Here is a 135960-nt window from a genome sequence, read left to right as displayed (position 1 = left end):
TTCTTAAAGTGACTAACCTTACAGTTGTATTAGTTATAGATCCCAGAGCACAGTCTGGAAATGGGAGTGTGGCAACACAGCATCCAGAGATGCCAAATCCAAGATCAGGCTCCTGTCCAGCTGCTGAAGAGGCTCCTCCATCAGACCATTCCTCACTTTCCTCCTCGGTAAGGCAAGAAGAGGAATTTTTAAAACACGAACACCAAAGTATTTTCCTAAGTGCACAAGGAGGGTTAAGACAGTTGACATCCCTCATCACAGACTTGTGCTGTTACATGCTCAGAGAGCACCAGAATGTCACTCGGGGGACAATAGCTTTGTTCTTTCATTAATTATTCCTCAGTGGAATGCAAAATAAATTATTAATTAGCATTATTTATGTTATTTATGTGGAGATCTGATCACAGCAACAGTAAGATAGATCCATGTGGGATTAAATTAACATTAATTGTCACACATCACTTTAAACTCATCTGCCATCTGGAGTTAAAGATTTAAATTTTGACAAATACTTAATAAAAAAACCCCTTAATTACTTACTACTCTTTTATTTCAAATGCTATTTTGATATTGCTTCTTGTCTCACTAATCTTTTCTATTTACTTAACTGAATTTTTCTGTTAAAGTTGCATTTACAGGAAACAGATTCACTGGCTGGTAGAACAGTCCAAGCAATAATTTTTCTTTTGTGCCCACATGTTTCTTATCTTTTTGGCAGGACACAAAAGAGAGAGATAAAACAACCAGAAACTTGGGATTTGGCTTGGGCATAAGGGCTGTTAACTTTGTCCACACTCAGAATTCATTGGTACAGTTTTATTGGGTACAAAAATATATTGGCAAAGCAAGAATGTTCCCAGAGTTTTCCCAAATTCACATTCACTTTACTGCTGACAAACAGATGATTGCTTGGAAAGTTTTTATGTCATTATTACTCATTAAAATTGCTCTTCTCTAGCTCATGGCAAATGATACTGGCACATTGTCTCAATAATTTATATGTAAAAGTGACAGAAGTGAGTGGGACAGAATGTCATCAGCAGTTCTACACAGCCAGAACTTGTATTCTGACCTTGGAATTCTATAGCTGAGATGCTGTCTGGTTATAAAAAAAAAAAATTAAAAAAAAAAATCCAGAACAACATAAAATATTTTTCAGATTATGCTTTTAAAAATAATGATTAACCTTTGTATTTTTTTTTATTTGAACATGAACCCTTAAAAGGGTTAAATTGTTCACAGACAACAGTAAACATTGAAAATAGATCTTTTGACTTAAAACAGAATGATTAAGTAGCTTTTTCCACACCCACCAAAGTGAGAAGTGAATGTTCCATCACTGTCATGGACTCACAACTTGTGGCCACACCACTGTAACAGGAACAGGATAAGGTAAGAGGCAGCAAATAAAACTAATGTTTAACCTAATAGAAACAGCAAAATTATGATTGATTTATTAAGAAAGAGTTGCATTTTATTTCCCTCTTCATTAAATTTTTCCTCTGGTATTTTCCCCTTCCTAGATCCACATTCAGTTTAATGATAGATATATTATCCTGTTTCTTGTCCCATTCAGAAGGACACCTACAGCACACGTTCTGTTTCCACTGATTAGGGATTTGTACTTATCTGGCCAAGCTTTTCCATTCGGAAGCAAGAGGAATCAGCTGGAAATTCAAACAACAGACCCAAAGCAAACCACAAATGAGTCCAGCCCAATGGAAGCACCTGCAGTGATTTAACATAAAAATCTTGAGCCTGCCAAGAACTTTTAAAGTCCATCCTCAGTATGTCTTTTTTTTTTTTTTTCTTGTAAAATGAGATTTCAGAGTAGGGATTTATTTACTGTATTTGGTAACTTAACCTCCATAATAATGTATAAATGCAGATTTCTTCTCAGAAAACCCTGCTAGAACCATTTTAAAGTCTCCCAGGTCACACAAAGCCCATGAATTTCTCCTGGAGACATTTGCTCTGAGGAGCAGTTGAGGAAAACACTGACTTCACCAGGTTCCTTCTGCCCTTGGAAGCACCCAAAGCTTGGATGTGGATGTATAACCATTGAGTAAATGCATCAACTTGATTTTAATATGCTTTAGATTATTATTAAAGCTTACAGGAGACCAGCAGTAAGTTTTTGAGCCTTTTCTAGCAGCCTCTGCCACACTGAAATAAACATGTTTAATATCTGTACATTACATTATTCCATCATTTCATGCTGTATGAGTCTTACTGATATTTACCCTGTGGCTGTTAATAAAAATAGGTGTTTTTTTCCTTTTGGCCAGTATGTTCTTGCCCCATCCTCTGCAGCTCACTGGGTTTACTGGTGCACCAGAAACCTCAACTACATTAAAGTTTTCCAAGTTCCATGAGGGAATCAGTTGTGATCCACTTAGTCTCAAGTGATTTATTTATTCTGGCCGGGGTACATCTGTAGTTTATCACCCAGTTCTGTCCATCCTCATCCACTCCCCACCCTGCAGCTCAATAAATGTCTCATTTAAAGTGCTCCAGACACTTGTAAAACAAAAAAGTGTGAGTATTTTAAGGAATGATTAACATAGAGCCAACTTTCATAACTAGGGACAGTGACCATTTTGCAAACACCCTTCCCACTGGATGCCTTCTTATGGCTCTGATCCCTCCAAGTCTTAAATTTATATGCCACTTTATATAGAAGATTAAATTGAGCTCTTTACATAGTTTTGTCATGGAGTTACACGAACTCATTATTTTATCTGTTAGGTTTTTTTAAAGGGCAACCCATTACACAAACCTGGCTCTAGGAAAGCAACTCAAGAGGGCACTTACCTCAAAATCAAATAAAAAACCTCCAGCCTGACAGTGATTTCTTTCCCATCACTGCAGACAAGGACAATGCTGATGAGAAATTGTACCTGTGACTGTTCCAGGAAAGCCCCCCAGCAGTGCTCCAGCCACACCACCATGGCCAGGTAGGACGGTTTCTTTGAACGGATAAACCTATTTTAGCAGGATATATAATCTCTCCTCCTAACTTTCTAAAGAAGCCTTAGGAGTGTTCATTAAAATAGCATGATTTTAAACCAAATCCTTGTATGTTTTCCTTGGTTTTCTCCCCCTGTTCTTGTCATGTTTAGCCCCACTTTAATTTAATGCCGTTCCCTGCCATACCTCTTGTGATGGCTTTCAGATGCTGCCGGATGTCCTGGGCTGCAATAACCCGAGTATGGCTCACTGTTCTTCAGGAAACTCCTTTGGACGAGCTTGGGGATCAAGGTGGGTGTAATCTTTGATTTGGAGGAGGGATTTTACAGGAGGAATAAGGAGATGGGCTGATGACATCAAACAAACCACCCAGCTGGTCCCATCTGATGATCTTGGTGGGGCACCTGTGTCCCTCAGCCTATTTTAGGGCAGCACCAGCCCTCTTTCCTCTTTCTCCTGGTTTCCTGAGGGCTCTGTGCTGCTCTGCTCCCTGATGTCCCAGCACTCTGTGTTTCCTGGGAATGGAAGATGGACTCAGGCACGAGAGGTAGGTGCAAGTAGGACAGAGGATTGAACAATTGTCAGAGGACATTTTTATTTTCCAGGAGAATTATTTGGGTATGATAGTAATTAAAATGTTTGTGTATATGCAGCCTGTATGTCATGCTCATACTTTTCTCTTTTGAGGGGTAAACTTCTAAGCCATTTGAATTATGTTTTTTATTGCTGTGAAATCTGAAATTAGTGAAGAACTTCAGGAAAGCAGTTGCTATTTTTTTCTTGCAGTTACGATAGAAAACAACAGGAGCAGAATAATAAAGAAAATACTTTGGTCTGTGATTCTTTTTTTTGTTGTTGTTTAATTGCAATGTCCTTGGTCAAATATTGAATTAGAGCTGTAATGGTTTCTGGGAGCTGTGGATTTGGGTTTTTGGCAGTTGAAACAACCTCAGTTCACTTCACCTGATGCCTTAAGCCTGGGATCTGCTGAAATGAAGTCTGGGTTCTTCTGATATCATTATGTGTACATGTGCTACAAGGTTGTATTATTTAAGATTACATTTTCATCTGCTTAAAGGAGGATTATTCCCTTTAACAAACTCTTCCTCTTGAAGGAGTTGCCTTTGTATTTTATACCACTTTTTTATTGAGCTGCTTTCTCTGACCCCAGCTCCCCAGGAAACAGGAATATTTTGGGTCAGTGGGGCAGGTGATGATTCCATGTGGGAGTCTGTTTGTATCCTCTTGCCTCCTGAATACACAGGCCTGCTTGCTGTAGCATTTGAGATTCTGCAAATACATCTTTTTAAGTATTTGCACAGTGCCTTTGAAGCAAAGGTGCTTTTTTGAGGTGGTAAATATGCTCTGGCAGGGGGTGTTGAGCCGGGGCTGAGGTGTGCGAGGCAGGGGGATGCTCCTGAGGTTTGACAGAGGGGAGGAATTAGGAGATGGACCTGAAGCACTTGTTGCTCGTTTTTTGCCATAAATGAAGGCATTTGGGTTGGAAAACCCTGAACTGGGGGGAGATTTATAACCGTGGTAACTTGTAAAAGCTGGGCAAGTACCACGAGGTGTAAAAGAACGTGTGTCAGGGGTTCCCTTTAGCTGAGGCAGCAGCCGGGGGCGTTGGAGAAACAATATTGAGGGGGGAAAAAATCTTTTATTAGAGCAATATTCAACCTCCTGCCATACGGGGGCACTGCTCGGCTGAGCAAGGGATGTGCTGCTCCTGCTGGTGCCTGCAGAGTGCAGCTTCTGCCCGCACAACTCCTCCACGGCTCGCCCGGAAACTTGTGAAAGTAGCCCGAATATCGAGGGAATGGTAGAAAACAGCAGCTTGTTTTTCATCCCGTATTAGTTCATACCTCTCTGAGGCAAATCCCCCACCTGACTCTTCAGGGTGGTCAAATGAAACGTGGGCAGGTTTGAGTTTGCAGGGATGAGTGAGTTGGCACAGAAAGTATTTTCTTTTCTTTGATGTGAAGAGAAAAATTTTACAGAAATCGCAAATTGTAAGGAATTTACAAGAGAAACGGTAAATTTTACAGTATTTATAAGAGATAGTGCTCTTCCCTTTGTGTGTGCAATGGGAGTGAAGGGGGCTGAAGAGACACTGAGTTTCTGGTTTAAAAAGGAGGACCTAAAGGTGTGATTTTTTTAAGCCTTTTCAGGCATTTTTGTGGATTCTGAGCATTGAATGCTGTGTTCTTAACAAGAGCTGAGCAAAACTAAATTCAAAAGCACTCTGCTTGTGTGGGATAACTTAGATACCTGTTCCCAAAGCTGAATTAGCACCACTTGTAACACTGCAAGTGACTTTGACCTGTATTTTCAGTCAGTGTAAAAAGAAATGTGAGTGAGCATGATGTGTGCAGCACGAAGCCTCCAGGTGTGTGTGCTTGCTTTCTGTCAGCTCAGTTTGGGGGATTTTGAGTTAAAATGATTTGTGTTCTGGCAAGCTCTCCCCATATCCCTTTTGAGGGCTGAGCACTGCTCAGGGCTCCTCTTGTGAGGCCACGCAGCTCTTCGTTGGTTGTGAAGAGCCAAAGGTCTGATTTTAAATGGCTAAGATGGGAATTGTGTTACATTCCAAGGAATACAAGGTCTGAAATGACCCAAGGCCCTGAATTACTGGAGTGATTGCAAGGCAAATTTGGGGGTGTGTCAGGTGGCGGCACAAAATCAGTCAGAAAAGGTGAATCTGGAACTGTTCAAATCCTTTGTTGAAAAGCTACTTGCGATTGTTTAGATTAAAATAGCTATTAAATAGTTCCTTGGGCTTTCGTGCTGGGTGTGCTTTCTTTTAACTTAGTGTGTTAATTTTAAAAAAGCATTTTGGAGTAAGAGAAGCGAAGCAAGGCAGTGACTCACAGAGCCTCTCTAAGGAGGAGCAGAGCCCTGGGAGCCTCCAGGGTGCTGGTGCTGCCACGCAGAAAGGTCCAGGTGGTGGAGAAGGACAGGAGGATGTCATGGAACAGTCAGAAAAAAAGACAGGAGCTGCTGGCCTGCCTGAACTTGTCGATAATTAAAGCATCTTAGCCATGGAAACCTGTTCGTTTTTGCTCTCTAGGAAACTCCAGGGGAAGTGTCTGCAGCTTTGTTAGGAGCTGGGTGTTGGCACAGGCCGAGCTTGCAGCAGTGCTGAGCGTGGTGGACAGCACTCTGGAAATAAAGCAGCAGCCACAGGCCGGAGCTGTTCCCTCTCTCTCCCCTCTGGCATCATGCTTTGCATTTTTCCCTTTAATTTCGAAGCAAAACTATAAATAGGAGTTGGGAACTGTGTGGATGTGGTGATGGATATGGGGTTTGTTTGCTGTTCTCACCCACTCTCCTTAAAAAGGAGGGTTAAGCTTAAATTAAGAGCTAATGATGGAGCAGTTTGTCATCCCGTGCCATGTCCTTGATCCATTTCCAGCGTGTTGGCTCCATCCTCTGGACAAATATCACTGGTTTCAGCAGGGCTGGGTCTAGCCCTTTGTGTGGATCTTTCAAATTTTGCCATGAACACAAATACAATAGGCTCAAAATAAACTTATTTCTTCAAGCTGACTCCTTGGAATCCCTAAATGCCTACATTAATCTCTTATCTTCGCTTAGGAAAACATCTGTGCTATTTTTTGGGGTATGTAGTAAGAGTTACACCTTGATATAGGTCCTCCTGATCCGAGGAGATAGTACATATAAAATGAAGGATGAAAACAGCAATAAAAATTTTCTAAGGCTGATTAAAAAAATGTGATTTATAGTCAGGACCCAGTTATAAATCTCATCAGCACTCGCTACACTTATAGCTGTTGCTGCACTGTTGAAAGAAAGGTTAGTAGAGAATTAAGTATGTGGTGTTTAATTCATGTGGTTACTCACACAAGTTGCAACTGGCTTGAAAAATGCCATTGTTAGTAAAAGCAGGAGAATGGTGATACATATTTATAGTCATAAGGGTGTCTACCATGTAAAACTAAGTATAGTCCACCTTGGTTTGGGGTCTGAAATGTGTAGAACGTGTCAAAGTTTTGGCAGGGTAACAACAGCTGCTCCTGGTGGCAGGAATTTGCTCCACGGCTGGTACCAGTTCAGTGATTCAGCTTCAGCCTTGGGTTTATTTTACTGTGTTATAACTTCATACTGTGTGCCTGGCCTTGTTGTGATTGTGGGTATTGTCCTAAGAGCCCCCCAGACCCCCAGATTTAACCTTTATGGGTTGTTTGTAAGCCTGTGGGTGGTGGGTGTGAAGAGCACTGGAGGACAAGCAGGAGTTTCTCTGTGGCACACCCCGATTTTTAACTCTGTCACTGGGCTGATCTTGATCCATAACTCCCAGCTTATTATTCCCAGGACAGGTGATCCTCCATCCTTCTGCCTTTGGCTTCAGAGGTTCCATCCCACTTCTGAGAAAAACACCTATTATTAAATGTTTGGGGTTTTTTTAATTGTTACTGCAGTTTTCAAGATACTAAAGTTGATTGTGTGTCCAGGCAAACATAAACACCGAGTCAGGGCAGCAATATCCAGTGTACCATGTTATCTACAGGCTTCTGAATCTTCTCTCAGTGACTTCTTTCCTTTAGGATTATACCTGTTTTTTCCAATTCCAAGCAGTTGTTGGGTAGTTCCTACTTGTGAAACCCTCAAGGAGATGTAATTCTGTCCCTGCCATGATTTGAAAAATGAGGAAAGCTCTTATATTTTCTTCCTGAACCTGCTTAGGTGTGATACTTCTAGTTTTGAGAGCAGTGGACTGTGACCAGCTGGTCTTGCCCAGCAATTTCTGCCTCTCACAGGGGTGCAGTGCAAGGTGCTGATGGGCACCAGCAAATTCACAGCTCTAGGGAAGCTGTGCAGGGAAAATAATCCTCTCTCCATCTGCTTTGTGCTCTGAAAAGGGGTTGACTTGCCATGCCACAGAATTTTGAGGCTGATTTTTTTTTTTTCCTGACCCTGGGAAGAATTTGAGGTTGTGAGGCTCTGGCTGAGCTGGAATAAACCCCAGTTTCTTGGCTGGCTCTGCAGGGTTTGGGGATTTTTTGGCCTCTGCATTGGGATCCCTGGCCAGGGCTGGCCCCAACACCAGTGGCTCCTGTGCCTTGCTTACAGGCAAGAGGGAATGTGCTTTTAAGGATTGCAGGAAAATCCTGCTGAGGGTGCCTTTGGGACAATCTGGGGGCTCTGTTTGACACCTGCCCTTCATTGGGTGGGTGTTAATGCCTCCTGGAGGGGGTGTCCCCTCTGGGACCAGGCAACTGGTGATGGAACCTCCTACCCTGGCCCTTGGAGCTTGGCATGGCCACGCTGCAGTCCCCAAATTGCTGAGGGGGGACTGTTGGGAGCCCACCTGTGTGCCCCAAGTTGTGTTGCTGGTGGCAGGAGGAGGGGATGGGACACCCCGTGTGCCCAGTTGTGCTGGGTTTGCCAGGGACAAAGTGTGGGCTCAGTGCCAGGCCCGAGCCTTGCACGGGTTTATTCTTGTTCAGGGCAATGGGCAAATCTTGGTTTCAAATTTAGGAGCACAAATGTTGGAGAGAAGGAAACTGAGGTATTAGTGCACACACTTGTGCCATAACTGCCATAACTGTGGATCTGCTTCCTCAGCCCTCCTGCTCCACACAGATTTCTCTTTACTAAGCAGATTGTGAATCCTGTTCCTGTTGTCCAAGTGGAGTGAAACCTGTTCTAAATAACCCCGTGGGAGAATATTTCAGTTGTGATTTTTTTATTTTCTTTTGGTGATGAGCTTTGCCATTTAACATCATTAAACTCAATTACCACAATTAAGGTTTTTTTACTGCTTTTATTGGATATTTTGAGTTGATTTACTTCAACTCCTGAATGTGGAGGTTTGATGTTCCTAGTTTTGTCAACCTAAAAAACTCGAGCTCAAAAAAAAAACTTTGTGAGAGCTTCACAAATCCAAGGAAGAGCACTTTTTATTTCATCCTGAAGAGCCCGGAGTTGTTAGTAAACTAATGAGCTGTATAATTACAGCACAGGTTGACAGGCAGAGCTTTTGCAAATCACTGCTCCCCAGTTGCTGTAGAGCCAGTGCTTTCTGCCCTGCTGCTCTGTGGAGGAATGGAGGGTTCAATTCCATGTGGGAATTGATTACATTGGCAAAAGTTCTACTTGTAACATCTTTTCCCTTATAAATTTTTTCTTTCCACACGCCCAGTGCTGATTCAGTTGTAGATGGTCCAGCCAGTGGCTGTGGAGGTGCATCTGCAGCATTTCGTGGTGTTTTGTGAGCTGAATCGTGGTTACTGTGCACACAAGTGTCCCTTTAGGTCTGTCTGTCTTGGCGTGCTCAGAGATGGAATTTAACGCAGAAAAAAAATCATCTCCAGAAAGTAGAGTTACTGTTCTAACCGGATTGAACTGCAGTTATAATTTGAGCCCCACCACTTGTGTGTTAGCAACTGTTTTCCTCCCAGCAGTAACCAGCAACAACCACAGGCATTGAGCTCTGTTTGATCTGATTTTGGGGAAAATTGTTTAGCAATTACTGCTAATCGCTGGCTGATACCTGCATAGCATCCAAGTTCAACTGTACGTTTGCCTCGCACAGGGCAGACTTGCAAACATGATCTGGCACCCAAACAGGCCTGTGCTAGACTTGAAATTATTCATGTGTACTTGGATAAGTAAACAAATAAGGAATTTGGAGACTTTCGAGATTATCGAATATTTTTAATTGGGTACCTGCCTTTTTTTTAACTTGGAGCCGCTCAGGATGGTCTTGAAACCAAGCTTTTAGGCTTTATTTGTTTCTAGGGTTGGTACTTGTAATAAATTAATGGATTTAATAAACTCAGAAGAGTCTTAAAAGGGGGAAATTCTTCTCCGGGATGATGGACGTATCCAAGCAAACAGGTCCTGTACACTTGGTCAGGTTGATGTCCCTGCAGAGCTGAGCTGCATGGCCCTGATGGCTCAGTTCTGCTCCTCAGCAAAATATCCTTTCCTTGAATTATCCCTTTGAGGTTCCCAGGTCCCAGAAAAGGTGTGTGAGCCCTGGGAGGGGCACAAGTGCCTCTGCGTGGGGGTGACGTGAGGTGAGAAGGGAAGCGGCAGCGCAGGGGCTGTGCCGGCCCGGGGCTGCAGAGCATGGAAAATGCTCCGGATCTCAGATGTGTACGTTGAAATGGCCCGGAGGCAGCTTAATCTTATAGGGGAGGGATTGGCATCGTGCACAAACCCAGCAGAAATGGGCCTTGGCAGCGGCGGAGGCCCCGGGACAAGCTGTTCCCAACGGTTTATCGCTCGTGTGAGCTCACGCTCGCTGCACTGCTGACCCAGGGAATGTGCCTCCTGCTCTGGTCCCAGCCCGATAGCCCCCTCAGCCAGGCTTTATCCAGCCTTCCAGGGAAATCCTCCACGGCTGCCTCCTGCATGGGGTTTGCTGTGGGAGGGGGGGGCTGGAAACCCACCCTTGGAGTGGTGGAAGACGCAGTTGTGGGGCTGCAAAGGGGAGGAAAAGAGTGTAATGGAAATAATGCCTCCTCAAATACAGCTCATTCCCCGTTGTTTTTTTTTCCAGGATGGGGTGGGCAGGTTCCACAGCATCCCCGTGTTCCAATCCACTTGGGCAGTTTGGTGCCTCAGGACTCGTTTCTGCCCCGGTTGCTCATGCTGAGATGTCGCAGTGGGTTATTGGGGAAGAGCTTAAAAGCTTTTTTTGTTGTTCTTCTGGATGGTTTTTGGCACTGAGGGAACCTGCAGCTCTTGCAAAGCGTTCAGCATCCCTGAGCTGCAATGCTATTGTAACATCAGACCTCACTGGGGTTTGGCTTGGGGCTCCCATCCGGAAGGATTAAAATGCTTGTGTTAGACAGGAATGTTACCCTCGGTAGAAATTTCCATATAAAACCCTCTCCTTGTCCTTTCTCCATATATTCCCCCCATTTGTCTCCCCCTTATTTCTTTTTATGGCTGCTTCTGCTTGGCAAACACCACTCTGGTCGTAGCTGCGTGTCAGCCTTTGCAGGAGCTTCTGCGGGGCAATCAGGCTCGAAAAATTAAAAAGAAATGGATTCTTTTAGGCTTGTTTTTGGCTCTCTTGGGCTTTTCACCCCGTTGTCTGTGCCTGGTGAAGGCCACGTGCGAGCAGTGGATGGGGCGTGGGATGACACGGGGGGAACCCCACGGGCCTCTCCCGGTGCCTGGGTGGCCTCAGCGGTGGCTTTTCCCCGTGGGATGGGTCGCCCCGTCCCTGCGTGGGCTGTCCCGGTGCCGCCGTGCCAGGGGGGATGGCACTTGCACCTCGAGAGCCTGCTCAGCCCCGAGCTGGCAGAGGGCTGTGTGGTTGTTGGCTGCAGCCTCGGCGCCGCAGGGCACGATTTCAACCACGTCTATGGAGACCAATTTCAACATCAAAACAAACCAGCGTAAGTGGAATTTATATTACCTTTTAAAAAGGCGAGTCAACAGAGCTGAGGGCTCTGCTTCGAGGAAGCCTCTTGGGTTTGTTCAGGGAATTACTGCAAATATTTTACGTCCTTTCGGAGACTCCAGGCAACCTCAGGCAGCATCTGCCGAGGACAGCTGTTGAAATAGCCCAGGTTGTGTGGCTGGTCAGGGGATTTTGGGGCCTGTGGTATGAGAAAACACTCCCCCCATCACCAAATATCCCACACTGTCTAATTTTTGGGCCCAGGCTGTTCTTTCTAAATTTCTAGATAGTATTTCCCCCCCAAGCAGTGTTTTTGTTTTGGGTGATGGTGGTCCAGAGCAATCAGACCAAAAGCCTGGATCCCAAGGTGTGCAAGTCTGAGGGTGTGCGAGTTTGAGTAAGGCCAGAGGTGGAGAAGTAATCTGCTGTCCAGAGATGGAAAATATTCCTGCAGCAAAGTCACAGCAGTGGAAGGTGCTGCCCAAAGCCCCTTGAAGAGGCAGGTTAAAGATGGGCTGGGGGTGCTTCGCTCCTCCCTCTGAAATGTGCTTGAGTACTCCGTGCTCAGATGGAAAACTGAACCTTGGAAGCTCAGTAATAGGTGATTAGAGAAGTTTCACCAGTATGTTTTGTTTTTTCCAAGCTGGTTAGAGCTCATCCCCTCTCCCTCAGCCTGGGGAACAGAGACTTACCAAGCTGCTGGGCTTAACATTTGAAAGCAGGCTGGTTTAGGGATTCTGGCCCGGGTACAAGCATCAAATTATGACAGGGTGAATAGTGACTTAAGTGCTTCCTTTGTGATAGGAGGCTGTGCCAACAAGCTGCCAGCTCAGAGATGTGTTTTAATCACCTGGTGGTACCTTCAGGCAGGTGGATTTGAGTGGGATGTTGGTACTGCCTGGATCCTCATTTCTTTATACGTCAGCGCTGCTGTATCATCCACCTGTACCAGGAATGTGTGAATAACCCTTCAGCAGAGCCTCATTTGCATCTGTGGTTGTCACGATGGGAATGTGGTGCCTTTCCAGCTTTTCTTCACACTTCTGTGCCAACAGCCTTTGTGCAAAGCACAGATTGAGGCTTCACAGGAATGTCACTGTGGCCTCTCAACCTCTGTCACTCCAGAAAAACGGGGGCGATAATTTTCAAACTAAGGAAACGTTCCTGCGAAATGTCTCCTTGTGATAGAGCTGGGCAGCTTTCAACCTGGGAGATGGGAGTTGGAACAACAGGAACGGGCTTGGCTGTAGAGCAGGGAGGGAGAAGGGTTGTTGGAGATGCTCATTGTGATACATGAGAAGAAAGTACTCCTTGTTTGTCCATGAAATCTCAGTGCTTTATTGGAGATACTCGCCGCATGATTTAGATCTTCCCTCTCCAGCATTCCAGGGCAGAGGCAGGAATCTTCTGACCCCATTAAGGTTTCGTGTTACTATTTTGATCCCTGTGATTCGGTTTGCAGTACAGAATCACCAGCCTTGCAGGGAGTGCTTGGCGTGTTCATTCACGTTCTCCACTGCCTACCTACCTACCTTGGCCAGCTTTTAGAGCTCTCCTGAAACAAAACAACCCTATGAAATATCGGGGGGTAGCATCTAGACCAGCCCTGGGTTGCAAAATTGTTTGGGGAAGAGAAAGCAGCAAATGCAAAGCTCAGTTTTAATCACTTCAAGGGTCAATTCATGTCTAAGTGTGTCCAGAAATGGCTTTCCTGGGAACACCATTGCCTGCAGTGATCTGGTTCCTGCTGCCTGGCCCTTGAAGGTGACTCTTTTTGCAAACATTTGCTGCTGACTGAGTTTGCTCTGATGCTTTTGTGGCCACTGCTGGGCAGGGGGTGAGATCTGGGCACTGACCCCAGCACGGGCAGCAGCCACCCCAAAACCTCACTAATGCAGCATCCATGTGCTCTGTGGAGGCTGCTGCCTTGGTCCTTTGGGTGGCATTTCCAGGTTTCGGGAATGTGGCATGGCAACAGGCAGTGCTGAGGGCAGAGCGCCTGGCAAGGGCGTGGAACAGCTTCGGAGCTGATCCTGGCAAACTGGAAATGCTTCCCCTGTGCCCGGGGGTGCCAGGGAAGAGCTCCAGTCCAGGACAGCCACATGGTTAATGGATCCTGGGAGGCTTTCCTGTGGATGTGTGCAGTTACTTCTCAGCCTGAGCTGCACTTTGACATTCCCAGCATGCTGCTGTAAGAGGGGGACAGGACCCAAACTCCACCCTGTGTTCAGGCTGTAGTGCATTTATACAACAGTGTAAAGGTTCAGCTTCATTCCCTGCTCTGTTCCCAGTTACTCCTGATGCTGGATCACCTTTCTGGGGCTGTGATTTCCTTTAGGAATGGTCTGTCATAACCTTGACACTCTCCTGGGAGGTGCTGCTCAGTTCAGTTCCCTTTGCTGTTCAAACAAAGCTGGGATAACTTCCCCCCCCCACGTGCATCCCTTTACATTTATCCCCTTTGGTTTCATTCTGGCATTTTTTTGCTCAATATTCAGAGCACTGTAAAGGCTCTGTTTTCCAGAGGATGCTCATCTTTACCTGAACAACTGAATATCATCAGCAAAATGTTCTGTTCCCCTTCTTTATGCACCTCTTACTTTGAGGCAGGTCCTTCAGTGTGTTGCTGTTGTGCCAAATTCCTCCTCCAGACACAGGATAGAAAGTTTCACTTCATTTCTTTTGCCGTGGCATTATCTTTTTTGCTCATTCCCCTAATGTGTGGGTCCCTCCTTGGCCCCACCAGGCTCCTGGGAATTTGTTTCTGCTGTGACTGGAAGAGGCTGGATTTGCCAGCGCAGGCATTTGCAAGTTGCTCCTTTGGCCTGCCTTGTTTGTTTGCACGTGTGACCTTCCACATCTCAGGAACATTTCCATTTTCCATGTTCCTATACAACCTCAGCCTCTCAGAGAATGACTTATTGATTTTAATAATGCCTTTTACCCTGCTGCTTTGGTATGTTGGCTTCCCCTCTGCAGCCCTTCCTCCCAGCTTCCAAAATCTGTTTGTTTTCCTAGTTTCCATGCCGCCTGCAGGAATTCTGCTCTCTTGACTTCCCACTTGGGTGTTTGTTGTATATGTTCTGTATAGGAAACATTCCTCTATATTGCACAGAGATACTCCAGGAACACCCAGAGTGCAGGGAGCAAATGTGACCCTCCAGAGGAGGTGGTCACAGATTCAGATGTTTCTGGAGTGGCACCGGCAGGATTTAGACCTCGAGGTGTCTGTAACATTCATGACTCTGGTTTCAGAGTTTAACAGCATAAATATGTTGGGGTTTGTCAGCCCAGCTGGCAGGCTGCTCACTTTCAGAGCTTTTTCTGTGTGCTTGTTCAGGTGAGGATGGAGCACTGGGAGCTTTTGTAGACTGCAGAGGGGTATCTTAGGGCCTGGGGGGAGAGAAAAAAATGAATGTTTCATTAAAGCAGTGCAATGAAGTGAACCAGAGCGTGTGTATGTGCAGGGCAGGAGCCACTGCAGTGCTTAGCTGAGAGCAGCACCTCTGAGTGTTTATCCTCTTTGAATAGATATGCACTGTGTGGTTTTACAGAAATATTATTAAAATTAAAAAATATTAATTGCCCAGATGCATTTCTGGGAGGGAGAAGAGATGCAGAGCGCTGATGTTCCTTCTGGGACTGTTGGGATACTGGATCAGAAAGTGAAATAATTTCTCAGCTGAGAGCAGAAACAGCACATGATTGACAGAGTGGCTGTTGGCAAGCAAAACCTGGAGCTCACCTAGTTCCAGTGTTTACAGCAGTTTCATCCCCAGCACTCCTAAGCTCACCCAGTTCCAGTATTTTGGTCTGAGTGTCTTGGCCACACAGCCCTTCATCCAGTACCAAGGTGCTGGCTGAGATACCACAGAATAAATCACGTGACACAACGTTTTTCAGCTTTTTCTGCTGAGCAAATAGACACAACAAATGTGAGGCTTTAGAAAGAGTTAACTCTGAGATCACTTATTTTAAAAAGAAATTACTTGTTCAACGCACATAATCGATACCAATACAAAACAGGTCTGTGTTTTTTCCCATGCAAGAATGACAAAAGCTGTTGTGCCGTCCTCCAAATCTGCTTTGGCAACTGTAAACCACCCTCATTTTATTAAACAGCTCTCTTTCCTCCTAATATATACAGAACTGTTTGCTGTGTAAACATCTTAACTGCACATCTGCTTTTCCCCAGATATAAAACGCAGTTAACTTTTTGCCCCGCTCACTGAGGCTGCTCACTTTTTTCTGCTGGCCAGATGAAATAAAAACTGGGTTTTGCAGCAGATGCAGCCCAGCTCAGTTTGGAATCCTGCAGGTGTTCCCCCAGCTGGGAAGTGTGGAAACGTGCCATTTCGCTGAGATGATGGGGAGGTTTAGATATGTGAGGGCGTTAAAAATAATTCTCCCTGTTAACAGTGGGCTTTGTCCCTGGTGGGCTCCATGTGCTCCACAGCTGACTGGGGCAGCAGCTGTTCTATATTTTAATGGGAGAGTTATAAAGTTAGAAACATGGATGAGCATTCAAAACACAAGCAACTCTTCGCAGCCATGGAAACGGGATTCAACAATAAACTCGCATTTGTGAGCCTTCCAAACAAAATAATCCCACTGCACTGCCTTCAGGTGGTCTCAGGGAAGTGAATGAACTTGCATTTTGATTTCCTTAAGTTCTGTTTTCTCAAAGTCCTGTTGTTTTTACTCTTTTCTCCCTGTTTTCTATTTCGAAGAAGATACCAAACTTTGCATGTGATCCTGATTTAGGTTCTTCTCCAACACTGACAGATTTATAGGAGAATCTTTCCTGGGGTGTGTTATTGGTAATGGTCATGCTGGTAGGATATAGAGAGGGCTGAGCAAACACTTTGCTCTCCTATAATTCCTTGGGATTTCAGTGTTCTCTATAATCCAAGTAGCTCTTGAAACTCTTGCTGCACGTTTGCTGCAGCTCTGTGTGTTTTGGGGGGGAGCAGATGGAGCTCTGCTTGCCTGGAGGATTGGAGGGACCTGTGGCTTTCCCTCCTACCAACACACAGGGGTTTTTTGGTGTACAGTGGTGAAAATGATGTAAATATTGGCAGGTCATGAAGCTAGAGTAAGTCCTTGGGGCAGCTTGGGGACTCCAGGGCCGATTTGTGGTTGCTTGATATGCTCCAGGTGCCCTGGAAGTCCTGGGATTGAAGGGGGAAAAGCCACTTGAGCCTCCTCTGGGCACCTGCCGAGAGAGAACTGCCCATTTTAAACCCAGAAGCAACAAAACCTTTTGTTTCTTGGAGTGGGCAGTGGTGAATTCCACAATTTGGAAGTTAAAAGTTTGAGTAAAAGAGCAGTGTTCATGCTGGGGGTGAGGGGGGAGGCTTGGAGGACAGCACAGCTCCTTTGTGGGGAGAGGAAAATGTTGGTTAACAAACTAAGTGTGGAGGTGAGGAATTGCATGGAGAGGGAGGAGGAGCAGACATTTTGCTCAGTACATGTGTGGAATGAGGAGGTGCCTTTCCAACCAAGTGGATTTGTGGTGATGAATGGGGAGGAATCTCTGTGGGGAGAGGAGGGAGCTTCCCACAAGGCAAACCCTGGATCAGAGACTTTTCACCACAGAAAACGCCAGTTAAATCCCTCCCTCTGGAGTAGAGTTTTGCTGTCAGTAAAACCAAAGCTCAGTGGGCAACAGGTTTGTCCTTCTGCAAAGGAATTACTTCTTTAGTCTTCCAAGAACTGCACAGACTCAGATCTGGATCATTCTGGCTTTGCAGACTCCCCCAGTACCTGACAGTAACAGTGGCAGTAACAAACCACCTCAAAATAGACTCGGTACAATATGGTAAGAGATCTTTATTTAAAAATTTTGTACATCAAAGGATTAACTGCTACATTTTTTTTTTTTAAACAAGAAATAAGATTTTACATATTACAAAAGATGTTATTAGTTCTTGAAAATTAGAAATAAATTTTATGAACACTGTACATGATACATCTGAGTTGTAAGAGCAGGAACAGGACCGAGTGCCTGGCAGTGATATAACTTAATAAGGAAATGCACTCCATTCTTAGTATACAACATAATACTTCTGGAAAAATAGTATGTTAAGTTCTGTCTGAAAATGCTGCATCCCAGTAACTACCAACAGTGTTCTCAGGAGTGTTCTCATGGACATTTGTGCCCTGCCCGGGGTTTTTTCCATTTGGAGTTTCTTTCTTTGTTGGAGGAATGTTCCTCCTATGGTCCATTTTTCTTGGAGAGAGCAGGATGTTATTCCGTGGCACGGTTAACACAATCTGCATACAAAAACCTGATGCAAAGCATTTCTCACAGTGTAACTTCACCTCCAACCCAGATTAGAAAAACCCACTGTGATAGCACATAAATGCCTACAGAAACAGATTTTTATTGCCTGTTACCTTTTGTTACAAAATAGTTAAAAAGAAGAAATATATTTCAGCTTATCGGATAACCGTTACTTTGTGTATCATTCAGACTACATAATTTTTTTTCTTTTTTTGAGATTCAGTGTAGCTGCATTAGAATTTAAAATAAAAAAAAAACAACACAGAAGATCACTTTAAAATGGCATGACCTATTTGGCTGGGGAGGGGGCGTGAGGTTGCACAGGATACTATGAACATACAGTTCTCATACAAAAGCGTAGTATGGATCTAGTCCAAGGAAGGTAATTAAAAAAAACCAAGATTTAAATCTTTATACACAAAGTGACAATGCCCATGTTATACTATGGAACACATCTACTAACTGGGAATTACAGGCGTAATGCGTGAATAAAAGATACCGACTTACTAAACGAATTTTTTTTTCCTTTTTTTTCTTTAAAAAAAAAAACAAAACAAAAACAAAAGAGAGCAAAAATCTATAAATAAAATAGTAAGTGCTTTCTCTCAGGTAATATCTTTGGCTGCCGCGGTGCCGGGGGGCGCGGGGTGCCCTAGAAGGCGTAGGGCCCCACGATGATGGTTAGCCGCAGCACCGAGCTCGTGCGGTAGTTCAGGCTGTTCACCGTCAGCATCTCCAGGTCCACGATGTGCTCGCGGGGCCCCGCCAGCGACTTCACCAGCACCAGCATGGCGCTCACCGCGCTCGTTTGCTGCGGGGACAACAGAGCTGGGCTCAGTCACGCGGCCCCCGGGCCTCGCCGCTGCTCACAAACACAGGGCAGGGCTGCTTGGAGGGTTTTGGGGCGGCCCTGACTCGTCCCACACCCGGCCTGGCTGCAGGGAAAGCTTCGCCTGACCCAGAGGGGGAAACTGTGCTGCTGACTCTCCCAGGGCAGTCTTTGTTTTTATCCCCATCTCTCAGCTTTTAAAATGGAGAGAATCAGTAAAAGAAGAGGCTTAACGTCTTTAACAGGGGTGTTACTGAGGGGAACTGTCGTCTCATGGCTCGCTCTCCAGAAGTCGTGCTCTCTTTGTAAACTCTGGGAGTCTTTGCCACTGGGCTGTACCTACTGCCATCCCTGCCCTGCACTGCTCCAAAACTTGCTTCCCAGGCTGGGCTGGTGCTCCTGGGGAAGGCCTTGGCCATGGCATGCTGCTGCTTCGGTAAATGGCATTGTCATTCCCAGGTGATGATAAAAGGAAAAACTCCCTCTCTCCCTTTGCCTACTGCAAATATTTTCTCACCATATCACAGGAGTGGGGTGTGCAGATGAACCCAGTGCATCTGCTGTATCCAAGACCCAGCTCAGAGCTTGACTAAACCAGTGAGAATAGCTTCCCAGTAAGCCTTTGTTTACCACAGTCCCCTGGCAGGAATAAACACGTGCTTCCTTATTTAAGGCCTGTGATTTCTTTTTGGGTGCAACAAGAGGAGGTTGGAATTGTTACTCTAAGAGTCAGTCTGAAGGTTAGACTGGGGTCTAACCCAAGTGAGACCTGGAATAATCTTGTTCTTATTCTAAGCAAAGAACTGTTTGCATTTTGGGGGTGGTGATGCGGTTTTGGTGTGTAATAAATCCAGGGAAAAGCAACTGGATTATAGGTTATGTCAGAACAAGTGAGATTTAGATGAGTAGTCCCTTGTTCCCATCTTGGGGAAACATGGTGCAAATGGCAATGCCATACCTTGCTACACCTGTTGGATCAAAACCCCTTAACCCCCAGATTTGAAGGAAAATAACTAAAAATGACAACCTTCCAATTAATATATTTCTGACAGAAGCTTTTGTGCTGATTCTGTTTTACTGAGTATAAAGCTACACACGAAGGAAAAGGATTTCCCAGGAATTCATAAATATTACAAGGGTCCAAGAAAATCAGATTTCCTCCAAAAACCCTCGAAAAGCAGATGTTCTGGACACTTTGAGTCATATGTATCTACTTGAATGTGTCCCACCAACAGGAAACAGTGTTGTTCCAAGTGGTTTCCTGAAATAGTTGCAGCACTAAATGAATCTAATATAAAGCCGTCGTAAATTGGGCTGAGCTTAGCTTGGGATGAGGCACTGATTTCTAGAATGCTGTTAGTGATTTTTTATTTTTTTTTTTGGTGCCAGATGAGAAATGTAATTAAGGTGGTTGTCCAGGGACTCTGTGTGTAATCCCCTCATGAATGTTTCTATCCATACTCACCCTCAGGTAGAACTCCCCGTTCTCGTTGCCGGACTTGATCCGGAAGGTGTTGATGGTATTGGGGTAGATGGTGGTGGCCTGGATCTGGAAGATGTCGGAGGGCACCGTCCTGTCGGAGCGGATGCTCATGTACTTGTACACCACCGAGTAGGGCAGCTCCCGGCAAATGGCGTTGGACACGGGGCACACGCAGCGGCTGCGGCACACACAGGGGCACACACAGGGGCACAACACGTTAGCACAGCACTCCCTGCTCGGGGGGAGCCGAAAGGGAAGGAATTCCCCTCTTACTTCTCGGATGTGAGCACGTAGGGCTCCTGGCAGGGGTTTCTGGGGTAGCAGCGGAACCCTCCGTGGTAGTTCCAGCAGATCTCGTCCTCTCGGCATTCGTTGGTTGTCTCGCACTCGTTGATATCTGGGAGACAGGAAAAGGGACTGGGTAGCAAACTGGTTTCCATCATTGGTAAACATACTCCCTGTGCCTTCAGAACAACCAAAACCCAGCCCAGCCACCTGCTTGTCAGAAACCCCTCAGGTTTCAGTGTTCTGGCTGTAAAGGATTTCTCCAGGCAAAAGTGGAATAAACGTTTTTTTATTGAGTGTTAAGTAAGACTGCCCCAAATCTTCGTTCGCGAAGCCTAGCCATGAAGTAAGACTGGACATCTTAGTTGAGTGGAGATAGACATTTATCCCGTGTAATCCAGCTGTGGAACCACTGTAAAGTTTCTCATTAGCAAAGAAGAACTTTACAGCAGGAGGTGTCCTGAAGACAGAGGGGAAAGGTCTCAAGGAAGAATTGATTTCTTGCCTTTTGTCGGTTCTCATTTCTAATAAGCTGGGTTTTTCATGATCTAAGATGCTTAATTAATGGTGCATTTTAACTAAAATAGCTTCGAAAGGAGTAATGAAAACTTGTTTATTGGGCAAAGCAGAGCTTCCTTTTTTGCCTGGGAGAAGAAGCCTGGAGGGAGGTGGGGACTGTCAGCCCTGCACTGTATTAATGCTCCTTTTCCTGTCACTGCCAAAACCCCACTGTCTGCCTACACAGGCTCCTGAATTTCAGAGGCACAGGAAGGATTTATTCAAATGTAATTAGATCTTTTAGATTCTCCAAGTGTCCCACAACATTCAGTACCAACTGCTGTTAAGGTAGAAAAGAAGTTAATCTGATATTTGTAAGAAAATATATTGATAAAGAAGAGCTATTTTCTCATCTCTTCTGCCAATAATTCTACACCTGTTCATTTCTAAAAATAAGGGCTTTTAAAACAGGTTCTGAGTTGCAGAAGCAATGGGTCTTGAGCTTAATACATTGTTCTGCAATATTCTGTAACAAGATGACAGACATTTAACACCAGTGAGGACTTGAAAACCCTGGCATTCGGTGGCACCTGGCCAGAACATTTATTTTTCTAAACACAAATTATCTAAGCTGCTGAAGGCTTGCATTTTTTTTTTTTTTTGGTCTTCTGTTATCAGAACAAACATATCTTCAATTTCTACTGTGACTGGATTTAGGAATCTCTCTAAAAAGAAACATGATATAAAGCCATGTTTCATGTTTGTAAAAAACAACCTGATTTTATTGAGGGATGTTTGACTCTGAAACTTGGACCCACTTCCTCGACATCTTAAGTTTTACCTGGGGGTTGCAAACCCTGGAATTTTGTCCTAGGAATCTGAAGGACTTGGAGTTTGAGCTGCAAGATTCAAATAAGATTAATTGAATATCTTATAATCACCAAATGCTTTATCAGCATATCTTCTGCTGACAAAATAATAATCCTGGCATGAAATATAACCATTTAGAGAGTGGATATTCTTAGTCCTGGCTGAAATGGTGCTAATAAAGGCAGGGTTTTGAGGTGAGGGCACTTACCTTGACATGTTCTGCCTCCCACTACCTGGTATCCTTCAGGGCACACACAGGAGAATTTTCCTGGCTCGTTGACACACTGGTACTGACAGATGTAACTTGAGGTTCTGCATTCATCAGTGTCTGCAGAGAGCAAAGAGCTCAGTTATTGCCTCTTAACTTCTGCCTTGTTACACAACTAAATGGAACAGCTAAATGCTTCAAAATAAAAAAAAAAAAAATCAGTCTACAAAGAATGTTATAAAAAACCTCAGATGTGCTGCTTGATGCCTCCAAGACAGATGGAAAGGCCAGTTCTGCTGGGGTTTTATCAATAACCTTCCAGAAGGAGAGTTTGGGGTTTGAGGAAGCAGAAGCTAAATTAGGCTTCAGGATAGGTTTGGGAAAATAACTCCTGAAAGCCTTGTATACTTGTAGTATTCCAAAGTGGGATTACTTTGAGGGGGAAAGAAACACAGATGTGAGATTAGTTAGTAAGGCAAAAATGTTGCCTTTGTACTTGTGCCCTGTGCTAATGGAGTAGCTCTTTGGGAAAGAGGAAAAGGGTTTTTTTGCCTTCTAATAATATTCAGTGTATCCCATTCTCCTGCTTTTTTATCCCTGCGTAACCATCATTTCCCAGTGAGAGAATTCTGGTGCGGAACAAAATTTCAACAGCGAGTGCCATTAACAGGAAATTCATTTAAACCTCCCAAAACTGGGGATTGGCTTGGGAAACAGCAGGAGCTCCCTCCTACCACCTCTGAGGCTTGAGCCCAGCTCTGGGTTCGAGGTCAGGGATGTCCTTGGAGGCTGCATTCTTGCTGCTCCCTGTTCTGTTCAAATAGGATTAGCTTAAGCAGCTTGGCCAGGGAGCATCTGGGAGAGCTCTTCCAGCTCGTTCGGGAGGGCAGCGCCCAACCACAGACCTCTCTGGCTCCAAGGCTGGCAGAGAGGACGTGGGGCTTTCAGGGTGAGATCACCGGGGTCCAAAAGGGGATTAGAGCACCCCCGTGGAGGCTCTGGCAGAGGAAAGGGAGTGTGGATTGTATAATCATCAGGAGACAAGCTGTTTGTGTACACAGGCCTGAAAGCACCTCAAAAGCACAATTGTCGCTTCCTTCACATCAGAAATCTGGAGGGGTGGTTTCCAGAGGAGCCCAACAGCACAGAGAATTGCCCTTGTTTTTGGTTTGCATTCCTTTCCAATTCATTTAGTGGTCATCAGCATGAGACCACACACAATTCCAGGGAGTTTGGGAAATAAGGGCTCGGAGCCTTATTCTTCCCAGCTGTTTCCCAGGTCTTGTTTGGCACTTATTGTAGAGATACCCACCCCTCTCTGTACCTCAGTGCAGCCACTCAGGTGTGAATTAGCTACATTTGCACCCTAAAAATAAATGTCTTAAAGGTTTTGGCTCCAAACTGCACCCACTCAAGGGTGGCTCCACTTGAATTATGTCCCTCAGTTCACAGAAAAGCGTCTGGGAAAACAAAAACAGGACAAAAAGTTGCTCTTCCAAGGCACAAAAAGCAATCACTCACCTTCACAGTTGATTCTGTCACTGCTTAACTCAAAGCCTGGGTTGCACTGACAGATGAAAGAACCCAGGATATTGTAACACTGTTGTGCACATGGGTTATTGGCATCACATTCATTTATGTCTGAAAGGGAAAACAACAGGTATTTACCCTGGGTGGGTGGTAATTAGGCTCAATGCATCAGTCCTTAGGCCGGGCCTACTGCTCAGCAGCTCAGCTGACTCTCCCAATGGAGATCTGGCATCACTGCAGCAATGTCAGATCTGTGCTTTACATTCCATGTAAAAAAGAGCATTTTTCCAGGAATGGGAGTTATTCTAACGCGTGATGAATTCTCCCAAAAATGTTTAGTGTGGCTATTAAACTCCACATTCCAGCCTCCTTTTTTTTTTTTCTTTTCAGGTATGAAATGCCAAGTCTCTATAAATAATTGATATAAGGAACACATACTGATAAGACCTCTCAGCATGCAGTGGTTAAGATTTATTTGAGCTATTTATTACCCTTAAAATCGGTTCTTTGAGATTCCATTGCAATTATAACACGAGCCTTGGAGGCCAGTGGGGTTTTGCAGTGCTCTGAGGCCTGGCCCACGTTGGGGGAAGGTATGTTTGTGTGCTGCCTGTTTTCTGTGGTGCTGCCCATCCCCAGAGCACTTGTGAGGACACTGCTGTGGGAAGGGAAGCAATTTTTAGTGGGAAGTTTATAAAAGTCTAATCACCTCTGGAATCTATAAGCCTTGTTTTTCCACAGGCTGTTGATTAACTGCTGCTCCTCTGCCATTCACTCCATAGATTTCACTGTGTTTTCCCTTGTATTCCTCCCCTGCATGTTTTCCATTCATTTTTGTTTATCAGATAACGAGGAGAAGCTTCATTTGGAAAAAAAAACCCCCTCTGAGTTCGTGGCTTTTGCAAACACTTAAAAATGTCAGCAACAGTGTAATTTAGAGATACAACTGAAAAATGACAAACGTTGGGCACCCAGAAAAATGACACCAATGAAGAGGATATTAATCCTCTGTATGATGAACATCCTAGTCCTGAAAAGGAGTCATAATAGGGGAAAACTCATCACAGATTTTTTTTCTTCCTTTTTTTTTTGTTCTTTTCTGGCAACAGTGCAAAGAATGCACATCATGCAGATGGTACCAGAAGGGAAAAAATATAGATTACAGCCAGAAAGAACTTCTGACCATCTCCATCACCAGTCTCTTGATTTTTTTTTTTTTTTGGCCATTCTCTCTGCACTCCAGACACAGTTACCCTTTTATCATTACTCTAATCCTTCTAGAACAGAGCCTATGATTTCCAACTTGACATCAAGTCCTGAAGTTTTACTATCAAGCATCCCTTAGTGTTTTATTTCTGAGGGGAAGATCACTGCTGAAAGGCCATTTTTGACGACCTTTGTTTTAATTTTTAATGTTGTTTTTTCTAGATATTCAGATGTGACCCAGCTGCTTTCTTTCCTCACTACACTGCCCACGTGCTGAGGATAATTACAGTTAACTGCAGAGGTTTAGTCCTGGTTCCCTTGATTTGCCAGTTCCAGCCTTTGGTGTGTGAACTGGCATTGCTATTGGGGAAGCCAATGATAATACAAACTGAAGGAATAATAACTATTAAATATGAAATTAATTAATATTAAATAGTGATTATAAACCTCCCTGCCAACCAAACAGCTCCAGTTTTCCCTCTCTCCCTCCTGTCCTTGGATCCCTTGCAGAGGAGCCTTTCAGAGCAGCCACACTCTGTGTCACCGGTTGCTCTTTATTTCCCTCGAGTCGGGCTGAAAACACTGCCATGCCAGCCGTGGCAGAGGGGAGGTGTGACTCCGTGCAGGGCATTCCTTACCCACGCAGGTGTGGTTGTTGGATGCCAGCTGGAAGCCGGCGTTGCACTGGCAGTAGTAGGAGCCGGGGGTGTTGACGCAGCGGTGGTGGCAGTAGGGGGGCAGCGTGCACTCGTCGACGTCTGTGCCACCAAAAAACAGGGGTTAGTTCCAGTGCAGCCACAGCCCTTCCCTGCTGCTCCCTGCGTCCCAGGATCCCAGGAAACTTAACTGCACTTGAAAAAACCTTATGTGAGCCTAGGTATTGCTTCTACGGATATTAGCAGGGATACTCTTTTTTTTTTTCCCCTTTAAGTATGTTTTTTTATAACAATTTTTTATGCTCAATGCACATCTCAACTTGATTTTTGTGTTCACTCCCCCAGTACTGCTTGATCTGGTTTGTTTAGTGTAGGTAAAACTCCACGTTTGGTTCAGCTTTTCCCCCGGGCTCCCTCAGGATCGGACACGATGCCGACAGCACAGGGAGAGTGGCTTGGAGCTCGTATTCCCAAAAACTCATGTGCAGCGCTCCTAGCACACACTAAATCTTTGCAGCTCCATTAGGAACAGTCCAGATTTTCTGTGCAAGTCCAGGGGAGCGGTGAGGAGAGAAAATTAATGGGCTTGGAAAGGAAACAGGTGGTGCTTTTGCAGGGATCCCCAGAACCTGCCTCGCTCCCCAAGGAGCTGCCATTGCTGCCTGTCCTGGACACCTCTCCAGGTACCAGCACCTGGCTGTGCATCTCGGGCAGGAAGAACCTTCCCCACATTCTCCCTGATTTGAGGTGGAGCAGCTGCCTTTCCAAGCGTCAGCATTCCTGGTGTGCATCAGAGCAGGGCTTTCACCTGCCAACCACACCAACCTGGACCAGCCCATTCCTCTCCCTCTCCGTGTTTTCAAAGGTTTCCCTGGGTTCTGGAGGAGATGCTGCCTCTGGTTTTGCCTGGAATACACTTTTATTATCCCATTATGGTGCCTTAGCTGGGCCTGCTGGAGCTTGGTGGAGCGATCCACGCCGTGCTCCCAACATGTACACAATGGGAGATTTCAAAGGATCAACACTCACACAAATAATCCCAGCACTCCCTGGAACAAAGAAAGGCACTTCCCATATCCATGCCAGATCTTGAGTTTCCTACCTCCAGCTGTTTCCACCATGGATGTGTTTAAAAAGAGGCCAAGACTTTTTTTTTTTTTTAATAATGAGGAAAGTGTTTGTTTTAATATCAAGTGAAAAAAATCATCTTTGGAAATTAACCCTTTCTTTGTCAAATCTGCAGTTGCCATTTGGGGCTGAGCTTTAGTGGAGTGCTTTGGATGGTTCTGAATGAAAAAGCTTAGGCTGGAAAATTCCTGGCTGTCCATACAGTAGCAATTGTCACTGTGACTCCTTTGTGGTAGAGGGAGAAATTTGGAAGTGGAAATGGAATAAATCAGGAGACACAGTAGATTTCCATCCTGGACTTTTACAGGACTAAGCTCTTACAAATTACTGCTTAAAAATAAAAGCATTATACAATATAGGTGTATGAGCAATGCTTTGCTGCTTAGGCACTGCATTTATACACAGAAATGCTTCCAGGATCTGGCTCTGGTTCAGAGGGAATTTTCCTTGTGGGATTGGGCACCTCAGCTCTGTGCAGATCTAAGGGCTGAGCATCGTCTAATCCATTGGGCCAAATCTTGTGTTTGAAGTGATGCTGGAAAACAATTCATTGTCTCTGCAATCATGCATTTCAGAAAAGGCTAATTTGGCAGTGTGTGAACAATAAAATAAAATAAAAATCTAAAAAAAGGACAGGAATTATTAGTGAATTTAGATTAAAATCAACCAATTGTTAAAAATGTCTTTTTTTTTTTTTTCCCCTCCTTCTGCCTCGAAGCCAAAATAGTCTGGAAAAATTTCTTTCAAATTTGAGAAACATTTCCTCCCATATGGAGAACCTCTATCAAGATCTGGCCCCGAGAACATTTTCTGGCTGAGCTGTTAGAAAAATCCCCCAAGACAGGCTTTATTCTGAAATGCTGACAGGACTAACTGTTGGGATGTACTTCTAATTTAGGTCACTGTGTAATATGTAACACAGGTGTTATCCTTGGGCTTGACCTAAATAGGAGAAGGGAAATTTCCCTTTCCAGACATCTTCATGTATAGATTTAGATGCATAAAAGTGAGTCCAGTGAGACTCTCAGTCAGGACCATGGGGCTTATTATTAGAAGTGCTGTTGCATGGCAGTAATATAATTTACCTGCTCTAAAAAACCTAAATAAACCCCAGATATTAAAAAAAAAAAAATAAGCAAAGCAATTCCTCTACCTTCATTCCAAATTCCTCATCCTACTCCTGCACAGGGAACTGGGAAAAATCAGATACACCTGTGTTTACACCAGTTTGACAGTTCAGGGCCTGATCTACATTTCTTAAGAAAGAGATAAGAATTTTTGGGTTTATTTCTACAACCCTTGGCTTGGAACCTTGAAGAAAGAGCCATGCCCAGGAATTTAGGTTAGAATAGGTATGTACTAAAACCTCTCCAGTTTCTTACCTGTATGGCCTTTTGGGAAGAGATTAAAACCAAAAATCAACAACTTCTTATGCATTTCAAGTGTAGGATCCCCGAGACAAAAAGAGGAAAACCTCGAATTCTGCTAAGGACAAAAAATCCCAACCCCAACCCAGTGTCCTGTGTCTTACAAGAGGCTGTCTTGAATATCACCTCGTGATGTACGTGTTTGACTCTCTTGGTTCATGGTTGTTTTTATGATGTGGCAGACCCTAGGCTGCAGTGCCTAGAGGAGCCATTAATGCCCTGGAATTGTGATTCAGGAGGTGTTAAATCAAGGCTGAAGGAGCAGAGCAATGGCACTTTGGCACAGGGATCCCAGATGAGGCTGGAACAGGGAAGATGCCGTGTTTACCCTGCACTCGGGTTTAATTTCATGCTGGACTTGCACAGGTCCCAAGGGCGTGCCAAGGGCTTATTTTGGCACAGGGAATAAAGCCTGGGGGTTTACAGGTTGCAAATCTCATATACCTGCATTCAGAGTTTCCATCTCTTTCATTTACTCATAAAATCAAGCCCTGGCCAGGCTGCACAGGGATGAGGTTTGGGTGGAGGCAGTGCTGCTCCTACAGCTCTGCTGCTGAGCTCAGGGCAAGGATGGGCTTTGGTTTGCTGCCATCACAGACCTATGGCACTACCTGGGACATCAGGCAACACCCCACCACAAACAATAAACACAGTGGGAAACACTGGAAAATCCGTCTTATGGAGTTCAAGTGTTGATTGTGCTTCAAACAGTTCCTCGCTCCGTGTTTCAGTGGTTAAGGACTGTGCTAAGGTCACTGTCCCGTGGCATTCCCGAGTGGAATAGCTATTTTACACCACACCCCCACCCACTTCATGATCACCATAAAGTTTCTACCATAGGTGATGAGAGAAACCCACTGAGAGGGATCCAGAGCAGCACTTACCAACACACTGGTCCCCTCGCTTCTGGTAACCGGGAGGGCACTGGCAGCTGAAGGACCCTCTCAGATTGACACACACTTGGTCAGCTCGGCAGGTATGGGTTCCAGTTGCACATTCATCTATATCTTTATTTTAAAAAAAAAAAGGGCAAATGCAATATTAGTATTAAAATGAATTACAATATTTAGCCTTCGAAATGCTTTGCCTTCAAGTTTCCCATAAGCGAAGGCAGCAAAGTTCAAATGTATCCCAGGATGTCATCTCAACACTTACTCCATTTGCAGGATTTAAAATGTTACCAAATTTCTGACAGCTTTGAATTCCGATAGACTGCATTTGTAGATATTTTCAGATGTGGTTATTTAAAACAGTCAAATCCTTTTATTTGTCAAATACCATTAATATTTTGTACTTATTGGCCTAAAACTTTCTGTGAACTTCTTGCAGCTTTATCATATTTTAATAATTTGACTTTGTTGTTTGTTTTTTTCCCCCCCCATGGTGGTTGGATGTTTCATGTTGAATTACTCTGGAAAATTTCAGCAGATGTAGTTCAGCCCTTTCTCAAGGAGGAGATGAGTTAGAAACATGTTGTTTTGCTGATACTAAAAAGGCTCTGGTGATCTCTCTTGCGTGGTTCTCGTGCTCCACGCTTTGGACAGGGACTTGGAACTTGGGATGTGGTGGCCTTCCCATCAGGAAGAGATCTGCCTCTTGTCATTCCCATGAAAATTCCCCTAATTCAGTCAGTCTGTTACAGCCTTTGGAAACGGTTTCCGTGTGTTTGAACAGCACAGCTAAAAATGCAAGGGCTTCTCAGAGTAATAATGCAAGGGCTTCTCAGAGTAATTCAGGCAGCTTTTAGTTCACACTGAATGCAGGTTTATACAAGCATAAACCAGCATTTTCATTTTGCCTATTCATTATAACTGCTGGAGGTACTTAATTATAATTAAACTGCATGTGCTGACAAATGAATTACAACTTGCTTTCTCATCTGAACATCCAGAAATGTTGGAGAGCTTTTTATTGTAACATGACACAGTACAGTGAAATGACTTTTTAATTTTGGCATCCTACACAATTTGGAGACTCCAGGCTGAATAAACAAATTCCTTAAAACTTATGATCTCTAGTTTACAAATCTCAGCTGACCTCTCTATTTGTATAGGCACTGGGGATGTTAGAACATCACCAGTGGCAGATTCTGGGTGGTGCTTTGGAAAAAATGATGGATTCTTTCTCATAACAAATGAAAACAATTTTGACCACAAGATTCAACAAAAAATAAACCATCAACAGTTTGAATTAATTCTCAACGTTTGCCCTTTCCCCAAATGTCCAAATATTTTACATACATTTTCCCCTTATCTGACGGGGAAAATAAAGCCCTTTTCTGTTAGGCTGGGCTTTGCATTTCTGCCCAGTGTCAGTCCTAAAGCTGCTGGGTCGGTGCAGGACTTGCTGAGCTCACTGTTGTGTCCTGACACCTGAAAAGCACATTCCCAGGTGTAAAGATTTTCAGGGAATACAACTGGCTGCCTCCTACCCCCCTGGCACATCATTAACGCTGGAGCCCAAAGCACAGGGCAGCTCAAGGCAAGTCTTTGCAGGGACCTCACTGGGCTTTGCATGTGCTCCTAATTCCTATAAAAGCTGGGAATAAAAGGGCTCAACACTTATTCAGCTCCAGTCCTTTTTGTTGCAGAGTGTGCTGGAACAAAGAGAGTTTATTTGATCTTTGGGAGCTTCACGTATGAGTAAATGCAACATGAGTTTCCTTTTAAGGTGGATTAGTTAAAATGCATGGAATAATAAGCTGCTCCAGCTAAAATGATTCAGACTAGATTGACTTGTGCACTCAGGCTCTTTGGTTGCTCCTGATGGTAAGTTCAGTTTGCAAGAGGAACAATTATCCCAAATTAGTTTTAGCCTGCTGGCTGCCTCCTCTTTTGGAAAACTCTTGGAGGGTTTGAAGTTATGGCCAGAAAGATCTGGGTTTGTGAGAACAACCTTGTCATGAGACTTGTTCCAAGGAGTCCTTTAGAGCTCTCTGAAGCCTCTTATTCCGTGAGGATCCTGGCCTGGGTGGTGTGTTCTCTGTGTCTGTGTGTCCTGCCCGTCTTCCCCATGCCAGGGAAATGTCTGTCAGGAGGTGGAATATTCTTGGTGGGCTTCAGAAGAGCTTCACTGTGGCTACTCCACATCATCACAGGGGTGCTTCCATTTGTGACTGGCTGCTGGAGGGCTGTGATTCCCTGGGCAGTGTTGATCTGGGATCCCTGCTGTGTCCATGGGTGTTCTGTGTATCTGCAGTTGGGCAGGGGCTGACTGAACTCTGAGCTGATGGTTCCAGCTTGTTTTCCCAGTCACATCCCCTCCGTAGGGAAATCAGTAGCTCCCAGGTCTTCATTATTGTAAGAGCTTATTTTTCTGGTAATCAGACTTTTCCAGTCCATTAGATCCTCAGGTTTATCATGACTTGCACAGTGCCCTCTGAGTCTGTGACAGTGATCTGGAAGCTGCATCAATTCCTGCTTCTAATGCAACATTCCTGTATCCAATGCCACAATCAGGGAATGAAATGGTGGTTAGACAAAGCAGATCTTTTTCCTTATGTTCTACCACCTCATTCCATTTGATCTCTCTTGGCAAAATCCCTGGGCTGAAGTGTGAGCAGTGAATGAGGGCGTTGGGAATCCATGGATTTGGTTCCTGCCTGGTGCACATTGATTTGGTCCCTGAGAAGACTCTGCAGTGTGGAGCAAGGGTGTGATAGAAACTCTTACAGGGACACCACAGAGCTGCCCAGCTTGAATCCTGAGAGCAAGATGACTGTGACCTTTCCTCTCCTGCATGAATGTTTAATAATGTGTTACGTGCATGTGTGTTTATGATAATTAAAAAAATTAAAACAAGACTCTCCGCTGCACACACTTGTCCCTCTGGGGAGAGGGTGAGAGAACAAACATGTGACAGATGTTTGTCATGTTGCTTAATGCACTACTGGAAAGCACTCAAGATACCACAGTGATGAGTGCACTATAAGAAACAGATCTAGAAAGAAAATATTGGGCTTTTACAAGCTCATTCTTGAGCATCTTTCCTCCACATCCTCTTTTCCAAATTTGGTGTCATCGTGATAAAGTTCATTTCCATAAGTGTTGCAGCAACTTATTCCACAGCTGAAGCTTCTGCCTTAAGCCTGATAAGAAAACACCTGAAAACACTCTCAACTCATTGCTCATCAACTCGGTTTAAATTTAATTTCTAGATGTTACACATACCTTTGTTCACCCAGGTAAGCCACATAAATTCCATCAGTAACCAGTAATAAAGTGGTCTTCTCTTTTAATGTTACCCTTTCTTTTTTTCTTTGTATTTTCTGATCTCAGCTAGCATTTGAAAGGTTGTGCTGTTCACCACAGATAAATGAGAGCTGCAAGTTTGTGTTAAATTGTTAAAAAGCCTGAGTGGTTGTTGATTATTGATGCATGCAACCTGTGAAATGTAGATTAATCCTTACACTCCCTGTATCTCTGAGTCTGGTGGAAGATGTTGCTCAGATTTTAATTCCCAACCAGTTTTTCTCTGGACAGTTAGAGCCTGTGTAGGGGAAAAATTCCTCTGGAATAGCCAAACAATCCTTTTGCTGATCCACATCTCGTGGAAATGGAGCTGGGTTCCCTTCAGTGCCTTGATCTTTGTAGTAATTGTACTCAGATAATTCTGTAGTCTTTCACTAGGCCCCTCAAAAGCCAACTTATTATGGGGTCTATTTGTACTCTGGTTATAAAAACAGTTGTAAAATGTGTTAGGATTGAGCACTTTACTTTCAGTGTGTTGTTTGTAAGTGTTACATCCAGAATTCTGCACTGACAGTTCCAGAGTCAAGGAGCTGGGGGGTTGCAAAGCACAGAATTCTCAGAACTCTCTGGATTCAGGTCCATTAAAGTGTCACGAGAGTCTTCAATTAGATGACCCTCATTCTGTTTTTCCCACAGGTTTGTGCTGGGTCAAACCTTGCAGTGCCCAGAGTGGGTGGGGTGGGGTGGCCTCTGTCAAGTTGCAATGACTTTGCTGCTATATAAAAACCTTAAATTGAGTGAGGAGTCAATGCAGAAAGGAGGAGGAATATTACAATTAAGGTGTCTCAAATTCCATGTAAAGCCCCACTGCTCTTTCAGAAATGTTTATCAGATCCTCAACTGTGTGTGGTAAATAGGGCCACCAGCCCCCAGTGACTCATCCTAATAGAAATGCTGCCTTCTGCAGCACTTTCCAGGGCTACCCTGGGAAGTTCCTTTGGGAAGGTTTTGGTGTCCATGCCCCCGTGCAGGTTAAGGTCTGCTCAGGCAGCTGTTTGGGGTTGCAGGGTGCTCCAGCACTAGTGTGAGACCACGGAGGGCAGCAGGACTTGCTCCTGGATTCCTTCAAAATACAAATGCACTGGCATTTCATAGCTCTAATTCCATAAGGCTCACTAATGGCTATACCCAGTGATTCCCTCATTTTCCAAAAATGTGCCCGTGCTCCCTCCTGAAGTGATTTACACACTTCTGTCCTTCCCTTGCTGACTTTGGCAGCTCCTCTGCATTTCAACCACCAGTTGTGTACAAAAATTCTGCCTGACCTGCTTTTTAGCTTTCCCTAAACCTCGTGGATGGTTCCCTCTTCTCAGGACAGCGTTTCCCTTCCCCGTGCCCTCCCCTCTGTCAGGCTCTTATCTACATCCTTAATATTTTCCCCCTGGTCTCTCTCTGAGCTCCGGCCCTGGCTGGGTTCCCTCCCTCCACGCCGTGACTCACTTTTCCCAAACCCCCTGACTCATGCTGCTCACTCACTTATGCAACAGCCTAATCTCGGCGATTTGCCTCCTGTCAGGAGGAGAAGCACACAAACTCGGGGGATGCATTTCCCCAGGGCTCCAGAAACAGAGAGAAAAAACAGCAATCCACATCTGCCTTCCTCTTATCCGAGCCACTTAAGCCTTTCCTCCCGCAGCACATCCCTGCAAGTTGTGCTCAGGGCTGGGGAAGTGTTTTCTTAACTAACTCGAGTGTGTTTTACTCCTGTGGCTGAAGTGCTCAGCTGCTCGCTGCCTCTCACAGTATTGCCATGTGCCACAGCATCTTCTTGCTCTCCTTGGCTGGGCACGTACCCATCTGTCAAAATAACTCGCCAAAGAATTGTAGGCTGCTTTTCTCTGTTCTGGCCCGTAGCAGGATATTCCACCAGGTAAAAAAGAGGGTTCTTAAAATGATTTTGTAGGATTAAAATTCTTATCTCTGTCCCCACTGAGCAGCACCAAAGGACCAGCTGCTGACTGGTTTACAGAAACGTAAATGCAGGATGGTCCCACCTCTGTCAGTGTTGCACTTGTCACTGACTCCGGAGAACCTGCTCTCCGCTTGTTTTGAATGTAAACCATAAATATTTTAGTTCATGGGTTTAAATTTTGTGAGTTCTCAGTGTGAGTGAGACCAGAGAATGGCTTGGTCTGTTTTTCCAGTGGATTCATCTGCAGTGCAAACATCACCTCCCACGTCAGCAATGGCACCAGAGAGTCTGATGTCAGACACACAGGGATCTGCAGCATCACGGACAATTTACTTAACCCCAGGAGCCTGGGAAACCTTGCCCTTTCTGGCTTTTCTTCTCTCTGTAAGGTGCTTTATACTGGCATTTTTCACCTGAAAATAAAATACCTGAAGGAACTAGGCCGCTGTAGTTCCTCCGTGAGTATGGGCTTACTTTATTTCACCAAATGAAAGATTCTGTCCCCTATTTATGTTCCTTATATTGTTCTTGCAACTGCAGCCAAGCTCACTGCGCTGTCGTTTCCTGGATCCTCCCTGATCCTTTCTTACCCATAGGAACAACATCAGCAACCTCCAAATTTCCCTGGTTCCCTCCCCAGCCCTTAGCAAGCTATCAACAATTTCTGTCAGGGGCTTTTCTATTTCCCTTGCTACTTCCTCCAGCATTTGGGATGTCGTTCAGCTGGGCTGGGTGCCCGGACAGCTTTTAACTCGTTGGTGTTGGGAGGCCGTGGCAAACCCCGGCACAAAATCTGTTACATAACCCGAGGTCAGCAGGTACCAGGAGATGGAATATTTGGAGGAATTCCTCATCCCTGGAGCAGCAGAACCTGCTAATCCAGGTTTAGTGGTGTTGGGAAGCAGCATCTCTAACTGTGCCCAGCTCTGCACAGCCCTTAAACCCCCTCTTTAGTGCTGCCTTTTCTCCCTCTCTTCCCAGTTTTCCTCTGGCCCTCTCCTGCTCGGTATGTTGGACTGATTGCCCTGGTAACAAGTTTTCACAGTTGAGCACAGAGGTAACCTGCACAAATACTTGTTTGCACAGGAAAAGCAGCTGGAAGAGCCAAGAGCCACAGTTAAGCAAGTATGTGAGGCAGAATGTTGAAATTAATGAGATTTTCCTGAAAAACGGCCCGGCTCCCTCAGCGTGCTGAGATGTTTCCCCTCTCACACCTGAGAGCACAGCAAAGCAAGGCCCCTGCAGGTTCATCTTTTAGTATTCCTGGACACCATGGCACAACAGAATAGAAATAATGCAAAGTATTAATGTAGTAAATGTACAAAAAACAAGTGAATGCAGTGCAACTCATAGTTCCCTGTCTTTGGACTGCAAAAGTGAGAGGAAATACGGCGAATTTGGGCAAGTTACCCAACCTTGGCTTGAGGAATGTGAGGGTGCAGGAACAGCATCCTGCTCTGAAGTGAGCAGAGCTAAGGAGCTGCACTGCTGGAGCCTGGGCTGCAGCCTTCTGTCCCAATTATGTATTGTCTCTGGTATGTCCACACCGAACTGACTGATCACACACAACAGCTCCAGAGAGGAGGGAGCCATGGCTTTCAGCACTACAACATCTCCCACGTGTTTGGGAGGGGCAGCAGCTGAAGAGGGGAAAAAAAATGAATGAAGCTTTGAGCTGATGCATCGCTTCCCTTCTGCTGCACTTCCCTCCAGCTGGGATGCTCCTTTCCCTCACACATTGCACAAGGTGAATGCCTTCCAATGCTAAGATCCCCTGGAGTTACCTCCTCATCCAATTAAATGAATGGGACACACGAATCCACTAATTGAAATTATCAGTACAAATGACAGTGGTGTGGCTGCTATGGCAGCAAGTCTGATACAAGGCCACAAACCATTCCCAAAAGGATTTTCTGTTCTGTGTTACTTCACTGTCTTCTTAAAATAAGAACATGGACATTGAAATAAGAACATTATAGTGATGTTCTTAAAATAAGAACATTATATATGTCTGTGTTTCAGGTTTCTCAAAGGGAAAAGCTCTTCAGTCCCCCCATTAGAAGACCACAGTGTTCACTGTCAGTGAATCCCAGAATATGCTGAGTTGGAAGGGACCCCTAAGGATCATTGAGTCCAACCCTTAGCCCTGCACAGGACCAGTCTTCCTGCTCATCAAAAAGAAAGAGATTCCATGTGTTTGACCTATATTAATTTAAAATGTGTATTTTGGGCTTCATTTTTGCTGGGGCCATGAAAGGAACCATTTACAATCCCCTAATTCAGTGCAATGTGTCTGCAAGTCTCTGAGTGCCTCAAAATGTGAGTTGTCACAATGGCAAACTTTTTGATTTACATTGCAATGGCTTATTTTTCCTTTCAGTGGAGTATTTCCTGCTGTTGCTTTCTTGTGATTTTTCTGCTAGAGGTCTAACAACTTGTGCTTTTTTGGTTCATGCCTGCCTAAGTGAGGATCACCCACCCATGATGACCAATCCACTTGGAGCGGGCTCAAAAACAACAAGGGTGGATTAAACTATTCCATTATTGCAGATGAAAGAGCTCTCCCCGACATCTGGCATATCATCTTCAGAACTGATATGGAACACTTCCATAAATTCAGCTTAACATTGTTTTTGTGAGTGTTCCAAAGTATTTTTAACATGAAGGAATAGCATGCAAACTAATTTCCTATTTGAAAGTAAATGTCTTGTTCTTATTTCTAATTCACCCAGTTATTAAAAAGGAGGGAAAAAAAAAAGAAAGAAAGAAAAAAAGATGTTCCCTTAACTTGAAGCATACTGGTTTGTTTATTTAAGTTAATGGAAAAGCTAGTCAGTGTTTGATGTAAAGCTGCCCCCTTGCTTGAAAGAAAACCAAACAACTGGTTATGAATTATGAATATCTCCTAATACTTTCCAGAATTATCTGAAGGATGTATTTTTTGCTTAATTACATACACTTAAAAGTTCCAAGTTCCCTGTTGGTTCCCATTCTGTTTATTTCTCTCCTTGGAAACCTCATAAGCATTTTCCTTTAGCAAGGCTTGACTGGACAGAATATTGCTGCTACAACCTGTGATGGCAGGGAGAGCCAGGCCTTGCTTTTTAATTAGGGAGTTGCAGAAGGGCTCATTAAAGCTGTGCAGGCCCTTCCCCAGCACCTCCAGGGGCAGCTGCTGATCCCTGCACAGGGAAACACAAGCAGCTCCCCAGAAACCAGCTTTCCTTCTGGGACACCTCGAAAACAGGTCCTGCAGAAAGAAATGTTGCTTTTCTTGTGTGTTGGCACACCTTGAGCTGCTCTAGTCCTGCTCAGCAGCACGGGAGCCTGATCTGGTGTTTTTGGGGAGTGACTGCAGCTCATCAGTGCAGCTTTGCTTGGATTTATACAAATCCAAGAGACCTTAAGATAAAGGACAAGGGACTTCACATATTGGTTGATCAATCCAGTCCTACCCCCCTCCAGCTGAAGGAGCCTTTTTAGGACTTGAGCCGTGGTTTCCAGGCTGAGAACCCTGAGGTTCAAGCCGAGTTCAATAGCAACTTTCCAAAGGAGAAGGCTTATCTCAAATGATATTGTTTTTAGCACTAATCATCCTATCTGTTGGCAGTACCAACACGCTGCAATCTCCACAGCTCCCTACGTAAATAAGCAGATTCCTGAGGCTGGTCCAACTCCAGAAATGCCTTTGAAGGCATTATTTAGTCAGGAATTTTCCCTCCGTGGTTCTGGGATACTTGGAGGGTGTTGCTGTACGTCCCCACAGCTGGCTTGTTTTGAAGAAATGCATCTAAAACTCATTTAAAGCATTACTTTGACCCCGTGAAGTAGAGATGGTTAAAAGAAATTCACTTTCACGCCTTCTGTGACTTATGAATGATAGAAGAACAAAAGCAAATTGTGGAAATAGCACTTGAAAAAGACACGTTGGTCGGTCTGGTCCAAAATATACTCCAGGGATGGGAGGGGACTGGAAGAGCTGGGATAGGAAAACACAATGTTCAGGTTGCACAGTTCAAGTGGAGGGAAATGGATGAGCAGAAGTGGAGATTTCTGGGGCAATAGATAAAAACAAGCAGTGCTACCCAGTACAAACCCATCAGCAATTGTGTCTTATACATTTTTGTTTGCCTGTCTTGCCTGAAGAACTCACATTAGTTGGCTCCCCATTAGAACAGAAGTGGAAAATTTGGTTTTCCATGTGATTCTCAACATGAAGAGGGATTGAAAATGAAGCTTGAAGTCTTAAAAATTCTTTGTTTGAAAGAGAATAGATACAAGAGGCGAAGCCAGGCAGGATCAAAAGCGAGGCAGAGGCACCAGAGAAAAAGAAATCAATTGTTTGAAGGTAAAAGACAAAAAAAGAGGCAGTTTATACTTATTATACTTATAAAGGAAGGCAAATGAAGGTGGAAGAAGCAGGCCAGGAGGTTCTGGGGGGCAAAAAGGGCTGGATGAAGGGGAACTGAAACGAGCTGAGGGTGTGCAGTTGACTGGAGATTGGAAGTTGGAGCAGTGCTTGGGAAGTATTTGTTGTTCTTTCAAAAACCTGACAAAAAAATTCTGAAAACTGAAAATTATTATTATTTTTGGCCCCGCTCTAAGATTTTTCTGGGGTTTAGCCCCCTTTTTTTTTTTTTTTTCTGTGTTTGGGAACAAAAAGGGGAAAAAAAAAAAGACACCAAAAAATACTTTGTTCTTTCAATGAGTCAGTAATAAATAAACCCGAACATTTTAAAAACCAGAAGTTTCCTTGGGAAGAGAGAGCTATTTTCTCTTCCAAAATGACTTTGCCTTCAAATTGTGCTGGGCTCTGCTCTCGGGCTGAGGATGTGCCTTGAAGCAATCAAGGAGAAGTAGCAACTGGGACAGCTTTTCTCTTCTTTTATTTTTTTTCCCCTGGTGTTTGGCTGGGAAGCTCCACGGGTTTGCCTCAGTGCTACCAAACTCCTGGCACTTTGCACTGAAAATGAGATTTCAGCAGCGTTTCCTAGAGTAAGTGAGTACTCCTGGAGCATCCTGGCCTTCCCAGCTGCAGGGCTGGCGGAGTGGGAAGTGCAGCAACCTGCTTTGTTTGCCTGAGCATGTGAGTTTTTTGAATTCTTTTTTTTCTTCTTCGTACCTTGTGATCTTCGCAGACTCCTGGCGAGGCTTAAAAGGTTGCTTGGAGAAGGGAGTGGCTACCATTTGTTTAGAAAATAAATAGAAAAAAGTAGGCCAAATACCAGTAAAGTTCCAGTTTGAAAATATTAAACTAACACACAGCATTGCTGACCTGAAAAGGTCACATGAAGTGGGAGAAAGGATGTATTTAGAGGGATTGCCAGGCAGGACGTGGGATCTCTCACTGACTTGGCAGCTCTGTTTGCTGTTTCTAATGCTCCTTATTTGCTAAGTTCTGAAGTTTGACAAGATCCATGCTTTATTTTGCAGTATTTACGTGGTATTAAGCGAGTGTGTAAATCCATTCAGAGAATAACCGAGGTCTGCCCTGCCTGCTCTTTCCTGCTTCATCTTTGCTGGGTGCACCAAGTAGTCCCAGGATGCTCAGAAACCTGGGAAAAGGGATGTTTTGAGGGGGTTTTCCTTTGGGGTGTGCTCTCAGATAATGAGGTTATTTGGGACATGTTTGAACTCGATAAATATGGTGGAATTTGCTTCCAAATTTGTTAGTGAGAGTGAGGAAAAAAATGAGTGCTTAAATTACCATAGAGCTGTTAGAATTCCTGCAGAAGGAGCAGGAAGGTGCAATGGAAATGTAGAAATGTCAGCATCCCTCTGTACAGGCTGATTTTTGGGTGCTTGGCGAGGGTGGAGGAGAAACCCCAAGGCAGCAGATAAATAATTGCTGCCACATCATCATCACTGCTGGGTGGGATGGATGGTATTCCCAGCTCCCAGTCTGCCAGGAGAGCACAGCCAGCAGCTCCAGCTGGGATCAGTAGGAGCCTTCAGCTCAACCAGAGCTTGAGGAACAAACCACCTGCTTTTTGAAATGTCTTACACGGGCCGTTTTGCAAAGCTCAAGCTGGAGCTCACCAGAGCTGGGCCCAACAAAGCCCCTCCTTTTACTCCACACATCATTTAATGGCCTTCAGAATTACACTTTCCACTCTGACAACCCCTGTTCTTCTCCCTCTCTCCCTTAAATCTCCCACTCTTCCTCTCCTGCAGTTTCTTTCCCTGGTCCTCTGGGTTCTGCCCTTCCAATTTCAGCTGTTTCTGAATCATATCTCACTGAATTTTTCCCCATAGCCCCGAGGTGGCTGATTGCCCATGGGCAGTGCCCTTGGTGCCTGCATTTTCTATCTGTAAGGTGCCTTTCAGTTTACCCCAGGAGCCGAGGGAAAGGCTGGTGCTTGATATGACTCGTGCCAAGCGAAACCCACGGAGAAAGCGTGGCCAGAGGGACTCTGTACAAAAGTTGTCTGGGCTCTGTAGTTTTGCTCACGTGGGTGCCTGGTAGTACACACCAGCTGCCAATGAAAACAAGCCAAAATAGCTCCAGCCCTGTGCAAGTCTCGAGATGATCTGAAAGTGTGCAGAACACAGGTAAGAGAGAGAGAGGAGCAGGCTTTGTCAAAACAGAGAAAAGCAGCTCCTGCAAGATGGCTCTGAAAGGACAAGAAGCTCCTCTGACAATCCCTTCTACTCCCTGCAAGTGCATGAAATTCCTGAAAGGGCAGTTTACAACCGAATGAAAGAAAATTGTTGCTTTTGAAACTGTTTGTGGTTGTGACGAAGTGTGGGCGCTCCCCGGAACGTGTGTTGATGTCGAGCGGGGCGGCGGAGCCAAGGACGTGGAAAAATGAACCATTCCCGTGCTCCAAGCAAGGAGAACACTGGTAGGAGCAAGTCCTGTGGCTCTGGGTCACTGGCAGGCAGTGGAAAGCACTAGGAGGACACATGTGGAGGATCTGCTGTGGGACAGTCAGTGGGACTGATACCCATCCAAACCAGGCTCCAGAGAGCTACAGGAATGAAGAGGAATTGGCTTTGTAGCTGATGTTGGGAAGGGAAGGAACAGGCCCTGACAGGTTCACTGGACAAGTTTTTTAATACTTTGTGGCACGGGAGGTTTTCCTGCTTCTGGCCCCAGGAAAAAAGAGGAGTGGGAAGTTTCAGAGTCAGAGAATGGCCTGGGTGGGAAGGGACCTTAAAGCCCATCCAGTGCCACCCCCTGGCATGGGCAGGGACACCTTCCACTAGCCCAGATTGCTCCAAGCCCATCCAACCTGGCCTTGGACACTTCCAGGGATCCAGGGGCAGCCACAGCTTCTCTGGGCAACCTGTGCCAGGGCCTCCCCACCCTCACAGGGAGGAATTTTTCCTGATATCCAATCTAACCCTACTTTCTGTCAGAAGCCCTTGCCCCTTCTGTTGCTCCATGCTCTTGTAAAAAGTCCCTCTCCATCTTTCTTGTAGCTGTCCTTCCTAAAAAAAGAAGCACTGAGGGCCTTCCCCCCCTTCTTTTTTCCCCAGAGGTGTGTTGCTTGGTTCTTGCTCTGTTCCATTCTCCTCTTTCAAAGGCACGAGGTCGCAGATTTTTGTTCTCTTGCAAGTGGAGTGTATGAGCTCAGTGCCCAGGACATGTTCCCTGTCTGCATCCCGGCATTTCAATCCCACTGAAGGCTTCCAGAGGTGCCTTGCTGCCTCAAATGCCTTCCAGATGGATGGAATTCCAGGAGGATGGATTGTCCACTCAGATTGTGGAGCAGTTTGGGGGGAAGTTTGTGCCACACTTCTTCAGCTGCTGGATGGCAAAGAAATGGACTGGTGGCTCTTCCCTCATGGAAGTGCTGCATTCCAAGGACTGAGGAGGCAAGAGATGAACTGGCAGAAGATAAATCGAGGGGAGGCTAATTATATCAGAGTAATTAATGCCAAGAGCAAGGGATAGAATTAAAAGGGAAAGCAAGGAGAGATGTACCTGAGTATGAGCAGGATGGTCTGTTTATAGCAGAGGGAAAGTAAATATCCACAAGCACATAAAGGGGAAGAATTGCTTAAAATTCTGAAGAGAAAGGGTTTTAAAGTATTTTAATATAATTTCCCAACCCTACTATTATTTAAGTGACTCTGATATTTGTTAGCTTAAATAAAATAACCCAGACTGCTGTTTGCAACATTAAGCCTCTTCCCAATCTAATCCACCTCAAATTCCCTGTGTAAGTTGGGGAGGTCTAACCCAGAGCTTGGGTTTCTCTGTGCCCTTGGCTTTCAGAAGCCCTGCTGTGGAGAAGGATTCCCCCGTTCTCCTGCTCTGAACTCTGAACCCAAAGCCAGGGCCATGTTCCAGCAGCCAGAGGAGAGAGTGAGGGGTTTCAGGGGACAGCAGGAACCAGGTCATGGAAGCTGTGGCCTGGAAAGATTTCTTTTTTAAGAGCTTTTTCAAAATACAAGATTTCCAGACAGGGGCTGCCAAAGAGGAGGAGAAGTTTTTAGCGGACTGTAAACATGTGGGCTTAAGTAGTTTAAAAAACTTGTGTACAGTATCTAACCAACTCCCTCCAGTTTAATGAATGGTACCAATAAATATGCAAAACACTGGGAGACCAAGGACAAGATTGGGTTTTAGCAGTTAATTGAGCATCCTCTGTAGCCAGATCTGTATCTAAACTTGTTTAGGATCTAACAGACTATTAGTTTGCCTTGGAGAGTTTGTGGACAGGCAAAAAGATCAATATGAAGGCAAAGAAATGCAGTTTCTCAGCAAATACCCCCCCAGGACCTTCTGAACTGATTTCAGAGGCTTGGAAACACCTCCCAGAAATGAAAACTAAGTCGTGAAAGTTCTTGTGTCCCATTATTTTCCAAAGGACTGGGAGGTGTTCAGTGTGCTTTAGGATCAAGTCCAAATGATTTTTAAGGAGTTAGGTCTCACTTTCAATGAAAGGAAAATAAAAAGGAAGCAAAGCATAATAGATAAGTGAGGCTAGGCACATATTAAAAACAAAAATCTTTTCAAAGCAAAGAACAATGATCTCTTATCTCCAGAAGGTTCAGTAAATAGGTTAATTCTTCATATTGACCTAAAGCTCTTGGGCTTGATTTATTATTCCTCTTGTTTGTGCAGGAATTTTTATTTGCCCCATAAGGCTTCACACTTATTCCATGTACACGTGTTTGCCTGAAGTGCCCAGCAGTGGAGAGCAAAGCCCCTGGAGCCAGCACAGGAATCTGGGAAGGTCAGGGCAAGATCTCTGTGTTGTTCTGTCCCAAACCAGCCTTGTCTGCTCCTCATAAGGAAGAGAATGCATTTGGTTTGCAGAGCATCGCTAATTTTGAAATTCCACTTCTAGAAGGGATAAGATTTTACAGAGAGGATACTCAGGAGATGATTATCTTAGCCAAGCCAGGCTTCACTCCCTAAAAAAGTGGCATGAAGCATCTAGTGAGTAAAAGTGACAGTGTGGTCTCATCTGGCACTGGCAACTGTTCCCAGCCCCGTCAGGAGCCACCAGGAATCAGAAATGCAAAGGATTTGGTTTCTGAAGGAGCAGCTTTGTTTCATTACCATTCTGACACTGCTAGTGCTAATTGTACAGTGATTTATCCAGGATCACTGCTGTTTGCAGGCAGGTTTTGGCACTTGGTGCTGGTCCAAGTAAAGAAAACAGAGAATAAGGAATGAAATAGAAATGAGAATTGTGGGAAGAGCATCTGAAAGGAGCAGCATTTCTGGATGGGAGATGAGCTGGGATGTTCAGCAGGATGATCTGACACTGAGAAACCCTGAGGAAACAGCAATTCCTTCACAGCCAGGCTGCTCCCTCCCATCCTCTCCAGCATTTCCCACCCCCCCTGGAGTGGATCAGCCTGGGCCTGGCATTGCAGGCCTGCTCTGGCAGGCTTTCAGTGAGGGGCTTTGAAATAAAAGTTGCCAGCAACAAGGGGAAGGGCTGATTTGGGACAGTGGAAACTGAGGCAAAGGTGTCAGTGAAATTATGAATTTTTAAATTCTTTTTAATTTATTTTTAATTTTGTTTCACTTGCAGCAAGAGTTGGGTCCTGGGAGGTCAGGGATGACATTTGGCTTCTCACTAGTTAGTCTGCTCCCCGGGAAGATGTTTTCATTCAAACCCAGGCTGCCCAAAATTGTGTTACTCTCCCTTATGGAAAACACCTCCTAACCTTCACCTTTTGTAAGAAAACAAACCACATTTTCATATAAATACAGCAGGGTTCTATAAAAATTTCAGTTCTGAAAGGTACAGTGAGAAATAGTGGGTGAAACCCAAGAAGGTCTATTTTTCAATCTTGTTGAAGAAAATCAAGAAGGAATGCAAGCCCCAAAGTTTAGAAGGATGAACATGGAAGGGTTTCTCGGGTGAGGTTTTTCACTGCAGATGTGCATTTGGTGCATTCTACAAGGGAACTGTCACTGGTGAGTGGCACCATAAATAATCCTAAATAGTTTGATAAGTGAAATTGAGGTTTCTGATTAAAACATTTATGGAGGCTGTCACAAAAGTTCGGCTTTTTTTTTAATACAACCAAAGCACCAAACTAAATAAACTCAGCCCAGCTGTGAACCAAGAGAAAAAGATCTGCAAGGAAGCCATTTGGTCATCCCTGGGCTTAAACTGTGAAATTAGTGCTAAGAATAGTTAACAGTGGGACATAAGCATTTAATTTTTCAGATGAGGCCCAAATGACAGGAATGGAAAAACCTGCATATTCTCAGAGCAGCTTTTAAGGGCTGTTGTCTCTGCAGCCCATCCCAAGTGCCTCCCAGAGGGACAGTAATGCTGTCTTGAAGCTGGATTTGTGTGACAGACCCAGCTCTGGAGCTCGGAGCCATAAAACTGCAGTGCCTGGGACGTCTTCAGCAAAGATGCTCCCCACTTGATCCAGGCACATCCCAGGGCTGTCCCACTTGGGCTGTTACAGCCAAAGGGAAAAAACCCTGCTTATCATGGTGCCTTTTGGCTCTCTGTCATGTTCTGAGGCACTGGGGGTGGTTCTTTCTGGCTGGGCCATGGTCACACATGAGCCCCGGGGGCTCCCGCTGCACCACGAGCCAGAACGTGCTGAGGCCACTTCTTGGCTGTGCTGGGTGTGACAGGCACTCCAACAAGGAGGCAGATGTACAGAGTCACACTGACTGCTGCTGCTTTTGTCCCAAGTGCACCACTGAGCACAGCAAGAGCGGGGTGGGAAGAATGTGCTTCCTAAGGTATGTTCAGAGCAGGACAGTTCCTTCTCCACGCTCGTGTTGTCCAGGAGAACGGAGCATTTCAAGGCCCCTGGAAGCTTTGCCAGTACAAAATGTCACTGAATGTCAGTATTCCATGATAACAAACCACGACTCCTATCATGAAAATCTTCTGATGCTAAAACCTGGTTCCTTTTTGCTATAGAAGTGTATGGAGTTGCACTTGACAGCTAATAATCAGATTATTTACACTTTGGCACAATTACAGAAGCTCTCGTCTGAATTTCCCAATGTTTTTAGTTCTCAGCAAAACTACACTGGTTTGTTCTGTGCCCAGAAAAAGTCTCAGCCTTCTGCAGGTTGTAGTGGTTCTATTATGGCATTGAGCATCTAATGTCTACTCGAGTGGTTAGTCAGAGCTCTGGGAATTGCCTGGTGCTCAATCCACAGGTAGCAGTCACCACATCCAGGAAGGTGGAAAACGTGACAGGCTGTGCATTCTCAGAATGAGATACCTCAGAAAATTACAGATATCACCAATCTGCTCTTCAACAATTAACCTCATCCTGACATTCTTTAATAATTACAGATTGCCTTAAGCATCAGTTAGGTTTATCACCCTTTCAGAAGGTGCTGGGGTTTAACTTCTGTGTAAAATACCCAGACTTTCGTTTAATTCTGTTGGCCTCACTCCTATCCCATGGCAGGGAGTTAAGGAAGCATTTCCTTTTCTGGGTTCCTCCAGCCATACCACCTTTCAGCATCACAAATCAAGACTGGAACTGTGTGTCTCCAAGTGGGAAAACAGCACTTGCAAACCTGCCTTCCCCAACCCCTTCTTGTCTCTCCGTGGGTTTGCCATATTTATCCCTTTTCCCTGTGTTTCAAACCTGTCCTCATCCCCAAACCGTTGCTTTCTCTGTTTTGCAGCGTTTGCCCTTGCCCCGGGGTGAGCAGCCCTGCAAAGAGCTGTTTGCTAGGTGAGAAAATCAGGGCAGCGAAGCGTTCCTGCGTCCCCGACAGCCCTCGCGCGGCTCCGGGGAATCCCCCAGGAAGCGTTTGGGAGGGTGGGGAAAGCAGAGACAAGCTCAAGCCTAGCGCTCTAAAGCTGTGCTTAGGGGAAGAGCTGGGGGGGCTCGAGGGTGTTGCTGGGTGGATCTCCTTGGCTGGTTTGGGCTTTTGGCTCCAGGCCATGGCTGTGCTTCCAGCTGATTTCAAAGGTGCCTGGAGCCTTATAAATCTGCATCCAGAGCGAGGAGAGATTCTCCTGACAGGGGACACTGAAATCTCAGTGTCATCGGAATGGAGAGAATGTTTTGATTTAAATACGGAATGAAGCAACCCTTTCATAAAAATAATCTTCTAAACACGGGGAATTTTCTCTTTTATAGCCTTAAAGAGCCACAGTTTCTGAGAGAGGAATGCTTTGTCTTGGAAGACACACACAGACAGCAGCCCCCTCCCCAAAATCATCCTTTCCCACATGCTGACTAACAGATTAAATAATAGGTTTTCTGGATGGTTTAAATAATGGTCATTGTTTGCCATGGGGAAAAAGGGTGGTTTTTTTTCCTGCACACACTGTAACAGGAACATGGTTATGAATATGGTTATAACTCTCTTCCCCCTCAGGCTGTTTGAGCCACAATGTTCTCCTGCTCCTGCAAACCCCAGAACCCTGAGACTGATTTAGAACTCTGTTGCTATTTTTAAGGCACTTGACCAAGATATTTATTTCTCCAAGTGATGCTATGTTGATCAACTTAGATGAACTTTCTCCAAACACTGACTGTATTTGTTGCTTCTAAATGCGTATTTAATCCCACCTAGTTTTTAATGGAGCCCAGGTACTCAAAATTCTCCACAGAGTAAATTTAGACAAGAAAGAGATTGTTTTTCCCATCTTTCTGATCGGGGTAGTTTTATAAGATAGGCCAAGTCCTAAAATCATACTGAAAACGTGGCAAAGTGAGCAGAAATGTATTCCTTTCCTGTGTGCAAGCCTCCTGTGAAATGTTACCTTATGGGCAAGCTCTTGAAAACCACCCAGGAAATTGTTACCTTTCCCAATTCTGACTGCAGAACAGATATGGGGTGGAGGTGAAGATATTTCAGTGAGGTGAAGTTCCTTATTTAAGGTATTTAGTAACAGCAACAGATAAGGGTCTACTTATATCTAATTTAAAAAAATTAGATATAACTTTATTATTAGATAAAGGGTCTAATTATATCTCATTTTAAAAATGCTTAATTAAGAGCTTGGGATACCTTGTGCCAGAAAATGTCTAGTTAATTTTTGGGCCTGAAGAACTTTTTCTCAGCACTGCAACTTCTAAAAGTCTGTATAACACGTTTTCTTACTCATTTTTTTTTCCAGCTTCAATGCTACAGGTTTTACCATATAATTCTACCTAAAAAAGATGAAACATTTCTCCACTCTACTTGCAACAGAACCAACTTCCAAAGGGATTTCACATTAACAACTAAAACACAAATGGGAATGAGCATAAAAGGTATTTTGTAATAACTGCATGTGTGCTAAAATACTTCAGAGCTCTGTAATTTGCAAATCCCTCTTGTCTTTTTGGTAAAGTTCAAATGTAGATGAAAGAAGAAACAAGCAGGATTATTGTGTGTTCAGTATGTTTTTTGCAAGTTAAATTGTGCTGCATGTTTAATTATGGCAAATAACTTTTTCTCCAAACCGTTGCTTTCTGGCTGCCATGAAAACAAAACTTAGTGAAGTACAGATGAAAACATAAGGTTTTTGGGGAATTTCATGCTTTCTACCCATGAATTTTATATGGCTGATGACCTACTCCATATTTTCTTGACACATCCAGAGGGAAGAGAGCTTACAAGTCAAGTTCTGATCCCCCAATCTCGTGGACAGAAGCAACTAAACTTCCACAGGTATGTGTAAAAACTTTTGATAAAAACCCTTCAGCCCAAAGGATGCTTAAATCCAGTGTGACTTATCCTAGAACATGCTTTAATGGTGATAGTCCAGAAAAAGCAGAACAAAAAACATCACAGAGGGGAAGAGGGAATAAATATTCTTTAAGTGTAACGAAGGGAGGTGGCCAAGCTCAGCTTACATTAAAGCCCTGATCAAAAAGTACAAACCCTTGCTCAGTGAACAAAGACAGAGCACAAAGTGCTGCACAAGAGTAGCTGAGCACACCACAAAATCTGTGGAATGTTTGAGATGCAGCCCGGGAAGGTGAGCTCAAAAATTACACTCCCATTGTGGTTTCCACCAGCCCCAAAATACCTCCCCAGTCCTGTGACACTCCCATTGTCTCTGGCCGGAGGAAAAGGGCAGCACAGCAAGTCTGAACATCCCACGGGATGGATTCTTGGAGTGCTGGAGGCTGGGCTGTGGAGCAGCAGATGGAATTCCCTGGGAAAGGACATGCAGAGGAGCACAGGCATCCCTGGGTGGTGCAGGGGAGAATCAAACACACCACTGCTGCCTTTGTGGGAGGCTTTGTTCTCCCTGCAGGACTGTTCTGGCACTCACAGAAAGGCAGAGACAAACAGCAGCTATCATCTTTCTCTGCCAGCATGGAAAGGGAGAAAATCACTTGGAAAGGGAATAAAATAAGGGAAATAACAGTGTCAAACTTGAACAAGTTTTCCAACTTGCTAAATTCAAGCAATGTCTTGGAACTTTGAAAACTATGTGTCTGCAGTGCTGAGATCCTTTAGAAATGTCCTAGGAAAGGTGGCTTGGTACTTCCAAAATGAAAGAGCGTTTCCAGTGTCCACTAATTAATCTGAAGTAGGAATGGGCTTTGAAAAGGGAGAAGAAATTGGTTGAGAGAAAATTACCCTGAGCAAACAATTGGAGGGAGGAGGAGCCTTTCTCAGCAGGCTGAGGAATGAGAGTGCAGGAGACCGGGAAGACACAACTGCAGACCTGCCCAGAGCAAGCACACTGGGAACATCCCCGTGATCCTTTCGTGGCAGTAGGCTTCCAAAAATCTATCCCCCAAGTGGCAGTAGTATCACTAAAACTCTCCAGGAAGGGTGCCAATAACTGCTGCCAGGGTGCTCTCAGTGCACCAGTGCAGTGCTGGAGGATGTGTTTCCTTGGGAGCAGGTGTTGGCACGGGGAACAAACCCATCCCGTGCTCCACCAGCCCCGTTCTGTGCTCTCTGATGCTCCCCACTGACAGCTCCCAGTCCTTGGGTGGTTCCCTGACTCACAGGATGCCTGTGTCGGAGTTTGCAGCAGGTACAGGGAATTCCTCAAAGGGAGAGATAAATACTCTAAGCCTTTTAATGGGGTGCCAAGTACAGGGGGAAGCCAAGTCAGGATCAGGCATAAGCACATTCTTCCCCTTTGCTATCTGGTGTTATTCCTGATTGCACCGTGGAAAAGACCTCCAGCTTAGAGAGTGGAATTCTGAAGGAGGACAGATGGCTGGAGGCTTGGACTTCTTCAGGCCATGTGCCTTCTGAGTCCATTTGCAATGTTTTGTCTGTCAAAACATGAGCCTCCTCCGAGCTACTAAGGAAACAGGCTTTAAAATCAACAAATCCAGCCCACGAGGATGACAGTGGATGTGACTACTGTACAATCCCATTTTCCTGGAACAAGGAGCCATGAGAACTGCTAATGAGTTTACTTAAACTGGGAGTCTGGGGCTTGCCTGCACAATCCCAGTTCAGCAGCTAAGGTAAATAATACAGCTTTGGGAGGCTCGCTTGCCTCTAGGACACTTAGCACCATTAGCAAAGGGGGAGGAATCTTTAGCTGCAGCACATGGAGCATATTCCTGCAGGGTCAGGACAATGGGAAAACAGCAACTCACTAAAAGAAAGAAAGCAGCTGCTTGTATTTATGCTTGTGATGGATGCTCCCAGCAAAATGGTCAGACAGAACAGGGAATATCCATCCAAGGTCTTGACATGACACTCACAGCTGTGCAAATAGCGCACACGGGGAGATGATTCACAGGGACCAGATTTCCAAAATGCCCCAAACCAGGCCCTCAAAGCGAGATGTTTTTTTTGTGAGCTTCCCTCTGGGCCCTCGAGAGATGCTCCAGAAAGGGCTCTTTGCAGCAGAATGCAGCAGTTTCACAGATTAACAGCTTGAACAATTGGTTCGGGATGGGCTGAGGAAAGACGATCTCTGCATGATGCATCCAAATGTACAAGAAATTAATTGGCATCTGTGAACAGTCGGGACAAAGAGCTGTCAGAGTGTCAGCTTGTGTCCTTCTGTGGATTCCCTTGGACCTGCAACATTCCTATGGCTTGTCCAAGTACTTAATATTCAAATGGCACACGTAACCAGAGTTCACTTGTCCGTGTTTGCTGCAGAACTTCAGCAAGTGGGCAGCACTTGTTGCCAGCAGGAGCCACCTCAGGTGCTCCCCACTTGCTGAAGTTCTGCAGCAAACATGGACATATGAACTGAGCTGGCACTTGGATGAACTGATGGCATCCTGAACCACATAACAAGGCCTTATTTTTCCTGTCACAGCCTCTCTCCTCACCCCGTCCTCCAACCAAACAGGTCTAGTGCTGTTCAGAGAATCACAGAATGGTTTGGGTTGGAAGGACCTTAAAGGTGATCCAATCCCACCCCCTGCCATGGGCAGGGACACCTTCCCCTATCCCAGGTTGCTCCGAGCCCCATCCAACCTGGCCTTGGACACTTCCAGGGATGGGGCAGCCACAGCTTCTCTGGGCAGCCTGTGCCAGGGCCTCCCCACCCTCACAGGGAAGGATTCCTTCCTTCCAATCTACACCTAAACTCTTTCAATTTAAACCCATTCCCCCTTGTCCTACATGTTCTTGTAAATAGTCTTGCCCAGAGGGGAACAACCCTGGAACTGAACTTGTCACATTCAGGCTCTTTCCAAACTAGTCCTGAGGCATTTTTTAAGTACTCCTTACATACAAGAATGGGGAAAACGTGGTGTGATGCAATATGTTACAAAAAGCTCTCCAACACGTTCCTGGGCTCAGCCTAAGGAGTTATTATAGCTGTATTTTAGGTTCTGTGTTAGCAAATAGCTCTAACTCATAGGAGCAGATCAGAACTTGGTGCAGAGGCTCCAGACTCCCAGTCCATGCCCTTCTGAGGGGCTCTGGGCTCCCTGCAGTCCGGCCCTGAACACTGGAATGCTCGTTAGTGCTTGTGGCACATTAGTGGCCCTCCTGCTGTGCATTCCAGGTTTGGTTCCCTCTGAGCTGGACCTGCAAACGTTCCAGGAGCCCTCAGGGAGGGCAATCAAAGCAGGGCAAGTGGAGCTCATTAGGAGCTGCATTGCAGAGCAGCCTTCTGTGCCCCAGCCAAGATGCCAGGGAAGAGCTGCCAGAGGCACAGCCAGGGCCAGGCAAGGGCACCTGCACTCACCCACCTCTTATGTCTTTTGTGTGCCACTTGCACGTCCCTCACATATATATATATATTTAATATAAAGTGATTTCTGTATGAAAAAGGACACTGTGAACTGCTCCTCCTTGTCCCTCCCTCCTTAACAGAACAAAGGACTCTAGAGATGCAAAATGTAGGCTTATTTGATTTATTCACACTTAATTAACTTCTTGAATTAAAAGCATAGCTTGAGTATGGTAAGTTATTTTGAAAAGAACCAGAAAACTTAACAAAAAAAAAAATCCCTGAGCCCTACGATGAAGAGAGCCCTGAAATGATTTTGCAGGGGAAAAGTAACCACAGCACAGAAAACAAATTCATTTCTTTCCTCCCACCACAGAGAAGGAAAAAAGCAACTAACATCCACCAAGTCTAGGCAGAACTCCTTGGAAAAAAATGTCTCTGTCATATGAGAAAGTATTGATCTCTTGTATTACAATCTGCCTCCCTCCTGTCCTTCACATTTGCAGTAGCACAAAGGGTGATAAACAGACTGGAGAAATATCAGAAGCTCATTTAGCTGAGGAGCAGAAAACCTGCTTACTTTATTGCTTGTATTGCCAGCATGGGAGCAAGGCAAGAAAAATAAGTTCTTTCCCCCTCTCAAGTTTACAGGTTATTTGGTACCTTTGTTTGGTCCCTTTTTTTTCATTCCAGTGTCATTAACATTCTAGGAAAAGCCAGTATGTTCTTGCAGACTAGGCTTGACAAAATTGAATTAATTGGCTGATTTGCCTTTGACTGCAATAGGAGCAGACTCAAATCACAGTAAAAAACGACTCAGTCTTGTATGAGGCACTGAGTGCAGCTATTTATGGTTTTTATCAGGCAAAAAGTGTCTGTGAGCGTGAGTCAACTCAGTTATTTGCTTAAAATTGTTTCTTACTCTGTTTTTTGCTCCTCCCAGTTACAGTGATACTCTCCCAGTGGACACTTCCAGGGATGGGGCAGCCACAGCTTCTCTGGGCAACCTGTGGCAGAGCCTCCCCACCCTCACGGGGAAGGATTCCTTCCTAATATCCAATTTAAACCTACTTTCTTTCAATTGAAACCCGTTCCCCCTTGTCCTACATGTCCTTGTAAATAGGTCTGGGCATCCCAATGCCTTCCTGTGCCACATCTGGGAATCTGCCTTGGTGAGCAAATCTAGGAGTGACAGTGAAGTGGGAACTAGTTATCCCAGGATGGGGACAGGGGGGATTAGTTAAGGTCATAAACTCAGAATTTAAGGCCCAAGTTGTTGAAGTTGAAGCACAGCACTCTGTACAGTTCCTGCATAAGAGATCTCCCTCCAGAATAACCTCCCCTCAGCTTTGCATCGTTCTGGGGGCTCCTGGCACTCACTTCAGAATTTCCCAGGAAATTTTTACTACCTACACCTTTAACATCCACATGTTTCCAAACACTAGTAGTTATAAAAATGCTCTATCTCAGCACTTCAAAACCAGGACCAGTACATTTATATCTATTTACTCCAAGCCCAGGAGTGTGTTTGGCCTGTGCTACCCCCATATTCCGTGTTTAAAGGGAGTGGACACTGGTGTTCAAACAGAAGGCCCCTCACACTCCAGCATGATGTCAGTAATTCAGCTCCTCAGAGCGTGTTATTGTTTTAACCAGAGGTCTCCACACTTTCACATGGGTTATAAAATACTTAGTGCTGCTGGACTGGAAGGAGAATGTCATACATCTGCAAACAATTAGAAGGAGCTGGACTTCATATTTGATTTACTAAACAATAAAACAAGCTGAAGTGTGACTGTATCTGTAAGTTACACTCCCTGGGAGCCTGGGGCAGTTATCATAGCAAAGTCTTTTAACCATAATTAAATAAATCCGCACTGGGACCATTGCTGATCAAGATTATCTTTTATAAGATATTTTCAGCAGTGAAAAAGCACGAAGATCATGAAGTTGAATGCAGGCTTTAAGTGCTCCAAAAGTCTTTTATCCTTTCTTTCAAGCACACTGTCCACTGCCCCTTTTCCAGCTGGAATTCATTCAGTACAATACATTTCAGCTTTTAAGCACTAATATTTCCATGCTTGCTGCATTTAGATTGAAATCCTGGCATGAGGAAATGAGTAGCAAAACTCTTGATTCAGTCAAGCCCAAGATTTCAGCACAGTTTGTGTGCTTGGGTTACAGTGTTCTGGTGCTGTAACAACAGTTACTTGTTATAAATTAACCAGAGATTGTGAATTGAGTAGAAATATTTAGTTGCAAGTCTCAGTAAAGTAATAGTAATGCACCACCACCAATCTTCTCCTCACCAAAACAGAAACCTCAACCAGTTGTTGGTCTCTAACTCCCAACCTTTATTTGGAATACGAGGTATTTAACATGCTGTTAGTCTTCCCTACTCTATCCCAAATTTATACCCCTAAAGCCAGGGCAGCAAAAGGGATGGTCAGGTCTGGAAGTTTTCTAGCATTTCTCGCATTTTTTAATCAGACCAAAACGTTTTGTGCTAAAGCTGGAGCAGTTTATTGTGATTCACCAGGGAGGAGGAGTGCCAGGAGCATCACCTGAAGGAAAGAGTGCCAGCCCAACCCAAGAGTTCTGCTCCTGGTTCTGCCCCTACTTTGCCAAGTTAAACTAAGAAAAAAAAAAAAAAGTAATTTTCCATCCTTAGCTCTGATTTTCTCTTGATAACCCCAAGTGAATGCCCAGGGTTGAGGGGATCACAGCACTGACCTCCTGCTTGTTCTGTGCCTGACATTCTTGAATTGGGGTGACAGAAAACGTTGAACGTGAGCAGATAAGCCAGAAATGCAACTCTGAGGCTTTGCCTACAAAAATAACTTCTCCATGATGATTACTATGCTCCAGAATGACAGGGAATTTACTTACTAGTGATAAATAACGTTCTGTGTACACGAATACCAGGGAGAAGGAAACTACCACTGTACATTACAGCTTGCCCTGATTATAGTCACTCAAGTACTATTTTATGTGATTATACTGTTACAGGCCACAAAGTGGAAAAGATGAACCATGAGGTCAAGTTTTGCCCTCTGTTTTCAGGGGTATCCCACTAATGTGCTTGAAAAGCAAGTTTAGGACCAAGGAGTAGAATATATTTTTATGAAAGAAAACAAAACAGTGGACGAAACATTTGTTACTTCAGCAAGTAGAAGAGTAAACTATTTATATGAAATAATAAATGAAAGAGTCTTAGTTTACAGTAGTGCTTGTGAGTCTGGTTGCTGAATGCATACAATTAACATTGCTAATGCCCTGAGAATTTTTGGCACTGTGTGTGGTGTATGTACTCTCAGATGAAAGCTCTTCATTGCCATAGTTTCAAAGAGTGGCCAGGCTATGACTAGAAGCAACCTGGCAGGGTCTGCCTAGAGCTACTTCCACAGGGATCACGAGAGCACAAAGCTGTTCAGATGTTTGGTTCCTACCACTGGAGAAATATTCCTGATCCAGGATGAAAGCACTGGACCCTCCTGCACTGCAGTCTGCTCTAAGCAGACGTTCACCCAGTGGTTATTTTTTGTCCCATTCAGCATTTAGTTATTGAAAAACACAGAGTTCTGCAAACCTTTAGGAGCTGTTTCTGACTTGCTGTCTTGCCCGCTTTTTTCACAGCACTGCCTCTCCTTGACATACTTAGTACAACACAAAATGCTGGACTAGAGTTGCCCTGAGGGTTTTTCTTTTTTTTTTAGGAGCTACAGACAACAGAATTAATTCTAAATAGATGGAACAGACTGTAAGGCTGCAACGAACTGCACGGTCTGTTCCTTGCTCAGCGCCATGCCTGTGATTTATTTCACATATCTCCAGCGTGCACATGTCCAGTTCAATGGAGAACAACCCCTTCCAGTCAACGGGAGATTCCAGGCTGTCACTGCCCAGGCAGTGGATTGCTGTCCCCCACACTCTGACCATTCCAAAGCTCAGCCTTACCTTGGCACACGTTGTGGTCGCTCTGCTCGTACCCAGCCGCGCACTGGATTTGGTGGGTTGGGTTTGGGGGGGCTCGCTGGGGGTCGGCCGGGGTCCGGCGGATCACGTTGTTCCGACCGCTGGTGGATTCGGCCGCTGCCTCTTCCCGCTCATTTACAATAATTTGGGCCGTTCTGGGTAGACAGAGGTATCCTCCATAGTGGTTAACACATTTCATCCCACCTTTACATGCATCTGGGACTATTTCACATTCATCAATATCTGTGGTTAGCAACAACACAAGGCATGCTTTTAGCAGGCGGACCTCCTGCAACAGCCACAATACAAACAAAACAACCAGATGTGCACACAGCCCTCCCTGCCCAAAACAGGGGGTGCAAACAATACCGGTGGCGAGTCTGTCTGCGAGAATGAGTCACTGTACCTTTGCACCGTTGCCTAACGGGATCCCACTCGTAGCCATCCGTGCATTGCTGCAGAGAAAGAGAAAAGAAGCAAAGAAATTAGGCTGCTCGGGATTCTTAGTTTTGGAAGAATAATCGAGCGTATTCAGTGAGCTCACAGTTTGGCACTGAGGGAAAAGCAATGTTTGCACACCTTGGTAAGCTAGAAAAATGGCTGTGGGTAATAGCTATGGGTACAACACTGGGTTTTGCATGAACAACAAGTCTGGGTCTCTTCCAACTTGGAATATTCTATAATGTACAGAGAGAGGCTCTGTCTCGGGAAGTTCCCAAGGTATTGTTTGTTGTAAGATGGTTTTACCAGGGCTGGAGAACAAAGTGAGCAAAGCATCACTTTCTCCTTGCCCTGTTCTCATACACTGTCTTAAAGCATCTGTCCTTTGGCTTGGCTCAGCTGACCAGTACGAAAATCTTCTCAGGAACAAACCAGCAAGTTTTTCTGAATTTTGGTCTTGTTCACACAGCCTTCCAACAGGTGAACACGATTCGTTCCCAAGGTCTGGGGGGGCTCTGTGCCCCTGGCCTTCATCCTCTCTCCCATTAGCACTCTAGCACGGCTGGGAATTCATTCACATGCTTTTTAATCACATGACTCCAGGGACTGCCGTCGAGGAAGGACAATTTATATTGTGAGACACGCGATAAACCGTTAGAGTTTATGACGGCAGGACTACTTATTTATACAAGACTTTGCAAAATTCAAACAAGACAAGGCTCGGCAACTCCTCATATCAGTGCAGACTAGCAAGTTCAGCAATAATTTTAAATATTCTGCCCTGCATCTTCACTGTCCCTCTGCCCAAAACCACTACATTGTCTAGAGCAAAGTCATTTTAATCACAGATCGCAGTTGCAGACACTGAGTAGCAAAGTATCCCGGTGCTACCAACTGCAGCAGAAACATTTAAAGTATGAAACTCTCAGGGAATCAACGGGGCTGTGCTGTGTGGGTGCATCCTGTGCTGCTCAGGATATTGGTTTAATGGCCCCATACAACAAAAGAATTGAGTCGGCTAATGGAATTAGTCACAGCCAAGCAAGCTCGATCTTGTTGCTACTCCTCTGCTGCTCAGGGACTTACAGGTGACAAACTTGACCTTCTGATGCCAAGATGCACGTGTTCCACGTACTCTCAAGTTATTTTGAGGAACTCGTTACTGACTCAGCAGTGGGACTGAAAACGTTCTCTTGCCTTGCAGGTGACACCAGCGACTTGGCAGCGAGCTGGAACTTTGAAGGCTCTTTCTCCCAGAGGGGTAAGTGGACATTCCCTAAAGGAATGACTACATGCTGAGTTGACAACACCAAAGTTACTGTAGCTATGAAAACGCAGACCCGGGGGAAAACAGCTAATTCATGCATTTACTGAATCACCCGATTCCTGTTAATGCACAACAGAAGTACTGTGTGTTTAACTGCAAGGAGCCAAGTCCATCTATTACTGCAGCCCAAGGCACTTGTACAATAGCAAAGGATTTGGCCCTAAGTGAATACAATGTTTGCATGAGAAACAGTAGCATCCCAAGAGTCAAAGCTCCCAAAGCTAAGCTTTTTGTTTCATCTTACACGGCTGGAAGTCTAATGATCATCGAAGCACCTAAATGTTAAGAGCTCTTTGGAAATGAAGCATAGGTACCCAAGTTATATAGACCTGCTACAAACTTTCAATTGGCAAAATCAGAATTATGGAGGCTTATCAAAAAACGCTACTTTATTTTTAAAAAGGAACATGTAATAAATGCAGAAAAGGAGGAGGAGGGGGATCCCTGTTTAGTCTGGATTTTCAAAAGGTACTTAGATCTTCAGTTTCCACTTACACATAGGGACTTGGAAAAAAAAGTAAATCACAGAAGCCTCTGAATAAAAGTACTCCCAGCCTTCAAATCCCTAATGCTCCTAAAGCCCGGTGTTAAAGTATTTTATGACTGACTTCCTGATGCTCACTTGAGGCTTCTCTAAGCCCTGACTTCTACCAGAAGGTCCAACTCTGCAATATTTACTTGCTGGAGCCATCCCACTGACTTCAGTGGGATTACTTGTGTAAGTCCCAATCTCAGGCTTTGGCTGTGGTTCTCTAACTTTTTGCATGTGTGCAGAATTTTCTGCTTGTGTGGCATTGCTGATGTCTGTGCACACATCCAGAGGTCCACCCATATGAAGCAAGTTGCAGGGATTACAACTGTAATCAGATGTGAAAATGTGGGTTTTTCCCCAGCCCAAGCCGATGTAATTGTCACTCCTTCCGTGACATGCACTATGCAAGCCAAAGGCTGAACACGAGCACATTTAAAAGAAAAAAACCCTTAAAAAACGCCTTTAAATCTCTTACCCTGGCACTTGGTTGCAAGCAGGACCTATTTCCAGCACTCCTGTACGATTTTATCAAGCCATGCAAAAACAGTGCTCAGAAGCAGCTCAGAAATGAACAGTCCCGTGATCACTGCAGGACTCAGATGCTTCATTAAGAGCCCCGAATTTGGAAGCACTTACATTTTGTTAAAAGCAGCTTGAAATAACCTTAAGAAAACACTAAAGAATGTTCGACCTAATCATCTGTCAAATTCCATATATTTCAAGTGAAGGTCCTAGGGACCCTGTCTTTATGAAAATGGATTAAAACAATATTAGAACCTCCTAACTTTGTTCAGTCCCTCAAGCTGAGTACACAGCTAAACTTTTCAGAGCAGGCAGTCGAAGCCTATTTTGCTCAATCCTGTCAACTTTTAAACGGTGTTTCAGGGCAGGAACGGCTTATTTTATGGTTAACATCCGAACTCCACGACCTCTGCAACACACGCTACACGCTGGCAAGAAATTCGGTTTTTCCTAAGGGCCATTTAGAAAAGAATCCCCGCAAAAGCAGTAATTAGTTCCGACTCTATTAAACCTTACCGTGTACGTTATGGTTTCCTCAGCTTCCTGCGAATGTACTGTAATGAGAACGAGAGCAGCCAAGAACATAGCTGTCAACATCGTGAACCTTGAAAGAGAGGAAACACAAATCAAACGGGAGTGCTCTCGGCGCTCTCCATCGCCGGGGGAGGCAGCGGCACCCCCGGGAGCGGGCTGGGAGCGGGGCGCCCACCCAGCCCCTACCTGGGAGAGGCGGCCGGGCGCTCCCGCGAGGAGACGGGGAGGCTCGGCCGCCCTTCCCAGCCCGGGGGTTTTATCCAGCCGGGGAGGGGGGCGGAAATAACCGGTCCCACGGAGTTTTAAAACATCCCGGGCTCGACGCTCACCGAAGCGGGAGCGCGCGGGCGGAGGCGCCGGCCATGCGGCACTGCCCGCGCACGCGGCACCGCTTTGGGGCGGACAAAGCGACTTTTCGGTCAATGAGCAATGCGGGGGGGGGGACAGCGCCGGGCATTCCTGCCGGGCTCTGGCGCGGACCCGCTCGTACCTGCGGCGGGCAGGGCGGGCGGCGGTCGCTGCTGTGTCGGCGGGCCTCCGCTGCGGGCCGGCGCCGCTCGCTCTCCTCTCGCCGCTTGCCCGTGCGGGCGGTGCGGTGCGCGGCGGCCGCTCGCTGTCCTTCCGCGGTGCCTGGCGCCGGCGGCGATGCCGCGGCCGCTCGCTGTCCTTGCCCCGGTTGGCGGTTGCGGCCAGCGCGCTCGTCCCTCTCTCCCTCCCCGCGCCGTGCCGGCGGGGCTCGCCGTGCGGTGCGGTGCGGTGCTGTACCGGGCGCGGTGCGGTCCGGTGCGGTGCGGAGTGCCGGTGCGTGCCCGGCGCCGGCCCTGCGCTAAATAGAAGCCGCGCGTCCCCGCCGCGAGCCCCGCACGCCCTGCCGGCCCCGCGGGCCGCGGCGGGGCGGGGCGCCGCGACGGGGAGGTGCGGCCCGCCGCCATGTTGGGTGCCGTGAGGGAGCGCGCGGCGGGGCGGGGCGCGGGGGGCGTAGGGGACAGCCCTGCCCCTGGCGGTCCTCGGGGTGTCTCCGTGGGACATCCATCGTTTTGGTGCCCTGTGTGAGTCCCAAAACCCGTTTTGGGGAAAAAAAACCCCAAAACTTTTAAGGTCGTGAAGTTCGCCATTGGCGCTGTAATCAGGCGTGAAAATGCGGGTTTTTCCGCAGCCCAGGCCGATGTAATTGTCGCTCCTTCCGTGAGGTGCGTGGCGTAAACCAAAGGCTGAAAAGAGCACATTTAAAAGAAAAAAAATCCTTAAAAAACGCCTTTAAATCTCGTACCCTGACACTTGATTGCAAGCAGAACCTATTTCCAGTGTTCCTGTCCTCAGGTGCCACAGCCACACGTTCTTGGACGCATCCAGGGATGGTGACTCCATTACTGCCCTGGGCAGCTTGTTCCTAATGCTGTACAACCCTTTATGTGGATACAAGTTCCCTAATATTTAATCAAAACCTCCCCTTGAGATTCAAAATAGCGAGACTGAAGTATTTTCATGCACGTTTTATATTCCGTAAATAAAAGCCACGAGGAGTCCTTCACGTGGGAATGACTGTTCCACAGACATCACCTAAGTTCAGCAATCAGCTCTTCTAAAAACCTCTTCTGCGTATTAAATGCTGTTATTTCCCTACCCGGTGGGAAAGTTCCTGGAAAGAATAGAGGACAAGGGGGAACTGCTGGGATTTAGAAGTTTTAGTGGGTTTTTGTGAGGAGAAGGTGTCCAGGAACTCTTTCCACGGAGGGATAAGGTGGATCTTTATTTAATTCCCCAACTTTGCTCCTGGGGGCCCTGTGATATAGTTAGTGCAGCTCTATTCTGTTCTCCTAGTCGAACGTGAGGTCTCTAGTTTTAAAAAATGTTTTTACCTCCCTCATGTTGACCTTGAAGGGCCTGGAGAACTTGAAATCTCCTGAAAAAATGTCTCATTAGGCTGCAGACTACCAGCACTGCTGGCCTAGAGAATACCTTTCCTATCCAATCCCTTCAATTCTTAACATTAAATTATAGTTGATGTTACATAAAACATTGGTTCCATTATGGATGGCCATACAGTGCTCATTAATTTTGTCTCTGAATCCAATAGTTGACTGTCTTACCCGTTTTAGAATGAACCAAGATGGTATTTCAGAATACTTTTAGCTGTATTTTGCCTATTTTCTATTTTTTAGGTAGTTATGAGAGAAGACAGGATTTTCCCTCTCTCACTGCAGTTTTACAGGTAAGTGGGACTCCTAAAAATGTATTTACAGTCCACACACCTCACTGGTAATTAAAGTACAGAAGCAACAACGTGTGTAGTAGAGAAAATTTAGGTTAACTATGTTTTAGGTCATTTTACATGTACTTTCATATGGCAACATGTTTAATAAACTCTCTTTTGATATGTCTCCTCCTGCTCCAAAATGATCCCCTTAAAGCCTCTGTGTCACTATTTAGAAGTACAGCTTCCAAGTGTTAGATTGGCTCTAAGTTATTCACTTCTGTTTGTGTAAATTGGATTCATATTTGTGATGTGCATATATATGATGATGATATATATATTTTGAAACTTTACTGTTTCTTGCTTATAGAAAACAGAATGCATAATAATGCTTTTATCTACTGGCAGCACCGCTTAGTGAGTTTTGAATGCACTGTCATATCTGCCACACAAAGAGAACAGAATTTAACTTGTTGGATTCTGAATTAAGTAAAAATATTTAACAGTTTAGTCTTAATCTACCATCTAGGGAAACATTGTGTCACAGGACAGTTGTTTGTTTTCAGTCTGGAAAGAGCAAAGCAGAGAACGGCAGAAAGCTCATTTTGGAGGATGTATGAGCAGTGTCTGAGCAGTGTCTGAGCAGGGATCCTCTTCACTTGCCTTCAGACAGTGTTTTACCTTTGATGGAATGCCCTGTCCTGCCAAAGGATGGTTCTCAGCCCTTTAAATGGAGGTGGGAGACCGACTGGGTTGATGGTTTGGTAGTTCAGATATGTCCCACTGAGGCAGCTGGAGGTTTGCCTGCTGTAGGATGGCGGAATGCAGACCCTTGGAAGTGCTGCTGGGAGTGTGAGGTATGTGAGGAGCTGCTCAGCGGGAGAACAGCTTATTTACATCTCTGAGATGTCTGAGGGTGACGGCGTGGCCAGACCATCCATCCTTCCATGGCCATCCGTCGTGGCGTGGCCGAGGCCAACCCTTACAGCAGGCACTGGCATTTGAAACAGCCCTGTAAGGCTGGTCCCTAATTTTGCCTTTTTTTCCATGGGTTTGGCTCCTTCTGGAAGTGGTGTGCTCTATTCCCTACTGCTCTGGTGAACTCTCTGTCACATCTCAGTCTTTGCTTTCTTAAAACCCCACAGTTTTCATAAATTCTTTAACTCGAATGTGTTTATGACCTAAACGTTCCCATTTTTTCTTCCTGGCAGGATGTGTTGCCACCCCCCATTGTCCTCAAAAACCCAGGGATAGGTAGGCTGAAGGAAAACTGTGTGTGGTTAAAATGTCACTGCACTCCCAACTAATTCTGGCTGCTAGAATTGTCCCTGGGGGCAATAGACAGCTGGACGTAATTTAGAGCAGGCTGAGATTGATACTAGAGGCAAGCCCGAAAATGAGGAAAACAAAATTGCAGTTTAATCTCTTCTACTCCCAGATCTGACCCCCTTTTCCTGTTTCAAACATGGCTCACCAGAACAGAAAATGAAGCACACGGCGGGTTTGAGCAACTTGTGTTTGTCAGCTCCGGGGACTGTTGGTGTCAATTGAAGATGATTTCTGGTCCGGGGCATGTCACATCCAGTAACACTGGAGTTGTCTAAACTAAGGGCTGGAATGGTGGAGATGTTATTTTCACGTTGGACTCGCAGGAATTTTAGAACATAAATTATTGTGATAACATGGCAGGCTGCCTTTCTGCCACGCTGCCTGCAAATGTCAAAATTTTTTCCACGTTTCAGCTTGGAAATGACATAGTGTCGGTGAAGGATAAATTGTGAAGAATTAGATGTCTGACTTTATTGCTGATTAAATATGACAAATGTTAAACTTTTGCTCGAGGTGAGATTTTACAAGTTTATTTCTCTTCAAGGGAGGCATTGTGAGCACGTTGAATGTGGCATGAGGTGTTACTTCACTGTAAACTTAATTTGAGAGAAGAACCGTGGGAGCAAATTGCTCTCAGTTTTCACAGAAAGCTGACAGTGAGAGGTAAAAACTCACCATGTCAGTTCCTTATCACAGGTGTTGAAGTTACAAAATGTTATTAAGGACCAAAATGTCGGTAGCAAGCGACAGAGAACAAATTCTCCCCTTCTGCTTAAGCAAATTAATCATATATTTATTGTTATTCCTTGTTTACTGCTTTGCATTGCAGTGGAGTTCAGAGGTGACAGATGGTGCAAACACAGAATTAGAGAAAACTGTTGAGGAGAAAGCATGAGAGTAAGATTAGTAAATCTAGTGGTAGAATTTCAGCCTTTGTTTTGCTGAAGGTATCTCCTGTATGGGAGATCTTGCACGGGTTTTGTTGTGCTGAGGCCTTTGGCTGTTGGGCTAACCCGTGATTTCGTTTTTAAACGTCTGACAATGCTCTGAGGATATTAAAGTATAACATAGTTGCCATTTTTTATTTTGACTGTTGCTGAAGATCAGGCCTGTGGTTTGCTCACAGTCTGCCAGGCAGTGCAGTTTGCTTTCCTGCTGCAGTTTGTGGCCGTGTGATCCCGTGTTCTGTGCGTTCCCGGGAGCTCCAGCAGAAAGCTCCATGCCCACGTGAGGTGGTGACCCTGAGAAAGGTGTCTCCCGGAGTTTGTCCGTCTTTTTCATTGGTGCAGTTGTACAGCCATAATAAACTGGGAATGGAAAGGCTTTGGAAGTGTGAGGGGTTCTCTGATGTGGCTGAAAACAACCCATGAAATGAGGATGTGTGGGGGAAGGATGAGCCCGTTTCACTCTCCACGTGAGGTCCATCACCCCTTGTGCGAGTAAGTCTTTTCCAGGAGTACTTACTCTTGGGAGTAAGGATTTTTCAGGACTGCAGACCCCTCCTGTTGATCCTTGTGTGTGATGTTGATTTCAGGCTTCCCTTTGAAAAATCAAGAGTGTGGTTTGAAAGTGCTTTCTCGGTGTTTTCAAGGGCATAATTTTGAGGCCCAGCTGAACACAAGGCTACTCACAAACCCCAGAATATCTGGTTTTATGGAATAACCATCCAGGTAAAGACCACTTAATGTGGTAGGAATTTCAAATAGGGCAAATCTGGGCCTTGACTTCAGTTGCACTGCTACTGCTGTGAAGATTTTATTTTGCTGAGCAATCATATCTGGAATTTGAACACTCTTCCTATCTTTTGCTTGTATTTCTGCCTTTTTCCACCTTTTTATACTGTGTAGCAGCTCTTTTCCATTCTCTACCAGTGATTTTCTTTCTTTTCTTTTTTTTTCTTTTTCTCATGCCAGATAAGAGAAACACCAACCAGAAAGCATCAGTTTAGGTATGTGGCTTTTGTAACACTGGAATTGTCATTCCTGCTCCTTTCTTTTTTTTTTAGGAAAACCAGTGTTGGTGCTGTACAGGAGTCAAAGTCTGATGCTGTACCAAGTTTCAACCGGTCTGGTTAAAATGAGAACTCTTTAGAACTTTTTCCCAGAACTGTAACCCAAGCTCTTAATATCTCCTGGTTTTGATGTTTTGCAGTTTTCCAGCCTTGTATTTAGATTTTTGGAATCAGTTGGAATAATTTAACCTTTCTTAAGAGGATTCCTGATTTTTGGGAAGTGCTAAGCACTTCCAAGGCAGGATGTCTGAAACCTTTAAGCCACTGCTTTCTGCAGAGCCTCGTGGGCCCAGCACAGAGTGTGACAGGGTTGTGATCCTTCAGCACAAAGCTGAGACCTCTTGGAAATGCTGCACTGAAAGGACCTTAGAGGAACACATTTGTGGGACAGAGCTCTTGCTAATGAGTGTTCTGCTTTTTAAAATTCATGAACATCAGCATCTGTGGGTATATTAAACAATAATTTGGTTCCCTAAGCATCTTCTGAACTCTCGGAGTTTGCTGTTCTTTTCTTTCCCTTTTGAGAACAAAGTTATTAATACCAGAAAAGCAGGAGCATTTCTTATTTATGTTGTGTGGGGGTGAACTTGGCAAACAACCTGCCCACTTAACCAGTTAATTATTGTCCAGGGACACAACTTCTCTGCTCAATCTCTGCATGTTAACAGTACAGGATGTGTGTCAGGGCGTTTGAATTCCCTGGAATATTAAACTTACTTAGTGCTTGTCTATAAGCTGTCATACAGAAAGCACAAGAAAAATGCCAGTGGGGATTTTCCTCTCTGAAGGGGTTATCCTCTCACCCCTCTCTGGAGATGCATGTGGTTGAAAGGCATCAGAATTCTGGAAAAAGCTGGAAGATGATACCACTGAAAGCTGGCACAGAAAAGCCCCTAACCCTGTATGCTCCCAAAATGTGCTCTGTAGGAGTTTAACCACACGAGGGAAAAGCTCAGCTCTGGGAGTGAGGCAGCAGGAACCCCACATCTCCCAGTCACTGAGGTGTCCTGTCCCTTTGAAGTGGCTGCAGAACAGCACCAAACATTTCATTTGTGCGATAGACTAACACATCACTTACCAAATATATTCATTTTAAATTATGTGTAACGTGGGGATTCTTTTTTTTAATTAATCAGCTCAAGTTCTTGTTCCCTGGAAGCCCCAAGCTCTGACAAATTCAATCCTGCTCATTCACCCATTACCTTGCTTTAAGGGCTGTTGTACTTCAGAAGTGATAAAGGCCCAAAATAACCTGATGGATAGAAGGAAAACCCAGTTCCTGTCTCCATCCCAGCTCAGTGTGTCACTGCAGAGAGCCCCGAGCTCTGTTTTGCCAACAATAGTCCCAGTGTGTGAGGGGCCGTGGGCCTCTTTGGCACCGCAGCTGCAGGTCGTAAATACAGTTGTGGAGATTAAGATATTAAACTGTGCCTCTCTGGAGGCTCCAGAGCCACCCCCCCCCGAGGGATTGCTCCTGCTCCAAGGCTCCTGCAGCTCCCGGGGCTGCCAGGTACTGGCTGGAGCACAGGCCAAGGCACAGGAGAGGGACATGCTTTGGGAAGAGCACTGGACACTCTGTGCAGACCCAGCTGGAGCACTGCTGTCCTCGTGCCTTCCCTTGTTTTATAAAGGAGAGCAAAGAGGAGACTGGCAGGAAAGTTGCATCAGTGCAAAAGAGGGGAGTGTGTTTACCTGGGTCCTACTCGGTGTCTTACCACCACTTACTTCCAGACTCCTCAGTTATGGCCTTTTATCCTGTTTTATGTAGAAAAGGTTTTGGGTTTCCAGCTCCTTTATTCTCCTTTCTCACTGTGATGTTTGACAGCACTTTAAACTGGGGTTGTAGAAATTTTCACTTCTGGCAGCAATAATTAGAATGTGTCAGAGCTTTAGGGCTTGGTCTTTTCTGCTCACATTCATCCTTCATTTTTCAGGTGTAGATCTTTTAATAGAGCTTTTACCATAAAAATTCAACCTCTGCAAGAAAACATGGAGCAGGAGAAGCAGGATTGATTGAGGTTGTCTGTGTTTAAATCAAAGGAGAGCCCTTGATTCAACATTTTGTCAGCAAATTGTGGCTGAGTTATTAATTATCTGTCTCAGTTATTAGGTACTTGGAATTTGTAAATCTTTCAGGAAGGCCTTTAATATACAACTCTCTGACTGTTCCTGGAGCTCCTGACTGGTATCTGGGAGGAAGCTGTGGGCACATGGAAACATGTCCTGCTGAAGATGGATGGATGAAGTCTGTTGGAATGGCTTGTTTGATTGTGTGATTGTCAAAGAGCCTTTTTGGCACTTGTTGCTTTAGGACTAAGGGTCAGATTCTTTCTCTGCCTTGCACTGGAGATGCATCCAAACCTGTGTGGTCCAGCTGCAGTGGGTTGGGAGCCTGTTCCATTTTTGTGGGTAACTGTGCATGTGGCTTTTGGGGACAGCTCTGGTAGTCGCTGGTAAATGCTGCTTTAAAGGGGAGGGCACAAAGACAATGGAGGTGGCTTTGGCCTCAAGACTCTGGCACTGCAGTTGTTAGAAAGGGCCTTTCCATGTTTTTCCCATACTTCCCTTCAGTCCCCTTCATTATGTGGATTCAAAAGGAGATCAGCCAAAAACAAAAAGAGGAAAGAGGAGGTAAAGTTTTGTTTCTCTGAAGGTAGAGGGTTGAGGGGTTTTACAACACTCCTTTAGAGCTAACAATGATTCAGAGCTAACACTCACATAATGTGGATAAAAAATACTTCCATGTAGAAAATCACAGCTTGTGTCTGTGGCATTTCTTTGGATTGAATGGCTCCAGATTCCTCATTCCAGTAACCTTCATCTGCACCAGGGCTGTCATTATTTAGGAAGAGCCTTCTATACTGCAGGACATGTGTCTGTCAGGAAGGCCTGAAGTAGCAAGCTGTGGTGTTTAAAGTGGGTTTAAAGCTCTAAAACCCACTGTGTTGTGTAAGTCAGATTTAGCATCATTAGGAGAAGAGGTAAGGACACATTTTCTCCACAGCAAAACAAACCTTTACTGGGGGGTGGATTTGCAGTTTCTCCCTTTTAGAGTTTTGGTTTGTTTAGTGTGCATCTTAGGAAGGGAAAGAGGAGCTACTACAGTACTTCATTTGGAGTCAGGAGACCTCCTTTCACTGCACTGCTGCCTTTCCAGAATGAGTTCCCACTGTCAGGCAAAGAATATCTGGAGGCATGGAAGGAAGTGGAATGGATTTGTTTGCAGTAATCTTTAGTAGAGGAAAACTCTTGGCTTTTCCAGGAGGAAATGAAGATCACACACATTTCCTTCACAAAAAAACCTGGGTTTGTTTTTTTGTCCACCTTGAGGTCTGAATGAAATCTTTATTCCCAGTTGGCAAAATGTGACAGAGCATACCCTTGGTGCCAGGCTGTGTAAGGGATTAATCATCTGGTGAATTTATTAGCAGCAGCCATAAATTAGAGCTCTCAGGGCTCCTCAGATTTTACTGAGTTGGATTTACGAGTATGTGACCGGTGTAAGTGAATTACAAGATAATACTAACCAGAGATGTTTGCTCACAATTTAACTTCTTCTCGAGCTATCAGTTGTTTACTGCTCTGGACCAATGAAGTGCTAAAAGCTAAATACTGTGAAATGTTAAACTTTGATGAAAGATATGAAGACAGAAACTGTTTCTTTTGCCAGCACTGTGGTCAACAGCAGTGCCCTGACCTGATTACTTAAGCTGATGTTTTTCCTAAATCTGTCATGAATCAGTAATTATCAAGTTTTGCAATACTCAACGATTCTCTTGTGAATAGCAAAATTATTTGTTATTGTAGGTTGGTATTTTCTAAAAAGAAGTGTTCAACTCTTGCATCTGCAACCTCTATACAGTATGTTTTCCTTTTTTTTTTTTTTGCCTGGAGAACTGTGGAATGCCACAACAAATGTCCTGAGGAGTTTCACAAAATGTGAGGAGAATTCAATCTGGCCTAATCTGGAAGTGACCCCTCTGGTGTCTTATAAAATAAACTTTCGTGTCAGTGTGTTTTTCCAGTCATGGTTGGAAGATTTCCAGTACAAGTATTTAGTTGTGGGGCTTGACTTGTAGGGTTTCTAATAGGAAAAGGAACTTGTACAACAGATTGTTTTTGTTAGGGGGGTGTTCCCATAGCAATTGAATATGGCAGTGCCAGAAAAATTTCCCTTTTCCCTTGCACCAGGTGCCATGCAGGGGTGTGAGGTGGGTGTGGAGGGGGTCCCAGCAGGGACCAGGTCCCTGGATGAGGCTGGAAATTCAGTCCTTCAATTCTGGTGGCAGAATGCTAACAGCTGGCTCTGGAGCCCTAGTAATCCTTGCAGCTCCTGGCTGGGTGTCTGAGGAAGAAGGGAGCAAAGTGAGGGGAACTTCTCAGATGAGGTGGGTGAGAGGTGTGGGAACGTGATGTGTTGTCTGGTCAGTCCTTTAAAAAGAAAAGGTGGGAGGGCAAAACCTCTGTGGGGCTTATTTGATGGATGTTTTGGCTTTGTCCATACAGAGCTGTGGCTACCACCCCATGGAAGTTGGGCTGCACTCCAGGCTGTGTGTGAAGGGACTGTGGAGCCTGCCATTCCCAGATCCTTGTCCAGGGAATGCTGCTGAGGATGTGGTAAGTGGGCCTGTGCCCCCCAAGGCTGACAGCAGTCAGGGACAGCGTGCAAATAAGCAAACTGAAATTCAAATGTGGATGTGAGGGTGTGGTCTGACTGGTGGGGATTTATCCAAATGATAGGGGAGCTGATAGCAGGAAAATAAAAAAGAAGAAAAAAAACAAGGAAAGCTGAAGCAGCCGGTTGTTTTGGGGTGAAAATTGCTCAGCTTAGATTTGTGGTTTTACGTGAACGTGCACATTAAAGAACGCTGAGCTTTACAAACAGGGGGTTAGATGGATTGCTATTGTTGCTGGGTAAAGCATATGGACTTTCAGGCAGCACAAAATGCCATGAGCCTATGGGATTGGGAATGCTCCATGGAAACAAACAGCACCCTGGCTAAATAAAGAGATGTTTCCTCAACGGATCTCCACGAAAAAGTCAGCTCGGCACAGTTCCTCCTGCACTCTGCAGGCAGGGACACTGCACACCTCCCAGAGAAAAATGCACAGCACAGTGGGGAACTAAATGGCACCCCCGTGCTTTGCTGCAACACAGAGAAGGCTTTTATGAGAGCCTTGGGATGAAGCGATGTGTTGTGGATCCATAGGGTAGGAATGCGATGAAGTGAATTCTCGTTGGAGATAAGGAAAAGGCTCTGGAGATGAAGTGCTGCCCTCCGGTGGCCAAGTGGCGGCACGAGGGGTTTGTGTGCGGGGCTCGCGGGGCGTTCGCGGGCAGGCAAACCAAAAATGTGCGAGTGCTTCCCGAAGGACCCGGTGGTGACGGGTCACAGGGCAGGGCAGCAGTGGAGCAGGAGGAATATCGGACACAGGACACAGGCACAGTGCCCTCCGGGGCGGCTGACCTTCACAGTGCTCACACCAGACAATGAAGAGCTCCCAGACTTTATGTCCAGAGCTTCTTCCAAAAATTCTCAGTGTTTTAGAGGAGTTTGAATTTGGGCATTTGCTTCGGCTTATTTTGGGATAAGGGATCGTCTGTGAAACTGGGGTGGAGCTTCACAGCTGAACTTGCCCTCCTGTTGAAGCTGGTGGCTTTGTCCAAGGTTGTTCTCAGCTAAAGGAAAGAGCTCTTTCCTATGTGCTACTGTAATCCACTTCTGGTTTGCACAGTCCTCTGCTCTGGTTCATGAGGAAAGGGACCTTCAGGGATGAAATGAGCCAAAACTGTGAATCCTCTGAACAGGCTCACCTTAAAAGGGAAGATAATGGCTTTATGGAGAGTGCCAGCACAGACTAACAGATGCAATTAATCTAATTTTCCTCTTGTTTAAACTGTGGTAATGACTCCCCTCCACTCCCTCAAAGTCAGTTCACTTCTTTAACATGTCGTGAAGGAGAGAAGTGTAAGTTATCTGAGTGAGGTAGTTGTTCCATACAAACGTGGTGTCCTGTCTGGGGCTGCATTTGTTGCCTTGTCAAAGCAGTTACCCAACCCTCTGTGGTATTTGGGAAAGCAGCTGAGTTCCTGAAATGCCTCCAGAGGTGCCTTTCTGTGTGACCAGCAAGACTGCTGGGGAGGGTTAAGCTTTTCTGTCCTGATCTGGAATTTTCTGAAGCTGCTGCTGCATCTTCATCTTCTGTGCGAAGTATGGTTTCTGTTTCTCTTTGGTCTAAGTCGGGTAAGATGAATTCAGGGAAAAAATCTGAACCTGGCAAGGCTGGGAATCCCAAATGCAACCATTTTACCTTTACTGGCTGTGCAGAGTTTTCCAAAGACCCAAATGAGAGGGAAGAACTTCTGCTCAGGTAAGTCAGTGCAATAGGCACGGTCTGAGGAGTGTTGATGACTCAGCTTTCCCTTTATTCACATTTATCGGGTACATGTCCCTCCTATTCGTGTTTCCTACAGCCTCTGTTCTCCTCTTCATGAAAGCAATGCTGCTTAGAAGGCCAGAATGAGTTTCTCTGGGTGCAGAAGTCCTGGAAGTATGGCCAGACCTGTGGACACATGTCCATGCTCTGAAAAACATGTGAACACACACACACACAGAGCACATGCAGCTGGGGGAGGGCCTTTCTGGGAACACCTGCTGCCTCTGTTTCCATGGCTCCTGCAGGGCTTGCTCTGTGCTTAGTGATTTTGTAGGCCCTTGGAGGCAGAGATTGGATGGAAACTTCCAGGGATAACCAAGTCCAGTGATCCAGTTAGGGTCGGGAAGTAGAATATCATGTTAATTCACATCCCCTGCACTGATGTACCTGTAACATTCTTGTTAGGACAGCCCAAGGCTTTAAAGCTCATCAGACTGCTGTGCTTAGAAGATTAGACTCAAGCAGGTGAAGCTACTACACATCAAACAACACTGAAATAATAATTTGATACTATTTGTTACATCTGTCCTCTCCCGTGGGAGATTTTGTCCCTCATCACACAATACAATGTATCCAGGAGTAGGTGTTGTTCTCCTCAATGTTTAGCTGCCTTTGTTCCTTAATGTGGGATATTTTGTCTCACATCACACCATGCAGTATATCCAGGAGTATGTTTTCCTTGCTTTTCCCATCTGTCCCATCCCTTTAGCCTTCCCTGGCTCCCCAGGGTTCAGTGTTGCCCCTCTGTTGCTGCACCTCAATGCAGATTCTAGTTGAGAAGGTAGTTTGGGGTGTCTCAAATGAGAGGAGCAAACAACTGCTCTGTGCTTAGGGACGTCTTCACCTTCCATCAGGCCTTCCAGAGCTGCCCTGGGGCTGGGATGGGAAGTGGTTTCTGGCTGCTCTGGTGTCCGTGATACTGGGTGCAGATCGTGTCTCCCCCAGACTACCTGCAGAGCTCCTTTGGGGGAGCACGGCATTCCCCGCATCCCGCAGGCGCGTGCAGGGGATGCGGCGGTTGGATCTGTGCCCTTCCCGTTGCCCCCCGGGCACACAGCCGGGAGCACGAGCTGCATTCCCAGCAGAGCCGGGGCCGTGCGGGCTCCAGCGGGGAGCGGGGAGCGGAGCTGGCCCCGGGCTGGGCCGAGCAGGGCTGGGAGTTGCTCCGTGAGCGGCCTTGGCACAGCTCCACACACACGGGGGATCTGTCGGACTCAATTTGCGAGTTCCTCCCGCAGCCCCGGGGAGCTCGTAAGTTCCTGAAACCTCCTTCCTGCCCGCATGGAAGTTACAAGACGTGACTGCTTTGCCAGCAGGGCTGGTAAATTCCAAGAAGCCCAGATGCTGGATTCACAGAAATTACAGCCCTGCTGACCACACTGGTGGAAGCAGAGATGTCTGGGAGTTCCATGAGCCTTTAGCTGTTTCTCCGTGTAATTTATAAGTTCCAATCGTGCATCTGCGTAAGGGCTTTGGCACAAACACTGGGGTTTGGTGGTTGCAGCCTCAGCCAGCACAGTGCACAAGCAGCTCTTGGAGCATTTCAAGTGCTGATGGTTCCTCAGCACAGCCTGGAAACCCGGTGGTCTCTGGGCAGGATGTTTTTGAGAGTGTCCCTCCCGTTGATTTAGCAACTTCGGGGATGGGATGTAATTTATCACATCATTAATGACCTCCTACTTTTATTGGAGCCTAAAATTAATGACTCAGGGAGATAATAAATTCTGCCTCTCAGACCAGCAAGTTTGGAAACCTCTCTGTAATGTCTTGATGTAAAGGAAGATTGGAAATAGAAAAGTCAAGCTATCAATTAATAAGAACATGATTGCTGTGATTTTTTTCTATAGAAATATTTAGGTGACAACAGTTCTAACTTTGTCAGTGTCTTCCTCTGCTGAGAGACCAGACATGCTGTATTTGGATGGCAAAGAAGGGGATTTTAATTTTATGAAGTCAGGGTAAATTGGGTAAAACCATGTCTTGCCCTCATGTCTTGTCTCACAGAATTTAGAAGTGCCCTATCAACTTGAGATTTGAGGAAACACTCCAGTTTCCTTATTATATCTGACATTTGAAAAATCTGCCAGTAAAACAAATATAAAAATGCTGAGCTTTTCTTGTGGACATCAGGCATTGTATTACATTGACAACTGGGATCAAAGGCTCCTAAAGAATCTTGCCTTTTCCCTTCCCTTGTTTTTAATGTGTGTAGTTTAATACATAGGTGTTAATCTGTAATATAAATTGATGTGAGCCAGTAGAATATGTGATGTATATGGAAATAACGTGGCTGCCAGACTAGACTGGGACATGGCAGGAGAAAAAAGGAACTTACAGAGTAAGAAAAATTGATTCAAATAGGATATTATTTATATCTATGTACCTTATCACCTAAAACTGTGTCTCTGTCATCAGGCAAACAACTGTAAAGGTAGAAAAGGAGATTTCTAGTTGCATCTGCATCTCCAGTGCCTTTCTTTATGTTCTTTTTTCAGACACGAGCAGTTTAGCTCCAAGGGTGTCTCAGTGTGTTGGGGAGGTCGAATAAACTGAGCGATCCTATAAAATATTCTGGAAATGCTTCCCTTGTGCTGATGTGCCCTCTGTTAGCTGGCACATGGGTTGTTAATCATTGCCCTTTCTCTGAAAAAGGGAACATGGCAATATATCTCAGAGCAGTTTTCCTGTGTCCATGGTCTCATGAGCTGTGCCAGTGTGGCACCTCCTCTGCTGATGTTGCTCTTCCTTTGGGATGCTGTGGACAGTCATCTTCTGGGTGGCTGCTCTGCACATGTCCTTTCACATGTATAAAGTGAATTGGCAGTTGGGAATCTTCTTGATTTCCCCCCCTTGATTGGCAACTGAATTTGCTGGAAGGAGCAAGAGGGCAGATTGTGGTGATTTGTAAATTGGCCTTGGTGTGCATGACACTGAAGGCAATTTTGTCAAAGCTATTGATGAATAAAACTTACCCTTTTTGATTAAAGTTTTCCCTTTTTGATTCAAGTTAACTCCTACTTTACAATCTTATTACTTGCCTTGTTCATATCTCAAGTATAATGGTTGCAACTGCTAAGAGAGTAATTAAACTTCAAAGCTTTCTTATTAAAGACTCAGCAAGGACACCCAAAACCAGGAGAATTTGCAGTTAAGACGATACAAATCCATCCTTAACTAGTCCCCAGTGAGTAGGGATTATGGAGCACAGGAAGAGCCTTTGCTGTACAGAGGATCCCTGCAAAATGTAGGCATAATGGAGTGCACAGAGTACAGGACACAGCTGAATGTTCCAGGATTGTGATTCTGGGATTGTCTTCATTTCTTTTAATAGACATGGCTCTGCCTCGAAGGGCGTAGCTGGAAACCGGTTCAGATAAGCAGGGACTCTTCAGTCCAGGCTTTAGCCTTGACAGTCATCTGTAAAAAATGTTAGTTGATGTTTCGTTCCAAAATCCTGAACAAAAGGCTCAGTTCTGCTGTTAGATCTGGGTTTGTGACTCATCAAAAAGTGCATTAACCTACGTGGGTGGGTGGCTTTGCTGCAGCGTGTGCCCCGAGCTGTTGCTCCACCAGGACTGTGGAGTCATCCAGAAGGGTGGACAGCTTTGTGCTCTTCCCTGGCCGTGCTGAGGGATGGGCCAAGTGGGAGGTGGATTAAGCCAAGCTGGGAGCCCCTGGACCTCCGTGCTCGTTCCTCAGCCCTGCTGCCTGAGCCGGGCACTCGGGTGTAACTCACTGAGGAGCCTGAGGGAAGGGATGTGCCATCCCAGCCTTTCCAGGTGTGCAGTCAGGAGAGAGGGGCCTGGCACTGAAAACATCCTGACACTTGTGACAGACTTGGGCAGAAATTCAGAGCGTGTGTGAAGTTTTCTGGGACTTTTCTCTGGGTCCTTATAGCAGGAATTCCAGACTCCCTTTTTTCATACAGTAACCTGTTTCACCACAGTCACCTTCTTTTCTTCCCTCATTGCCAAGGTTTTTCCCCCCCTCCTGCTGTGTTTTGGGTTTTTTTGCTATTTCTCCCATTTGCAGCAAGAACTGTGGAATAGTGTGGTAGAATTTACACAGATTTTTTAGGAAGCATGGCTATTTTTCATGTGCACCTCAGCTGCCAGGTTTCCAAACAAGGTAAAGCTTGAAGGAACCTCTACTGAGCAGAGGTACAAAAATAAGTGAATCTTCATTACTATGTGTGGTTAAACATGTGGATGCTGCAGCCTATGTAGATTCAAGGGGGCACTGGACAGGTTTCATGAAAAATCACTTTGTTAGGGACACTGGATGCATGGGAACCAATGTCTTGGGGAGCTCACGAGCCACAAATTGTTGGAGAGCATTTGGGAAAATACCACTGAGTCTGTCTTGTACTTGCACCTGCTTTTAGATATTGCCAGGTGAATTAGTTGGATCTTTAGTCTGACACCATTAAAATAATTTCTGTTTTTAGGGAATGCCTGCCTCAGGTACTTTTTTGAATGTATAAAGGCTCCTAAAGGAAATACCAATCTGGATTTTATTGCCTTCAAAAGTGAGAGCGGAGGGGGAGATTCGACACATTAATATGTAATTGTTGGCTTATCAAATGCTTCTTCCTGCTTCCCTCTTTGTTTTACTCCCTGTCATAAGTGAATGTGGTGCTCTGTGGTTAAAATGGAGCATCACATCTGCACACTGTCCCCTGGCAGAGGCTAATCAGGGAGTGGGAGCAGTAATGGAAAGGTAGCTTTCCCTCTGGAATAACGAGGGAGTTTGGGGGGCAAGAATTACTGGGTACTGTGTTGGCAGTGAGAAAAAGGGAAGTGAGGAGAAACTCAGTTAATACCATTTTTTGTGGCTGTCACTACAGGCTGATTAGACAGTAGCTGAACAGGGAGAGAAGTGTGAAATGGGGGAAAAAATGTGGAAGAGTAAATGGTCCCTTTTTGCCTCCTTAGCCTGTTTGCAGTGGCTTTGGTGAGGGAGCTCCAGAGCCGGCCATGAGCATTCAGCAGGGAGGAGGGGGGCAAAGGAGGCATGAAAAAGCCCATCACTGGTGGAGCCCTGTGCCCTGACATTTCACTGGGAAATGTCATTTCCAAGCGAGGCTTCCAACTGCACATCTTTGTGTTTGTGTTTGTTCTGCCTCTCTGCAAACCCTCCCCGGAGAGCGCCCGGCCTTTATTGGGGTTCTGAGAAGCGCCGTGGTTTGTTTTCCCTGCGAAGCCGTTCCCCTCCCTGCCTGAATCAGCTGCATTCCCGCGGGAGGAGCCTCCTTCCTCACCCACTTTGCCGAGCGAATGTCCTGGGGCTGGGGATGCTCTTGGCCTCGTGTGCTGTGCCTTCAGCAGCAGCAGCAAGTGCTGCCTCCCCGGGGGGATCATTAGCAGGGTGGAGGCCCCTGACTTTCCTAGAAACAGGAAGAGAAGAGGAGCATGAGAGATGGGAGGCCTAAACAATCTAGAGTTAGATTACAGTCTGAGCCCAATGACATCAGCTCCCTTCAGCCTTCCCACCCATTGGCTTTCTCACGGCATCTGTGCTCAGGCTGAGCAGGAGCTGCCCATACCCAGGACACCAGGGTCGTTCCTTCCTGGGCCAAAGCATCAGCCAGTCCCCCCACCCAGCAAGGAGAGGTCTGGAGCCCAGAGAATGGCACCTTGCACTGCACAGGTAACTGGGTATGTCCAACAGCCCAACACCCACTGGGGTTCAGAGCACTTCAGAGCTGCAGTCAGCTGAAACTGTCACCTTGAAGTCTAGTAAATTAAAATAAAACATAAGAGGAGTAATAACTTTTTACAATTCCCTCTCCCTCTCCTTCATGACTATTAGTTATTTCATCCTTTCATTTCTACCTCCTCTCTGCAGCAGTTATTCCTCACATTTTGTGTGTGCTTGGCCTGTGGAACTAAGCCATTCCCTCAGGCATGAGGTGCTGGGTACATTTTTGGCAGTAGAAGAGGTCAAAGCAAGTAAAGTAACAAATAACAATGTGTGGTGTGTTTCCCTTTTAATACAACTGTTTTTAAAAAGATAGACAATGGAGGGGGGAGAGAGAAATGTGAAAGCCCACAAGCCCTGTTTGGAGCCTTGGGAAGGTGCTCTGTGTCTCTGCACGCTCTGCGGTGCCTTTGGATGCTTTTGGGGCAGTGCCAACGTATCTGCCAGGGGACGGGGGTTCTGTGGGGCTGGGCCAGCCCTTCTCATCCCTGAATGCAGGGACTGAGCATCTGAACACAGGTGTTTGCTTTAGCCTTGGGCTAAAAACATTCTGGCAATTTGTGGGATGGAGATGAGCTTTCATATTCAAAGTCTGTGGCCAGACTCATCTCTGTGTAGAAGAAATGGGTGAAGCTCATGAGGAGACAGCCAGGAGGTTGCATTTGGAGTTTTTTGAACTTATTCTCTGAATGGGAATGAGGAATCAAACCATATCAGTTGACTGTTCCATGATGACGAAGTTGTTAGACACCCCTTCCCCCTCAGAGGACTGGGGGATGCCCTGTCTGTGAGTGCAGAGGTCGGCCAGGTTGTCTTTTGGAGCATTTGACAGCAGTGAGTTCACTGGCAGAGCTGATGTCCTGCTGTGCCTCTCGCTGTTTCAGCTTCAGGATCACAAATTCACGTGGGCTGAGGTGCTCAGAATGAAGACATGAGGCCTCCAGTGTATCCATGCATGTACTGGAGGGTCCAGATGCTTTGCTCTGAGCTGGAAAATTATGGGATGAATGGAAAGGCTCCTGCTCCTTCAGCAAAGAAAGGGTTCCTCTCTCTCTGCTTTTCATTTGGTCTCATAAAAGCATACACATAAATCCATGTAGGTATTTTTTGTGCATATATATAATAATGCAAAGCAGATTGTGAGTAACTTTAATACTTTGAAATAAGATAGAATACAAGTGACTGTTGCCACTATCACTGTCTTTATATTTGAGGTATGTCTTGTAAGCCTTGTATGAGCAGAAATACATTGAGGTGACCACCTGAGGCAAGAACAGTCCTCTTTTCCTTCCATTTTTTCCTCCCAATCCCTTTCTAATTGCACCACCCTAACCTGGGAGGGAGCGCAGCCCTCGTACCTTCAGATTTCCCTCCCAAGGTTATTCTCCCAGTGAGAGAGCTGCCAAGGTTTTGGTGGGATGACATGTCATCATCCTCCCAGTGTTGCAGCTATTCCTGTTGGAAGGTCCTGGAGGCTTGTTTAGATGCTGAAGGCAATGCATTAGGAACTGATGGTGACTGTGTATTATCCAATCAGTTCCTGATGCAGTATCTGCGACATCAAAAACTCTGCAGGGCTTTGCTTACCTCACTGGGTTTTAATTTGAAACTTCAGATGTTGGGGCTCAACAAGGTCAGTGTACTAGGAAGGGGGAAAAAAGGAAATTTATAGCTTTTATCTAAGAATAACTCATATTAAGAATGGCTCTAGGCAGCACTGCTGCCCATTTGCTGCAGATCTTGAGGTACTGAGAGCAAACTGCACACACCACATCAGCAGCTGAGAGTGGGTCTCGTGCTCTGTCACCCCACAGATCAGTTCTGAGGTGCATTTAATTTCTTTTCAAATTAAAATCAGTCTCCTGAGTTTCCAGGCTGAAAGTTAGGCCTGACTGAACAGGATTCACACACTTGACTAAAACCTGTGTTTAACCAGCAAATGTTTTCTTATTTTTTTCTAATACTTCCAAATACATTATTATAATATTATATACATATGATTATCTGTAACTGGTAACTCAGGCAGGGCACTTTTATCTCAGAGTTTCCTTCCAAAATTTTGCAGGACTACAAAGAACTCAGGTCATACCTGGTCTTGCCGAGCACCAACTTCTGTCCATCAGAGTGAGCCATCTCTTGTGAGCTTCCTTTGGTCCCTGGTGTGACAGGAATACCTTCTGGCAGGCTACAGATGCTCCTTGGAATCTCACATTGGAATAAAACTTAGGGATGTATCTCCAAGGGTTGGCCATCTGGAGCTTTCAGCCACAAAACTGTGGTGTAAGAAATATAACTATTTTTTATGCACTGGCTATATATGATATTTTTTTCTACTACCTATTTGTAGGATGACTAAAGGCACCTAATGTTAGTCTTGCCTTGATTTCTGCATCTTTGGGTTGTTCCTCTTCAGCATGGGAACTTCACAAAAGTTACAAGAATCCTGCTTTGAGTTGGGACATTACCAAGGTCATAACTGAGGAAAAAAAATGATTGCAATTGTTTTGAGTAATGGAAAATTCGGTGTAAACGGTGGTTCTGATGGAACATCAGCCTTTGAACTTGTGACAAGCCAGGGAGGAAGTGAAAAGCCCGGGCCCAGAACTTTATCTTAAAAAAAAGAGCAGATGCAGAGGATTAAACACAGAAAACCGTGGTCAGCCCTGTACTTAGTGCCAGCCCAGTGGCTCCAGAGGACATTTGACAAGTCACATTTTCAGGGGGGTGGAAATGAGATGTGGTGTCCAAAGAATTGTTAATGCAGGAAAGGAAGAGCTGGTTGTGCAGCTGCAGCAGGGAAGCCGGGAAAGGCAGGAGGTGCCAGGGCAAGGCCTGGAGCTGAGTGAGCCATCAAGTCCATCTTGGGGGTGGTGGTGTTTGGATTCTGTGCCTCTTGGTTCTGGTCTGCTCCTCCCTCAGAGCAAAGACTCTGCTGTGTTTAGCACAATCCCAGCTCCAACCGTGAGGGGTTCTGGAGTGCTCACAGTTGCCAGCTGAGATTAAGCCAATTCACAGCCGTCCAGGTTGGGCCTGCAAGTGGGTTCTTGTCAGCTGCATTTCTTCCCTGCGTGTCCTACAGAGGAAACAATGGCATAACTCCACAGACAACACCTGGTGCTGGGAATATCTGTCATTAAAACATTTAGGGTCTCTGTGCATCTTCTCTGAGAGAAGGGTTATTAAGCAACTTGCTGAATAAACCTGGTTTATTTGGTGATCTTTGGCAAGCTCCGGTCTGGGTGTAAACTGATAAAACAGACTTGTTCCTTCTGGTTCTGCTTCTTTGGCTTCTCTTGTATAGCAGAGAATACAATAAAATACACGTCCAAGGGAGCTCTCTGACTTCTGAACAGAAAGCACTTGTGTGAAACATCTAAAAATGATGGGCAAGTTTCTTCAGCTCCTCACACTTACCTCCTGTGCTGCTCCTGGAACTCTGACCAAACCCTGCTGCTCTGGGTGGGCATGAGGGAGCTCTGCCAGGAGCTCTCAGGGGTTTAGGGGTAAAGTGCCAGAGCTGCAAACGAGAAAAGAGTCAAAGTTGGAAGTACTGGAGACATTAGATGAAATCAGAAGAAGAAAAGTAGGTATTGAGAGCTTGTTGTGAGAAAAAACTGTAAGCAAGGTTTGTGAGGGATGAAGTAAAGCATCAGCTCGATTCCTAGGGCTGGACATGAGCAAGATCCTTCCCTGATGTTTCAGTGCCAGGAGAGCCAACTGCTCTTTCCCTGCAGGGAGCCTCTGGCTGTGGGCCTGCAGCAATTCCAGGGAAATGTCTGCCCTGCCAGCCCTGCTGCAAAGAGCGGGATGTGTGCTTGGCTCAGGTGTCTGTGCAAGGCCAGGCTTTCCTTACCTGGGCCACGAAGGCTGTGAGGCCCCCAGGACACAGCCTGTGGCACCACTGCTGGGAAGCTGTTGGTTTTCCCCTGGGAGAAATCCTGTGCGGCCTTGGAGCGTTCCGGCAGGGGAACCACTCACAGGAAAATCCTCAGGAACACCAGCCTTCCGCTGGAACAAAGCAGAGGCTTGGCAGGGGGGCTCATTGTGTTTGCTCAGCCAGTTCCACGGGATTTGCTGGACAAAAGAAGGCATCAGGTGATACAGAAAGTCCCGAACAGAACACAGACGTGGCCAGACTTTCTCAGCTGGGCAGGGGGAGGAGAACCTGTGGCCGAAGGAGAAGGCACAAGGACCAGGGGGCACAACTCCTCTGCTGGTTCTTGGATGGCAGCACTGCTGGGAACTCAGATTTCTTTGTGTTTCTTTTGTAGCGCTTCAGTTGTTTTCCACTGGTGACAAAAGAGTTAAAAGCACGTGGGTCAGTTCTGTAAATGTGTGTTTGTAGAACTTCTGTGGAAGCAAAGACTCCAAAGGAGTAGGAGGAGACCATTTCTAGACAGGGGTTGAGGCAAGCCTTCCTATGACATGGTATAAATGGATATAGATTAATATTACATCCAGAAGATCCTGCACAGGTTAGATGTCTTTCCAAGGATAAACATCCATTTTCAGCCTCGTAGCTTCTCCGTGAGTGAGAAGATGCTCCCAGTTCCTGAAAGGTTTGGGCTGTCCTTTCCCTTTCCTGTGGTGCATAATAACCTCATGCTGAAGGAAGGTTAATCTTACTCTAGCACATGTAATCCTGTAATTTGAAATCTGTCTCACACTGCAAAGGCACAGGGGGGACAGAGGAATCGCAGCTGGGCAGCTCAGTTCTGGCACTTGAACTTTTCAGTGCTTGACTCTTCAGCTCCTCAGCCTTGATGATCTCGTGATGTTCTTTTTCTTTTTTCTTTTCATACCAGTTTAAGACTGATTCAAAGAGAATTTAGAACTTCCAGCTCAGAAATGAAACAAGGAAGCCTCAGTGTTGGGGGTTTTTTGTATTGTTATTTGTGGTGCAAATGTTTAATGAGAAGTTCAGACACAGTGAAGGTTTTGCTTACATTCAGAGCTGGATAAATAGCAGGTGGTGCTCCAGTTCTGCATGCTGCTAAAAGGAAAAATTGGACCTTTTTTAAAAAGTCAGAATAGTAACCAAAAAAAATCATATAAAATAATAAAGGGATTAAAATCTGAGATTAGCCTGGAGTGATTGTAGCATTGCTTGGAGTCAGTTCTTGGAATGAAGCTTTGCTTTCTTTCTCAGGGCTGGATTTGCCAGCATAGCTTTTATTTTGGGGCATTTCTTTATGAATCTGAGTGGAGGGGCAGGTTCCATCTTACTCATCAACAGCACTTTGGGAAATGTGTGGCACCCTATTGATGTCTCTGCAGGGTCTGGGCTGCCTGAATAGCTGAAGAGGGATTTAAAACATTCCAGTGGAATAGTCAGATATATTTTTTCAAAATCACACAAGGTAACTGATGTTTTTATTGCACAGCACATTTTATGGCTTATTGCAGCAGTGAAGGCACAGTAGGCAAGAACAACTTGGCTCAATGAAAGCAAGGATAATTTATAAGGGTTTGATTGGGGAGAAGGCCTTGGTTCCAACTGCAATTCTGCCTCCAGTCCCAGATCTAATACACAAGGCTTGTGTTGAAACCCTCCTGATCCTGAAATGAGTGGGGCTTTGCCACGGCTGGGAGTTCTTGTGGGGTGTCCCCACAGGTTTTATTTGCAGATGCTGACACGTCAGTCGTACCCACACGCACAATTATCACCCATAATCATGGCATTGCACATGCTTGCCCTCATCATTTGTCAATTAACACTCGCTGGAGAAGAACAGATTAAATTAAATAGATGAAAGCCCTTATTTCAGTGTTTATGTACATTCCAATCTCCAGCGAAGGTGGCAGCTCCACTGGAGGAGCAGCGCTGGGAAGTGGGAAGCTGGGAGCACAGCACGGCTGTTGTGCAGACTGAGGATGTGTTTCTTGTAAATAGGGAGAGCAGAGGAGATGCAAAATGAGGAAATAATGACAGAAGTGTGGAAATGCCTGATCCTGCTCAGTCAGGGGTGGGGCACAGCTGGGCTCTGTGGGGTGTTGCAATGAGAGCCTGAGCCTCGCTCCGTGTCGTGCCCTCGGCTGTTGTTCAGCCCGAGCAGTGTTTGCTGTCCGTGCCTACCCTTGGAATCACAGCCCTGTCCCCTGCACTGCCCCCTCCCCTGGAGCTGCTGGCACAGCAGCAGCACCACAGGCTCTCTGGCTTCCCCACAGAGGGTGAGGTGCTGCCCAAGGGACAACTGTGGGTCCCAGGGGGATCTCTCACTTCTCAGCAGGGAGAAAGTGGATGAGAGGGGTCTTCCAAGTGACAAGTGTTGCCTGAGAGTCCTCCAGCAGAGCATTAACTGGGGAGATTGAGCTCTTTAACTTGCCAGTTCACCACAATTGTAGCCCTGTAACCCTGCTCGCCCCTGGGCTCTTGCACAGAGAGCTCAGCATCACCACTGCCACCCTGTCACACCACACTGTCCTTCTGCCCAGCTTTTCACCTCAGTTTTGTTCAGCGGGGGGGGGCAATTTTCCAGGGGTCTGTCTTTTGGAATCTGAGCCCTAATAAATATCTGTCCCATCCTGAATCTGTGGAATGTCATACAACAGATTCCCAAATCTTCCCCAATACCAGATAGCTCTAGGAACATTTGAAGTGAGAAACAGAAAAAGTTACTTTTTGCCTTTTGTGAAGGCCTTCATTGCTGGGTATTCTCTTCTTTCTAAGTGACTTATTCTTGCTTCTGCTGTGTCCAAGGTTTGATTTCAGCATGTTCATCAGCCAAACAGCTCTTCAAAGCATCATCTTCTTAAAGAAGCTGAACTCCCCCATTCATTAGTGGTGAACTAATCCCCCAGTTGTGACTCAGGCTCCGTTAGGTGTAGCCTATTAAAGGAATAGTAAGCCCTCATAGTTGAAATATAACCTATGATAACTTTGTCCTTCAGTATAGAGATGTAAACAACAGTTTTCCAGTGTCCAGTGGGTTAATCTATGAAGTGTTTGTGCTTTGGTTTTCAGTTTTTGACTAAAAAACTAGATAAAAAGCTTGCAGTCAGCTCCATGCTGCTTAGGCAGTTTGGATTGAATTCAGCTCAGCTCAGCAGAGGTGCAGAGGCTGCAGAACTGTTTATTTCTAATTACTGTGCACGGAGATGCCAGATTGTGGAATCTCTACAGGTAATTGTGAGATTGCTATAAAGACATCACACTTGCCTGCAGAGATTTCCCAGTCTGTGGCTTGGATCCAGGTGGAAGGAGGGAGAGAAAGATTTCCTTTCTGTTAGTCCAGGTAATACTTTAAATTCAGTTTTCGGTATGGTGCTGAAGAAGGTTCTGTTGTTTAAAAATGAATTGTAACTCCTCAGAAGTTTACAGGAAGATTAGCAAATGATATTGATAGTAACTAAAACACTGTTTGGTTCTGACACTCTGCATTCCCAGGCTGTGTGGAACCCTGGCTTCCAGAGGTTGTGTTTTGGATGCCTCAGAATCACCTGGCACTGGGACTTTCCTTTAAGTTTCTGGGAACAGGTACTTCTTGCCCCTGACTCTACCCCTTTGATTTGATCTCTGCTACAGAAACTGTAATTTCCCCCTTTCTGTCTGTAATCAAATGGCAGTGGTTTATTTTCTACAAACCCTTCTCTCTGTACTTTTTTTTTTGTCTAACTGTGGGTGTTGGGAAAGAAAGCAGAGAAACCCAGAGTCTCCTCCATTTGCCATCAGCACCCCTTTGGTGGCTGCAGCCCCGTGGAGGTTCTTTGGGATTAACCTCCTCTCACCTCCTTTATGACTCCCCCACTTGTTGTGTCTTGTTGTGCATTTTTACATTTAAATTGGGTGTTCTTTGAGGCCCAGATTATGAACAGACTTGTACTCTTTTTAAAAAAAGTGAAAGAAACACAAATGAAGAAGAGGAGACTCATTATGGACTGTATAGTTTGTAACCTTATGCTGATTCCAAACAGTAAGCACGAGACACAAAAAGAGTAAAAAAACACCCTACTTTCACCTACTTTAATACTCTTTTTGTGAGCAGCAAAGGAGACTATAAAAGCCTCAGATTAATTTACTCAGTTCTGGTGTGGAGCTTTCATTTTAAGAGACTTGTTTCAGCCAACACCAAGTGATCCAAAGAATTTAAAGGATGAGGAATGGATCTTTGGTGTCTTTTGCTGTGAAAAATCTTTACTGTGCTTTAGAAGGAGACTAAAGTCCACTATTTATTTCCCTTTGTCTTTTGGGAGTGAAAGGATGTTTTGTACCAAATTCTTGAAAAATCCATGCAAAAAAAAAGAGAAAAAAAGCCTCCCTGAGCTGTGACTCACAGTGAGTGCTTGTACAGTATAAACAAACGGGAAACAGCTTGTGTCCTTGCTAAGCAGATTATCAGGACAGGGTGAAAAGGTTCTTTCTGGAGAACAAAAAGGGACCAGAATGAGCGGTAATGCTGGTGGAGCACGAGGAGAGGGGAAAGGGACACCCGGAGCCGCAGCTCCCCTCACCACACCCCTCAGCACCGGGGGAATCAGGGAGAAAGAGGAGTCAGCTCATGGAACAGCTCAGCTGGGACCTTCTCCGTGGCCCTTTCACACAGCAGCGTCTCAGTGCAGCTGTTGGTGTACCCAGTGATAATCCTGGCCTGAGCAAATGGATAATGTATGAGGGGAAAACTCTGGTACAGAGCAGAGTGAAACCTCTGTCCTGCTGCTGTTCCTGAGGGCTCTGCACTGGCTGCCTGGGATCGAGGGTGGGGCTCCCCCTGTTTGAAACAACCAGGCCAAGCCTGCAGGACCCCCCTGTGAAACCATCCACTCTGGTCCACAGACTAATGAGTGCAGGCAGCCAAGTTCCATTCTGAAGGGGAAGGAAAACTTGGGCTGAAAACTTCGCTGCTGTGTTTGCAGACAGGAAACTCAGCTGTTGTGCCTCTCTGCAAAGCCCTGCGATGAGCCAGGACACCAATCTGCTGCTGCACCCCTTGGGTGGGAGAAACAGAAAGTGGGCTTTGTGTGCTGATTCGGCCCCGAGCACAAAGGATAACTCCATCCTCGGGCTCTGTGACTTTGTGGTGTTGCAGTTAATGAATCCCATCAGGATTTGCCAGCCCGTGGCTCGAGGGTGTTGCGTTGGGGAAATGGTCCCCCTAAAAGCGCGGGCACTGACGGATTTGTGCGTGCTTAATGAGGAGTCGCTGAGGGTTGGGTTTGGTGTCTTGGCTCTTCTTACACGCCAGGTGATGCTGCAAAACGCTGGTGGTGGTGCTGCTTCGCTCCGAGGGCCCTCTGGCGAGGAGGCAGATCCAACCGGCGGTGCCCTGGCTGTTGTTTCCCGGTGCTCTCCAACAATGGGCAGTCGGGAACAGCTGGGCCGTGTCTTCTTTAGACAAAGCCACCGTGGGGCTGAAACCTCCCAGTGCCGGAGCAGAGCTGTTGCCCTGGAAACGCTTAACTAGCACGTGTTTTATTGTTTGCAGCAGCTTTCCCGGGGTATTTGCAGGTGGTAGGAGATGCTTTCTTAAAGAGGGGTCACAACCTCGTGAACTTTCAGATGTCGCAACAAATTGGGGGACAAAAACATTTTTTTTTTCGTTCAAATGGATTAAGTAAATCTCATTATACAGCCTTTGCTGGGGGACAGACGTGGCTCCCAGTTTGATTTTTAGCATTATATCCAGATGCTGATACAAGCATTTCTGCTGGCAAAGTGTTGTTTTCAGATCGTGGATTAAGACCATATTCCAATAAGATTCCCAATAAACCCAGGGAGGACATGCAGACATTAAATTACTGTGACTTTCTTTTGTCCTGGGTTTATTTGAGCTGTGGGCCGTTTGACCGTATTTGATATTTTTATCTTAGAATTGCACTTGGATCTACCAGATTTCTTAGGCTGATAGATCTCAGGGTTAATACAAAATTATCAGTGAAAATGGAAAGGATGGTGACAATGAAAAAATAACTCTCTCGGTATTTTAAGCTGGAAAACATAAAGTATCTTTACAGTGCAGACACACGTGCATTTGTATGTGCATCCATGAGGAGAGAAGCAGAATTTCGTCAGTAGGAATTACATCCTTGTTTTTCTGCTAGACCAAAATCAAGAGTGGCTTGCAAAATACATGTATCGCATTTATTAAAAAAAAAAATTGTTAGGTGGTTCCACAGGAATGTTTCGTGTTACAGAGTCGTTTGTGAAGAGGAGACAGTCCCAGGACAAAAGAGTGACAAGTAACATGTGACACAGAATAAAAATGGGGTTAGATTTTAATAAGTTCAGTGAAATCCATCCCTAATGGAGTGGGATGAAGGGAGAGCTCCCTCTCCTGTCTGCTTGATAAAATTTATAGAAGCTGTTTGTGTGTTTACTTGGACTGAGGCATAAATAAAAATATAAATAAAAATAATACCTGAATGACGTGCTGGGAAGCTTGGAATCAAAGGCTTCATCTCCCTGAAAAGTGAGTCGTGGTCACATCTGACTCTCTCCTTTTCCTGAGACATTGTGAAGCTATTCTGTGGTGTGGGCAGCGGGAAGTCTTGTTTTGAGGAAGGTACTGACTGTGTAACCTGATTTTACAGTGTGCTCTAAACTGGGCATGAAACAAAGCTCCCCAAGCCTGGACAAGGATCTGTCCTGATTTTAATGACATTAACTCTCAACCCAGTGGCAGGTTCAAGCCCTCAGGATCATGGTTAATAATGAATTTATTTTTCTGGTATCTGGAGAGCAATGCAAGTATTGAGGGCCTTCCTTCGTGGAATTCACTGAATGGCACACTTTGCAGCTGGAGTTTTCTGGAAGGTAGTGCCGTGGTAGGTGTTCCTGGGCCGGCCCATCTGCTCCCTTTGTTCCTGAGCACATACCTCATCTGTAGCTTAGATACCCCTGGGCCTGGGCCCTGTCCCAGGCACATGTGGAGAGAGGGAGGACAACGTTTCTGCTGCTCACAGCTGAGCTTTTCCCAAAGATTCGCAACAGATCCAGAGCAGTGAAGAGTTAGAGCTACTGGTGACTGGATCAGAAGGCGGCAAATAAGTCACATCGTTGCTGTGATGCAACTGTGGATACGCCTGTGCATTTTATAAGGCTTACAGTGTTTGTGGTTCTCTATTAAAACCCTGATTTTCCACTTGGTAATGGGTTTTTTCAGAGAAATCTGGGCATTCCTGTATAGATCAGTCACCAGCGTGACTTGGTTGTGAGCTCTTGTTTTATGTGGAGACTTAATGCAGGTTCCCTCCTCTGTCTGCCCATGAAAGTGCCTCTGCTTATCCTCCCTCAGCCCCACATCCTCCCTCAGCCCCACATCCCAGCCTTGCTGCAGGCCCTGCTTTCATGTGGGCTGCTCAGTGTTCTTTGGGGGCATCTCATGACAGTGGGATCCCTCCTCACTAACCCAGGGATGCATCCAAGGGATTCAACTCCAAGGTCAGCCTGGTGAGTGACCACAGGCTGGGCAGCGTGTCCCTGCCCCGAGCCCTGCCTGGCAAAGCCCTCTCTGTGTGTGCCCAACACGGGGGTGGGAGTGACCCCTCCTGCCAGGATCCCTCCCTGTGCCCTGTGGTGCTGGGTGAGGATGCTGCTCATCCCTCACACGTGTGCCAGGACTGCAGTGCTTGATGCCTTCAGCACCTGGGCTCGTGGCTGACGGGGTGACATCTAAATCTAACTGCATTTTTGGGCAGACAGCTTTCCTGCCATGCTCTCTGCCTGGTCTGTTACTGTTTGAGTTGGGGAATGGAAATTGGTCTGAGGAAAGAGAAGGTGGGGAGAAAAGCAACAGGTTGTACGCTCAGCCCAGTCCCCCCTCCCTTCTGTGAAGGGGAACAGCCTTAAGTAAACTAGCACTTCAATAAATCAGCCACATTTCAGGCCAGAATTTGGATGAGGAGTGAAAGAACTGTCCCCATTGTCCATTGCCTCACTCAAAGCCAGTTTTTAATACACAAGCCAGGTAAAACCACCCTGAAGCACAGCCTGCCTCCTGCACGCCCTGAGCTGTGTTCATTGGGAGCATCACACTGCTTGTGGCTTTACCTTAAGATCAGTGTGATATCAATTAATAAATAATTATAGTGAGGAATTTTTTGACCACTTGCTTGTTCTGCTGGAGGTTTTCTGGCAGCAGAGTAACCCAAACTAATCATCTGTGTGCAGTCACACCACTGCTTCACTGCAAACCAGGACCGGTTCCTCCCCTTCCCTCTTTATACCAAACCAGTTTTAAGTCTTTTACAAAGCAACTTCGACTCCAGACACAGAAATGAACCCACATTGAATTAATTATACTCTGTAAACTTCAGAACTCAGTTAAGTCATTTCATTTTTCATAGTTCTGACTAAAAAGCAAACGAGGCAATGACAGAGGCTCGAGTGCTGACAATAAAAAGATTGTATTTTGCTGTATAATTACTCTCTCATTAATTCTGACTGTTGAAGAGCAGCTGCTAACTGTTGGTACCAATTTACTTTATGACTAAACCAATGCTCTTGTTTAACAAATGAACTGACAGTATTTTGGGGAAAAAAAGCATTAGGAGTATTTACAGGGCTGTAGCAATGATTAATAACAGCAGTAACAGTCCATTTACCAAGCTCCCCCACCCCGAATTTAAAAGTTCAGACTTACCAGAAAACATGGCTGCAGGATGTTCACCTTTGGGCTGTATTTCTCCAGACTTCAGGGCTGTTTTCACCCCGCTCACTGACATTTGTAGCCACTTTGGACACTTCTGTGCTGACTGACGTGAGCCTGGAAATGACTTTAAAAAGCAGAGCCTGGTGAACGCTGCTTCGTGGCCAGACCCTCTGCCTTTGCTCACACTTCCCCACCAGCGCTTCCTCAGTGCTCTGGGAGCACGTTCATTCCTCCCTGGCTGCAAAAGAAGGCGAAATGGAGAGGAAGGGAGTTCTGTCCTTGCTCTCAGGTCCCCCCCGAGGTCCCCGAAGCGGCGCTGACACCGGCACGGGGGCACAACTTCCTTAGGTCAGGCCTACTGTGCCGCCGGCTGCTCCGCTTTAAATAGGGAAGCATCTGCTCCTCCAAACTTTCGGAAGCACCGCAGAGATAGAGGAGAATTACAAGGAAAAGACAAGTTTTCTATAGGAAACAGCCTGGCAGTCCACACTTTGTTATTCACTTGATAAGCAGAGTCTTTTTGACAGTCCTAACCTTCTAAACTATAGGTCCTGCTGAGCCCAGCGTGAGTCAAACGCTGGGTACCATCTGTCAGAGCTTTAGTGGGGTTTTTTTTTCCCCCCCTCTCTCCTCTTTTACTACAATCTGCTGAGAGGGGCGAGGAATAGAAGTTGCTTTTCTGCACTTAAATGGGAAAGTAGGGAAATTCAATCAGAAGCATTAAAGAAATCCTGCTGTTTGCAAAAAAACTCAGGAGGCGCTGGGCAGGAGGACAAATTATTCTGTGTTCCTAAAGGTTTTAAAAACAAGTACATGTTAAAAAAAACATGCCTTGGGAAGTGGGGAGAAAATCTGAAACCCCAAACCGAGCAGGTGACTTTGAAAAACAAAGTTATATGAACCGTGGCATTAGCAAGAGTGTTGAAGTGATGCACCCCTTCAGAGGTTTTTCCTAAACAAACAGTCTGAAAGGATATTCCAAATTTCCCATTGATGGACATTTAATAAGAGGAGCTGGCAGAGAAGAAATGCCCCCCTGCTGCATTTGGAAAGAATTAGCAAGGGGACATTTTTATGTCTCATTAGTTTATATTCAGCCCTGAAGTGGCGCCCATCCTGAACTCTGCCAAAGTTTGCTGCCTTCAGAGACACAAACGAGGGTTTGCCCTTAACATGTTACTGACAATTCCCCACAACAGAGGGTTTGTGGGTCATTACAGGCACGTGCAAATGAGAACAGGACAAAAGCAGAGTCTGGTTTTCCAGGGCTGGGTGGGAAGATGTGCCTGCAGAGCCTGTGTGGCTCTGCAAGGTGCAGCCAGCATCCCCCCCTACCTGCACAGACTCCCCAAGAACCACAGACAGCACTAATACTGAGGAGAAAGGAGTAGAAAACTGCTTCAGGGTCTGGATTTTAGAAAGCAGGAACTCTTAATTATCTTAAGCAGCACTCATAGGTCTCCTTTTACTGTGTCATGTTGTTCTGTCTCCATGGACTTGCATCACATTATTTCAATTTGTGTTTATTTAGCAGAAGAGATCTGTGGCTGACTGTGGGTATAGATTGAAAAAGCTCTGTTATTCTATCTTGCCATTAGAAAAGGTCAGCAGTGTGATTTCAATGACTGATTCTGGTCTCCTTGCAACTTTATACTCAGGCAATTTTGCTTAATACACTGTCCAGCTCTTGGGCTGGTGACATAGGTGGGGAGAGGATCATTTTGATTCAGAACTTGGTGTTCACTTTGTCTCTTCTTGTGATAAGGGACATTAAACTGTACGTTTTGGGCACAAGCAGGTAGTCACAAAAGCCTGCTGTGGTGTGTGCCAGAAGGAGTTTAAATAAAGAAATGACTCTAAGGGCTTCTCTGGGGGCAGCTGTACCTGTAGCTGTCATTGTCTTTGGATTTGGATTGTGGTTTGAACAAAAGGTGATGTTGTGACTTGCCCAGTGTCAGGAGGCTGGTGTGGCTGTGTGTGAAGCACATGTTTTTTATAGATTCTGTTGTCATCCTCCCTCCATCCATTTGTTGTGGTAACAGGCAAGGACAAAGCAGAGCTGAGCCCCCCTGTCCCTGGTGCCGGGGGGGGACACTGCTGGGGGGAAGCTTGAGGCTGAGCAGGCAGGGCCCCAGGAGGGGAGAGCAGGGGCAGACACACCAAGGATGGTCAGCAAAGCTCATGGTTTAATTGCTCTCTCACCATTAACCTGTATTTCTGCAGCGTGAAGGGTGTGTTTCCCCCCCCGTGTTACAGGGTGGTTCTGTGGCCTCTTATGCTCTTCAGTCACTCCCTGAACAACCTGTACATTCCCGTGGTTCTTTTTGCCAGGAGCTCTTGGATTCAGTGCCCTGTGTGCTGGGCTGGGTGTGCCCCCAGCAGTGCTCTGGGACACGGCTCTGCCAGAAGGAGCCTCTCTGGTGTTGGGCTGGGAGCGAGCTCAGCCTGGGGCAGGATCCCTGTCCGGGCTGTTGGGAGAGGGAAGGACCCCTCCCAGGTACATCCCTCTTTCCGAGGGGGGAGCACAGGCCCAGGTTTTCCCTCTCCACAGGCTCTGGAGCCTCAATAAGCCGGAGCACCTGTTCTGTGCCCACCCCTGCTGGGCTGGGCTGTCTGGATGTGCTGCCACCGGGGTCCCGGGAGAGGCACAGGAGCCTCTTAATGGCCCAGGGAAGGCTGGCAGGGCATCACATGGGCACTCTCACAGCAGTTGTCTCTCTCCTCTTGAAAACACCACAGTTATGAGGGCAAATCACATTCTTTGTGTGGAATTAATAAAACTACTCGAGAATTAGTTACCCTTCAGCGTTTCGGGCTCCGCGTGTGAGGCAGCACAGCTTTCCTAGTTAAGCTCCTGGGCTGTGTGAATATTCACATTATTCCATTTGTAAGAATTTTTGGGAGCAGTCTGAAGTGTTTAAACTGGTGTAGCAGTCCCTGGGATATCTGGTATTTTATGGGTGTTTAGGAAGTGGCATTTACTTTTATGTTCCATCGGGCTGCAGTGGCTTGTGTTGGGAAAAATTATATTTTTATTTCCTGTTGTATCTCAGGTGATACAAATACTATTGTGTCTAACATTATCGAACTGACTTAAAATGGGCAAATATATGTGGGTTTAATACCAGTTTATTCTCTCCTTTGTTGCATGAGGAAACTTTTACACCCTTTTGCTCCAGAAACTTATTGGCTCAAATGATTGTTTTGACACAGACCCGTTTAGTGGTTATTATTTATTACTGTTATATTAGAATTGTGGAGGTCTCTTAGGCTTCTCTTTAAATTTTCAATACTGCAGGAAACCTCAAGTCCATCCTGATCCCAGAGCCATTAATTTTGGGGGCAGAACTGCCATTAAGTGAGTGAGCCCCGAGGCCTCGTGCTGTGGGTATCAGGTGACGGCTTCAGAAAATACAAAGGGAAAATATATTTTCTGGAAAAATACACTTCCTCTTTTTAGAGCTAAAATTGCACCTCAAAGCTGACCCGATTTCTGCACAAATATGCACATTTCTGAAGTGCACTGGAAAAGGAGAGTTTGTCTTCATTTGTAGAAATTATTTAACGAGTAGTTCACAGGACTTTGTAATTTGCTGTCGGAGGGAAATATGTTTCCCTGGCATTTGTAAAGCACAGGGAATAGATGTTTGCCGTGTCACACTTATCCCTTGGTTCCGTGCTTTATTGTGGGATTAGGCTCTTCCTCGCCATTTTTCGTGCTGGATGACAGAGAATTGCTGTCGGAGGTGTGGGGTGGTTACATTTGCATATGACTGCGGGAATTTACACTGATACTTGGCTTTCAGCCTTATGCAAATTGCCAGCATCCAATCTGGCAGAAGTAAAATCCCTGACCTTTTAAATGTTCATTTCCAAGTGTCCAGCGGCATCGTTTATAGGCACTGCTGTCTGTATTTTACACCCCTGCAATAATGCTTTGGAATACTTGGAGTACCTCAGTTCCTTCCCGTGGATCCTGGCAGAGGTTTTTCACTGCAGATCAGGAGTTACTAACTTGTGCTAGAATTTAACCACATTTTGTCCTTTCTCTTCCATGAGCTGCTCAGTCCTCTCTGGGGAAAGCCTCTCTTTTACTTGTAAATGCTCTTAATTAAATAACGCTGAGATAATTTGATTTGCATACAACTTTTTTAATCTCGTGATTTGCTCTGGAAAGGGCCACGAACTTGAATAGTTAAATAGTTAAATCCCCTTCCAACAGCCTGAAATTGTCCTTAATAACAGGAGCGAGTTATTAACGCTCCAAGGTTGACCCGCCCTTTATCCCACAGCTCCTTCTGTGTGTCTCCTTATTGATCTGACTCCCGCAGCTTTTTGTCACCTGGGAATTAACAATTCGATGTTTTATTTGACCATTTATCTCTTTAGCAAAATTGTTGCAATGCCTTTGACCTTTCGGAGTGTTTATGACGAGGTGTTTGCAGTTAATTGTGCTCGTAAAAAAGAGTAAAGCTCACATCGGGTCTAACGTGAGCAGGGAGCCAGCCCAGACCTCCTTACAAAAGCTTATCAATGTGAGGGTTTCCTTTATTTTCAATTGAACTAAAGGAAATCAAACTCCCATTTTGGGCACCCCATTAAATCTGGTATAAATCCGCATCCTGCCAGCGGAATTCATGTGCTCACCCCGATTGCCTGGGCTGCTGCACTGGGTTATGTGCCTGAACATGGAAATCACTCACAAAGCCTTAACATTACTTAGGGTGGAACTGGGAAAAAATGAATTCAGTGGGAGAACTGGGTGAAAATTCACAAAACTGGGCAAAAACCTCGCTGATACAAACACTGTGTAAATAAACCCATCCGTGAAGGGGGTTATTTCCTTCACTAGTGAGATGTTCGGGGGTGTGTTCATGAGTGACTAACTCCCAAAGTCTGTTCTTTCCCCCGCTCCCAGTTATCAGAGTCAAACGCGGGGTCGCTGCTTTTCCAGCTGTGCCTTTCCCACCGCTCCCGAGCACGTTCCCTGCACTTCCCCGGCGCTTCCAAGGCCTCCCTTTGAGCGATAAGGCCCGCGGTGCTTGGCTTATTCACATCTGCTGCTTTCCTGGAGGTCAGTCCAACAGTTCTGCATTCAGGGAGTAATGGGGGCTTACAAAGGAAAACAATTATTTCACTTGAAATCTATTGATCTGGTTCCTGTGCTTCGCGGGCTGTTTGGGGCGCACAACAGTTGCTCGAAACAATTTGAGATCAATCCAAGTGTAACTGAATCAATAGGTAAGCAGGGCTGAAATGCACTGCTCCTGGTTTTTATAGGAAAATAGGAATATGAGAGTGAGCAAAGCAGAAAGTGGAAATGAGCAGCTCTTGTGTATTAGCCACAAATACCACTGAGAGTAGGAGTTGTCCAAATTTCAGCTAAAAAGTTGGGACATGAGTGTAGCATTTTTTTAAAAAGAATTATTTTAAAAAATAATGTTTGAATTTATTTTTTTAACAGTTATAAATACTTCCCAAAGAGTTGGACTAATTTCTGCTCCACTCTGAGTATCAAATCACCCAAAGCTAAATTTGCCAGGCTTATGATATTGTTCAGAATGTTGCTACCTTTTCATAATTTTGCTTCAAGGAGCAAAACTTACATATTTATATTACACCACTTTCACAATAAATACCAGAAATTTGTGGGTTTATTACCATGTCTCTATATTGCCAATATATTGCCAAAGTTTGGGTTTATTTAGCTGGTTTTTTTTTTCTGTTTGCTCCAGTTCTCTTTTCTGTTGCGAGTTTATTGAGGCAGAAAATTTGTGGCCATTGAAAAGAAGTTTGAAAACAATGGGTGGGGAAAGGCAATCGGGGTATCAGAAGATGGGGTTTGACATTAACTCTTTGTCTGCTGCCAGGGCACAGCCTGGCAACAAAAAACCCAAAGGAGCAGGGGAAGCTTTGGTTACAAAACATTCCACATAATCCTTTGGTCCTGCTCATAGGGAATGTTGCTTTGGAAATCTGGCCTGTAAAACCTGAGAGAAATCTGATGGACACTAAAAAAGGAAGGTTTCTTTCCAGCTCTGTGGAATGTTCCTTCAGGGCTAAGAACTTTTTGGGATCTTAATGAAGGTCATAACTGATTTTCTGAGTCCTCCATTTTGGTGGGCAAGGAGAGCAACTATAGTTATATATATATATATATACATATATATATATAAGTAATGAATAAAGAGGGACAGGTGAAAAGTTTCAAAGTCTTTTTGTGCTTTCCTGAAATTCAGTTTGCTTGAGAAAAAACTGAACTTTTGCACCTTGCTCATTTGCTTTTCTAAAATAATTATCTGACCAAATGATCGGTGGTGGGTGTCAGGGCAAGTCTTGCCTAAAATGACTGATTGCAGCAGAATATTCTGCCAACAACAGCAGCAAGAAGAAACTCTAATATAATACTTATTTTAGTGTCTTTGGGGTCATCAGTATGGGTCTGTGACTGGTTATACAGAGAATTTTGTGTCTGTAAAAACCCATTTTTACAGGTTGGGCAGTGGGCAGTAAAGGCATTCTGCTTTCTGCTGTTGCACCCCGAAATTCCTGCTATCAGCAGTAGTGGTGCTGTGCCTGGGCTGCATCAGATGATGCAACTCTGCACGAGATGGAAAGAAGTTTTTATAATGCACTAAAGGGTATGAGGAGAATCAAACTTTGTTCCTTGGTCTTAACATTGGAAATGTGAAATGAAGCTCAGCGTTCCTGCTGCACTGGGTGGAGCTGGGGGCAAACAACAGCTATGATTTGGTGCTGAAATTAGTGTTGCTAAAGAACATCACCCTGCACAAGCTGTTGGTATGAGTGGTTTCATTATCTCTGCTCTCCAGGCTGAGCTCAAAGAGTAGGCAAAACCTTTGATTTTTTTCCCCAAACCAGATGCTCAAGGCTGCTGTTGGTTTTCCACCATTGCTTATTGAGCAGCCCCAGGGGTGGTCTGCTGGACATCAGAGCAGCTTTTGGGGGGTCGAACAGCCCTGGACCTGGTGGGTCCAGAAAAGCCTCCCCCGCTCCTCCGCCATCCTACACCTCATACTCCAATCTCCCCCTGGATAGAACTTCTCTAACAGTAGGATAATGTTCAGTCATCTCTTACCTCTTGGTGTGCTCTGCTGGACAGGCCGTGCAGCTGCTGCAGTGCAGGAGGGAGCAGAGGGCAACTGTCCTCCCAGGCCTGCCCTGGGCTGGGCCAGGCTGGGCCTATCTCGTGTGCAGACCTTCAGCCCTATCTGGAAGTAACACAACTTCCCAACTGAGGCTCCTAATCTGAGGCATAATTTTGGAAAGGAATATTGGAGTTAATATTCAACCTGCTGGTTTTTTTTCCCTTCCACCTTCCTTCATTTGAACATTTTCCAGTTTAGTGGCCGCCCTGAGGACTGAAAGGATTCACTGTGGGGTAACTAACTCTGATGGGGGCTCTCATTTAACATACAAGTGGAATATCACAACTCATTTAGGGAATAGGCTGCTACAGACACTAATTAGAGACTGTGAAAGTCGGGAATCTGAGGCCCAGTGAATCTGCTAATTGGCTGGGCTTTAAAAGCTGACAGAAAATCAAGATGTGGAGGGTCATGGTGTGGAAGGAAGGACTTGTCTGCCTCCCCTGCCTGGTGGAAGAGAGAGTTGTCCAGGCTGTGACATTACAGGTCTCACCCTGTTTGTGGCACCTACAAGGAATGAGGTGGGAATGAGGGGGCAGTGGTGTATCCTGTGACTCCCTGTGTGTCAGGGGCTTCCCAGACCTCTGTGATCCATGCTCTGCCCAAACAATGCCAGGAATAGCCAAAGCCAGTCCTGAGGAAGTGCAGGATCAAGGATCCTTTCAGTCAGGCCCAAGCTTGTGATAGTCAGGGATTGAAGAACTCCTTCCCCAGTCAGGTTATAAATATTTACTGGGAAATACTCGCTGTGTGCACAGTAAGTAAACACTTACTATAAATGGGAAATTATTAGTGTATTTCTGAGATCATGGGAACTTGTCACCTTTTCCTGATCATATTCTGTTATAAAATGTGTCTTTTGCTTTGAGCACCATTAATGGTGCTTTTTAAAGGCCCGGAGTTAAAGCACCAGCTCTACACTACAGCTGGAATATAGTTATTTCCATGTGACTAACACAGCAGTAGATGTTATAGACAATATATTTAATTCTTTAGGAGAAGTGGAAAGTGATCTGGGAGACAGCTGGTTCTAATAAAAAGTCAGAGCAGTTCACTTGAGGCTTCTACCTGTGCATGGCCAGTTGATATTTTGGGTCCCAGTTTGGAGAAGCAGCTTCAAGCTTTCCTTTTATTTTTTTTTTTTAGTTTCCAGAAAGCCTGTTCTACACTCTTCAAAACAAGGGCATTATTCCTATTAACAATAGTTCAGTAGAGAATTTGTGACAGAGAAAACACACCTGAGGGAAGCAATGGGAAAGGGAGATGATAAGAAAAGTGGGGGAAATGGAGAAACCCTCAGGAAACAGCTTCAGTATTTCGGGTTTCCAGTTGTTCTCTTCACCTAAAACTTGTGTGATTTTGGAGCTACGTGGGCACAAACACAGGATGACCAGGGCAGAGATGAGAGCACATTTTCAATGTTTTCAGAGTCTTTTTTTCAGCCTCTGCTCATTATAAAACAACCAAAGGAACCCAAGAGGAAGATTGCAAAGCAGCCAAATGCCTGTGAAGTCTTCTCCAACTCTTTGCCAGTCTCAGTGTTTGCAGGTGCAAAATGTGTCCAAATGACCATTTACAAATCATTAGTGATGGTGGAACCTGCCACAGATTTACTGAAGGAAAAAGGAACTGATATTTATACTTTATTAGAGGGTTTGGCCAATTCTGTATTTTAAATCTACAAAAATGCTTGTAGGTGTATCCTCAACGTGTCTCTTAATGATTCAATACCGACTCCAAAAGCCTGCTTTTGGCTCTAAGAACAGGATCTGAATGAAATTGGACTGAACAGATTCTAAATTAGTGATGAAAAACCAGTGCAGAAATGTTCCTTGGCTGCCTAGCCTGCCCATATCAGCACTTTGTGGCCCTTGTCGTTGTTTCCCAGTCCTAAGGAAGCAGGTTAATCCAGGACAGCTGTCTCAGCTTGCCTGGGACTTCCCTGGGTTTCTTAGTCTTCTTTACATGTTCTCCTGAAAGCCCCATTTTCCCAAATCAGGTGGAGCTTGTGCTGCTCCAGACATTTGTGGGGAAGTGCTCGTGACTCCTGTGCCTCTGCACCAACTGTTGGGTGCTTGGGAGGGAAAGGAGTTAGGAACACTTGGGGTAACTTGAGGGAGAGAGAAAGTTTGGGAAGTTCAGAAAATATGGATCACAAACAGTTGAAAATTCCTGGTTTCCTCACAGGAAAAAAGACCTGCTGCTCCTTTCCAGAGTGCAGGGAGGCTGGTGACTGATGGGAATAGGAGGCACAGGAGAAGGAGAAGCATTTCAGTGGTTCTGAACTGAAAACCTCTTCACAGTGAGGGTGGGGAGGCCCTGGCACAGGTTACCCAGGAAAGCTTTGGATACCCCATCCCTACAAGTGTCCAAGGCCAGGTCAGACAGGGCTTGGAGCAACCTGGGATGGTGGAATGAGATGATCTTTAAGGTCCCTTCCAGCCCAAACCACTCTGGGATTCTGTGATGAAAACACAGCTTTTCATAGCAGAGCATGTTTGATTCTCCTCACCTCTTACAGATGGAAGTTATATATGGAATTTTAGCTCTGGGGTTCCTGTATCTGGAGCATAGTCTCTGTAACACATTTCTCCTGACCTTGATGTGTAGTCTGTAGTGCTAGTTAACAGGATTTCTCTTTGGGAAGTGATATTTGAACTTTGGAGGCGGCAGTTGCTGCATGTGGGAAAGGGAAAGAATCTGATAATCCTGGTTGCTGCTCACCTGTTTATCTACCACGTGTTTGATGTGATGGTGGGACAGTAAGTGCTCAATAATTTACATACAGTGCAATCCAGCTCAGCAGAAATGCTGCATTATTGTTCCATTTAGCCCCATTTGAACTGATTGATCACCAACCCTGCCGTTTGTCATCTATCAGCACGGGGATTATTTATAACTTCTGCTGAGCTCAGGGAGTAACCCATCAATCAGAGGGCTGAGCTGCGCTTCCCTGATTTGTAATGGAGATTTTAATGAGCAGGACCTGATCCTTTATTTAGTTATTTATTTTATTTTATTTCGTCAGTGCTTGAGCTTGAGGGGAGTATCTTGCTCCTGATGCTCTGACTATTCCATGGGAAGCCTAAAGAAGGAGCCAGGCCTGAGACACTGAGCAGTAAAATCTTCCCTGGTTAAAACCTGCAATCCCAAATCATTCTTCTGAGCAAAGAAAATTACATTAGTGATGGGCTGGAGGCAAATGAAACAGAATATGGGGGTGTTGGCTTTCCTAAAAATTGGAGTTGGAATACTGTTTCAATTAATTAAGAGATCCCAGAGTAGGCCCTGTTTGGCTATTGGTGACTTTCACACTTAACCACTGTGCAACCTTTGTTAAAAATGGCACCAGTATTGAGGAGCAGAACTCATAGTGTGGAGCTCCCAGGGCCCATCCCCTGCCTGCTCCCTTATTAACATGAAAGAAAAGGAGATGGAACATAAAAAGCTGAAGGTCGCCCCCACAGTTGTCTCAGTGACAATCTGTGTGACTTTAACCCTGGTGGGGAAAAGTAATTACCCTTTGGCTCCTGCTGACCTCAACTAACCTTTGCTGAAGGACCAGAGAAAATAAAGGCTGACCAACAGCCTGCCCTCCCTGCCCTGTGGTTAACCTGCTCTGGGAATGAGGAACACCCTCCACAATAGGGCTGGAAAATGTTGCCATGGAAATATCGTCGGGAGAAGAAACAAAAATCTATTACAATTAATAGTGTTTTATTAGGTGACTGCTAGAGAACTGGTTAATCCATGGGAGTTGCTCTATCTGGAGATCTGGGGTCAGAAAATTTCAGGTGGAATAAAGGAGGCAGGGAGAGGCTCCTCTTTAAAAATTCAGGAGCGTGACAGGGCTGGGGTGGTTTGCAGGAGATAAAGGAACCCGGGAGATGTTGTGCCCTTGAGGGTGGGAAACGGGAGCAGGGAATAAATGCACTTCCAGTACCTGCAAATGGGAACTGCCAGCTCTGCAGCTGGGCAGGAGGGCACTGCTCCACCAGGGTTTGGGGGTTATGTGCCAATAACCAGGGGCATTTTCCCTTCGGATCTCTGTTACATTCCCTGCTCTGCTCCGGTTGGTGTTGGGCAGGATCCCGGGCTGCTCATTCCCCTGGGAGCTGGTGTGGTTGGAGCTGACAGTGCTGCACCTTGGCACGAGGAGTTCAGCAGTTTCTAACAAATACTGCTACTTCCTTGGCCACACAGAGGCAGAATTTGGGGACACATCAAAAATGTGGCTGTTGCTGATCTGCAGTATCCCAGTTCTTAGAGCACAGTAAAGTGTTTCAACCCAGCACACTCTGAGACAGTTCCTTGTTCCTGGCACAAATTACTTTCCCTCACCTCAGAAAGTTTTCAGTGTGTCTCTCTAGGTGTGTCCCTGAACAACTTTAAATCCCCCTGCTGCTTTTAGAGGAATGAGGCACTTCAGCATGTTCATCTGAAGACACGTTAACACACAGTTGTATGTGAATATTTCCTGGTATTGAAAGTGAATTAAAAATAACACATTTCTTAAAACAAAGTCACACACCAGCTTCCTTTTTTCGGCCTTCTCCCAGAGAACAAGTATTTAAAATGCTAAGAAGATGTTAACAGGAATACTTTGATTAGTATTACTGATAAGCTCACATTAGTGTTAAGTGGGAGCGAGCTGACTGTGTGTTTCTCCTAAGAAAAGCTGAAAGCATGTGAAGGAAATGAGCTGCACTAAACATCAGATTAAAATCTTTTAAAATGGTAGATAAGATTTTTTTTTCCCCCTCCAGTATTTTTATGTGTCAGCTTCTATTAATGGAGCTGTGAGCTTTCACCAGGAGAACACTCCCCAGTGCATTTTCAAACGGGAATTTGCAAAAAGAACAGAAACAAACATTTGTTGGTGCACGTGAAGCATTAGAACAATGTTGTGTGTTGCAAACACGGTCGTTTCAGTCATCTTCCCCTAATTGTAGCACTGCTAATCAGTTTGGAGTTAGTTTGCCACGGGGAGCCTCTGAGCCCAGAGAGCCCTGTTCCTGTGCAGGGCTGCAGCAGTGACAGTGCACCGGCCTGTGAGGCTTTAAAATGAGCTCTGCTCACCTACTCAAACACTTCCAAAGGCTTTGCCCAGGTTTCTGTGACTGCATAATTCGTGTTTCAAGTTCTCAGGACTGCAGAAGGGCAGGAGGAGGCAAACTGCCCTCATTAATTTCCCCCCAGAATTCCCGTTCCCTGGCTCCAAACAACAGTGTGTAGCTCACCTGGCCGTGGTGCTGTGCAGAGCCAGGACCTCTTTCCTTGGCTGCTTTGCTCTTTCCCGTGGGCCGGTGCCAAGTTTTCCTGGGATTCCCTTTCCATTTCCAAAGGGTGAAGGTCCATGGTGCTCAGAACAAAAGTCAGGGAAGTCCGTCCTCATCCGTGGAGTTTTTGTTCTGTTTATTGAAGGGAGAGAGAAAGCAGAAGGAGAATTACAATCATTGCTCCGAGGTAAGCCTTTGGATAAACTGCTCTCTTCCAGGACTTGGGAGTTGGAAAAATCCCCTTGAATTATGCACAGCATTTTATTTCTGCAGTAGAAGTTGATGTTAGGGGGTAATTTTATTTCTACATCAGAAGTTGATGCTCAGGTGCCTTCGCCCGGGGATCGTGTTCTGCCAGGCTTTGTTTGGTACACAGCCTTCATCTATTTTAGCCCAACGTAATTCTAAGGCCTCAGAAATGTCTTAATTTATCAACATTTTCATTTGTGGGATTAATCAAGACGCAGGACTGAGGGATGTAGGAACCATTAGTAGTTGAGTGTTTGCCACCAGAAGAATTTTCTAACTGAATTAAGAGTGAGCCGTGTGTGTTTATTCAGCTTTAGAAGGTGTTTCATACTTCCAGTCTCTGAAATATGTTGTTGCCTGCCATTGTCAGCTGAGTAAGTGGGAAAGGAAATACTCTGTTTGCAGGGGATTATTTCCCTGCATTCCTTTATTTTGCTGTGCCCATACAGGTGTATGTGCTGTTGTGCTGAACACGGGATAACTTACAGGAAAGGGGGAGCTGGGGAATATCAAAGCAAAAATTAAATTGTTTTAATTCAAGTGCCAAGTCTGACATGCAATCACATCCTTTAGAAAACAAAAACCTGTTCATACTCAGATTTTGTCCATATGTTCATTGATATTTTCCCCATCAAACACACAATTGTAGTTTGGGGGCTCCTGATAAATCTCACGAGCGTTTTGTCACACGTTTGTTGTGGGGAGTCAGAAAGGGAATGATTTCTGCTTTATTGGATCTGATAGATTCCCAGACATCTAGAAAATTCAAGGCTTTCAAACATCCCACAATTCTTACAGCTTTAATTGCTCTAACAGTGCACAACTGCTGTATTTAACTAGTGGCCTCCTATTGTTCTATGGCATTATCTAAAATATTCTGCTTCTCAAGACAAATAATGACAATGCCGAGGCTTCAGTGTTGGATAAATGTCATATAGCAAGAAAAGAGAATTCCTTCAGCCATCAGTGGTAATTGTGGCAAGAACATTAATTATAACAAGATTACTTCATGGCAAACTGTGATATTGAAAGTACTGGAGGAACATCTGATTCTGAAAATGTAAATCCAGCCTCAATATCCGAGGCACTGCAGAAATGTTTACGGGTTATTTTAGCAGTTGGCACACACCACAGAGGAGGGATTTTTAATAAAATACTTTGACATTTCTGCAGCAAATTACTGTCACTCTAAAGTCATCTCCTAGATATTTATTAGCAGCACAGCAATAAAGCATAGAATATAGTTTGAGATAAGTGTTTATTGGTAGCCTCCATCACACAAACAGACAAGGAAATCTTTATCAGGGTGGGTTTGTTTTTAAATCAACAGCAGCATTAGATATCCTAAAAGTTAGCACAGTCATTAAATACCTTATAGTGCTGTATCCCTGGTAATCCAATTTACACAACTCTATTCTCAGCAGAAACTCCTGGGGTATAAGTAGTTCTCTTCAGTGAGCCCTTCCTGCTTTTTCTTGTCATGAAGCAGTGATGGTACATTTTTATCCTGTTGACAATTTGACCCTCTTTAAACTATTTCTCGTGGCCCCACTGGGCTGGTCTGGATTAGGGTGGAGGTAGCTGGAAGCCCGAAGGACTGCAGCCCATGGCTCGTTCTTCCTGTGTGACCGGCCCTCAAGAGCCAACAGAGCATCATTATTCTGAGGCAGCAAGAGAAAAGCTGGTCCAGCACATATTCCACACCTTTGCTACTCCTTCCTCCACGTCCTGCAGTGCCAGGGAGGGGGATTATTGCTGCGGAGGAAAAAATCTGCCCATGGTGGAGGAATAATCACTGCAGTCCAGCTCCCCCCCACACCTCTGCCTGTGTCTCCTCTCTGCCTCCCTGTGTTTGAGGCCCCAGCTGATTCCAGCTGCATCCATCCATACATAAATCATTGCCCTTATTCTATTGGTTACATGGTACATGGCAAGTATTGATTTTTTCCCTTGCCTCATTGCTGGAGAACCCTTGGTTTTTGTGAGACTGAAAATGCAAAAATTTACTTGGGGTTTTTTTGTCGCCGGAGATCTCGTCAAGGGACAAAAATGACAAGCGAGGAAGGGGCTATTTTAAGGGCTTGTGTGGCTTAAAAATCCTCTCCTCCTCTGTTCCACTCTCCCTTTGCCTGTGTCCCAAAAAGTCGTGGCTTGTTTAATCCCTGCTGCTTTAGGTGGGCTTTGCAGCCTGAGCACCAGGGGAATAAGCAAACAGAACCGGGGCCTGGCCGTTCTGAGCAAGGCATTGCTTAATTATTAAAAGTTTCATTATCTTCTGAAACATTAAAAAAAAAAAAAAGATAAAGAATAATATGAAAATAACGCCATTTGAAGGGATGAGGTGACTCCCAGGCACAGGATGCTGTAGAAAAATGGACATTTCTTTCCCTTCTGCGTAACACAGAGATCTAATATTGGGCTTAATTCTTGAGATTGGTCTTTGTGGCATTTTGAAACCTATTTACTAACTATTTATCAGGGAGATTTCTGGATCAAAATAATTTTTCTCAGCATTCAAAGCTGCCTGAAAATGCCTCACAAAAAATGGCACCTGGTTTCCTCAAAAAAAGTGTTTCTGAGGAACACAAAGCCTGGGTTCTGAGGCAGAATATGAGATGTTCTCCTTCAGCAAGAGCAAATTCCCTGGTATGAGACTCTCTCTTCCCAAGAGCCTGGTCCAAACCACACTGGAGTCAACAGGAATGTTTTCATTGACTCCATAGGTGCTGGATCAGCCTCAGATTACCCAGAAACGGAGATTTTCCTCTTTTTTTCTTTGCTTTTTTATGCTTTCCCCTATTTTGAAGAAGCAGTGAAATAAGATAGGATGGGTGGTTTAGAGATGGGTGCAGAATATTATTATATTTAATATGACCTGATTTTAACACTTTTAAATGAGATGTATTGAAATATGTATTTTCTTTAATGCCTGAACTGCACAGTCTGAGCCCTGTCTGCCTTATGACATTCCCAACTGCTGGATTTTGTTTCTGTGCTCATTCAAACCCGGTTTCTGGTTGAAGTTCACTCTTTTCTCAGTGCAGAAGGAGGGTTCCTTGGCTGGTTGAGACACCCTGAGGTTTTTAGTGTGGCTGGAGGAGTTCCCTTCTCACAGCTCAAGGGGACAATGCAAGTCTGAAGTTCCTCACAGCGAGGCAAGACTTGGTCCTGTTCCCTGGGGGTTTGGAGCAGAACTGGCTGCAGAATTCCTCCCTGGAACTTCCTGAGGCTTAATTGTTGAAATCTTCCAAACTGAGTTGTTCCCATATCACAGCCTATTACAGGAGGGTGTGGACAAGGGAACAGCCTTCTCTGCCCTGCTTTGTAACCCCAAGATGGCATCAGAGCAGCCAACTTCCAGCTGCACATCTCCCGTGGAGCAAACAAGTGTTGGTTTATTAGTTTCCTGGAAAATGGACACGAGAATTACTGAATCACAACAAGAGGTAGAACAAGAGCAACCAGTAATTATAGCTTTGGAAATCAGGATTGAGGACTTTCACTCTCCCAGGCCTTCAGAAATAGGTGAAAAAATTAAGAGCTCCTGCTTGTGACACGTGGGGAGAAATTGCTGCAGGACCTTGTGTACATGTGGAAGTTTGACCCCTGTGATGCTGCCAAGGGCAGTGCTGTGCTTAGCAAGCCTTAGGCACAAAAGTGTTTGGCTCAGCTCAAACCTGGATGCTGCATTTTCTTAAAAAGAAAATAAAAAAAAACCCCAAATCCTGGCCCCCAAAAGGGAAATAGTAACACCAAGGGGATTTTGGAGGAGGACCTGCCTCTTTTTCTGTTCTCCTCAGCTTGTTGTTGTGTAAATCACTCTCTTACACCCAGCAAATTAACTGCACTGCTGAGGAAGTGTTGTGGATTTATCCATTTTAATAAGAGTGGGATATAGTGCCCCTTCATTTAACCCATGCTCAATGCTGCATAAGATCCCAGGAAACTTATTCAGCAATAATTTTAAATCCCATCCCTGGGAAGAAAAGGAGGAAAAAAAAAAGAGCTCAGGACTCTACAGTTGGAGCCTGTAGTTGCAATAAAATGCAGGAAAAGGTTATTTTACCTGAATTTATCGCTTAGCAACCAAGAATCCACCTCCTGAGACTGCAGCCTCTGGGTTACCAGGGAACTGGCCGTGACAATTATCCAACAGCTGGTCCAGGAATCTCCATAGCCTTTAACCCCTGTCAGCTGAGAGGTGGGCTGCTGGCAGCCACAAACAATGGGAACACACCCTGCGATTTTATGGAAGAGCTGAGGGAAGGCACAGCTGGATGGATCCTCAGCCAACTGCTCCAGTGTGCTGAGAGTGCTCCGGGGCTCCATCCCTTGGGCTCCAACAACTGAGGCCAAACTCTCAGGACGGGCTCTGCTGTTGGGAAGGACTGGGGAGTGGGTAATTAGAAAGTGTGGCAGTAATTTACGATTTTTTTCCCATTAAATAATTGTGCTTATCTTGGTTTTTTTTCTGAACGATAATTCCACTGATTATCAGTGAGAGGAAACACTGTCATATATCCAGGTAATAGAAGAATGGTTTGGAACGAGGGGAAAAGCATCATTAGCACCGGGAAGATAAAAGTAATGGCAAAAGGAGTGCTGAGCTTGGGTATTGAGAGCAGCTTCTTGATAATGAGGTGGATTATGGCTGGGGGTGGCATCCCAAAGGAAAGGAGGGAAACCCCCAACAACAACGTGGGAAGGGAGCTGGGAACTGAGTGTAACACTGGGAATGTTCTGTACACTGCTGTGGGTGTCAGGCCTTGCTCCTTCCCCCTCTCTTCCATTGCTCCTTTCTGTATTTTATAACAAAATGACAAGTTTTGTTAACAAAGTTACAGCTGGCAGCAAACCTGCACCAATTTGCAGATGCAGCATTTGACACTGTGGCTTCAGATGCCCGGAGAGATCCATGGCCAGGCCTCTTCTGCTGCCTGTCTGGAGCTCCTTTTAGTTTAGAATAGAAACAGAAAAAAGGCTTTGGGAAGTCAAGGGCCCCGTTCCCGTTTCCAAATCCCAGGCGTGGAGCTGGCTGGGCTGGCAGGAGCTCCTCTCTCCCTGGAGGATCTGTGCAAGTATCCAGGGAGGGAGCCTTTGGGAATCACCTGTGTCTTGCTGCTGCAGGCTTCCTGCAGCATCTTCTACTTCAAATAATAGAAACTGCTCTGCTGCACTCCTTTATTTTCATTTTTCTTCCTTCTTTCTGTTTTCCCCGGCACATTTCAAACACCACAACAGTAAGAACCAGCTCAGAGAGTTCTCCCCCACCTTTCCACTGCCAGCAAGTTCACAGAGGGAACTTTCCCCCGGCCACTTGTGGCCAGAAACCTCCTCTTTGGCACCAGAGGATTCTTTGACCCCTGGGCAAATCAGACTGCATTTGATTGGGCTCCCTCTGCTTTCTTTTAGGTCACCTTTGAAGCAAAATTGATAACATTTCCCTTTTCACTGCACACAACTGGAGTAACTTTTCAGGCTCTCAGGCTAGGAGGAATTTCTGGTTCCTGAAGCAGGTTAAAACCCCCCAAAGCCACATCAGCATCATCTCTGCTGATAGAGTGACATCACTGCACACACAAACAGCCTTCCAGAGGGAGTCCGTGCAGGAAGGGAATGCTGAGGGCTGGGACACACCTGCTCCTCCTGGGAAGTGTGCAGTGAGCTGTCAGCAGGAACACCTTTGCCCTTAGAACTTAAATTAGGCCTTTCCATTACCACTGTGGCTGACAATGGATATGGGAAGGCTTAGAAAGTGAGCAAAGACCTTGGAAATATTTATTAAAAAAAATGGAAGTGTAGTCTCTTGTCAGTAATAGGTGACTTGTCACTGCCATCATTACAGTGACTTCCCAGGTCTGCTGTGGGTGCTTGGCCAGGTTTGTAAACTCTGCTGCTGAGGTGCCCGAGGGCAGCAGCTCCGTGGGCATGAGGAATGTGGATGTTTTCCAGGGAGAACAGAACAGTCTCCAACTCGTCACTGCCTTGGAGGGTGGATCCTTTGCTGAGCACCACAGGGGCTTTCACTCCTAAGCTAGTTATTGGCTTGTTTGGGTAGGAAGGGAGGGGTGGGAGATCCCAGCAGGTCCGTGTCCATGTGGGGCTGGATCCGGGGAGCTGTGCTGGGACACCGTGTGTGCCGATGACAGGTCCTGGTTGTCCTGGCCCGGGCTGGTTGGTTACGTTGACAGATGTTGCAATGGTTCCTTTGGCTCTGCTCTGTTGTGCTGACTGTTCAAACAGGAAATTCAGCTTTTAGTATTTGCACATGTTCAGTGTTTGTTTTAGTAGGAATGGGCTCTGACAGCAGCCTGATCAAACAGTGTATTTTTGGAGCAGCAACCTCTGGAATTCTCAAAGTCCTTAGGAGGGATTGGAGCCCTGCTCCCTGAAGTCCCACAGGCTTTTGAGGAAAGGAGGCTTTGGAGTTGAGGACACACTCAGGAAGCACAGCTAGAGGTGCTTTTGTCCACACCAGGACTAGCTGGAAAACCTCATCTCCTCATCTCGGAAAGCTCCCTTTCCATCTAAATCCCTGCCTGGTTGCTCCCCTTTCAGGTGGCTGCTCTGTGACCTTGGCAGGCCCCTCCTCTGAAAGACACCCTGCAAATGCTGCTGTGCTTTCTGTTTCCTGACTTTTCATCAAGCAAAGCTCCCTGCCCTCTTTATTCCAGGGCTGGAAGTGCTCCTTGTCCAGATCCCTGGCCAAGGTCTGTCGTGCTGTCCTTCAGCACAAGCCCCTCAGATGTTACATGAAGTGTTACGGAGGGAGAGGAATCCCTGAGATTCCAGTGCTGATTAGCAGGGATGAAATACAGGGAATACAATTCCATGCATCCTGCAAAACCTGACATTTGTGTATCCCAGCATTTGGAGCGATATTATCACTTTGGAACTTGCTTGATTTTTTTTTTTAATTATTCACCAATCAGCTGAATTTTGAACATGTGTGGTTTCTGAAGGTTTAGTGTTGTGTGTGTTCTGACAGTTTTACTGATCACCAGGATTTTAGATGCTCTCTTTCTGTCCTGATTTATTATTTTTCTGCTCAAATCCACTCATCCTAATTCCTGAGTAACGGCGTTGGTTCTGGAAGGGGCACAAAGTTTCTTTTCTTCCAAAAGAAACTCAGAGGTGTTTTCATGGATGTTGGGTGAAAGTGCAGTGCAGGAAAAGGCACTGTCTCTTAACAAAGTTTGGGTTTGAGCACGAAATAATCAGGATTTGGATGCTATTAAAGTAACATTTTTGGGGGAAAAGGAACTGGATTTATAAAAATGAACCAAGTCCTCAGCCAGGCCCGTTATGAATTGCAAAAGCAGCTGGGAGATTTGGCTGGAAAATCAAGGTTGGGCTTTTTTTTTTTCTTCGTCAGAGTTTGTAAGATATTTGGAGGGACATAACATTTATTTCTTATTTCTCTGAGTTTCAGGCCAGGCCTTGGAAAAACCCATCTGACAGTGAGTTTGTTTGTATATTTTACATTTTTTCCCTGAGCATGCTAGGCTCATTAGCAAGCCTTGGAAAAGGCAGGCTTTGTTAAAGTGAGGATGGAAAACAAGATACTAAGGGCTCAAATCTGTCTCCAGAATATAAATAAGCAAAGCTTCCTTTGGAGCAGGTTTGGAGCACAGTTATACTGGAAGCCTTGTTTCAGGGAGAGCTGTGAATGTGCCTTTGCAAGGAAATGCTGCTCCTTCAACAAATTTCCTCGCAGGGGGAAAACAAATCACTTTTCCTCGCTTTACCTGGAGCTGTTTGGTTGTGGTTTCACCTCCAGCAGCAGGAGGGTTGTACCCCTGTACCCAACAATGACAAAACAGGGACTCAACACTGTTTTGCTCCATCCAACAACCAGGGCGAGACCCCGTGGAAATACTCCAGGATCAGCTTTGGTGTGGTGAGCAAAGACACTGCTCCAAATCAGGCTTCAGAATCTTCAGTGCAATGAGAAAACGATGGCTGGGGGGCTGGATGAAACAGTTTTCAGCCGAGCATCTTAATTTTTGCGGTGATTTTTTAATGGAAAGATGGGATTTGGGAGGTTGGTGTGCCTGGAACATCTGAAGCAGTTGGCACAAGGTGGATGTGTCCTCATTAGACAGAATTTGTACTTCCCTGCTAAGCCAAAGTCGTTGCTATTCACTATCATTATCCTAAGCTGGGTCCTTGGGTGAGCTCCTAATTCCAGAAGTACAATAGCCAAATAAGCCTTGATTAAAGCAGTCCCTGTGGTCCAGCCAAGCATATGTTAACGCTGGAGGCTGAACCGGCGTGGAGCTGCGCCGCTCCCGGAGAACTCGGCGTGGCTCGAGTCACTGCTGGAGAAAAATGCAATTCCTTGGGGCAGGGTGGAACATTTTGCATTAGAAACATGCCCTGGAGCTCAAGTGTTGTCCCCAGATCACCAGATTTACCTGGTTGTTGAGCCGATCACCAGAACAGACGTGGTGGGTCTGAGCGTGACACCAGGGGACACCTCTCAGGTGGCTGAAGGGTGCTGAGGAACCACGTGGCAAACTCTGCACAGTAATTTTTGCTGGATCACTGGTCTGGCTGTAAGGAGCTTTTTGTGCAGTCCACCTGGGAGAGCAGGAACATCTTGGTCTTCACAGGGTGTTTGTTTTTGTTGGGTTCATCAGCTTTCCCCGTTACTCTTTTTCTGAAACAATCATTGCACTGGAGGGAACGATATTCTATTTGTGCTATTCAAGGTCAGCTGGATGAAATGCTAACAACTCCCAGGTCACCTGCTCTTGGGTGTGTGGCCACAGCAATTTTACACACAGGGGGAAATGATGCCTTTTAATATTCTTACATTTTCATGGTCTGTTTTGTGTGGCAAAACTGCCTTTATCTCAACAGAGCTCCAGAGCAATGTGTTGACCCTCCCCAGCACGTGCCTCCGGACCTTCGCTCACAGACCAGTTGTCTTCCTCATTCCATTTGCCCCTGGAAGGTGCTAAAACTCTTTTTACAGTGGGAAATATGCATTCCTTTTCTTCCTAGAAGCTGAACTGCTTTATTCCAATTGGGTGTTTGTCCGAAGGTGCTTTGTTTGGGCTTCTTTTTAAATTTTACTCAGATAACGTGGAAGGGTGAACTGGAAACTCTTGTTAAAAGTCAGTTGTTACCGTTGCTGTTCCTTCTCCAAAAGTCCTGAAAAGATCCCTCAGACCTGGTTTGCCCCACTCCTTTGCAGGAACCAGTAGTGACTTGGATGTTTAAATGAAGAGGCCTCTCATGGAGACCTGTGGGTGAATGTCCTGGCTCTGCTTGTTAATGATATACTGGGTTTATTTTCTTGGTTGCCTTGTGTCACTAATCAAGCAGTAATTGAATTAGCTGGAGAGAAGGATAAGATAAATTACAGAGAAAAATTAACTGTGTGCACCTGAGGTCAGCAGGCTCCTGGAAAACTCAAGGTGAGAATGGGCTGGACTATAAATGAGATTTAGCAGGATAATTCCACGATGCAGAAATGCATATTAGAAATAGCTGTGAAAATCCAGAGGTACCTGGAAGTCCTGGGGCAATCCCTTTCCGGTTTCAGATGGGAAGCAAAGGATTGCTCTTACATTCTTTCCAACTGCTGTATTTGATGAAGGGAATTTCCCTGAATTTTAACTTCTCCTTCTACTGCGAAGAGACTTTGCCAGAAAGACATTTTTCCTTCTATTAATATTAATATTAAAGTAATAAATTGTCTGTCCCTGTGTTCACTCACTGGCCTTCCTATTTTTTTTTTTTGTTCCTTTAGTTGGTCTGTAGTTTGAGTTCATCTTTCATGAAAACCATATGTTGGATTAAAGACTGGGTATTATTTTCATGCATTGTAATATACTCTATTACCTTCTCCATCATAGCCAGTGTAAAAGTGATTATTATTCCATGTGTCACTGTGAGTACATTGAAGATTCTTTAGGTCTTCTCTAGCAAGAGTTGATTCCTGATTCACTGGTCTCATGCTCTTTTTGTGTCAGAACCAGCCAAGTATAAACATCTTAATTTTATAAAAGGCTTTTAAAAATATGAAAAATGCATGTTAAACATAATTAGAAATTGAACCGATTCAGGAAAATATTAAGCTAATGACAGTAAGTTATTTTATACATTGAACCCCCCTAAATTAATGTAATTAAATAGCAAGATAAAGAAATTCCAGTCTTAAACACTAAAGCAGACAAAGGCAGAATTTTACTCAGAATTTGCTCTTTTGAACAAAGTGTGGCTTTTCTGAGTTTATGAACTCCTCTTTTTGCAGCAAGTCAGACCCGACTGCACTGACTCCACAGCAAGAGGCCTCAGTCGATAAGTTTACTTGATTGTTAATATTCTCCTCCTACCAAACCTCAGCTGTAGCTGCATTAAATAAAAATACAGGAGGTGGTGTGGTAACCTCACCATCTGCTGTACAGCTTCGCTTTTTGTTCTGGAGTTGGAGTCGAAATATCGGGGGTTAAGTCGCTGAAATTAGATGGGACCCCTGCAGTCTAATCCATAGGAACAGGCCAATTCTTTTGAGTTTTCCATGTTTGATTAGTTGTACTGTAATTAAAGAAATTACCGCTGGTCTCCTGTCTGGAAGTGATTAACCCCCCAAGTGCTCATACCTATATTCTCTAAGCATCTCCCAATAATATGAGGCTTCATTTATGGTCCTTAATAAGGAGACAAATGAAAATCGTCTCCAGCCCTAATTCTGGGGCTTGCGTGGAACAAGCTGTTGTGCCTCGGCTCTTCCATCGGTTCTGATTATGCTGCACTTTAATTAAGGGACCCAAATGCTGTCTGTATGAATGGAACATGCTTCAGAGGGGAAGGAATGGGATGGTGAGGAGCCCAGGGAACCCCCAGTCGTGGAGGTGTGGGTATGGCTGCTTGGGCTGGGGAGCCCTCCTGCGCTCTCAGGGTTGGGGTTTGCAGTCACTGAGGTACAAAAAGGAACAAAAGTTAAAAATCCTGCTTCCTACCCCCTGAGCCCTCTGCACCGCCCGACTACCGGTGCCAGGGTTCAGCCTCGGCCTTTATTCACCTTCCCACTGCCCTGGGACTCTGAACTGCTCTCCAAGGGCGGAGGGAAGGAGCCCAGGGAGTTCTCCCGGTGGGATAATGCTGCAGCAGCTGCAGCTTTCCCAGCCCTGCTCCCCGCTGGGGTAACTGGGATAACGCAGCACAACCTCAGCACACACTCGGGGCACAATCATCCCGTTTTCTCCAGGCTGGGCCAGGGAAGGGCTCAGGGAAAGGGGCAGAGGAGGGGCCAACCAGGCACTTTTGTCTCATCTGTCAGATGTGTTCTGGGAATATTCCGGAGTGTGTCTTCATGGCAAATGGATTCTGGATTGAGCTGTGCCCTGCATAGAGTGAGGGAGACACAGACACCTCCTGCAGTCCCTCCTTTAGCTTTTCCTGCCCATAAAAGATGTGGATAGAAGCAAGGTAACTTTTTATAACATGCAGATTAACACAACTTATAACATAAGTAGCGGGTATCACCTATAGATGCATGACTGACAGGTGGCATCCAAAACTTCACGAGTTTCTGTGAGACCACAAAGTAACATTCACTGTACAAAATTCCTGAATTAAAAATACTCCAATTGGAATTTTTCCTTTTGATTCCCTCTGAGTTGTGTTGTTCTCGCAGAAGCTTTCCGGTGGTTCCTTAGAAGTGATTGTGCTCATGGAATCTTTATTTGGCTCAAAAAGCACTCAAATATTCAGCCACCTTTTTAAAAAGGAAAAAAAGCCCCCCGAACTGAGTGTATATAGCTGGGCTCCAAATCCTGGTTCACCTGTGCTGGGAAGCCAGGCACAAATCCCAAACCTATTTTAAGCCACTGATGCATCCCCTTAATTTTCGTGGACTTCAAATGGAGCTCAGAGGTCCCGAGGAAGCGGCTTTTGGAAAAGCTTTGGCTTCAGGAAAAGGGCAGTAAAAGTGGAAAGTGTTGGGAAACAGAAATGGGTTCTTTGGATCTTGCTGTTGGCATGGCTTTTCCACAGATAACTGGGAGCAAAGCAGTGGGGGTAAGTGAAAGCTTACTGGGAATTCTGGGAAGCTTTTCAGAAACAGCTCAGTGGCTTAGGAGTAGGTTTGGCTTACAGCTGGGAAAATAAGGATTAGAACAGTTGCTGAAGTGTTTGTGGGCTCTGAAGGCATGGGGGTGGCAAAACTGGCAATGGGATGGGTTTGCACCCATGGAGTCTCTTCTGGGACCACCCCTTGGCACCCAGTGCTCCCAATCCTGGAGAGTGGGAAAGGAAGGCAGGAGCCAGGGATGGAGGGAAGTTGCCTCGTGGGTCTGAGGTGGCCCTGGAAAAGGAATTTTCCAGAACATCTCGGTCCATGGTGAGGTGGTTGAGGCAGAAGACACTTGAGGTGGAACAAGGAGCAGAGTCTAAAGCCTGGAAGGGTTGTGGGCTTGTCCTGTATCCCACAAAACCGCAGGAAAGGTGGGGAAGATCCCCTGCCTGCAAAACAAACTCCTCACCCTTTGTTCCCTCCCCTTTGTCTCCTGTGCCTGTAAATTCTCCGGAGGCAGAAGCTCTCCCCAGAAGTCCCACCGTGCTTAGAACAGCCTGTCTTCCCCAAGGCTGGTATTTCTAGGAATTCTAGCTTTTCCAAGCAAGTACGCATCACGGAGAAAGAATAACACTCATCCTCACTGGATGTCCTTTCCAACAGCGCCGGGGCTAAGTGGAAATAGAGAATAAAGCTACTTTTCTGGGGCTAAAAATAATTCTTCTGGGTCATGTGGAAAATCGTCGTGGAGGTTATTTGTGGGAGTTCAAATGTTCAGTTGTTCTGCTTTACTTTTTCTAGGAATTGCTGCATGGCTCAAAAAGCGCATGAAAAGAGCTGCTGTGTTTCCTTTGGAAAAACTGGATGGCAGCGGAAGGAGAGGGGAAAAAAAGTGTTAGAATGTGTTATGGCTTTAGTGGGATTTGCAAACGGAGAGTTTAGGATGTACCTATTGGTGTCACAACTCAAGCTGGACAAGGAATTCGTTTGGGGATAGACTTTATTATTCTTAATGTGTTGTGACCCACCGGTAGGACAGAAACTGCTCAGCAGTGGAGACATGGCAGTGGAAAATCAGGAGGTTTTCCCTGAGAAACAGTGCAATTCCTCCAAGTGGTGTGCAATAAAGGAGGTGGGATGGCTGCTTGGAGCATCCTCAAGGTTGAGGAAGGACTATTTGATGTGCTCGGCCAGGAGGGAGTGTTTGTGTGGGCCCTGGTGACAGCAGGAACCTGTAAAGTGTGACCAAAAAAGAGATGGATTTCCTGAAAGCCTCTGGCACAGGCTGGATGCTGAAACAGCAGGACTGCTGACCAGCAATTCCTGCACTCTTAACCGTTTGCCAAAATGGAATAGGTGTGTGTTTTTTTTTTAATAGTCAAAGGCTGAAAATAGGAAAAAAAAAATAAAAAAACCCCAGTGCTGGTCCAGTGCAGAGCAAGTGGTTTCCTGATCCTAAACCAGTTGTCAAACCACAGGTCATCAGCTCTGCAGTTGGCAACTCTTTCTCTGGAAGGAAAGGAAGTCAGAGCTGAATAAACAGCAGAGAGGTTCCTTCTGGGTACAGCAGGCTTTTAAAGGCTGCCTTGCTCTTTTTAGCTTGCATGCCAGTGTGCATATTTAACAAATAAATGGGATGAACCAAGACAGGAGCTCTCACCCCTTGGCCCTCTGTAAGATGGGCCATTCACTTAGGAGTTGGACTCAGTGATCCTCATGGGTCCCCTCTAACTCAGAATATTCGGTGAAATTTCTGTGAGATATTTTTATTTTTCAGCAAAAGGTGTCTTGTAGAGTCAGGGGAAGTGGCTTTATCATAGATGGGAATTTCTATGTCCTGGTAACCAGAAAAGGAGATGTGGGGAGGGCAGATGTGGGAAAGTGGGAAGCTATAGAGGCACTTCTTATTTCTCCAGCTCCAGCCTGTCTGTTGTGAGGGACACGTGTTAATAGAAGTAAAAAACCAGTTAGGTTGTGTAGCCTGTACATGGCATTATTTGTACACTGTTTGCACAGAAGGGAAAGCTCAGGTTTTAACCCAGTTAACTCCCTTGGCTGTAAATTCTAGGCTGCCCTAATCCATGTTTGGCAGTGAGGTTCCCAGAGCTGGAAAAGGTTTGCACCATGAGGTTGAAGTGCCTAACATGTTATCTAACCCTGACAATAAATGTACCAGCCTGGGAGGCAGAGGAAGGATGACTTAGTTCTGAGTGGAACTAAGTGCTGAGGGGGTTTTGGCAAAGTGAAACGGCCACAGGCAGGAGAAAATCAGGATTTTACCAAAGAAATAAGGGGGGGGGGGGAAGTTTTACTGCTAACTTTTAATCTTCTTGGCTTGTGAAATACATAGAGGGACTGGAGAATGATTAGTGGGTGATTTGTAGTGAGAATTGGCCGTGCTGTGTGAGATCCGTGTGCCGCGTTTCTTCCAGCTCTCCAGCCAAAGCTTCCCGTTGTGCTGAGGATGCTGAGTCCCAGGGACGGATGTTCCCCATTCCAGCACAGCCCCTTGCAATTCCTGTGCTCTGATTTAGCCCCAGTCCTGCTCGAGGAGCTCTGGAAGTTTGGGAGACCTCATCTAGGAGCTCCTCGGGCCTTGGGCGGGCTGCTGGAAACTCTGCTTTCCATGAGCGGCTCGAATCCTGTGGAAAACTCCCACTGACTTTGCAGGGATTATCCATTTGTGGAAAGTTATTTTGAGGGAGGTGCATTCCTTTGTAAAACAGCTGGCAACAACTCTGGGCAACGCTTGGGCCTCAGTCCTGGCCTTGTATTTTTGTTGGGCCGAGCTTGCCCTGTGCCACGCACAATGGGAATGTTCTCCAGGGCTGGAGCTGGCACTTCCCCTTTTAGTCTGATCAAAAATAATAATAAAAGGCGAAAGCAAGGCTTGAGTGCAGAAGTGCTTGCAGATATTGCACCCCTTGGGCTATATCCTGGTTGTGTCTTTGAATAACCCTCTGTAGGGACTGGGGTGCAATCCTACCTGGAAAGCACAGACCCAGCGTGACCCGGCTTTTGTCAGGGCCTTTGGGCTCCCAGGTGAGGAAAAGTGCATTAGAAGTGGAAAATAAAATTAGGGACAGTGTTTTCATTCATTTTCTGAGTCTCGTTATTATATATATAAATTTTCTATTTTAGTACCTTACATTTCTATTGGTAGTTGTTTTGTGATCTGTGTGTTCTCAGTAATATTCCAATATTTAATTCCGAGGTAAAGGAGAAAAGTCCCTGTGTTTTTGTTGTTTAAAGAACATCTTATCTGCTGTCTGCTCAACATATTTCCTGTGATGCTTCAACACAGAGAACCCTGTGCTGCTTTTCAATTTCAGACTTTGCTGTAAAAATACACCTCTTCCTGAGTGCCTTTCAAATCAGGCCCTGCATTTCTGCCATCCCTCTGTCGTCTCAAACACGGAATATTGCTGTGCCAGAGGATGTTATCAGTGAGTGCAGAGCAGGTCAGGGTGTTTCTAATTCAGATTAATGACCCCATTCCAGTCGCCTCCTTAGCAGGAAATTAGAAAGTGCTGGGAAGGAGAGGAGAGCGATTCATAACACGGGGCTCTCTGTATTGGCAGCTGCACTCATTAAAGCCAAGATATTGTTTTGATATCAAATAATGGAGCCTGACTTATTTATGGGGTGTGGCTCCCAGAGGTTCCTTGGCAAGACTGGCCTCATGTCGAGGGAGAAGAGGTGACTGATGGCCTTCAGCAGTACCCAGGGGGTCAGGGTAAGGGACCCCCCGTCTTCTCCTGCTGCAGAGGTGACCACAGCTGCTCTTCCCAAAGAGCCTGAAGGGAAAAATACCTGCAGGAAGGCTTTGAGCAGCCGAGGAGAAAGCCCTGAGAACCCCCCGGAAAGCAGCTGGTGTTTGTTGCGTTGTTTGATGTGTGCAGTGGGGTTTCGGTGCAGGGGCGTAGCTGCAGGACTGGAGAGCATGTCAGCCCTCAGCAAGGCTCCTGCACGTGCTGGGCTGGAGTTGGGCTCGGAGGGTGGGCAGAAAAGAGGGTTTGTGTTCTGTGCCCCTCTGTCCGAGCCCAGGATACACCGACACACTCAGCTTCACTCACCAGCACACTCTTCCCTTCCCAAGGAGGAGTCAGCCTTCCTCCAGGTTCCTGCTCATGGGAGAAGAATTTCTGTGCAAAAGAAAGTAAAATTCTGGCCTGCAGATGGTCCCCACTCAAGAGCATTTAATTCCAATTCACAGCATGGAAGTGCAGGATGCATCTTCACAGGGTGACATTCACATGTGTCACACGGGTGTGGCACAGGAAGGAGCTGTGCATTTGCAGCTCCTGCCTTCTCCCTCCCTTCCCCAAGCTGTGTGGAGGGCAGAGGAGGATGCTTTGTGGAACTTTAAGATCTCTGCTCCTGCAGGGAAGGCTTTCCTGCTGGGCTGGGAACACAGCAGAGCTTTTCTGTTGGGCACCGGAGGCTCGCACTGGGCACGGGAAATGCTTCAATGTTCTGAGGAGGAAGGGCTGAACCTTCTGTTCTCCAGGGAGCTGCTGTAGCTCCCTGATGTTAGGGGTTTGCTCCTGCATTTCAGTTCTTTTGCCTACCCAGGAGAGCACTGGTTTCTGGCAGATAGTGATTTGAAAGTTGGCAAGAAGGAGAAATGCGAGAGAGGGCTTTGGGGTTGAAGGGTGTGATGTGTCAGGGTAGGATGTGTCAGGTAGGGGAGGCTTGGCCGAGGTTCAGGTGTGTGGGACTTGGATTTTCACGTTTTCACACTGCCATTGACATTCCACAGCCTGCTGAAATCCTGTGTCAGGTGTGTGAGGTGCCTGCCTTTATTCTGGGTTTGGCCTGGAAGCTCTGCAGTCACTGGATGCTCCGAGGTGTCCCCACACACGTGGCAGTGTTGCCTTGATTGAAACCCTGAGGTCAGAGGGCAGCAGGAGCCGGGGGTCCCTGCAAACCAACGCCGGGCTGGGCCCGCTGGGCTCTCCTGCCTCTGTGTCATGAAGACAAATGGCATTTTTTAAAATTCTCCCAATGAACCAGCATTCATTTTCCAGCCTCTCTTCCTTCTTTATTGCTTCCTAATGAGCTCCGTTCCCATCACCTCCAGCCTCCTGCTTCCCAGCCTGCATTTACACCCATGCATGGAAGAGGAGCAAATTGAACAAATTCATTAAGTTGGCCTGTCTGATGAAATGGCTCTGGTGACTTCTGGGTTTCTGCCTCTTGCTTTTTACAGAAATCTCCTATAAATCTTTACTGGCCACGATTGCTGGGCTTTTTCTGTCTGTCCAGTTGGCAAGAACATCAGATTTTCTTTGTGTGGTGTCTCAGGTTTAACTGAGAACATTTCATTCTCGGTCTATATTTATATTTTTATATATATATATTACATACATGTGTGTATTTTTACTCTTTATTTGTATATTTATGGTGGTCCTTTTGCCTCCTTGTTTATTTTTTTTAGCAATGGAATTTTCATAAAAGTGCTTTTCAGGAGCTGTTTGGAATAACAGCTGTTTCTTAGGGGAGGGGATCTGTGCTATTACAGTCCACAAAACTTCCTCTCAGCCCTGGACTGCTCGGGGTGTGTTTTCTCTCCTGCTCTTCCCAAGCTGCTTTATTTGCTCTTGGGCAGGTCAGCGGGTTCAAAATCAAGTGGCCTCACCTCAAGGTGGGATTTTGGAGTTTCGTTTGTGCTTCTGGGTTCAGGTTCTTTGGCTCTATCTTTCCTATCTGAAAGACTCTCTTCCTGCCTGGAATTTCCTGCAGTCAAGGCAGGAACAACTCAGGTTATTTTAAGAGGCCAAAGTCTGTTGTTGCCACTGAGGATCTTCATGGCCTCAGATTGTTGCAGCCCCATCACAGGCTCTAATCGTGCAGTTTACTTGCAGAACCAGAACATAAAATACAATTAAAATGCCCCTGTTGGTTAGTGGGTGTTTTTTTCCCTTTCATACCCTACCACCATGTTTTCAGGTGAGCTCAAAAACTGAAACTAGGACTTAATAGTGGAAGCTCCTGGCAGTGCTTCCTGAGATCCAGGGTACCTTGTAGCAGGAATGGGGGGAAATAACTTGTTTGAAGCTGCTGTGCAGGAGTCGTGGGCCTGGGAATTACCCTGGGCCAGTGTCTTAACTGCTGAATGACTCAGCCCCGTGATACCAGTTCTTCCCAGTGCCCCCCAGTCCAGAAACAAGAGTACCAGACCTCACAAAGGCATGAAGTCAGCAAAACCTTCTGGATTTTGTTGCCACATACCTGTCGTGCCTCAGGAGGAGCAGTTGTGCCTCGGAATACTTTGCAAAAGGGCTCTCTAGGTAATGCTCTCATTTTGTGGGGAACAATCCAATTCTTCTGGTCTGAAAAATCTCTTTAGATATTTAGGAAGAAGCCAAATAAGGAGGGAAACAAGCTGTGCAAGGGACCACAAATAGCACGGGTTTGTTGTCAGTTTTCCTGAGGAAAAGCAGCCCTGACAGCTCCGTGCTTGTGTCTGACGTTAACTCACTTTATGGGGGCTGGCACCACGGAGAATGTGTATTTATAGGGGTGTATGCACACGGGCCCTGCTCCACACAGACTGCTGATTTAGGAGGCTAATTTGGGAGCACAGGCGCTCTCTGTAGTCAGCACAGCCTCAATGGACTCTCTGACTTACCCCTGAGAGGAGGCACCTTTTGGAGTTCCTAATTTCGGCAGGTCAGCCACGTGCTGGTGCGTGAGCCTCGAGTGAACAGCACTCGGTGATGGTGCTGGCACTGCTCTGCCCTCAGCCAGGGAACTCTGGAGAGCTGAGTGTGGCTGAGGACAGGATGATCCTCCTTCCCTGGCTTGGTGCAGCCAGATCTGAGGGCAAAGACACACTTGGATACGACTGTGCCCGAAATACCTGTAAGTCAGTGAGGGAAAAGGGAACTCCCTACCCCGGACCCAGCCGTGCGTGATTGATTTAAGCTGAGCTTTAGGTGGAGGGGCAGGTACCAGCATGGACCCCTGCGAGCTGGTACATGCAGAACTGGCTACCAGGGAAATGTTATCTGAGGATAAACGGAGCTAGAAAAGTAAAAAAAAAAAACCAGAAGAAAACCCCACCCTGAAGACACCCACATGTGTCTGCAGAAGTGGAGGTTAATGAAGTGAGGAGCAGAGGGGCCTGTGAGCCCCCAGCTTCTCCATCTGCCTCGGGCTCATCCCGTGACCCCACACAAATTATCTCCTGCTCACTCTCCACCTCTTTGCAGTGAAAATGATTTTATTCACAGGAGGTGATGTCACGAGATTGTTGTGAGGGGATGTGACTCAATGTTTGTATAATGCTTTGAAGATGGAGAGTGCTAAGTATTGTTGTTTGAGATGGCAACAAAATAAAACAAAATATGGTCGGTGCAGCTGTTCGAGCCAAATCCATTCTCAGTTAATCTTCCAAGCAGGAATTCAAAATCAAAGTAAAAAGCCTTGCCAACTGGAACTTTACAGCTCGATGGGAAAGTTAGAAAGAGAATTAATTGGGTTTTAAATAGTTGTAACTGTATTTTGATGGAGCGTGGTCTGGAGCGCTCATCTACTCCGGGTTGCCAATCGGTTTGGAACTGGGAATTAAGCCGTGCTCAGGGGACTCTTTTTTTTTTTTCAGAAAGAGGAAATAATTGGGCCATCTTACATGGCACACTGTGTAAAGTGTCAGGAACCCTGAGCACATGTGCTTTTCCCACTTTGTGCTGCCTTGGTGCAGTACTGCAAACCAGCAGAAGATGTGCAAAGCGGTGAAGTTGCCACACGTCACCGCAGAGCTCCTCCAGGGAGCCGCTGTCACCTCCCGGGAAGTTCAGCCCCTGGTCCTGCCCCAGAGAGTTGCTTCAGAAGGGCAAATGTTCTCCTGGCCTGGGATAGCTCCAGGATTGTTTGCTGCTCCCCTCAGCATCCACTTCTGGCTCGCTCCTACACATGTCCACTGCAAGGGGATCTTCCCTTTGGATCAGGGAGTTTACTCACAGTGTAGTAGAGAAGAATTTGCTCCCCAGCCCTTGTGCTCTCTGTGATGGCCTTTGGCCTCTCTCCCCTCACTTTTGGGAACACAAAATTACTGTGCTGACTCAGACTGACAGCTCAATGTTCCACTGAACATGACCTAAAACCCCGTTAAGAATGGATGTGCTTCAAAATTGTTTTTACCTCGTGGCTGATGTTTTAAAATATGAGAGTAAAAATTTGATTTGCTTCCTGGAAAACACTTTCAAGTCCCGGTCTGAAATTAGAAAACTCAACTATTTTTACCTCCCAAAGACCTGCCTCTTCTAAGGAAATGTACATTTGATTTAGGGCTTTTAGCTGATGTTCAAAGGGACCTGGACATGTCTCTCAGCCTCTTGTGTTTGGTGGGATTGGTGCATGTAAAGCACCTCTACAAGAGGGTCATTCATGGCTTCTGGCTTTCAGTGAGCACACTGTTTTCTAGCTAAACCATAGTGTTTAATTTTGCTGTCCTGTGCAGAGGAATGCCTTCAGATCCTAGTTTTTTGTTTTCTTAATACTTTTGAAGTTACTCGTTCCTAAAATATGACTCTCAGTAAACATCTCAGCACTTTAATTTGGCTTAAATTTACGCTTGAATATTAAAGTTCCAAAATAGTTTTATGGGCAAATAAAAAAAACGATGGCTCTGGGAGCCTTTCTTTTCGGTATCTTTTAGTGATGTTAAACTCTATACACAAGTAACTGCCTTATAAACAGCTTTATATTGCACTGGATTGCAAATCACTGGAACAACATGCTCTAATGGGCTGCAAATGGCACAACATTATAGCCTCGGTTTCTGCACCCACAATGAACAAGATCATTGGAAAAGCTGGTGATAAAAGTGGGCATAAAAAATAACCTTAAATCTAAACCCTCTATATCACAAGTAACAGAACGAAAGAAAAAAAATAAAATTGTATTTTTCTTAGAAGCGACACGAGCCAGCCCAATTCTTCTTGCTGAAAGGCTTTTTCTTATCATATTCCAAGTAAAATTCGTATTTCCTTTAGAACTGTGCTTGATGTGACAGAAATGATTGCAGAAATCATTTTTCCTCACCTTTGGAAAGCTGATTTTCTCTGAGAATCGATTAGTTAGCTGTCAGGAGAAAGCATGGATCATACATTCTGGAACACTGAGTGGACAGAGCAGTGTTGAAACACTCGTGGCAAGCGTTCATTACTTGAGGTCTGGCAATATTAACAGTGCAGCACAGGACTGACATATTTTCCCCCTTTCTGAAGAGAAATCTGTGTAATTAGATACTTATGTTTTGTTCTGGGGTGTAAATGTAGCACTGCAGTTTAAAACTGTGTCCTGAGGGCAGAGCACGTGTGATGCTGCAGAGAATTTTAAGCCACTGGGTTCTGTAACATGGGAATGGTTGTTCCTTATCTATCCTGGTGTAGATGGAGAGGCCCTATAGGCAGGGGAGAATCTGAGTGGAAAACTCTGTTGTGGCATCATCTGGGATTTTCTGGTTTTCCTCAAACTCCAGAAGATCTTTTACGCTTGTATAAATGTAGAAATCAGCTACAAAGATGGGAAATAGCGGAAAAGATGGTCAGTGCTTGTGTGGTATTTCACAAAATCCTGATCACAAAAAATATCACCAAGTCACTGAAAGATACACATCTTCCACATTTCAAGATAATCAGAATTATTATCTTGTTAACCTTGACATTTCAAGTGCTTTCTGAAACACATCCAGCAGCTCACGAGACCTGGTTCCGCATGGTTCGGCTTCTTATGCCTGGTGAATAGGGACACTGCACGCTCCCCCCCCAAAAAATTCCCAACAAAATGTCTTCCCTGAGAAGTTTTGGCAGAAAATAAAGCATTATGAAGTGAGGGCCGTGTGTGCTCCCTTTGTGCGGGCAGCGTTTTGGGTGTCAGCTGTTTGGTGCTCATACATTTTAATTAAGGCAGGGCACACTGATGTGAGCGTTTTATTTGAGCTTGTTCTTCCTTGTAAGCCTAATGGACTTACTGAGCCCCACAAGCGTGAACAAGCCTGGCAGGTCCCCTTGCCAGCGGACTTTGGCAGAGCTCCCTGTGCAGATAATGTGAGAGGGAATTGTCCAATCCGACAGAAACCCAGCTACTGCACTTTGTAAAATAAAATACTTTAAGGGGCATGTTTTCCTCCTGCCTTCCTGTGAGGAAGGTGATGCGTTGGAGGAGAAGGAGGTTACTCGAATGCTTTTCTAGGCACAAATTTTGGCTTTCTTGGTGCTCATTTTATCAGCTGTGCTCAGGCTTTTGAGCTGTAGCGGGATGGACTGTGGCCCTTTAGGGAAATGTCCCTAAGTTTTATTTTCATCACGGCTTGAGAGTGGTAACCATGAGTTCTTGCCCAGTCCCCTTCACAGGGCAGTAAAAGTGAACCGCTCAGTTTTTGGATTTGATTTGGTTTGATTTGAACAGACTTTCCTCACTTGTGTGCAAGAGAAGAGAGTGAGAGAGAAATATCAGGTGGCAGCTTTTACCAGGATGGCCCTAATGGTTGGAGCAGCAATTGTGGGTTGGGATTTGTGCCCTTTCCGTGCCTCAGCCATGGCTCACTGTCGCCGAGGCAGTTCACCTCTCCCGGCCACACTCACGGGGACTTCTGTCTGAAAAAGCAGTGTAATACCATCGGCTCGCGGTGCTGCTGAGGGAACCATGCGGTGCCAGCGCCGGGAGAGGAGGCTGGAGGCGGCTGAGGACCGCGGTCTGAGGTGAAGCCCCTTTGTTGTGTGGAGATCAAGCAGGAGAGGGGTGTCAGGCGGCCGGAGGGGTCTGAAGTACGTGTGTATGTGTCCCTATGTCTGTATTTTGTACGTCTGTGTGCCCACCAGGACCGGCACCGTGAGGGCCCCGCACCGCCTGTGTGCGGGCGCCACCTGCCGCCCGCGCCGCCCTTCCCGCCGCCTTTCCCGCTGTTTTTCCCGCCGCCCTTCCCGCCGTTTTCCCCGCGGCTTTCCCGTCGGGGTTCCGGGGATTCAGGGGTGTTTGGGGCGAGGCGAGAGCCCGCGTGGGGCTGCCCCGGCCCCGCCGAGAGGAGCGGCCCGGGCTTTCCCCCTGAGGCGACTCGCGGCCGTCGCCCTGAGGGGCCCGGGGGCGGGAACCGTGAGGGGATTTGGCTGAGGGGGAACAGCGGGCGCTGTTCGGCCGCCGGCACTGCTGCAGGCATTTGGAAATGTGAGTGATGTCCCGTGTCGCATGTCACCAACAGTTGTCCCGCCTTATGTTTTGGGTTGTTCCAAGGGAGAGCCAAGCTCTGGGCCCCAGAGGAAATGTCCTTTGCGCTCTGCGGAGACTCCCTGTTGGGGAGGTGCCCGGTCGCCTTCCACCGTCACTGACTGAGTTAACGCCGGCAGGGAGTTTGTCCGAGGTAACTTGTTGTGCCATTAGCTGTTATCCCCACACAGGGATGCACTTCCAGTGCTCACGGTGTTGGTCTGTGCTTTGTACCTGGAGCACATCCACACGGGCAGATGAAAAAAGCTGAGGAAGAGAAGTCTGGGTCAGCATTTCTAATCAAAGTCAGTTTATTTGAGCTGCTTTTGACTTATTTAAATAAAAGCCAGAGAGGAATGTAGCTCTTGGTTCCTCAGTTTTTTATTTTTTCCCCCACATATTTTATTTGCTGCTTTATTTCTTATTTCTGCAATTCTGGTCCTAGCTCATATTGGTAATTTTTGAAAACTTCAATGAATAACTCTAGGGGTTTGTTAGTTTGGCTGTTTGTTTGCCGAATAGATGTTCACTAAATAACAAATCCACAAAATTCACTAAGCTGACTGAAGTCACTCCACTGCTGACCTGTATTCCCATGCAGTACTTCTCCTGGACAGATGGGGCTGCTGTGGAATCGGTTATTTCCTCTGAGGGCACTGATATTTGGGGGACTGTCCCCTCTTTGCTAAATACTTGCTGAGGACTCACTCAGATCAGTGACTGCTCAAATAGTTACTCCTGCCTGTCTCCTTCTAGCCTAGTTCACTATAAAACAGATAAACAGAGGGCTGGTTACCCTCAGCAAGTGCTCAGTGGCTTTAAGTCATGCTGCAGGTGACCACCAGTTTCAGACTGACATCTCTGCCAGTGCTTCCCTGTTCTTTGCTGGTTCTGTGCACATCAAACACTGGGTTCCACTCAGAGAGCACTGAACTGCCTCAGGAACTGCCTCTTCCCTCTGCCAAAACACTCCTGCCTGAGCTGCTCCTGCTGGTTTTTACCATAATATTAAGCTTGTAGGTATTAGAGCAAAGCACTGTCAGCTGAAATCCCTGGCACCACAACTGACTCTCAAATTTGTGGTCTGGCCTTAACCTTAGAACAAGCAAATGCTCATTTAGGTTGTTTTGCAAGTATATGATTTAGTGACATCACCAAATTTCTGGCTCATCAAGACTTTTCTAGAAGCAAACAATAAGTAGCAGCAAACCATGTCCTTGAAGTAGATTTTGGGTGCAAAAACCTGAGCGTTAGCACATCTGTCTTTTCAGTAATGAGATAAATAATGCAGAATCAGCTTTTAGGATTGAAAATACATCTCCTTGTTCTACACATAACACACGGTATGTAACAAACAGCACACCTGACACTCCCACGATGAAAATCACTGTTCTCAGGCAAAGCTGTTTGGTGCCCTTATAAATGCAAAAGGAAATCAGGTTGTTCAGTGCAATGTATTGTCCCGAGAAAGAGCATCTAGTTACAGCAGCCCAATTTGTTATTTTTCTCTAAGGGAACATACTGAATGAGCCGTATTATTTTGTAGATAATGGACAGAAACATTCTTTATTATGAAAACTTTATGCTCTTTCATAAGCGTTAATAACGCTGGGGGTGTGTGGGTGGGAGAGCAGGTGGGTAGGAGTGGAAAGGGAAAACAAAAGGCATCACTTGGAGGCTATAATTTCTTCTGAAATATTTCTCCCTGTGAGACCTCTTTCCTTCAGAACATTTGTATAGAAGGGAAATACTTTGTGTTTCCTGCAGTCTTCAAGTTTTTACTGCTTTTTGTGAGCGTGGTGCTTCTGAAAGGCACCGGGGAGGGGCTGGTTTAGGAAAGCCTTTATTTATCCCGGTGACGTACAGGACTGACAGCAGTGGAAATTTCCTGGTGCTCTGGGCCAGTGCCTGGATCTCGTCTGAAACCATCTCTGAGGCTCAGAGCATTATCCCTGTGCAGCTCTCCCAAGCCTACCGAGATGGGACGAATTGCTGCTCTTCTGAGAATGTTTTCCTGTGCTTTAGGTGGTTTTCCCCCGTTATCCTCTTCAGAGGTCACAGAGCAGCAGTGGCAGCAGCAGTTGCTGCACACGTGGGTGGATTCAGGTGGATTCCCAGGATGGGCTTCAGTCAGGTACTGAGAATCCTCCCATCTTCTGTCTGCCTGGAAAATTGTGGCATTAAATCTGATTCCTACATTGTAGCAACCAAATGTTTCAGCCTCACAACTCTGTCTGTGTGGCAGGAACGGCCCTGGAGGTTTTTTTCCTGTTCCAACCTGCTTGCCTCACTATTGCTGTTTTAAGATCCTCCCCACAGACACTAGTAAGGGTTTAAGACCATCCTGCTCATGAGAATCCCAATGAGAATTTCCATTCGGGGTCCAGAAAAAACTTTATTAACACAGTTCTTTCATCCCCAGTGTGTCCAGAAGTGCTTTTCTGAAGTGATCAGAAACTTGTCTTCATAGCTGCACAGATTCTTTTCATGGCTGAGAGTAAAATGCAATGAGCTTGAAATATTGCTGCATAGAGCTCAGCAGCCAGCTTCTCTCTAAATTAAAGAGTCCATTTTAAAGAATAATAATAAAAAAATAATTAACACAAGAATGCATGTTTGCAGCCCTATTAGTCAGAAGCAAGTGAGGTAATGAGGAAGATTAAAATCAGTGCTGGCCTTTCCTCTGAGAAGTTTATGGGCATTTAATGAATTTAAATGGGAAAAGGAAGCTGGTAATTGAATTGTTAGTTAGAACTTTATTCAGCAGGGAGTGAGTGATTTCTGTTGGCTTTCACTGCTGTGCTCCCCTTTGTCACCTCAGCCTGTGTGCTGGGAGCACTGGATCTGTATTTATGTAACTGGGAAAACATGAGAAGTGTGTTATTGATTCCATTGATTGGAAACATGTAATTAGCACCGAAAAAAAGATGAGCTGGATGGGAATCGTGTAATGCTCAACAATTATAAGGGAAAGTGTGAGGAAAAAAAGGGATTCTCACTGGAATCTCTGACTGGGTGATTTACATCAGTCCATACAGAGAACAGCAAAGTGAGCCCCAGCCCACACAGCTGGCAGGGAAAATGCTGCAACCTGAATTAATTTTCATTAAAAAGGTGTGTGAACCAGCAGGAGGAACAACTGCAGCTCCCTGCAGATGGAAAGGGCAGTGGTAGGAAGGCACCAGCAGGGAAAATGCTGCAAATTGGTGCTGTGGAGAAAAGGCAAATGAATTTACCCTGTCAGCTGTGGGAGGTTGCTCTTTATTGTAGGCTGTGTGTAGCTAATGTGTACGGGCCCTTGTGGCTTTGGGGGTTGTTAGTTTGGTTTGGGTTTAGCACCTGAAAACCCTTGGAAACTACTGGAAAAATGTTACGACTGTGAGCTCTCTGGCCACTGACATCCCTGCAGAGAAACCCAAAGGAACTTTTCCCTCCTCACAAAGGTCAGCCCGCTCGCCACGAAAACAACAGATGTTGAAAGGGAGCCATTGGAAGATGCAGGATTTCAACTGGCAGCAGGGGAAGATGGGTTGCCAAAATGTGTCTTTGCTTTGTGTTTCTGAAAGCCTCCGTTCCTCCTCCTGGGAGACATCCCCGTTTGGCCCCTGCACAGACACACTCGGTTACATTTAATCTGCTGTGGCGCAATCGGAAGGCTCGGGCTCAAAAAAACCTGGCCTGTGGAGCAGATCCAGAGCAGTTGGCCCATGGAAAGCTCTGCACTGCTCTGCTTTTAGCACTACTGGGGATTTTGGGGGGTGTGTCAGCGAAGGAATCAGATGAGGCTCTTTTGCAATGGGGATTTGGCCCCTGGAATTCCCAAATGCGGGGGTTTTTTGTCTGTGTGTGAGCATCCCAGTAACTAAAGGTACCTCACAGAACCCCGTGTGCACAAGGAAAGTTTAAGGAAAAAGAGATTACGGTAAAAGGGATCTGTGGGAATAACTGAAAAGGCAGAATTTCAAGGACAATGGGAGAGCAGATGTGAGCTCTCACTGAGGGTACGGGATGGTTCCCAAACTCTATAATTACTTTGTAATAAGTTGTACAGGATCCCGTTTAATTATGGCACATACGTGCAAAGAAAGGAGAAGCATTTTGTGAATGCAGTGGCCAGAGGAGGAGAGTAATTGAAATGTTAATTCTAATCATATGCTATGCTCATGCATTGATTTTTTAATTCGTGTTATCCATTAATTAGTTAATGCCTGTAAAGCACACTGAAGATAGAAAATTACTGTGGACTATTGTTACTGTCGTTATGCACTAAGTTAATTAGTTCCTGCAGGTTTTAATCGGATTATTGAGATGTAAACTTGGGGAATATGATTCCGGAGCAAAGGCTGTGCTCGGAATGGTGGCCGAGGGAGCAGCTGCAGTGCCCATGCACCCAGATCAGGACACTGGCTGCCCTGTGCACATCTTCTTAGAAATCTTCTTAGGCTGGGCCTGTGTGAGCTTCCCTCTGCCCTGGAGTGCTCTGTGGTTAAGCCCAGCCTAGCACACGTTCAGCCCGGCCTGGTGATGGGGTTGCTGCAGAAGGGGCTGTCACGGTGCTGAGCAGTGATTTATGGCCCTGGAAGATGAGGAACAGGAAGATTAGAGCACAAAGATGAGAAGATTCTCAGTTTCCCTGTGGGGCCAGCACATTTCTGTCACCCTTTGAAGAAGGGGAGTTGTCTTTAAACCAACAGTATCTTTACCAGGATCTGGTTGTAGTTTTTTCCTTTTTTCTTTCTCTGTCTGTAATCATGATGAAACCTGACAACTTTGTCCTTCCTTCTTGTCCCAGCTTTGGAAGGTTGTATGGAAAATAACTGTTTCTATTCAGCCTTATTTATTTATTTATTTCAAAAGAGCTCCTTTTGGGGGAAGCATCAACACCTGATCCTCTTGGAAGAAAACCTCTGGGAGGTTTTCCTTTCACTTTGGTCCAAACTACTTCCCCCTGCCCCTGTGCAAGATCAGGGATATTCTGGGTTTGTGTCAAGTTGAAAATCCCTAGTTCCAGAGCCTGCTTTATTTCCAAACCACTCATTTCTCAGCTGCAGATCTTCCCGTGGCTGCAACAAGGCTTTGGGGTCTGCATTTTTGCTGAATGTTTTGTTTGTAGTGCTTATAAGACCCTCTGTTAAAAAAATCACCGAACAAAACATAAAACCATTACAGTGGAAAAAGGAATACAAATACATTTGCTCTTTTATAAAAGACATTTATCAAAGTCCAATCAGCTGGGATTTTCTGGTACATGGCTGACTTGCAAAATTCCTTTTGCAATGTAAGGAAGCACCACTTGGATTACTGCAGCTGTAAGAGGATTCCAGTTGACAAGAGAAAAGAACAGGCAATGTGATTTTTTTTTTTCTTAATTTTTTTTTTGTTACCTATTTCCCTCTTCTAACTTTGTTTCTGTGGTTTTCTCTGTGCCAAATGTCAGCCTACTTTTAGAAGGAGGTCAGGAATAAGGCTGATAAACAAGTATTTGAGCAGGGTACCAGTCCAGTATTCCTTGCCAATAATGGAAAGTCACATATTGGTGAGTTTTGGGACAAATTCTAAAATATCACTGCTGTCTGCTTCCATTGCACTGAGTTCCTGGTAATAGCAATAAATTCCTGCTCTGCTTGAAAACCCAAACGAGCCCAAACCCCCCTCGTTTCGATGCCCATCTATTGGTGCAGCAGCAGTTCCCAGAGCTGGTGCTTCTCCTCTTGAATTGATTCCATAAAAATAGCTCAAAGGAGGATGCTTAGATTAGAAATCCTGATTTGGGTGCTCATTTCTGGTTTGCTGCTACTGTTCCTCAGCAAACAGAAGTGTGTATCATTGCAACAGGGTGTTGTAATGATGCAGTGTGTAATGTTTGGTTAGCACTGGATAGAAGAGTTCACTTGCCTAATATATCGAACACAGCTTAATTAAATATTTAATGGATTTTTCCCGCTGCGAGGAATCAGCAGAATAAGTAAGGAGTGTGTTCCTGGAGATGAAAGTTGCAGAGGAAGGTGATCTGTGGGGATCACTGTCCATTCAATAACCTCATGAGCTGCCTTCCCAATTACTGTGCTCCTTCCCTCCCAGTGTGCTCTTGTGTACATTAATATGGATAGACATATAACCAGGAAGGACTTCAAAGTATCACTGCCTGCCTTTGCTGAGCTGGCAATAAAGTTGTGCTTTGGTCCTCCATTAGTTGGGTGTGAGTGTGGGTTTGCAGTGAGAAATGCCCATATATCAGGTGGGACAGTCATATTTAACTGTATAACTATATATATAACTATAATTGTGCCCCTTCCCCTGCACTTTGCAGGAACCAGAGGTCTAAGGTGCAGCTTTTAAATTCTAGGGGCAATTTCTAGGAGCAACAGCTTTTCTTGTTTTTCTCATCAAAAATAATCTGTGAATAATAATTAAAAAAAAATTACAAAAGGGGTCTTCTCCTCTGTGTTGCCTTCACTGGGCACTTCCCCTGAGAACCAAAGAACATTTTGGATAAGCCCAAAGGGCTCTGAGTTCCAGCTTCTTCCTCTGTGTTATTAACTCGTTGCACCAGGTCGCTGTGAGGAACTGCCAGTGAACTGGAGGCCCAGGGTTTGTTCAGATGTGTGATCTGTACTCTAAAAAATATTGCACTGGTTTTTAAACTGCTGTGGCAGCACAGGGAATACATTCCATAGGAAGTACCATGTTCTGTTTTCTACTGAAGGACCAGTGCTTGGCTGGAAAGAATGGTTTTCTTGGTGTTTTTAAGTGAGTCTAGGGAAATCTTCAAAAGAATCTGATTTTGCTTCTCTGTAAATAGGTAATCCCAGCAGAGATGGGAACACCTCAGAACAGGAAGTTTGGATACTTTGGAAATCCCTGGAGTTGTTTCCCACTGTGGAAGTTGTCGGTGTGAAGCTGCAAGGGACAGGGAGAAATCAGCTGCAGTGCCAGACCACTGGTGTCTCTGTGGTAAAGGGGTAAGTGGTGGATAAATAACCCATGATTCCACAACAGCCCACCTTACTGCAGGCAAAACCTGAATTTTGGGGAGATTTGTTGAGACTGCAGAGTCTATTTACAAAATCCTGCCCTGCCAAGGAAGGAGGTGGATATAAAAGGCCATTATGGAGCCGTGGGAAAGCCAGGATGAGTGAGTGGGTGACTGATTTAAATATTTTGGATAAACTGAGATGATTCTAAATGAAAAACAGAGTTACAAACCATTGGAGATCTGTCCCATGTACTCTTGTTGTAGATTAGTTTTATTTAAGCACACATATCTTTATAAAAAATGCAATGAGCAATCTCTTTTTCGTAAAAAGGGTTTATTAACAAATATCAATAATGCCACTGAAGAGGCAGATTCAGCAGTCTTTTCACAGAAAAAAAATCTCATAGGTTCAGGGAAATGATAGAAGAGTGTGGAGGCTTGGATGAAGAAGAGTCCTAGGGAGGAGTCCAGAAGCTCATGGGAAGTGTCCAGCATCCATCAGGGAGAGGCGTTTCCCTGTGCTGCTGCTTGCAGGCAGTGGTGCCTTTCTTCCTGGCATGGTATTGCTTAACTTCCAAACCTTTTAAATTCTTTGCCGAGGATTTATCCTGCCTTAATCTCGTTCCAATGCTTGTGCTTCCTAAGTATGTTGTAAATGCTTCAAGCTCTGTTGGTGTTTTAGGGGAGGACAGAAGTCTCCAGCTTCTGGGAGTAATCTGTGACTTGGGGATCCCAGGTTTGTCCTGGAGGAGGGACATACAACTGTCTGAAGTTTTAAAAAGCCCAATGACTAATCCAAGATGAGCTTTTTTTTATCTCCTCTCCAGATTGTTAATTTGAAAACATTTTTTCTAGTTTTCCTTTACATTTTCTCAGGGTTGGAAATGCGTGGAATTTTTTTCTCTCTCCAAAGTGTTTGTGGGATAAGAAAACAGCCTGTTAGCTAGTTGGGTTTGTTCCAAGTTGTCTGTTTACTTACCTGTGCTCAAGTCAGGAGCAAAAGGTGAGGATTCTGTCTTTAAATGTTTTGGATACGAAGGTGTCTGCACTGAAGGATTTTGCTTCTGGCCAGCTTTAGCTGGATGGAATTATCCATAATATCCCTTGTGCACTGGAAGTATCAGTCTGTTAATTCTTCTATGTACTGACACTCTGTGAACACTGTGTGAGACTCCATTAGGAAAAGTCCAATATTGAATTGTAAAATATTCCTCTGTGAATGCATTGGTGTAATTTGTGCTGGGACAGCGACTGCAGGAGTGGCAGTCAGGGTTGGAAAATGAATCCTGTGATGGGGAAAGAGCTGGAGAACATTGCAGGGGAAGCTCTACCCCTTTCCCTGGGAAATCAGCACAACTGGGATTAGACAGCAGCCAGTGTGGGTGATGCTGTGTTGGGTGTCAGCTACGGACACACAAATGATGGGTAGAACATCTAGAAGCAACTGTAACTAAAATTACTTGAACTTTTCATTTTTAAACTCCTTCCACTTCCTTCCAATTTGGGAATGACATTTTTCAAGTCTGAACTCTTCTCAAAAGTATTTTTGGAAGGTCTGAACAAAAACAGTTTAGCCATCTTTGTGTAAAATGACTGCTAGGAAAGTACTCAGCTCTGACACATTTTTGGCAGGGAGCTATTGAACAGCTTTAGGGCCTTGTTGGAAGTGTCCAAAAGTGTTTTTCAAATCATCATATAACTATTATTGGTTATAATAATGCTTAGAGACCCCGCCCAGCCCTCAGAGACTTGTGAGCAAGGCAAGCAGCAGCGAAAAGCAAGTCCTCAAGGACGTGCAGGAGAACTGTCCAGCAACAACTGGTGCACATTTGCATGTCCGGGGTGAGCAGGACCCAGCAGTGACAACGTGACCCAGCAGTGACAACGTGACCCAGCAGTGACAACGTGACCCAGCAGTGACAATGTGACACAGCAGTGACAGTGTTACTGAGCTGGCAAACCAGCACACGTGCAAATGGAAGTGTTTGTTTTGGGGCAGTTGTTGTCCTCACCGCTGATGGTGACAGCCCAGGAGCTGGGAAGTACTTGGCATTTGAGCACTCAGGTGGACTGTCTAAAAGTAAAGTTTTAAGCTTGCCAGGAGCTGGGAATAATTACGTAGCACTTCCCACTCTCGTTTTGATCTCGTTACACAAGCGTGAGCGAATGTGAAATTAGATCCTCTCCTTATAGAAACGTTCCACATCAGTTCCACTTGATCCGTTCTTGGTTCCCTTATTGGAGCTCCGTTTGTCCCCGACTTCTGAAGTTTGGCTTTGTTAAACTGTTCCCAGTGGCCATACCTGATGAACTGCCCTTTCCTGCCGGTGCCTGTGCAGTAAAGCTGTGCCTCCCGAGGACACAAATGTGGAGGTGTTTCCCATTTGTGGAGCCGTTCATCTCACATCCGTGCTTTCCATGGCACGCCACGATCAAAGGCTATGAAATGCTGCTCTGGAGAAACACTGGTGGTGCTGAGGCAAATGGACACCTTTTCCTGAAGCATTTTGATTTAAAAGTTTCTGGTCAGTTTTCAGTTAATTGTTTATTTCATGGAAAGAAATTAATTACAACTTGTAAAAACCCAACATCATATGACCTTTCAACTGAATTAGAAGAAGAAAAGCCTTAATTTGTTGCTGCCTTTTCCCCTAGCTGTTCTTTTTTAGTTGCATTTAAATAGAATATATTTGGGTATGAAAGTTGACAGCTCCTTTTTCATGGCCTTTTACTGTATTTTTGCTGTGGCTGGTCAGATGCTTTTATCTAAAGCTTTGTTCTTTGCGGTGGAAAAAAATTCCAGCGGATTTAAGAGAGTGATAGAGTTTTCAGAGAAAATAGAATTGTCACACAGTACTTGGGGCTGGTCAGGAAATGGGATTTCATGCTGGCAAAGCTCCGCGCTTTGTTGGAGCTCTTGTTGGCAGTGGTGGGATTTGGGGTTCATCCCGCAGCTCAGCCAACATTCCCACCCTTCTGTGCTTCCTGCTGTGTCACAGGGACTCTTTGGAGTGGGTGTGGTGGGTCCTGAGTAGAGCCTGGACTTGTGGGAGCAGCTCAGGTGTGATTCCCACGCCAGGACTTTGGCAAGGGAAGAGCAGGGCTGCCCTGGCTGGGTCATCCTGGGACCCAGCTGGATGGAGCCATGGGAGGCTGGAGATACCTGGAGATGGATCAGCTGAAAGAACGTCTCTGAATGCTGTTTGGGTGGGGAAAAAGGCAAAGCATGGCCCACGATGGAAAGGAGCAGGAGAACTTCTGTTGTGATCGAGGGACAGCTGGCAGCTGAAGGAAAGGATTAGCAATAAGAACAAAGGAGCAGTGTTTGATTTAACCATTCTTTGGCAACTCTTAAATTGGACTAAGAGCAGAAAGTAATCCTTGGCTAGTCTGGTCCTGTAGCATTGGCTGGGAAGTGCTGGCTGGAACAGTGATGTGGGACAGGTAGGGCACAGGTTGTGCAGCTGCCTCTGCAGAGCCAGCCCTGCTCGTGGGGCTACAGCCTAGTGATCTGCCAGCGCTGGCATTAAGTACTTTAATTTTTCCTCTCAAGAATGAGACATCTTCTTTAATCCCGCGTACTTATAAAATTGCAAAGTCGGAGGTAGCAAGGGCCCATTAGGCGAGGCAGCTCCTGTGCCCTCAGGGGATTGTTCAGGGGAACTCGGTGATTGAGAAACGGGGATTCAACCAATTACTCACCTCGTAGTCTTGGTTCATCACTCCTGCCACTGAGATCCGTCGTGTCATCTTTCTTTGCGAGCAGCATGAACGGTTTATCAAATTTCATTCTCAAATCATCTGCAAGGCAGATTTATGCAGAGCCTTTGTATCTCTAAGCAAATTGGGGAACGTGAGTCTCTCGCTACCACGCGGCCGAGTATTCTTAAGGAAGGACTATTAATAGCCCAGTCCTAGTTCCCGCGGGGGGCTCATCTCATGGCATGCGACCTCCATCTGGAGCGGGGAGCGCGCCGAGGAGCGGTGCGGGGCTGGGAGTGCCGAGGCGGTGCCG

The 135960-nt window shown here is 45.6% G+C and overlaps 3 protein-coding genes and 2 long non-coding RNA genes across 5 annotated transcripts in view; 3 read left to right on the top strand and 2 right to left on the bottom strand.

Moving 5' to 3' along the window:
• PNPT1 (polyribonucleotide nucleotidyltransferase 1) overlaps nucleotides 1-267 on the bottom strand; it is a 16141-nt gene extending 15874 nt beyond the window's left edge. Inside the window, exon 1 of the mRNA XM_018077581.2 lies at nucleotides 18-267. Coding sequence (XP_017933070.1) covers nucleotides 18-256 — 239 coding nt within the window. The 5' untranslated portion in view covers nucleotides 257-267. The remainder of the gene's footprint in view (nucleotides 1-17) is intronic.
• On the top strand, nucleotides 19-1754 carry LOC108640590. The gene is made up of 3 exons (XR_001921287.2): nucleotides 19-167; nucleotides 1298-1392; nucleotides 1616-1754. It is a non-coding gene; the product is annotated as an uncharacterized LOC108640590 (long non-coding RNA).
• A 15414-nt stretch (nucleotides 1755-17168) lies between these two features.
• On the bottom strand, nucleotides 17169-59049 carry EFEMP1 (EGF containing fibulin extracellular matrix protein 1). Its single transcript, XM_008924836.3, has 11 exons — nucleotides 58958-59049; nucleotides 58754-58841; nucleotides 55822-55870; nucleotides 55398-55658; nucleotides 28644-28766; nucleotides 25187-25306; nucleotides 23334-23453; nucleotides 21813-21932; nucleotides 20225-20348; nucleotides 19934-20129; nucleotides 17169-18450 (listed from the first exon to the last, which is right to left on the bottom strand). The coding sequence occupies exons 2-11, from the start codon at nucleotides 58832-58834 to the stop codon at nucleotides 18292-18294; spliced, it is 1353 nt and encodes a 450-aa protein (XP_008923084.1). The 5' UTR covers nucleotides 58835-58841; nucleotides 58958-59049; the 3' UTR covers nucleotides 17169-18291.
• On the top strand, nucleotides 47461-60961 carry LOC108640595. Its single transcript, XR_001921297.1, has 4 exons — nucleotides 47461-47592; nucleotides 47923-47992; nucleotides 57061-57117; nucleotides 60934-60961. It is a non-coding gene; the product is annotated as an uncharacterized LOC108640595 (long non-coding RNA).
• Nucleotides 60962-131775: 70814 nt separating this feature from the next.
• The window catches only part of CCDC85A (coiled-coil domain containing 85A), a gene marked incomplete at its 5' end in the record, with an annotated part of 61325 nt that continues 57140 nt past the window's right edge, over nucleotides 131776-135960 (top strand). Inside the window, one exon of the mRNA XM_029961642.1 lies at nucleotides 131776-131931. Within this exon, the coding sequence (XP_029817502.1) occupies nucleotides 131776-131931 (156 nt within the window). The remainder of the gene's footprint in view (nucleotides 131932-135960) is intronic.

The sequence above is a fragment of the Manacus vitellinus genome, unplaced genomic scaffold, assembly GCF_001715985.3.
Source record: "Manacus vitellinus isolate BGI_N305 unplaced genomic scaffold, ASM171598v3 scaffold_38_pilon, whole genome shotgun sequence".
Classification (NCBI taxonomy): domain Eukaryota; kingdom Metazoa; phylum Chordata; class Aves; order Passeriformes; family Pipridae; genus Manacus; species Manacus vitellinus.
Note: the sequence above shows the minus strand (reverse complement) of the source record. Positions and strands in the feature narration are given on the sequence as shown.

Excerpts from the sequence above, each read along its gene's own strand:
- EFEMP1 (XM_008924836.3), bottom strand. The coding sequence starts at position 58,834 with ATGTTGACAGCTATGTTCTTGGCTGCTCTCGTTCTCATTACAGTACAT. Across the intron at positions 55,871-58,753 it reads AGGAAACCATAACGTACACG|CAATGCACGGATGGCTACGA; the intron begins GTAAGGTTTAAT and ends CTTTCTCTGCAG. Across the intron at positions 18,451-19,933 it reads ACGGGGAGTTCTACCTGAGG|CAAACGAGCGCGGTGAGCGC; the intron begins GTGAGTATGGAT and ends TTGTCCCCGCAG.